Below are 126444 nucleotides of genomic sequence, written 5' to 3' on the forward strand. Positions count from 1 at the left end.
GAGTCAGTTCAGGAGTCCTTGGGTTTTAGTTCTGTTCAACTTGTCTTTGTCCATAACGTACATTATAGGTCTGAGTTTGTTTCATCATTATTTCAACATTTCGGGCTCGGCTTTCTGAGGCTTGTGAAGTTGCTAGTCATAATCTGAATTGAAAGGTGGAAGCTATTTCGAAATTCCCACAAAGCAAAACGGAACTATGAGATTGCTGTGTAACTAGCGTAAATTCTGTCAGAATTTCTCACATGTGGTAGTCCGTCCCACTAATGTGCTGGGCAAATAGGTGAAATTTGTTTGGGACCGGAATTGTCAGGCTGCTTTTGAGAAAATTAAATCCATTCTCATGAATTCTCCTCTTCTCCAAGCAAGTCATCTGTCATCTGAGCAAAAGGCTCTAGTGATTCAAGAGTTTGCTCACTTGTTTATGGATTTACCTGGCCGTGCATATTTAGGGTGTCATAATATAGATGTAGGTGACGCTTTGCATGTGAAACAAGATCCCTACTGGATGAAGCCATCAAGCTTGAAGCTCTGAATATCCAGCCAAAGCCTAATTTGGAAGGACGACCACTGTTGCTGCTAGGTGAATATCATCACTGCTTTTATTTTTTTTGCCATTGTACTTATATTGCTATTGATTTTTGTACTGCCACTCTATTGTGTACTGCCATTGTATTTGCTGTGCAGACATTCGTATTAATGTGTAAACTAAGTTTATTACATAACACAATTGTAAATTGTATACCATTTATTTGTTGTTTGTTCACACCAAATTCTTATGCAAGAGAGCTATACAAGGACTTGAGATAACTTTGATCCAGAGGATCAACTCAGCACAAATATTTTTTGTTTGGAGATGTTTGTTTGTTTGTTTTAATGCTGCATTCAGCAATATTCCAGGCCTTCAGTGTATGACGACGAGCAATCAAGCAAGTCACGGAATATGACCACTCGGTTCTCTATAGTCGGCTCATACATGCTCATACAAGCATTGGGTACTGGGACACATTCGTCCTCCCTTGTTAGAAAATAGACCCCATAATTCTGTTTTCATTATATACGCCATCAACACTCATAAACAGTTTCAAACACAGCAATCACTTTGGTCTCCATATAAACAAATAATGAGTCATACCAATCAAAGCACAGACCAACTGATCCATGAATACCATCTCTAGTCAACACAATTTCATGGTAGGCACCATCATTGCCAATATTTGTAAATTTGTTCAGCGAAAAATCCGCAAAGACAATGTGTCCCTTTGAATTCAATGCCACACCTCGGGGACACTGCACCTCTTCTCTGTGCTGAAATATACTCTTGCCTACCAGGGAGACTAACAATGAGATCACCATCCAGTGAGGAAAACACACACCTTGGAACTTGGACTAGCACATTTGACGAATCTGGAATAGTTTTAAAAGTCCAAACAATAGGAAGCCGAGAATGTCAATTGTCGATTTGTGAAAACAAATAAATCAGTTTTGCATTTCACCAGTTCTGGCTCTACTGTCATGACCCAAACCAGCATCTTGTGTGGCATAGTAACCATGATGACATGATGATCTATTTTAGCCAAACCCCATTGTTTTCTAGGAGTTGTAATGCCTTGTGCTTTGTGCATTCACCTGAAAGTACAGGAAAAAATATGCTTTTGTTAATTTTCATATGTTGTAATTGGCATTAGGTGCGTAAAGATATGTTCGACTGTTAACAGAAACCTGGGATGTGAAAGCCTCAATTACTATCTCCAAGCACTCACACGTTATTGTTCCTGTCCAATTTACCCTGAAAAGGATATATTGGCTACATATAATAGGTTCCTTAACATCTTACTATCTGAAGAGAATATGTTGACAATCGATCTACGCATGCATAACAACTCTTCATCAAAGACCCCCCTCGGTTTACTTTTATTAAGTGTATCCTGAGTAAACGACTAATGATCCATTTAACATGCCAAAGCAATGATGATTGTGTTTCAATCACAAAGCAATGTTCGTACCTTTGATTTTGTTTGATGAGCCATCGCTGAGTTGCAGAGGACGATGGCTCTGTGTTTTTATCTCATGTTGATCGCTGTAATATAGTAGTCAATGTTGTATTTGAACAAGAAATAAGCGATTAGCCTTCAGTATGTCTGTAGAAGCAAATAATTTTATATCAGTATATTGAAATATTTTGAAATGAAATAATCAATATTGAGATGGATTTTACAACCTTGTGTGCACCTCTGCAAACACATTGTATTATTATTGAGTGAGTGAGTGAGTATGGTTTTACGCTTTTAGCAATATTCTAGCAATATTACAACGGAGGACACTAGAAATGGGCTTCACACATTGTACCCATGTGGGGAATCGAACCCCGGGTCTTAGGCATGACGAGCGGACGCTTTAATCACAAGTCCACCCCACGGCCCCCATGTATTGTTATTACATACTAATAGAAATATTGTATCTCGTTCTGTAACCCTACTGTTTGCAACAAAAATGCCCAAGCTTGGTTTTACCTTTTCATTGCGTCCACCATATTTTTTCCTGTTTTAGAGAATCGTTCATTCAGCAGTAAATGAAAGCTCTCATCACTGTGAGATACAGTGGTCCTGTGATGAGTTGAATCAAGATGAAGCATCAGTTTACGGTACATATCCACAGGCACAACATAGTGGGATGCCTTGCCAACGTCCTCTTCAACAGCTGGCACTAAACGAATGTCAGATAGGGCAGACATCATGATGAAGGCCTTGTGGATTTTCAGACATCGTTCTTGAGACATCAACAGATTACTACCAATACTATATTTTGATGTTTCTTCTTTTATATTTGACAGTCTCCTGTTAAATGTTTCTGTTGTCTCATTATCTTCAGACTTGATAATTCCGTAGATCACATCAAAGTGTTCATCAGTGAAATAACATGCATGCATCATTGCCTTGGCTACGGATTTGTTGTACTTTCTTTCCTCCTCGTCGTCTATTCCCTCAGCAGTAGAGACACTGGCGATATCCACTTCAGCATCTTCTTTGGCCTCTATAAAGGTGAGCAATGTTGGGGGAAGGGATTGTGAGATCAACAGAGCATCATAGATAACACTATCAGGACGAGCTTCAGTGTTCTTCAAGTTGCATGTTGCAGCCATTGATCTGCCGACAAGTGCGATACCTGCTTTTCCGATGAAGTCTCTCAGACGTGACGTGAGGTTCGTGTTCTTCTCTTCTGCTTCAAATGTGTTAAACATTTCTGACGGGAATATTCCTTAAAGGATGAAATAAACCATGAAAAATATTTGCCTGAACTCAATGCAGTGAATCAGAATATAAGAAGGGCTATTCAGAATATTGACTGAAAGAAACGTTTGGATTCTCCTTTCAGAGAAAACAATTGCCATCGTGATATAAGTGGTACATGTAATAAATACAGGGTAAATGAGGTGACACAATTTACGTACCTTCTGAGGGTACTGATTCAAAAATCTCCTCCAGTGAGTTTCCCCTTTCCTTCACAGTCGGTGGAAATGCTGATACTGAGGTGTACTTAATGTCAGTGTATGGGAGGCCAGCAATAGCGATAGGTTCTGTATGGAGAATACGAAAAGTAAAATACTCATTTTATATTTGTTTGTTTTGTTTGTTTGTTGTTTAACACCGCACTCAGCAATATTCCAGTTATATGACGGCGGTCTGTAAATAATCGAGTCTGGACCAGACAATCCAGTGATTGACATCATGAGCATCAATCCACGCAAATCGGATACGATGACATGCATCAACCAAATCAGCGAGCTTGATCCCCCGATCCCGTTAGTCGCCTCTTACGGCAAGAGTGGGTTGCTGAAGATATATTGTATGCCCATGCAAGAGAAAGATATAATTTCTTTTCATAAATACAATTTCTTCACCTGCTATAGCTATAGGCTAGACAACTGAGATTTTGCAGGGAGGATGCGACAACAGAAATACATGTGTGTATGCTTGACTGGCCCATGGGGCATCTGATATCAAGAACAGCATGTGGCTCATCACTTCTATGCGGATGATGCACAATGGTTGACAGTTGCAATCCCCTCATGGACAAGACCTGTGAAGATCCCGGGTAGAATAGATCTTCAGCAACCCATGCTTGCCGTAAAAGGCGACTATGCTTGTCGTAAAAGGCGACTAACGGGATCGGGTGGTCAGGCTCGCTGATTTGGTTGATGCATGTCATCGATCCCAATTGCGTGGATCGATGCTCATGATATTAATCACTGGACTGTCTGGTCCTGACTCGATTATTTACAGACCGCCGCCATATAGCTGAAATATTGCTGAGTGCGGCGTTAAACAACAAACCAACCAACCAACCAACCAACAAGCAGCCATACACACACACGTGCATGCACGTCACTATAAATACAAAAATCTTGAACGCGACGTCAAACCCAATTTCAACAATTCACCTCATAGTGCTGAATTAACAGTTACGCTGCATACGCTAGAGTAACGTATCACCCATAGATGAACTGTCATGTGATTGCCTTAAGGGATAACTAGCGAGGAGACTTGACACGTTGAACGGCATAAATAAAAACATACGTAAGAAGACAGACACATGAATCTCAGATCAGCCGAAATTGTTACGGCAGAAGGCGACCTCTTAAACACTTGAAGCAACAACAACAGACAGAAGGATTGCATTAAGGCTCATTGATAAGGAACAACCAAAATGAAGTTTAAGGATTTATTTACACAAAGCAATAAACCAAGCTAAAACATTACGGTAAGCAGTTACATTTTAATAAACGCGACAAAATCCATGTTCATACGAAATCTCTGCCAAAGACAGATTGTATGATTCCGACTATTTCATGAACATGCGTTTATGAATCATTCTCAAAATAGTAGAGATACAAGGTGCCTGCCATAAGGTGAGCGTTTCCCGCCCCACCGGTTACACCCATCACAAACACATGCAAGGGCAAGTCAAAGGTACACCTGAAAAAAAAACACGGGAACAAAAGGTACAAGTCAAAATAGGGAATTTCATCGGACATCATTTTTGTCACTGATGTGTCAAATGTGAAAATGTCCTCCACATGTCTACCACTTTTTTAAAATCTATACTGAAGCCTTGAATGTTGTAACCTTGATCAAACACCTTCGAGGCTGGAGTCGCATAACACTCTTTAAAATATTGGTATAAAGAACATGCTCGAGTGTACTAAAAGTAGTGAAACGAACTGTCGTTGCAGTAATATGTAAAGACGTCAACCCTCTTGCCATACAGTCTTGTGGAGAGTGTTTTGTGTGACCAAGTCACTCAGAGGTCGGTGTTTCAAATGTCCAAAGGCAAAACAACAGATTCGATTAACATATGAAAAGTTAATACGATTTTTTACATTACAGAATGCTCCAAAACTTTCCGACGCCATTCCTGTGGTTCAACACGTCGGATACAATTGTTCTCATTAAGACGGAATGAGTCCGGACCATCTCTGTCGAAAAACACAACTCCACTTAAAGAAGGCATATATACCTCAAGGACATAGGTGTCTTCTTGGCCTTCCACTTTGTGAAACGTAAGCTTCGGAGACCTTGTTATCACATCTTTGGGAATAAGGGACCTGTCCGGCGGAAGAAACAACACCTTTGAATCAATTTGGTGCAATATTTCTGATTTGAGAGTCTCATGATCTGTTTCGTTCAATTCGAATCCTTCAATGGATACCTTTCTTGTGTTGTAGGTGTCTATTTCTCCGTTGTCTTGTTCAGCAACTCCTAGGAAATAGTACCCACCTTCTTTCTGGTTTGCAAAGGATGAAATGAATTCCCTCAGACGAAGCCCCTCCATGATGTAGGGTGCCCATTCAGCCCTCGCCACATTGTGTGCTTTTCGGAAGGATTTCAGTTGCACATTGCTCGCCTCTTGCAGTTTGTGGAGCGACTTCTCTTCATATTCCCCACATAACCTGTCGTTACTCAGGATGTAGCGCATGTTTAAAAGTGTAGGTTTAGCAAAGCCTTTATTGAGGTTGATGTGTGTCTTGTAGTTTGTGGTAGAAATAGTCGATGAAGGGTTGCACGTAATGGAGAGACAATTGGGTTCTCTTTTCAGCCAGTCTCTGAAATAACTCTCATGGAATAAGGTTCCATCCTCAATCAGTTCATTTAGCCTGTCATCGATCAGTTCATCAAATCGTCCAAGAAACTGGTCGCTGTCGTCCATATGTGTAAAGTATATGAGCAATATGCCACCCCTTGAGTTTCTCAGTGCACAGATACGCTCAAAAATACGATCCTTTTCCTTGATTTTTCTGTCGGTCTTTTCCAGGTTATCTTGCTTTTGGTTTTTACTTTCTTCACCATCCTCCTGTTGTCTGTAAGGTTTTCCTTTCTTGGACGAGCCTGGCTTTACTTTCAGACTTATCGCTGAATCTTGTGTCTTTGGCGGGCAGATGCTTCTGATGTCAACATGCATTGAGAGGACACGCTGCGAGCTCTTGATACCTCTAACAATGGTCTTGCATTTTGAACAGTCTGAAAAATCCACATCTAGAGTTAAGATGTACTGGGCGACTTGGACTTTTCTTAAATCCTCACATGTATTAACCTTCACCTGTTCATATATGTTATATGTCACAATATTATTTATGTGTTTTGAAAGGATACAAACTCTAGGAGAAATAACATTGTACACATGAACTAGTTCTCATTTCACAAATTACCCTTGATACTTTAGGGCCACTTTCTTTTGCTCATAGAATTTTTACATTTACGTTACCTTCATCATTTGTGCTATGTCCATTGTCCATGGAGGTACGACGCTTTTGATTTTGATCTTGTGGGGTTTCAGCAACATCCTCAAGCTTTCTCTTCTTTCCTCGTTGGGTGGCACCACTCATCGTGAGCGCATACACGTATATGTCGTGGTGCTGTCTATCTGACAATACGCATGTACGCTATGGTCATGATAACAAATGAAAATAGTTAGACTGTAACTGTTCTACATAAGCTGTGCGTGTTTCAAAGCATTATCATATCTCCATGTCAGAATAATAAGATCTGATTGGTTCACGTGATGGTGATCAAAATACAAAAGGGGCGGTCGGGTAGCCTAGTGGTTAAAGCGATCGCTCGTCACGCCGAAGACCCGGGTTCGATTCCCGACATGGGTACAATGTGTGAAGCCCATTTCTGGTGTTCCCCGCCGTGATATTGCTGGAATATTGCAAAAAGCGGCGTAAAACAATACTCACTCACTCACTCACTCAAAATACAAAATATCCCACCTGGGAGGGAAATACATTTGTCAGTGGGAGATTCAATCCCTTATACCACACTTTAAAGCAAAATGCCTCACGCTTTTTCCGAGTCACTGATAGTCACCTCCACTCAATTTTGAAGAGGATCACAGTGACTATCTCGTGTAGTATAACACGGTGTATGTTGTATACAGATGGGCAGTGACTATCTCGTGTTGTATAACACAGTGTATGTTGTAGACAGAGGGGGCAGTGACTATCTCGTGTAGTATAACACAGTGTATGTTGTATACAGATGGGGCAGTGACTATCTAGTGTAGTATAACACAGTGTATGTTGTATACAGAGGGGGCAATGACTATCTAGTGTAGTATAACACAGTGTATGTTGTATACAGAGGGGGCAGTGACTATCTCGTGTAGTATAACGGTGTATGTTGTATACAGAGGAGGCAATGACTATCTCGTGTTGTATAACACATTGTATGTTGTAAACAGAGGGGGCAGTGATTATCTCGTTTTGTATAACACAGTGTATGTTGTAGACAGATGGGGGCAGTGATTATCTCGTTTTGTATAACACAGTGTATGTTGTATACAGAGGAGGCAATGACTATCTAGTGTTGTACAACACAGTGTATGTTGTAGACAGATGGGGGCAGTGACTATCTCGTGTTGTATAACACAGTGTATGTTGTATACAGAGGGGGCAGTGACTATCTCGTGTTGTATAACACAGTGTATGTTGTATACATAGGGGGCAGTGACTATCTAGTGTATTATAACACAGTGTATGTTGTATACATAGGGGCAGTGACTATCTGGTGTATTATAACACAGTGTATGTTGTGTACAGATGGGGCAGTGACGATCTCGTGTTGTATAACACAGTGTATGTTGTATACATAGGGGGCAATGACTATCTAGTGTATTATAACACAGTGTATGTTGTATACATAGGGGCAGTGACTATCTGGTGTATTATAACACAGTGTATGTTGTGTACAGATGGGGCAGTGACGATCTCGTGTTGTATAACACTCTGCATGTTGTATACTGTTTGGACGGTGACTGCCTCGTTTTGTATAACGCTGTGTATGCTATCCTATGAATGTCGCAAAGGCGTTTAGAATCGTGTGTCATAATACCACTTTACGAGGATTGCATTATGATCGACTATGCACTCGCCTGCCTGCTAAGGACCTGCTTCCCTTTTACAACTCAGGGCGATGGGGGTAGTCTTGTGGTTAAAGCGTTCGCTCGTCACACCGAAGACCCAGGTTTGATTTACCACAAGGGTACAATGCGTGAAGCCCATTTCTGGTGTCCCCCGTCGTGATATTGCTGGAATATTACTAAAAGCTAAGTAAATCCATACTCACTCACTCACTTTCACAAACCGCTATGAAATAGGCGAGATACACGAGACTACTGCATCGTTTGCTAATACGTACTCATTGTACACAACAATGGTAGTGCACAGTTCTGTCCCTTAGACGTTGCAGGATCCGCCTGACATGGATTCGAATCCTGAATCTTCTTTCTCACCGCAAGGTAACTGAAATACTGTCCAAAGTTATAAAATTCCAATAATATTATATTGGTCATCACCACATTAATGCTAATTAAAACGTGTCTTTGTAAAAACACGGATATTGAAGTAAGTCCTGCTTTTCTTAGTTGAAGGTTTTAGCCCATACTGAAACGTGGTCAGCACAGCAAATCAGGCCAACGTGCATCCTTTCAACTAACTGTTAACAGCCAGAACACACGCGTTTGATCCACTCAATAACATAGGTGAGCTCTCTGCGGGATTGACCAGGTAGTGGCAACTTTAAGATGACTTTCAACTTTTAACTTCGAGCGTTCAGTCCTCCTCCAAAGTACATAGTGTGACTGCTGCGAGAGACGCTGTACGTGAGGTGCGCGCAGAGTAACATATGGTGTACAGTAGACTCTGTATAACACACTGCGTACTGTCGGGTCAAAAACTGGAACTGTCAGTCTAGGACGTAGGATGACCGATGGATTGGTTCGATATAAAATAGAACGAATGATAGACAAAACAGGTGCGATATGAACTGCCGGTAGTGGAGAGTATACTTGAAAATTGGATTTACCCAAAAAGGACAAACGTTATCGAAATGCTATTAGGCTGAACACAGTCACTGAAACACTTCAAACTTAAGGCCCAAAACACAACTATGATACCCGTATAAAATACATGACAATCGAATATCCATTTCTTGTTTGTTTCATGTTTAGTCACCATGGATTATGGGGGCATACCTTCTTTTGCTCGGCAGTTCAGGAAATATTGTATAATAAATATGAATAAATTATTATGCTTTGAATGAGTGAGTAGGATTTTTACGCCGCTGTTAGCAACATTCCAGAAATATCACCGAGAAGGATAGAGAAATTGGTAATCGCGCAATGTTCCCATGCGGGAATCGAACCAAGATATTCTGTGTGACGAGCCAAAGATTAACTACGAGGCTACCCCACTGCCCTTTTTTATTAAACGCTTGGCTCTTGATAACACATTTCTAAAAGGAATATTTGAATTTATTGTTGTTTTATTTTCAAATAGTTTGAATATTGCCACACACGTTTGTAAACTGATTTGAATTAAGTTGCGGTATGTCCATCCGTATCGATACGTTCTTACTGGTTTTTTTAAGGTACGGGCATGTATTTATAAAGAAAACAGTTAAAAAAATAAAACATAGCCCCTGTGTCTGTAATGTATACGTTTCTAAAATTAATAAACATATTTGTGGACAGTGAAGAATTAAATATTACAGTAAATATCAGGTGTAATACATTGCAATGTAATTGTAACGGACAGTACTCATCGCTGTGTTGAAGACATAAGACATTTCACTTTGTTTTTTTTTGTCAACAATAGCTATTTAAGGTGGTCTGTAAATGATCGAATCTAGACCTGACAAACCTGTGATTGGTATTATGAGCAACGTCCAGGTATCACTTGGTCGCCTCTTAAGAAAAGCATACATTGCCGTGGACTAGGCTGGGAAGGGTAACTCGGGTACTCGGGTCGGGTACTCGGGTCGGTGGGTCCTGAGCAGGACTCGGCCGCGGGTACCCACAGGACTACCCGGACACGTGGTTAGTCACGTGATATATTGTTTCATGACAAAAATTATCTTAAACTCCATGGTTACACAACAAATGTTCCCCTTATTTCTGGCAATGCACTCATTCCTTCGGACTTTTACATGTCACAGTGTGAATAAAGATAAAGTTTTATGCAATAAACTTTAGTTTATACATGACCGGATGGTTTTTCACGTGTATCTAAATACATTTTGACAGGGCTACGGTCAAGCTTTTCTGAATCGGACATATTGTACCTATCTCTAAGTATCTACAATGGGTACCCGGGCAAGGTCGGGTAATAGGGTGGTGGGTACCCGGGGTGTACATTTGGACTACCTTAGACCCATATCCACCAAATAACCCAGTTGGGTGTTTACTGTTGTGTCACATTCAATACGTCAGAGTGAATGTAAGTCTCTGTTCGTAATTTAAAAAGCACTTACGCCGAAGACCCGAGTTCGATTCCCGACATGGGTTCAATGTATGAAGCCCATTTCTGGTGTCCCCTGCCGTGATATTGCTGGAATATTGCTAATATTGTAAAACCATACTCACTCACTCTTAAAAAAACATGTCATAGTCAGAATCGTACTATGGACTCTGATTTCAGCAGCTCTTTCATATAATCATGAACAGTTTTGTCGCTCTTATATTTATAGTATCGACATTGACGATATGACGCCATAATCAATCAGAAGGGTCCTGATCCTTTCTGAACTGCCGGGCAAAAGAAACTATACACATGTTTGATGGTTATTCGTGGTGTATTCTAGACGGGTATCATAGACAATAAAACATGCATCATATCAATGAGTATATCACAACAGGTCAACATTGTAACGGTGTGTTATTGTTAGTAATGTATTGGTCAAATACAATTTTAGGAGTATATGTACTTTCTTTTCCCTGACAGATTTTCTGTCAGTAACTGACAGAACATGCTTCGTTAACGAGATGCGTTGTGAAATATCAACTTAGCATGTCTTTCATTCGGAAGAACAATAGATATAGATAATAATTTAACTGCTCGTTTTCCATCATGGTGGAGTGACGACAACATGCGAGCTGCCAGTTTAATATTTGTGCATAGATAATGAAAGATTCAAGGTGCTGTTTAAATGAAACGGATGTTTTGTTTATTTTATTTGTCTGGTTGTTGTTTAACGCCGCACTCAGCAATATTCCAGCTATATGACGGCGGACTGTAAATAATCGAATTTGGACCAGACAATCCGGTGATTGACACCATGAGCATCAATCTACCCAATTGGGATATGATGACATGCATCAACCAAGTCAGCGAGCCTGACCGCCCGATCCCGTTAGTTACATATACCTGTAGTTTGCATTAATTGTTTATTTCTCTTACACAAATGACACCTGTCTTTCTTTATCTTACGAAAACGTTGACACATGATTTTCTAATTTACAAATTATCATTGTTGACAATTGCTTGACATTAGTATTCCACATACGTTATGAGTTTAAATCAACATGGACAACAACCAGAATAACCTGAGGCTGATCACTTCGCAAGGTTTCGAGAAGCTCCTCCCATGCGCCATGCAAACAAACTTGAACTCGGATGATCCTTCTGTCCAGATGGAGGTCTTAAAGTCTACTCTATACTTTCTGTTTTCACATTGGTTTAAATTAGAAACTGTTTAAGACTGAAACAAAAGTCATCGAAAGAGGCATCGAACACACGTCTGTCACTTTGTCCTCATGTGACTTGGACGCACAAGTCAAACTGATCTGCCCTCGCATAATTGGATTGTTTAAGGTGACAAATCATCCCCGCAAACGGTCCACAGTTCGGACAAAGGACTGGCCGGTAAATGACAAGCTGCGTGCCGTCACAAGTTACCGTTTTTTCCACTTGTAAGAAATCCCCACATTTGGTCAAATTACGACAGGTGAGGTGGGCGGATGTTCATTGTGAGTGTAAGATGTTGGGGTGGATTGTCCGAAGGGGATGTAGAGTGCGTGTTAAATCCCCCGCTAGATATAAAAGTGTTGGCGGTGGGCACCTAGTCAGTGACGGTTCCTGCCTCGCTGTTGACTACACAAGACACTGTAAGTTGACATTCAAGTTTTGTTTCACTTAGTTGTCATCCATACCTTTTCGCAAGGAAGCATTGACAACTGACAACTGCATATGTTTTTTTTTGTGGTTGTTTAAGGCCACGCTCAGCATTATTCCAGCTAAATGACGTCAGTCTGAAAATAATCGAATCTGGACCAGACAATCGAAACCATCGATGAGATGCATCAACCGAGTCAGCGAGACTGACCACCCGATCCCTTTAGTCGCCTCTTTCGACAAGCATAGGTTGATAAGCTAGGACATGCTTACGCATTTCGCGAACGCCCGATGTCGTCACTGATTTTCAACGATCCATTCATATAATTGTCTCCGCTATTTTGCCTTTTAACGCCCAATGTTACTGAGGGATATTTGAAAATAGTTATTTTCTGTCGTTAACAATAATCTTTTCCTTTGCACTGTTACTGATGGTCGTTCATACTTGAAGCCAAAACAACCAAAACTGTAAAGAACATAGCACAAGATGTTTTTTGTTTTTTTTTGTAAAATGTAGACGTTTGTTCTTCCTGCTCCAGAACGATGGTCTGTCTGCTGCTGCTGCTATGTCTCGCCCCTGTGGCGCTGTCCTGGGAGAGAGAGGATGTTCATGCCCTGCTTCAGAAGGCCATGTCCAAGGTAGGATCAAGCAGACACTGGAGCTCACCTGCGGGATTGTTTGATTGAACAGCGCTTTCCAAGCCTTAAAATAGCATAGAGTGAACACCCATTCCAAAGTTCCAATAATTCCCATGTCTCCAAACGAGCCATGCCTCTCTTCCAAGAACATTTCAAAATGATGTTACTTTGGGTTACATTAGAGTATTGTGGGCACTAGTAGGTATGGTGCCTGTTTAAGTGTATAACCACAATTATGGAATACATGTATTTTCGATCAACTACCTTTAACATGTGTCTGACTATAGTTTAGGAATATGCTATCCAATGTTCATTCAGATGAGGCAGTGGGATAGACTAGTGGTTAAAGCGTTCGACCATCACTCCAAAAGGCCCGGGTTCGGTTCTCCACAGAGATGCAATGTGTTAGCCTCTTTCTGGTGTCCTCCGCTGTGGTATTGCTAGAATATTGCTATAATGGCGTCCAACTATACTCACTCATTCAGATTATATGCTATGTAGTGATTATTAGCAGACTGTGTTTTTTATTCTACATATCATATATTAGGAATAGAAATTGTATTATGGTGTTCTTCGATTTAATTTGTTTGCTTCTCAAGTCATTACGATACACCCATGATGACACAATGTTTGTCACTTTTGGTGAGTGAGTTTGGTTTTACGCCACTTTTAGCAATATTCAAGCACGGCGGGGGACACCAGAAATGGGCTTCACACATTGTACCCATGTCGGGATTCGAACCCGTTTGTCACTTTTGGTTACTTGTATTTGTATGTGCGTGTCCACATGCCTAATAATATGAACGAATGACGGGCTTTGGGGTAGTGTGGAGGTTTAAGCGTTCGGTCGTCACGCGAAAGGCCCGGGTTCCTTCCCCACATATCTGGAGCCCATGTCTAGAGTCATCCGCCTTGATATTGGCGTAAAACTATGCTTACTCACTTGCCCACTCCCAAGACATTTAACCACAGAGCTGATGCTTCGGAAATTGGTGAAACCCGAGATATGTCATGTAAGGTGGTGCTATAAGATGAGCATGCTCCTATTACATAGCGTTCATGTAAACCATTAACGCACCGCTTTTAAACACGCAGATATTTCATATCTGAAACCTTGGAATACATGAGTTAATCACATAGTACCATATAGACTGAAGATGGGTTTAACCTGATCTACCGTTATGACCGACAACGACGTAAGGTAGTAAGCTTGTCTGGTTGGTCACCCCCAGGATGCTGACGGTGAGCTCGAGGGTTGGCAGATGGAGAAGTTGCCGGACTTTCTCAAGTGGTACAGCCTCCAGAAACAGATGGAAGGAGAAGAAGGTGACGACAGGAAGATGAGCGAAGGTGAAGATCAGGAAGAGCCGAAGAAACATGCCAGCCATGCTGCCCCCTGGGACCGCCCCGGACCCTTCTCCTGGTGGAGACTTCATCACAAGTACGACGTGAGGCAGTGGCAGGAGGAACAAGCGCGGAAGCATCATGAACAGGTGGCCATGTGGATGCGAGAGAAGAGGGAGAAGATGGAGAAGTTCGAGCAGTTCGAGAAGTTCCAGGCCGCCATGAAGGAACGCAGGGAGAAGGCAGAGAAGATGAAGAAGTTGCAGGGGATGCTCAGACTCCATGCTCAGGTAAGAATTTAGAAACGTTGGGGGTAGGAGGAGTGAGTGAGTGAGTGGGTTGGGTTTAACGCCGCTTTTAACAGTATTCCAGTTATATCACGGCGTGGCTGCTTAATGGGGGAGGAATGCCCAAAGTAATGCAGGTTTCAGACGTTTACCACTTCGGTGAAATCCATGAGCATGGGTATGGTGCTGACAAACCTAGAAACATACTCGGGGCGAAAGGGGATTCGAACCCACAATCATAGGTTTCTGGCGTGCCCAAGGGACGCAACTCTGAACAGCGAATCGCGGCGCCTTAGACGACTGGGCCACCCGTGACCCCGGGAGTAGGAGGATCAATGGATTCAACCATCAAATGAGTTTCCGTATACTTGTTTCGCAATTAGTATTATTATTAGTATTATACATGTATATACGATGATATCCAGGTACAAGTATCTTGCAGTTTTATTTGTTCCCCGAACAGTGGATCCGTTTGCATTCCATTGAACTGACCAGAGAAGTAACATCAGTTTAGTCTTTGAAGGGCATTTAGAAGGTGGTACAACAGGAGTGAGTGAGTGAGTGAGTTGGGTTTAACGCTGCTTTGAACAGTATTCCAGTTATATCACGGCGTGTCAGCTTAATGTGGGAGGAAAGCCCAAGTAATGCAGGTCTTAGACGTTTACCACTTCGGTGAAACCCACGAGCACGGGTATGGTGCTGACAAACCTAGAAACATACTCGGGGCGAACCGGGATTCGAACCCACAATCATAGGTTTCGGGCGTGCCCAAGGGACGCAACTTTGCACAGCGAATCGCAGCGCCTTAGACGACTGGGCCACCCGTGCCTCCTGGTACAACAGGAAGACAGGAGACGTTGTCGGGTTAGCAACTTCTGTATTCTTTGTAACGACCTTTCAGGGCTACTCCTTGCCCCTTCATCTTGTCAATACTGAGAAAGTGTTATGCTGGTTAATGATTGGCGATGTTTGGTATGTACCAATACACCTTCACGGAACGAGAGCAAGAGGTAATATAAATAATGTTCATGCCCTTGTTTAGTAAGGGGGCACGGGAAGCCAGTCGCCATTTGGGAACCCCAGAAAACTATGATCGTGGGTTCGAATCCTGGTTCGCTACGATTATGTTTCTAGTCAGCATCATTCCCGTGCTCGTGGGTTTCACCAACGTGGTAAACATGTTGCATTCCTCCACATTAAGCTGACACGCCGTGGTATAACTGGTATACCTGTCAAAGCGGAATTAAACCCAACTGACTCACTCACTTGTTCAGTAAGTTCAGTCACGTTACATTTTTGCGTGGAGGCTGGGGCATTGCGACGTCAAATTATACCTACCTCCCTCCATTTATCACTCACTCACTCACTCACTCACTACGATTATGGTTCTAGATTATGTTTCTAGATTTGTCAGCACCATTCCCGTGATCACTCACTCACTCACTCACCCACCCACCCACCCACTCACTCACTCACCTTGACAGGCCCACAAAGAGCAGGAGTTCGCCGAAATGATGAGGACCTTTACCGAGAAGAAGAAGCAGTACGTCTTCACTATTGTGTTTGAACTGATGAAGTTCTGCAAGAGCAGTGAGTCTATCATGGACCTTCAACGCTTCTTCAATCCCGACAGTGTGCGCAACATGAACGAGGCGAGCAGCAACAACACTGACGTCATGGACATCGACGAACACATGGCCTTCCCACACCCAAGGACACAAGAGGAGGCCAAGAAAATGTTCATGAAGGTAAGCTCAGTTTGCCTGGTGTCCATTCTTGTTTTTATTATGTAGGCCGAACATATGTCACTAAAGTGCTGGGCAAAAGAGATCATGCTCATGATAGTGGCTAGAAGTGAAACCCTAGACCTTAAGTTTGCAGTGTTTGACTGTTTTGAACCTAGTAACGTTTTGATACATTTGTAATAGTTTGGTTAAATTCAGTTTTTAGCGTTTTCTTTCTGTTGCTCGGTTGTATATTAAACAGCAGCATTTGTTCCAAGTGGAAATTTATCAGTGACAAAAATTATGTCCGATGCATTTCCCTATTTTGACGTGTACCATATGACTTGTCTTTGCATGTGTTTGTGACGGGTGTCACCGGTGGGGCAGGATACGCTCACATTTTAGCGTAACACCGGGTATCATGACTGCTTAGTCGGAATCATGTAACCTGCACACACGTTGGTGAAGCTGCCGGACAAATGCCGATTATGTTCTTTGATACAATGCCGTAGTTTTAACCTTGGATACTCACTCAGACACAGCATACTGACTCCAAGCCGACCACTTAATCCTCTTAATGGACCAGTAGGCAGGGTAACAACAAGTACCTTATTTTAACGTCTGTTGGCGTGACGCGGCCTCGCCATCTGAGATTACTATACATTGACAACGTTGCAGGGTCTTGTGAAGACGCTGTGCGTGAGCTCCAAGGAATACGTGCATCACGTGAGGATGTTCGCCGCCCATCACCTGGCCCATCACTTCGCCATGGAGACCGCAGGAGACGCGCAGCCAATGGGAGACACCAGTCCTGCATCTGGGAATTACGGCTTCTAGGTAAGACAAATACCCTATGGCGCTGTATTCTTCGTTTTCTCATTATCTCATTGAAATGGAAAAATACTTAGAGGTTTAATGATGCGGGAAGAGATAATTCCAGTAGGTATCTTCTTCATAAACATAGAATAAATAAAATATGTTATTAAATCATTCAGGTACGATTGCAAATTCCTGTTTATTATCAATTTACATGAACGAAAATACCCATCAAGCGTTTGAGGTTTATGTGGGAGGTAGGCCTTAATTGATGCAGGCCGTTTAGCACTCTTGTTAAGCAAGAGCACGGGTATGGTGCTGACATGTCTAGAAACATAATGGGGGCTAACCGGGATTCGAACCCACGATCAAAGGTTTATGGCCGGCCGAAGGGGCGCAACTCTGCACAACATTTCGACGACTGGGCCACCCGTTCCCCCTATAGCTTGGAAGGATTTGGTGTTGGCGCAGACGGGTCGTGTAGCCGGGACGCAGTGTTTAATATCTCGGGACGTAGCTAGGTGATATAATTATATCGGTTCTGCTGAATCACGCCTTATTAATGTTAAACTTCAATTTCAGATACCGAGACTCACAGAGACACGTATACGTGATGCATAGTGACGTGAAACACGGAGACGTGAAGCACAGAGACGTGAAACACGGAGATGTGAAGCACAGAGACATGAAACACGGAGACGTGATGCACGGAGACGTGAAACACGGAGACGTGATGCACGGAGACGTGAAACACGGAAATGTGAAGCACAGATCTCGTGTATTATCGCCAAACAGTAGACTGCACCTTTCTAATCACGCTTGACTATGCACATCTGCTCAACACTCTTATTGTATCGGTTAATAAAATGTTAAAAGGGTCAAATATTGCATTCTTAGTTTTATTTATTGTGCTCAAACACCATGTTCAAACGGTGTATGTCTCAGAACACATTCAGAAAACATCAAGTCCAAAACAGTTTGGTGTTTTCCTCAATAATCTCTACTGTAGATTTTCAACAAAACACCGATTATTGGAACCAACAAAGCACTTCAACCGAGATTGACATATGGGGTGAGTGAGTGAGATTTAACGCCGCTTTTAGCAATATTCCAGCAATATCACGGCGGGGGACACCGGAAAATGGGCTTCGCACATTGAATCCGTGTTGGGAATTTCGGCGTGACGAACGCTTTAACACTTTACCACTAGGCTATTCAACGGCCCCTGAGTGACAAATGAATTGAAGGATAGGACACATGCGTTCCTATTGATGCATGGCAAGTGACACGATCCATGTAAGAATGTCTAACGCAGGTGCCATCATATCGTCAGAGACATAACATCAAGGTTCTGTATGGAGAATTAGTGGCACTTCTGCGTGTGCATCTTATCTAAATGACCGCTTCACTATCAGTTGTTGCTGCCTGATATATTATGTGCGCTTCATTCAATATTTGTGCAAAACTTATGAATCACATGACTGCACGCTTTCCTTGACTTCTGGCACTAGTATGTGTGTGTTTGCCCATTCAAAGGATTATCCCAGTGATTGACATCATGAGTATCGATCCACGCAATTGGGATACTATGACATGCATCAACCAAATCAGCGAAAATATGAAATTTTGGAGCTCGATAGTCACATGTTGTGGTTGTAAAAAGGCATTGAAAATTGTTCATTGTCATGTCCACAACGTTGCGCTGAGCTCAGAATCTCCTTTGACCGCCCCGGGCAGCAATCACGGCTCTACATCTTCTCGGCAATGACTGGATAAGTGTACGAATTCTGTCCACCGGAATTCTGCGCCATTCTGCTTGTAACACGTTGGCCAGTTGTGGGAGTGTCTGCGGCGCGTTCTGACGTTGATGTACACGTCGGTCGAGTTCATCCCAGAGGTGTTCGATTTGGGTTCAGATTTCTAGATCTCGACGGCCAGGGCAAAACGTTGATGTTGGCATTATGGAGGTAGTCTACCGTGACACGAGCTGTGCGCGTCGGAGCGTTGTACTTTTGCAACGGCTCCCTCAGGCGGTCAATGATTGGAAGAAGGTGAGATTGAAGAAATTGATTCATGTAGCAATTTGCTGTCAATATCCCGGAACCACAACCAAGTCAGATTTCGTGGTGTAGGATATTTGCCCCCCCCCCCCCCCCCCCCCACACACACACACACCATGACACTACCGCCACCGAATTTGTCGAAATCACGTACACAATGTGGGTCAAAACGCTCATTTCGACGACGATAAACACGTTGTCTTCCATCTCATCGGTGAAGAAGAAATCGTGATTCATCGATAAACCACACTTGTCTGCAGTTTCTCAAATGCCAAGGCTGTAAGGTATGGCATCAACGCGTCGCAGTCGATAGATCTGCTGCAAAACAGGGACGATAACTGGTCTTCTGGGTCGGATTCCAGCCTCGCGAAGATGGTTCCTGACAGTCTGGTCCGATATCCTCCTCAAACCAGGGCTGCGTCCTGCAGCCTTCGTAGCTGTGGCATTGCGATGACGTAGATGGAACAGTCGAATGTAGCGATCCTGTGCAGTGGTGGTAACTCTTGGTCGGCCGGTTCTCGGACGGTCTTCAGTGGAATTGAACTGTGTGCATCGATCCCAATGGCGGCAAATGGTGGTGTGGTGGGCGTTGAAGTGGAGTGCAACAGAAGACTGCGATTTCGCTCTTTGGATACGTCCTATGGCGATGTTCCGATCGGCAGCGCTGAGTCTCGGCATTTTCGAACTTGAAAAATGTTGCCAATAGCCACTACCACGAGGTACGAATGCCATAACTTGCACGACGTCGTGCATTTTGCTTTAATATTTTCCGAGAATTTTTACAGAATCGATTGTGTACAAGCAGATTGAAACGTAAAAAAATAGCCCACACGTGACTGACAAAGGCTGATACACATGTAGCAACGTGCTTTGAAACCTCTTCAGTATAAGGTGTGAATACACTCAATGGTGTAGTCTTACTATTGAGAGAGGCTTGCTCTCAGAGGTACACCTATATTCTCGGAGAGTGTTAAGGAGTTCTCAGGAGTGTTCGGGCGTTCCCCGAATGTGCAGGTATTCTCGGGGAGAGTTCGGATATTCCCTGAGAGTGTTCAGGTATTCTCGGGTAGAGCGAGTAATATCTGACAGTGAATACGCTCATCACGTGCCGAGTTGTATAACTAGTTACCTCTGCACGGCTATTCTATTGTAAATAGACCTTAGCACTTGTAATGTTCTGTTTAATTTGGGTGGGCAATATAAATATAGTTGGCAGATGAAAGCACGAGAATAACACCCGGCACCCGTAAAGGGACTTGAAATATAGCATTGCAATATGTAAGAAGGAAAACTCCATGAGGTATGCAATAACCAAAATGTAAGACGTGAAATATGCACTTCCCTATGCAAAATCCTAATTGCCGTCTCTTACTTGCTTGTAAGATTCATCTCATGGTCAGAAGAGGGAATACTCTTTTATGATTTATGTATTTAACGTAATTTCTGCAATGTTTGTAAGTATGTATGTATGTATGTATGTATGTATGTATGTATGTATGTATGTATGTATGTATGTATGTATGTATGTATGTATGTATGTATGTATGTGTGTGTGTGTGTGTGTGTGTGTGTGTGTGTGTGTGTGTGTGTGTGTGTGTGTGTGTGTCTGTGTGTGTGTGTGGTCTGTGTGTCTATGTGTATGTTGTGTGTGTGTGTGCGTGTATGTATGTGTGTGTATGCGTGTATGTATGCGTGTGTATGCGCGTGTGTATGTATGTGTGTGTATGCGTTCGACTGAATGCATGTTTGTGCGAGAATCTATGTTGTTGACAGACCTGTATGATTGTTCTCATACAGGTTTTGGTATACTTCATGTTTTAATTATATATTGAATGTGGGGACTGTTTGTCAATTGTACTATCTTAACTTATTGTTGTTCTGTGATATTTTATATTATAGTGTCTCATAGGCCATATGGCCGGGTGCTTTTTATCATTCTATGAATGTACATTTTGTATTTTATCATATAATATGCACGTGACACTTAAATAAACATTCTCTCTCTGTGTAATGCATGACAAGTGCATTGTGTAACATGTAATACATGAGATGATAGTCGTGCAGTATAGTTTCAAATCGCTAGTGTATGGACAATGCCTGGTTTTGCCACAGGATTGTATTGATGGTCACGTGTGTATAAAGCGTCAAAACAATTCACGCATGAAAGCTGAGTTTGGCTTTCATCAGATTCATTCAGCGCAGTGAATCTTCATTCAATGCGTCAATGATAGCTGCACACAATGTGAATGCATGGCTTATATTAGTTTGTTTGAGGAGAAGTGAAATGGGGTTTGAGGTCCCGCGAAAGACTTGTGTACTTATATAGCGATGTATATGCACGTGTATGTGTGGCTGCTTGTTCGAGTCCGACTAATGGCAGTTTTATACTGCTCGCTCACTGGATTACCAGGTCGCAGTTTAACCCCACCCAGGCACAGAATAAGCCTCCAAGCCGACCAGTCCTTGTCTTTATCTCTTGTAGTGCAGAGGGACAGGCAGAGTGACAACAAATGCAATCTTTAAACGTCTTTATGCACTTTGTGTTTTGTGTTTTGTGTATAGACAATATCGAATGACAGTAAAGACCCCGCGTCATGTAATGTGGCTGTGTCGTGACGTAAATCACATATAAGTCCGCTCAAGCGTGAAGCTTTTTCAACTCACATGCAAAGTAGATTCGACAAGTTAGGTCCGGTTTTGATGATTACACAAGTGTAGGCGGTTAATGCTTGATGTGCACACCGATAGACACTACCGCAAATAATAAGGTATGTTTTAATCTTTGTAAGTCATCCAGATACGCCAATGAGTTGTTGCTTGCTTTTAGGCAATGTGAAGCAATGTTTACATGTTTATTGTATATACTACTTCCAGATGGCGGATACTGAGGCTGTTATCAGGAATGAACAGGTAATATACGAATACAGTAAACATCGATAGTGGTTAACAAAAAAGTCTGGTTGCTCTCTCTTCGACGTCCTGATACCTGGATTCAGTTCACTGATACTGGATTTCAACTTTCCGGTACCTGTATATATAATTAACGCCTAAAGAAACGCGAATACCACACATGTCGGTTAATATATGAAGACTTACTCATATTCAAGAGATATTAGTTTGGTTCGATGAAAAAACGAACATACTGGTATGTTGTGTGAACCGATGCTCATGAACGCATCACATGTGACGTCATAGACTCGAGATACGACATTTGTCTCATGTAGGAGTAGCGTGTAAAGATTGGAAATCACGTGCAGCATATCGTGATAAGAATAAAGACATCCTGTGGTAAAAAGAGATTCTACTGAGATTCGTATTAGATAAGCCTCTTCACGTTGTAGTGTTCATTAACTGAATGTGTTTGTAATGATGACCCAATGCTTGTTTTCAGGACCCTGATCCTGAGGCAGTCAGATTACATCCTGTAAGTTACACATTGTCTACTTGTCTTTTCGGAATAACCTTCATGTACTGTAATATTAGCTGTTTTATTTTTTAAAACAATTCAGCTTGCGTTAAAAAAGCGTAAAAGTAGACGGAGGAAATAGCATTTTTTATGAGTTGGTAGGGTCGGCAATTTACCTTTGTTTTACCTGTTGATGCAAGTACCTGATACTGTCACAAAGCGCACTTGTCTAACCAAGAAGATAAAACAAATTGTAATTTACATGTGGTACCTTCGGAATCAGGAATAAGAATATGGCAAAATTCAGTCTAAATATTTATGTAATATTGAAGTAGAAACAAACACATTATGAAAAAAAACTAGTAATATGTGTTCTCAAGAATGACTTCCTGGAACATTTATTATTGTTTTCAAGGAACATAGGGTATTAAGTTGACACAATCATAGTGGTGTACATGGTGGTAAAGTTATTCATATATATTAACCATCATCTGGTATGAGACCGGAGAGCGGAAGGTCCGGGGTTCGATCCCCGCGGCATACCAAAAGACGTTAAAAGATGGTACTTGTTGTTACCCAGTCTGGCGCTCGGCAATAAGGGCCTAAAACAAGGACTGGTCGGCTCGGAGTTAGTATACTGTGTCTGAGTGGGGTATTCATCAACTGGTCCCTTTTGCTCTTTTGGGATTTCTTTTCTTGTATACTGACAGTCATATTAGATGGAAATTCACTCATCAAGTTTGGCTTACTGTAACTGTCAGATGGTTTGTTCTTTCAAATTTGTTGGAACCGGGGGAAATTTAATTTTGTTTGACCTCAGTATGTTGATAAAAGTGGCTCCAGCTGAGCAAAGTGTATGTATTTGTTTAGGATTTTTTTCTGTACGCCCTGAAGAATCTCTTATTATCAAGGTTATGGAACTCATGGGACCGCGGATTTCTTCTTGTGGGCGTTGCCAGGATACCTGTCTCAGCGAGGACCCGGATGTTCCTTTCCACACATGTTCTTGTGGTCCTTATTCAGATAGTTATGCCTGTTCCTTCTGCTCGTTTATGCTTTCCCCGGTTTTTTTGGAAGATACTTTCCAAGTGTAAGGTAAGGAATTCTCAGGAGTGTTCGGGTATTCCCCGAGAGTGTGCATGTATCCTCGGGGAGAGTTCGGGCATTCCCCGAGACCGTACAGGTATTCTCAGGAGTGTACGGGTATTCCCCGAGAGCGTTCAGGTATTCTCGGGGAGAGTTCGGATATTCCCTGAGAGTGTACAGGTATTCTCAGGAGTGTACGGGTTTTCCCCGAGTGACTTCAGGTATTCTCGGGGAGACTTCGGATGTTCCCCGAGAGACTTCAGGTATTCTCGGGGAGACTTCGGATGTTCCCCGAGAGTGTGCAGGTATTCTCGAGGAGAGTTCGGATATTCCCCGAGAGTGTACAGGTATTCTCAGGAGTGTACGGGTTTTCCCCGAGAGACTTCAGGTATTCTCAGGAGTGTTCGGGCATTCCCCGAGATTGTGCAGGTATCCCCGGGGAGACTTCGGATATTCCCCGAGAGTGTTCAGGTTTTCTCGGGGAGAGTTCGGATATTCCCCGAGAGTGTTCAGATATCCCCGGGGAGAGTTCGAATGCTCCCCGAGAGTGTCCAGGTATTCTCAGGAGTGTACGGGTATTCCCCGAGAGTGTGCAGGTATCCTCGAGGAGAGTTCGGATATTCCCCGAGACTGTTCAGGTATTCTCGGGGAGAGTTCGGATATTCCCTGAGAGTGTGCAGGTAGTCTTAGGAGTGTACGGATATTCCCCGAGACTGTTCAGGTATTCTCGGGGAGAGTTCGGATAATTCCCGAGAGTGTTCAGGTATCCTCGGGGAGAGTTCGGGCATTCCCCGAGACTGTTCAGGTATTCTCGGGGAGAGTTCGGATATTTCCCGAGAGTGTTCAGGTATTCTCAGGAGTGTACGGGTATTCCCCGAGAGTGTGCAGGTATTCTCGGGGAGAGTTCGGGCATTCCCCGAGAGTGTGCAGGTATTCTCGGGGAGAGTTCGGATAATCCCCGAGAGTGTGCAGGTATTCTCAGGAGTGTACGGTTATTCCCCGAGTTTGTGCAGGTATTCTCGAGGAGTGTTCGGATATTCCCAGAGAGTGTTCAGGTATTCTTGGGGAGAGTTCGGATATTCCCCGACGGTGCAGGTATTCTCGGGGAGAGTTCGGGCATTCCCCGAGAGTGTGCAGGTATTCTCGGGGAGTGTTCGGATATTCCCAGAGAGTGTTAAGGTATTCTTGGGGAGAGTTCGGATATTCCCCGAGAGCGTACAGGTATTCTTTGGAGTTTACGGGTATTCCCCGAGAGTGTTCAGGTATTCTCGGGAAGAGTTCGGATATTCCCCGAGAGTGTTCGGGTATTCTCGGGGACAGTTCGGATGTTCCCCGAGAGAGTTCAGGTATTGTCGGGGAGAGTTTGGATATTCCCCGAGAGTGTAGAGCGAGTAATCTCTCACAGTGAATACGCACATCACGTGCCTAGGTGTATAACTAGTTACCTCTGCACGGCATATTGTGAATAGACCTGAGTTTTCTTCCGAAATAGTTGTTGTTGTTGTTGAGGAGAAGTGAAATGGGGTTTTAGGTCCCGCGAAAGACTAGTGTGCTTATATAGCGACGTGCATGCACGTGTATGTGTGGCTGCTTGTACTTGTCCGGACTAATGCCAGTTTCATAGTGCTCGCTCAATGAAATACCAGGTCGCAGTTTAACCCCACCCAGGCACAGAATACTAACTCCGAGCCGACCAGTCCTTGTCTTTTTCTCTCTTAATGCTGAGGGACAGGCAGAGTGACAACAAATACAATCTTTAAACGTCTTTATGTACTTTGTGTTTTGTGTTTTGTGTATAGACAATTTCGAATGACAGTAAAGACCCCGCGTCATGAAATGTGGTTGTGTCATGACGCAAATCACATATAAGTCCGCTCATGCGTGAAGCTTCAACTCACATGCAAAGTAGATTCGACAAGTTAGGTCCGGTTTTGATGATTACAGTGTAGGCGGTTAACGCTTGATGTGCACACCGATAGACAATACTGCAAATAATAAGGTATGTTTTAATCTGTGTAAGTCATCCAGATGCGCAAATGAGCTGTTGTTTGCTTTTAGGCAACAGAGAAATACCACTGAATTTTACCATTTCTCAAAACTATGAGACACTATGGCAAAAACGACGGGACATTTGTAGGACTTACACGAGGACATTGAAGGACTTAAATGAGGACATTGTAGGACTTACACGTGGACATTCTAGGAAGTACATAAGGACAACGTACTGCATCGGTAAAATAGTAACGATGAAATATATTTATGTGGATTATTTTAAAACGGTTAAAATTTTGTTAGATGAAACAGTGCTGTATAATGCAGCATAATCTTCATACACGAACATATACATTTAAAGACGTACACAAGACCTCGTAGGGTAACAACTGACTAACTTGACGTCTCAGCTTCAGGCACGTCTTATTTCATTTTAAGTCTCATGTGTGCACCCATGTGCAGCAATGTTTACATGTTTATTGTATATACTACTTCCAGATGGCGGATTCTGAGGATGTTATCATGACTGAACAGGTAATTTACAAATACAGTCCATATCGATAGTGGTTAACAAAAAAAAGTCTGGTTGCTCCCTCTTCGACGTCCTGATACCTGGATTCAGTTCACCGATACTGGATTTCAACTTCCCGGTACCTGTATAATTTATATACTTAACGCCTAAAGAAACGCGAATACCACACATGTCGGTTAATATATGAAGACTTACTCATATTCAAGAGATATTAGTTTGGTTCGATGAAAAAACGAACACACTGGTATGTTGTGTGAACCGATGCTCATGAACGCATCACATGTGACGTCATAGACTCGAGATACGACATTTGTCTCATGTAGGAGTAGCGTGTAAAGATTGGAAATCACGTGCAGCATATCTTGATAAGAATAAAGTCATCCTGTGGTAAAAATAGATTCTACTGAGATTCGTATGAGATAAGCCTCTTCACGTTGTAGTGTTCATTAACTGAATGTGTTTGTAATGATGACCCAATGCTTGTTTCAGGACCCTGATCCTGAGGCAGTCAGATTACATCCTGTAAGTTACACATTGTCTACTTGTCTTTTCAGAATAACCTTCATGTACTGTAATATTAGCTGTTTTATTTTTTAAAACAATTCAGCTTGTGTTAAAAAAGCCAAAAGTAGTCGGAGGAAATAGCAATTTTTATGAGTGGGTAGTGTTGGCAATTTCCCTATGTTTTGTTAAGTTTTACCTGTTGATGCCATTACCTAATATTGTCACAAAGCGCACTTGTCTAACCAAGAAGATAAAACAAATTGTAATTTACATGTGGTACCTTCGGAATCAGGAATAAGAATATGGCAAAAGTCAGTTTAAATATTTATGTAATATTTTGAAGTAAAAAAAACATATTATGAAAACAAAACTAGTAATATGTGTTCTCAAGCATGACTTCCTTGAACATTTATTATTGTTTTCAAGGAACATAGGGTTTTAAGTTGATACAATCATAGTGGTGTACATTGTGTTAAAGTTATTCATATATTTTAGCCATCATCTGGTATGAGACCGGAGAGCGGAAGGTCCGGGGTTCGATCCCCGCGTCATACCAAACGACGTTAAAAGATGGTACTTGTTGTTACCATGTCTGGCGCTCGGCATTAAGGGGCTAAAACAAGGACTGGTCGGCTCGGAGTCAGTATACTGTGTCTGAGTGGGGTATTCATGTTAAACTGCGGCATGGTATGTTAGTGGGCTAGCACTATAAATCGGCATCAGTCCGGACTATTACAAGCAGCCACACAAACACACACACGTACATGCACGTCGCTATATAAGTGCAATAATCTTGGACGCTCAACCCAATTTCACCTCAACTCATCTGGTATGTCCTTCCGTCCGTCCGTCCACCCGTATTTCTTGACAACCAACTATTGGATAATAGAATGTTCTTGTTCTTGTTTCAGCTCCAAAAGATCTCTGATGATCTCCAAGAAGACCACCGCAACAACTTCTATTGTGAAATGCTATTTCAGCTTGTTGGTGCCACTGGAAACGTGTTAGTCGTTGTGGCATTTGGGTTCATGTTCAACCCAAACCTTTTTCACTACTCTGACTACATTGCTGCGTCAGGGTCTGCCGTCTCGCTGTTGTCTAATATCGGAATATTGTTAGCAGACCGTAAACTACGATACGACAACAGAAAACTTGTAAAAGAAGATCTTCTCAAACTGATTACAGATGGCACAGAAAACTCACAAATAGTATTAAACTCCCAAAGTCTGAAGACCCTGATAGATATTTCTTTACGTCCTGAAGAATCTCTTATTATCAAGGTTATTGAACTCATGAAACAAAGGATTTTTTCTTGTGGGCGTTGCCAGCATACCTGTCTCAGCGAGGACCCGGATGTTCCTTTATGTACATGTTCTTGTGGTCCTTGTTCCGATAGTTATGCCTGTTCCTTCCTCTCCTTTATGCTTACCCCGGGTTTTTACGAAGATACATTCCAAGTGGTGTCTTCAGGGTGGTTGCTCAGCAGCAACATAAAAGCCATTGCTGATCGAGTCCAGAACAGTGATCCACCGGATAATCTGTTGTCAATGGGATCCTTAGGCATGATCTGTGAATTTGTGGAACTGACACTTGCTGTACTGTCGGTTTTCATAGTCATCGCCTTCTTATGTTCTCAGTGCTCCAGTCGTCAAAAAGGCGAAATGCCAAATATCATTAATAGAGTAAACGAATTAGACCTCGGACAAGCTTCCAGTGCCTAACAGTAATCAGCAGAAATAGCGGACGCCAATCTAAATGTAAAGGAGTCAAGCTTGTTACTTCTTGGCATTCATTTTATAGATTTGACTTTAGGTTGTATGTTTGTTTGTTTGTTTGTTTGTTGTGTAACATTCCAGGAACATTCCAGCTATACGAGTACAATGTGTAAAGACCATTTCTGGTATCCCCTGCCGTGATATTGCTGGGATTTTGTCCAAAGCGGCATAAAACCATACTCACTCCCAGCTTTGTGACTGCAGTCTGTAAATAATAGAGTCTGAACAAGACACTCGAGTGGATGACATCATGTTTTAGGTTGTAGAGCTAGTAAATAACGTAGATATTTATTATCTTTAAGTTCATATCAACCGTTAGGGGTGATTTAGCCCGAAGTGTAATGATAATGGCAGATAACAATTCTATTAATTGTCAAAATATGTTCATGATCATTTGTTAGGAAATAAAATCTATAGTGCGAAGGCGAAACCTTTTTATTGATCTTTTTAATATCCTGATATAAAAAAAATATGGATTTCGACGCAGCACGCAGGTTTCTCCCCATGGTGATCGCTGGGAAGAATAGTTCCCCAGTTGGGATTTACGGGTAGAATATGTGGTCTGTACCCTGTACTGTCGCACCGTCGGGAATACGGGGAAGAATATTAGGGATGTACCCTGGGGATATACGAGCACAATATGCGGCTGTGTCATATACTAGTCACCCATTGGGGAGTACCTGGCGAAGTTGTGATTGTAGCTATAGACTTTGTTGATAAACACTCTCCGTGTGATTCACAGAGGCTTACAAGGGTCAAGTACACAACGATGACGACAGTCACAGGCCAGAGATGGGTCAAGGCTGTAACCAGAGCATGAATCAAAGTTACAAACGCTAGGTTACTGGCCAGAAAGGTCAAGGTTATAAGCGGAGGACCAATCAAAGTTACAAACACCAGGTCACAGGCCAGAGAAAGGTCAACGTTATAACCGGAGGACCAAACAAAGTTAAAAACGCTAGGTCCGGTGCAGGTTTTAGGTTTTAGACAAGTGACGATCTTTCAGAAAACGACATCTTACGCGAATTGTGTATAAACAGCCTTATTTTGGGACATTAATGGTGTGGCAGAATCACATCTTGTTGGAGAAAATGAACTGAAAACTCAAGGTTATACATGGTTCGGTCATCGAAAATGCGAAGTGCGGATCTGGAGGTTAAGAACAATTTAGTTTATATTTCTAATGTATTAGTATTAGGTAATAAATCCGGCATATGAAGGGACTGTGTGGTTACAACTCTCACACGAAGGAATGACCAGTTGTGTTGCAACAATGTGTGTGTTATTTGCCACCGGAATAGTCAACAACACACGTTGATGCGACCCAGTTTAAAAAAAATACTTGTGCAGAATTACGCCTATAACATTACAATAATAATTATATCTATGGCGATTTCAAATCGATTTTCGTTTACTTTGAGGGTGTACATTTCTTGCTTGTCTCAGATCGATGACACTGTTTTTATCTATGGACGGTTATTATCTGACTTTTTATTAAATGCCAATAAACGCAAGTGTGTTAGTGATTTGATGTATGTTTCATATTAAAGCGCTTCTGTGGTTGAATACTGCTTTTGAATTATTGTTTGTTGTTTTACGTGGCACTCAGCAATATTCCAGCAATACGATGGCAGTCGGTTAATAATCGAATCTGGACAATCCAGTGATTGACATCATGAGTATCGATATACGCAAGTGGGATACAATGATATCCATGAACCAAGTACACACATGGGTTGCTGAAGACCAATTCTAACCCGGAATCTTCGCGGGACTAATTATTTGATAGTATTTCACAATTTCAGTTAATTCGCCCAAAGTGACTGGTGGATTACGCTGGTCTTGCCTGCTCAAAGTGAAGCTGAACTAGACCACTCTGTTTTAACCTTGACTATGTGTATTGAATGTTACGGAACTCCATGCGAAGTCAGGACCAATAACGAGTGTGTTATAACGTGTGTACCGGACACTTTGCTATCATTTGTCGACAATATTGATATACTTAATGGTATCATATAAAGACTGGAAGATATAGATATGCGACATTAAGATGTAGGTAGTGTCTTTCAGTCGTTTAGGAGAACAACACTACTGGGTGAAATGAAAGACTAGTTACCAACAAGACGTATGTATCCTAACAGTAATAAGCTAAATATCAAAAGGAAAGCTGAAAAGGCTTGGCTTCTTTTAGAGGCATTTAGAAGTTGGAGTACTAAGTGAGGATAAGATTAATGAATGAACAACTTATTTATCAAAATTAGGAGCGACGTTTCGGTGTAGGTTCTAACACCGACAGTGAGTGAGTTTGGTTTAACGCCGCTTTTAGTGGTATTCAAGTTATATCACTGCGTGTCAGCTTAATTGTGGGAGGGAAGCCCGGAGTGATGCAGGTCTCAGGCTTTTACCACTTCGGTGAAACCCACGAGCAAGGGTATGGTGCTGACAAACCTAGAAACAGGAGCGAACCCACAATCATAGGTTTCTGACGTGCCTTTTATCGGACACCTTGTCATTAACTTATTTTACAGCTACCCAGTGCAACCACAGTTGCACGTCATATCGCGAATGGCATGGTAGTGTATCGGAGTTGATATACCGGTGAAACCAACGAGCACGAGTATGGTGCTGACAAACCTAGAAACATAATGGGGGCGAACCGGGATTCGAACCCACAATCATAGATTTCTGACGTGCCCAAGGGACGCAACTCTGCACAGCGAATCGCGGCGCCTTAGACGACTGCGCCACCCGTGACCCCCTAACACCGTACAATAGAGAGGAGGAGTCTGGTGCTTCTATCCTGCCTGGCATCGGCATTAAGGGGACTGGTCGGCTCTAAGTCAGTACACTTTATCTGAGTGCAGTATTCATGTTAAACTGCGGCATGGCATCTCAGTGGGCTAGCACGACCGGTATTAGTCCGGACAGCCACACACGCACGCACGCACGCAAACACACACACACACACACACACACACACACACACACACACACACACACACACACACACACACACACACACACACACACACACACACACACACACACACACACACACACACACACACTAAACACGTCGCAATACGTCGCAATACGTTGTTCTTCACAGCATGTATCGGGATATATCCCAGACATTTATCGATGTCATCTAAAGATATACAAAAGGTACATGGAAGATAAGAATTTATTAACATAAATAATGGGTAGAGCTTAGCATTTTTACAGGTTTATATATGGCTGCCCCAAATGTGCCCATGTGACACGGCGCTACTATGCGCCGAGTTCTCTAAACTGAGATAATGAGTCTGTAAGTGTGAAGTTTGAAGAACGACATTCTACAAAATCGTACAATGGCGAAAAACGTTTACATTATATTGCAATTGATATTTTGTAGGAACAGTATATTGGCCTACAGCAAAGACTGAACGGTCGTCTAAGGCGCCGCGATTCGCTGTGCAGAGTTGCGTCCCTTGGGCACGCCAGAAACCTATGATTGTGGGTTCAAATCCCGGTTCGCCCACATTATGTTTCTAGGTTTGTCAGCACCATACCCATGCTCGTGGTTTTCACCGAAGTGGTAAACGTTTGAGACCTGCATCACTTCGGGCTTCCCTCCCACATTAAGCTGACACGCCGTGACATAACTGGAATACTGTTAAAAGGGGTACAAGGCGTGTGGTGGGTATAAGTTATCTCCATGTGTGCACCAAGGGTCATTAATGACGATAACAACTGACATGAGTTGCATACGTACACAGCTGTCGCCAATTCAAGCCGCATGACAGGAGGAAAAACGTTAGTGATCAGCACAAGTTCAGAATCGCAAAATGGAGGACGAGAAGTGTGTTGATGACCACATACCTCCGTTAGAAGGAAACAGGGTACTCAGAGCACATAAACCTTCCAATGAACTCCTGAAAGTATCAGATGAAGACTCTCATCTGTTGGACTCCATGGGGAACATTAAGTCCTACAAACGCCGGTGGTATGTTCTGATGGTGTTCTCGTATGCCGCTCTTCTTCAGGCTGGGGTGTGGAACACTTTCGGACCTATTGCTCAGTCAGCTAAGGCTGTGTTCGGGTGGACGGATGCCAATATAGGCATGCTGAACAACTGGGGGAATATTATGTACGTTGTGTTCATGTTTCCAGTGGCCTGGTTGATGGATGTCAAAGGTAGGAATCTGTACTTGATGTGACACATGTTTGACAAGGTTATACCGTACACGCCTATATTCAATGGAATCTATCCCATTATAAATATTGAAAATGTCATGAAATTCATTAAAGACGCTTAATGCTAAAAACATGGAAATGAACTGCTAACAGTCATAAACCTACTGAGATCATAATAACTTGCAACAAGAACCTTGATCAATGCTATAAAATGTGAAAAAACATACTTCTGCAGTAACGTTGCTTATGTGTTGTGTGATAAAGTATTGTTTTGCCCTGAGCTATTATTGTACGAGGGTAGATAACTGGAACAGCGACATGGCGTCTACCCAATATAACTCAAAAGTATACTTTGTCGCAGGATAAAGTATAAGCGGCACCTTTGATCTTTTAGCGAAGCATCAGAATTAAACTCCCAAAGTCTGAAGACCCTGATAGATATTTCTGTACGTCCTGAAGAATCTCTTATTATCAAGGTTATGGAACTCATGAAACAAAGGATTTCTTCTTGTGGGCGTTGCCAGGATACCTGTCTCAGCGAGGACCCGGATGTTCCTTTATGTACATGTTCTTGTGGTCCTTATTCAGATAGTTATGCCTGTTCCTTCCTCTCCTTTATGCTCACCCCGGGGTTTTTCGAAGATACATTCCAAGTGGTGTCTTCAGGGTGGTTGCTCAGCAGCAACATAAAAGCCATTGCTGATCGAGTCCAGAACAGTGATCCACCGGATAATCTGTTGTCAATGGGATCCTTAGGCATGATCTGTGAATTTGTGGAACTGACACTTGCTGTACTGTCGGTTTCCATAGTCATCGCCTTCTTATGTTCTCAGTGCTACAGTCGTCAAAAAGGCGAAATGCCAAATATCATTAATAGAGTAAACGAATTAGACCTCGGACAAGCTTCCAGTGCTAAACAGTAATCAGCAGAAATAGCGGACGCTAATCTAAATGTAAAGGAGTCAAGCTTGTTACTTCTTGGCATTCATTTTATAGATTTGACTTTAGGTTGTATGTTTGTTTGTTTGTTTGTTTGTTGTGTAACATTCCAGGAACATTCCAGCTATACGAGTACAATGTGTAAAGACCATTTCTGGTATCCCCTGCCGTGATATTGCTGGGATTTTGTCCAAAGCGGCATAAAACCATACTCACTCCCAGCTTTGTGACTGCAGTCTGTAAATAATAGAGTCTGAACAAGACACTCGAGTGGATGACATCATGTTTTAGGTTGTAGAGCTAGTAAATAACGTAGATATTTATTATCTTTAAGTTCATATCAACCGTTAGGGGTGATTTAGCCCGAATTGTAATAATAATGGCAGATAACAATTCTTTTAACTGTCAAATACATGTTCATGATCATTCGTTAAGATATAAAAACTGTAGAGCAAAGACGAATCCTGTTTATTGATCTATTTCATATCCTGTGGATTTTGACGCAGTACGCAGGTTTCTCTCTATGATGATCGCTGGGAAGAATAGTTCCCCAGTTGGGATTTATGGGTAGAATATGTGGTCTGTACCCTGTACTGTCAAATCCGTCGGGAATACGGGGAAGAATATTAGGGGTGTACCCTGGGGATGTACGAGCAAAATATGCGGCTGTGTCATATACTAGTCTCCCATTGGGGAGTACCTGGCGAAGTTGTGATTGTAGCTATAGACCTTTGTTGATAAACACTCTCCATGTGATTCACAGAGGCTTACCTGGGTCAAGTACACAACGATGACGACAGTCACAGGCCAGAGATGGGCCAAGGTTGTAACCGGAGGATGAATCAAAATCACAAACACTAGGTCACACGCCAGAGAAAGATCAAGGTTATAACCGGAGGACCAATCAAAATTACAAACGCCAGATCACAGGCCAGAGAAAGGTCAACGTTATAACCGGAGGACCAAACAAAGTTAAAAACGCTAGGTAGGGTGCAGGTTTTAGGTTTTAGACAAGTGACGATCTTTCAGAAAACGACATCTTACGCGAATTGTGTATAAACAGCCTTATTTTGGGACATGGTGTGGCAGAATCACATCTTGTTGGAGAAAATGAACTGAAAACTCAAGGTTATACATGGTTCGGTCATCGAAAATGCGAAGTGCGGATCTGGAGGTTAAGAACAATTTAGTTTATATTTCTAATGTATTAGTATTAGATAATAACTCCGGCTTATGAAGGGACTGTGTGGTTACAACTCTCACACGAAGGAATGACCAGTTGTGTTGCAACAATGTGTGTGTTATTTGCCGACGGAATAGTCAACAACACACGTTGATGCGACCCAGTTTAAAAAAAATACTTGTGCAGAATTACGCCTATAACATTACAATAATAATTATATCTATGGCGATTTCAAATCGATTTTCGTTTACTTTGAGGGTGTACATTTCTTGCTTGTCTCAGATCGATGACACTGTTTTTATCTATGGACGGTTATTATCTGACTTTTTATTAAATGCCAATAGACGCAAGTGTGTTAGTGATTTGATGTATGTTTCATATTAAAGCGCTCGGGTGGTTGAATACTGCTTTTGAATTATTGTTTGTTGTTTTACGTGGCACTCAGCAATATTTCAGCAATACGATGGCAGTCGGTTAATAATCGAATCTGGACAATCCAGTGATTGACATCATGAGTATCGATATACGCAAGTGGGATACAATGATATCCATGAACCAAGTACACACATGGGTTGCTGAAGACCAATTCTAACCCGGAATCTTCGCGGGACTAATTATTTGATAGTATTTCACAATTTCAGTTAATTCGCCCAAAGTGACTGGTGGATTACGCTGGTCTTGCCTGCTCAAAGTGAAGCTGAACTAGACCACTCTGTTTTAACCTTGACTATGTGTATTGAATGTTACGGAACTCCATGCGAAGTCAGGACCAATAACGAGTGTGTTATAACGTGTGTACCGGACACTTTGCTATCATTTGTCGACAATATTGATATACTTAATGGCATCATATAAAGACTGGAAGATATAGATATGCGACATTAAGATGTAGGTAGTGTCTTTCAGTCGTTTAGGAGAACAACACTACTGGGTGAAATGAAAGACAAGTTACCAACAAGACGTATGTATCCTAACAGTAATAAGCTAAATATCAAAAGGAAAGCTGAAAAGGCTTGGCTTCTTTTAGAGGCATTTAGAAGTTGGAGTACTAAGTGAGGATAAGATTAATGAATGAACAACTTATTTATCAAAATTAGGAGCGACGTTTCGGTGTAGGTTCTAACACCGTACAGTGAGTGAGTTGGGTTTAACGCCGCTTTTAGTGGTATTCAAGTTATATCACTGCGTGTCAGCTTAATTGTGGGAGGGAAGCCCGGAGTGATGCAGGTCTCAGACTTTTACCACTTCGGTGAAACCCACGAGCAAGGGTATGGTGCTGACAAACCTAGAAACAGGAGCGAACCCACAATCATAGGTTTCTGACGTGCCCTTTACCGGACACCTTGTCATTAACTTATTTTACAGCTACCCAATGCATCCACAGTTGCACGTCATATCGCGAATGGCATGGTAGTGTATCGGAGTTGATATACCGGTGAAACCAACGAGCACGAGTATGGTGCTGACAAACCTAGAAACATAATCATTGGTTTCTAGCGTGCCCAAGGGACGCAACTCTGCACAGCGAATCGCGGCGCCTTAGACGACTGCGCCACCCGTGACCCCCTAACACCGTACAATAGAGAGGAGGAGTCTGGTGCTTCTATCCTGCCTGGCATCGGCATTAAGGGGACTGGTCGGCTCTAAGTCAGTACACTTTATCTGAGTGCAGTATTCATGTTAAACTGCGGCATGGCATCTCAGTGGGCTAACACGACCGGTATTAGTCCGGACAGCCACACACGCACGCACGCACGCACGCACGCACGCACACACACACACACACACACACACACACACACAATAAACACGTTGCAATACGTCGCAATACGTTGTTCTTCACAGCATGTATCGGGGATATATCCCAGACATTTATCGATGTCATCTAAAGATATACAAAAGGTACATGGAAGATAAGAATTTATTAACATAAATAATGGGTAGAGCTTAGCATTTTTACAGGTTTATATATGGCTGCCCCAAATGTGCCCATGTGACACGGCGCTACTATGCGCCGAGTTCTCTAAACTGAGATAATGAGTCTGTAAGTGATAAGTTTGAAGAACGACATTTTACAAAATCGTACAATGGCGAAAAACGTTTACATTATATTGCAATTGATATTTTGTAGGAACAGTATATTGGCCTACAGCAAAGACTGAACGGTCGTCTAAGGCGCCGCGATTCGCTGTGCAGAGTTGCGTCCCTTGGGCACGCCAGAAACCTATGATTGTGGGTTCGAATCCCGGTTCTCCCCAATTATGTTTCTAGGTTTGTCAGCACCATACCCGTGCTCGTGGTTTTCACCGAAGTGGTAAACGTTTGAGACCTGCATCACTTCGGGCTTCCCTCCCACATTAAGCTGACACGCCGTGACATAACTGGAATACTGTTAAAAGGGGTACAAGGCGTGTGGTGGGTATAAGTTATCTCCATGTGTGCACCAAGGGTCATTAATGACGATAACAACTGACATGAGTTGCATACGTACACTGACTAACTTGGACACTCAACAGCTGTCGCCAATTCAAGCCGCATGACAGGAGGAAAAACGTTAGTAATCAGCACAAGTTCAGAATCGCAAAATGGAGGACGAGAAGTGTGTTGATGACCACATACCTCCGTTAGAAGGAAACAGGGTACTCAGAGCACATAAACCTTCCAATGAACTCCTGAAAGTATCAGATGAAGACTCTCATCTGTTGGATTCCACGAGGAACATTAAGTCCTACAAGCACCGGTGGTATGTTCTGGTGGTGTTCTCATTTGCTGCCCTTCTTCAGGCTGGGGTGTGGAACACTTTCGGACCTATTGCTCAGTCAGCTAAGGCTGTGTTCGGGTGGACGGATGCCAATATAGGCATGCTGAACAACTGGACAAATATTGTGTACATTATCTTCATGTTTCCAGTGGCCTGGTTGATGGATGTCAAAGGTAGGGATCTGTACTTGATGTAAGACACGTTTGAAAAGGTTATACCGTACAAGCTAATATTCACTGGAATGTATCCCATTATGAATATGGAAAATGTCATGAAATTCATTAAATACACTAAATTCTAATAAGCATAGAAATGAACTGCTAACAGTAATGAACCTATTGAGATCATAATAACAAGAACCTTGATCAATGCTATAAAATGTGAAAAAGCATACCACTGCAGTAACGTTGCTTAACCCTTATAATGTGTGATAAAGTATTGTTTTGCTCTGAGCTATTATTGTACAAGGGAAGATAACTGGAACAGCGACATGGCGTCTACCCAATATAACTCAAAAAGTATACTTTGTCGCAGGATAAAGTATAATCGGCACCTTTGATCTTTTAGCGAAGCATCTTAGAAATATATACAGCAAGCCAATAGAGGGCTGTCATTTCTACCTTGCTGTCTCACGCACATGGACACACACAGACAGACACATACGTTTTTGACGTTTCCACAGTACAGGCTTATTTTCGTTGTATTATTACCCAGCGTGAATGTTGAGATAAGTGACTTACAAGACAATATGAATCTATAGAGGCTGCTTTATGATGGTTATCAAATATGTTCTTTATCGCATTGAGTGGTGTGTTCTCCGAAGGAATAGTCAGAGTGTTCTGGGCGACAGGGTACGACCATCCAACCATTTTAGGATCCACATTGATGGTTACGTTGCCATCGGTAGCAAGGAACCGATAGTGTTTCCTGACATCATGCTTGTCAGGAAGTTCTTTGTTGAGATGAACAAAAAAAAGCAAACAAGAAAAAAAGGGACAAAACCTTTTGGTGAGGGAAGTAGTCTGGGTCAAAGGTGTTATTCTACTCTTTTTAATAATATCACGTTATTTCACAGGGTGAAAATATTATTTTTATTTAAGCCAATACATACTGTATCTCATCCTTAGAAATATAATAAGTGATACGATTGAAATTATGCTGTGTGTAGCGCTGGTAGTGGGTATGCGCGGGAAGGGGCGTGGTGTGTGTGTTTGACTGCCGGTACTAGTCCGGCTGATTATGCTGATTGTTTTAGTGCTGTCTCACTGAGATACCACATGCATGCCGCAGTTCAATATGAATACGCCGCATAGTGAATGAGTGAGTGAGTGAGTGAGTGAATGAGTGAGTGAGTGAGTGAGTGAGTGAGTGGGTGAGTGAGTTGGGTTTAACTCCGCTTTTAACAGTATTCCAGTTATATCACTTCTTTCAGTGGCATTTAGAAGTTGGTGTGATGAAGTAAGACGAGTTCTGTGGATGAACAACTTCTTATTACAATTAGTGCGACGTTTCGGTGTAGATCCTAACAACTAATTGTAATTAGAAGTTGTTCATCCATTGAACTTGTCTTACGTTTCGGTGTAGATCCTAACACCTTTATCAAGCAAGTGATCACTTGCTTGATAAAGGTGTTAGGATCTACACCGAAACGTCGCACTAATTGTAATAAGAAGTTGTTCATCCATAGAACTCGTCTTACTTCAGTTATATCACGACGTGTCAGCTTAATGTTGGAGGAAAGCCCGAAGTGATGCAGGTCTTGGACGTTTACCACTTCGGTGAAACCCACGAGCATGGGTATGGTGCTGACAAACCTAGAAACAGCCCAAGGGAATAGCGGTACAGTAGGCAACTAGGTCACCCGTGTCCCCCTACGCCGCTTAGACACAGTATACTGACTCCGAGCCGACCAGTCCTTGTTTAAGACCCTTAATGCCGATGCCAGGCAGGGTAACGACAAGTACCATCTTTTAATGTCTTTTGGTAGACGCGGTCGGGGATCGAACCCACGACCTTCCGCTCTCGGGCAGACGCTCTACCACTAGACCACGGTGGCGGTCCCATTTATTCATAGTAATAAAGATGAAATATGTTGGTGTTGCTTTGTACGGCTAGAATACGCTTCGCTTTATCGGTCACCTTGTCATTAACTTATTTTACAGCTACCCATCCACAGTTGCACGTCATATCGCGAATGACATGGTATATCAGAGTTGATATATCGCCTTTTTGGTATCATTTTGTAAGCATACCGGCCTTCCCCTGGCAAGAGAACACCCAACACAGTGTATTGCATGCAGCGATCATATCATTTAGCGATATGTTGATGTATTGATCGTTAGAAAATAAGTTGAAATCCTGCTCTCATTTTGGCCTACACCGAGCACACGCTTAATTTGATTACACACCAATAATAGTTAAAATGGTAAATCATTGATTAATTAAAACCAAGGGAAAGGGAGATGACAACTGTGACATCAGTCAAGAACTCTTGGTCTTCCTCCTGAACAAGTTTCAACTTGACCAGTGACATTTTTAAGCCAAACCTCTCAGCCTCTCAGTTCAAATCTTGCAAATTCCTGCATGTGTTTGATGTTGCAATACTATGTTATCAATCAGATATTTTCAAACCATTAGTTGGGTGGGGTGGGGTGGGGTCGGGGATATGTATAATTTTGATGCGCCTGCTGTCAATTCAACAAATGCGTGTAGGCCAGCTATCGTAATGTTTAAGCAACGTATTACTCCAATATCACTACCACCCAAACACCTGAATACTTGTCTGTAACCAGTGATAAGGAATATAGCAAACAGTTGACGGTTGTGTGTACAAGGACATAATGATCATTAAGTTGTTCAAATATGACCAAATGTCAACATATTCTTCATATTCATAATAGCCAGCGAACATGTTAAAGGAGTATCAAAATACCCATTCAGTTATTGCTACACTGGAACATACTTCTATTGTATGAACATGTCTTGCAGCATGAAATGGAATTAATATATTACTTAAGTATATACTGTCATACAAATACTACATATATACTGTTCACTGGTGACATATCTTTTGTAAAACTCTCACTTGTTATCACATAATTAAAATGAACATACTACATACACCAGTCTCCATAAGTGCATGATAGAACACTGCCTTTTGTAGACGTATGCAAGGAGGGGATTAAGTTGTCATGTACAAAATGATTTCTAACTTTATACATAAACACATAGGTGAACTGTTGTACTCAACTGCATCTTGATTGAAACTGTGTTGGTATCGTTAGGTCTACATCGCTAGAGTATGTTATTCAAAATTAGTGTTGAAAAAATGACACGTTTTCAGAAACATTTTCTTTATCGTTTATAACGTCGTTCCAGGGCTTCTTTTTGTCACTTCATGCCATGAATTACGTCAAAAGCTGATGAGGTAGTCGTTGGAAAACCGGCAACTCTCTATCCAGGATGTTTAATTACTATCCGTATATTGCATCTGTATCAATAACAAACGAAACAGTGAAAACGTAAAACCATGACATATTTAAATTTATGTAGATTAAAGGTATATATTTATCAGTATTTTGCAAGGCCATCAATTCAACAGGTGTGATGTGGGATATATCTTACTACAGATAACCTGTATTGTTACTGTTAATATATTTCTGAATGGCTGATTTCATGAATATAAATGTCCTCAGACAAATATGAACAGGAATATACAGCAAAATAGTAAGGTCACTAAAAAAGGTGACACAAAATGTGAGAACCTATAAAAAGTAGTGAAAACAGTGTATACAAGTGAAGGGCGGTATGTTTTATATTCCACAGATATAGTACGACACGTTTATGTTTCCACATACCTCAAAGATTTTATCACTGGAAAAATGTGAGCCTCTGTGCCTGTGGTTGTGAATATAGTAGATATCTTAATATTTGTCATGTCGATTGGCTTCTGAATGTTACTGAGCTTCAAGACGTATTTATCCCACTCTCTCGCTCCAGGACTGCGGATATCAATGCTGTTGTGCGCTGCGCTGATGGTGTTCCTCACTGCCATAAGATGCATCACGAGTGAAGCAGTACCAGCGACATGGTCAGTACCGCACCAGTGTATATTGAATGTGGCAATCCAGTGCATACCGTATTTGATGGCATATTATATTAATGGGACGTTTTTAAGGTTTCGTACACTTAAACCTACAGCAAATATATTATTTCTAACATATGTTGTTATTCTGGTGTTAAATGACGGCCATAAAGTGCATTACGAGTAAAACAGCTGTACCGGCAACATGGTCAGTAACGCTCCAGTGTATACTGAATGTGGCAGCCCAGTGCAGGCCACATTTTATGCTATGACATATGATATCATATACTAAGATCTCCAGCGCATATGTTATTTCTAACATAGTGTGTAGATGCCTGAACATGATATTTTTCTAAGAATAAAATGAAACAATATTTAAAAAAAACATTCTGTAACAGCACAAGTCAGACACTCAAGCCAGGGTTATCTAAGTCAATGAATGCGACTTGATTATCTGAAATCTCTCATACTTTCTGAGTCTTCATACATGTATGTTAAAAAAAATTAGAAAGCAATCCTTCATGTATAATATACTGAACAACAAAAGTTCCTGTGACGGTGAATAAGACTTAATGCAAAGCTATGTTTTTTACCAAATCTGAAACATTTCAGTGTGCAACAGATAAAAGACATCTGTAAGAGTTCAAATGGTTTAATTTGCCATACTGACTTCAGAAAATGCGTGATTTCATAAAAAACAACAACATGAACATGCCAAAATGTCAATTTAAAAATCAATAGCGTGTGTGTCCACCTCTGGTTGCGATGCAAGCAACACATCTTCGTCTCATGGAATGGACCAGGTGTCGCACAAAGTCTTGTTGGATATCTGTCCATATCTGCTGGAGCATGTTTCGAAGTTCCTGGAGTGTCTGTGGAACACGTGGTTGACGTCGAATACGCCGATCCATCTCATCCCACATGTGCTTGATTGGTGAGAGATCAGGGAGCGAGCTGGTCAGGGGATGACATTGACGTTGTTTTGTTGAAGGGAATCCTGAACAAGTCGAGCAATATGAGGCCGGGCGTTGTCATGTTGAAAGATAATGCCTGGGCCATGACAACGCAAAAACGGTAGAACAAAAGGGCCGATGATCTCGTTGCGGTACCGCTGTCCATTGAGATTTCCCTCTACCACTATCAAACGGGTCCTCTGTCTTGCTGTAATCCCACCCCATACCAAAACGCTGCCGCCCCCGAATCGATCTTCTTCCATGACACAATGATTGACGTAACGTTCACCTCGACGTCGCTACACTCGAATCCGTCCATTGCTGTGGCTGAGGTGAAAACGAGATTCGTCAGTGAATAGAACTTGTCCCCACTGCATGGCCGTCCAGCGTAGACGCCCTCTGCACCACTGTAGACGTGCTTGACAGTGGTTTCCTGTCAAAATGGGACGTCTGGCGGGTCTTCTGGCGACAATCCCTGCACATCTGAGGCGGCGACGTACGGTTTGTGAAGATATTCGTCGAAGGCCAAGGATGCTTCTTGCAGTCACTGTTGCTGGCTGGAATCGATTTCGTAGGTGTGTTGTTCGAATCCAGTTGTCTTGTCGATTACTGGTTACGCGTGGCCTGCCACTCCGAGGATGGTTTTCTGACTGCATTTGTCTGTTGCCAACGTTGCCATAAACACCAAATGGTGTTTCTGTGGTCGTTGAATTGTCTTGCAACATCACGTTGACTCGATCCAGCTTCAAGCATACTAATGGCCCGCAGACGCTCATTTTCGGACGGGCGTGGCATTTCGTAATGTTGAATAATTGCGTAATTGTGTTGTTCTTCTGAGTAGTTGTTGTCAGCACGATGCTTAACAATGCATATGGAGTCCCGTAAAGGCACATGTTTTTATACCCATTCTTGGGTAGTGAAATGCATGAGGCTTGCATAAAAGTCAACTTTCGCATGGAATGCATGCTTTTCTGTAGCAGTTGCGTTTTTGTGACTTGATTCCATACATGTACTACAATATTAAAATCCAAACTTTACTTGTTTGAAAAATACAATAAAATATTGAACACAATACGAACACAATAGTATGTTGTGTGAACCAATGCTCAATGAACGCATCACATGTGACGTCATATATCCAAGACTTGAGATGCACTATTTGCCTCGTGCAGGATAAGCGTGTAACGTTTGGAAATAACGTGCAGCATATCGTGTGAAGAATAAGGACACGCTGTGGTAACACTTGACTGATTGTTAGTTTTGTCATTAATTGGTACACTTTTGAAACATCCCTTCTTAACATACATATTTCTCGATATGTGTCTATGGTTCGCGTTTCTTTTGGCGGTGAGTATATTTTGTTATAGAATGCTTTATATTTTGTTACGGTTCTAACATTTAGGCGTTGTGTAAGAAAGTATGTTTTCAATTTTATTAAAATTTTATCGTTCTTTAAGTTTTATCGTTCATACGTAAACAAAAGCGATAAAACCCTTTCCATATTCACAAGAATTATCTGCCAAAAGCAGAGTCGATTCCGACTCTATCACGAGCACGTGTTTATGAATCGCAATCAAATAGTGATGATACCAGGTGTTCGCGAAAATGTGAGCGTATCCTGCCCCACCGATGACACACGTCACAAACACGTGCAAAGGCTAGTCAATTGTTCACCTGAACAAATACGGCAACATATTGTACAAGTCAAAATAGGGAATTGCATCGGACATCATCCTTGTCACTGATGTGTCAAATTTGGAAATGTCCTCCACATGTCTACCATAACACATTTTTGAAAGATTTACTTAGTCCTTGAATGTTGCAACCTTGATCAAACAGCTTCTGAGCAAGAGTGGTGTTTGCACTGTTGGTAGAAAGAGCATGCTTGAGTGTACCTCAAATGTTTTAAAATGGAGACACCAAGGTTTTTAGATGAAGGGATATAGCTCGACATAAAGGTCTAGTGGAGAGTGTTTTTCCCTGTGAACCATCATGCATAGATCTAAACATGAAACAGATTAAGTGATCTGGTCTCCTTTTTGCTCGTTCAAATGGTTAAATCAGTGGAAGGGAATAACGATATACTAGAAGTTTATTAAGTTAAACATTTTGGCCAAATTACCTAGTTTTCACTTTGCCAGTCCAAGCAGAAATTCCGATTCATGTGCATCCGTTCAGCATGAAGGGGAGCACAATCGGTGCCCATATGGATGCATAGGGATGCAGTCGTGCCCATACGGACGTTCTGTGAAGAAATCCAGGTTATATGTGACAATAAGCGTGCTTAAAATGTTATTATAGTCTTAACATTTAGACGTTCTGTAACGAATAATAAAAATAGTTAATTACGTTTCATATTTATCACATAACGCTACCATTGTTGTAAGACACACGCGCGTACACACACACACATACACATTGATCACAATTATCAGATTCAATTTTGTTTATGTCTATCATCTAATCAGTAATCACTTCAAATAGATACATGAAGGTTTTATTTTTTTAGGTCCATGACGTTCACCTTATGATACTATGAAAGCTTTTATGCTCCGTTATTCAAACCTACTTTAAGGTTGATAAACATCTCAGCTATTGTGAATGGTGTGGTTGGCACTGTGCCATTCGGCGGCCCCGCCCTCCTCTCCGCCACGTGGTTTCCCCCCAAACAGAGGGCCACTGCTACAGCCGTGTCAACTGTGTTCAGCTACCTCGGCCTCTCTGTCGGCTTCATCATTGGTGAGTAGGGCGTTTAAAAGTCACCAGCACAGCTTCTGATGGACATAATCAAGATTAGAGATATGATATAGATAATATAATGTTACAAGGTATTTGAAACCTAAAACCAACAGCAACTGATGTAATAAAATGTCATCAGCTACACGTAAAGGGATGACGGGAACTTCGGGGTTTCAACCGGATTTCACATCCAGATGACATATGACATGAATGGTTCATTGAAGACTAAATAATACTCGTATTGATGTTTCAAAAGTGTTGCATTATTTCATTAGGGCATGTAGAGTGTTACACCAAAAGGTGCTCGCGTAGTGTAAGGAGATGCAATATATTCACAGAGACCAGCTGGTCACCCGTTTCAATCCATTTTCGTAGCTTTGATGACAAAACAAATACTAGCTAGAATAACACAAATAAAGTATTAAACTATCTAACAACCTTCTTGTACATACAGTGTTGCAAGCTGCATGCAAATGACAGATGGGTATTTACCCAGTACTTTCTGTAAGTGCAAGATTACAAACATATGCTAAACTAGATGATTCGTAATTTCCATGACTCATGATGACGTTTGTAGATCATCTTTATGTCCTAAAGGTTGCAATATTTCATTTTAGATTGCCTTTCCTTTGTGTGTACGTACTTCATTGCAGTATGAACCTTTGTAATGTGGACGCTATTTACCTGATGACATCACAATGGTCTGCAAAGCATTATGATGCAATCTCCACTGAGAGCCAGTTTTTGATGAAAAATTCAATTTATATCTATAGGTCCGCACTTGGTGCCACAACCAGAAGAACCATCCGTGAACATGACAGATATACTACACATGAAGTAAGAAACGTCTCCATTCCTCATTTTTTGCAATGAGTATGACTACACAAGAGGACATGCAGTTTCCTTCTCAATCTAATTACGAAATGTGAACATTTTTATGGACATTCTTACATTGTCTATATTGCAAAACATTGTTGCGTTTTTCCACATCTTTGACATAATTATGTCTGCCCTAGTAACCATCAGAAGCGGTTGAGTTGAGTGCAGATGAATATTGATTTTTGTCTACCGCTCATATCCAGTATACCAGTGGATATCATTGAAATAAATAATTAGATGTAGGTTTGAGAATATGAATTCATGATCCCATCATTGAAGATAGGACTGACTGATGGATTTTAGCTTCTTTTAGTATTTTTCCAAAGTGACTCTTTCGGTGCAGATGCTACTATAGTTATCGGGCCATATTTGTGGTGTGTTTTTTAAAAACCATGCAATCGTGTGACCTGATATTTGAGTGTCGTCGCACAAGAAAAGACAAATGTGCTGCTGATTAATTTTTGGCTCATTGATCTTCATGATCTAACATTGAATACCAGAAGCAAAACTCACTCACTTTTATTACACTCGAGTGTGTCAAATTTTGTATCTCATATTTCATCACTGAATGCATAATCAAGCAGGTGCTTCCCAAGGTACAAGACTTAAAGTTAAAGTTGGATATCACCAAGAAATCAAATTCATCAACTTTTAAAACGTTATATGTCTCATGTTTCTGGTGATTTTTTTACTTTTGACTGAAGGCCTGTACCAGCTCCCCATCACTCCACCTCTGTCTTTTAACTTCCAACTCCACACAAAATCCCCCCCCCCCCCCCCCACACACACACACACATACCATCCCTCCTACACAACTACCCAATTGACTATTTTCAATTGAAAAAACGTTGCCATTGCTATACCTGCTATATAATGGAAGTGACATGTCCGTTGTTGCAGTTCGTCAAGTGAGATGAACTCCACTGCGTTCTGTCTGACACCATCCACTAACCTGTCCGAGGTGAGAAGCGGCATCATGAGACTCATGTATATAGGTGATCAACGTTTTCTGCATCCACTGAATCAAACCGTTTAGAAATACCTTTTTAAGCATAAACCGTATTTACTATTTGTTCTCCCTTGTTATGCACATGTGTGCATGTCTCCCCATTGCGTCTTGTAATAGTCTTGTGTTTAAATTGTGTCGTCGCAAAGAGTTGGGTTCGATTTCCATTTGGGTACTATTTATGAAGCCAATTCTTTGTGTCCTAGTGATATGGGTATTAGTGGTAAGCGCATCTTCTGCATTTTGGAATAACAGTTTTAGTCTTACTTAAATGAGTGGAACTGCGTGTGTTATGTTTTATGCTTCTAATGATATTATTATTTCTGTATTCCACGTGTTAACTGTGCTGTATTCAGAATGTGCAGCTTGTGTGCTGCTGCTGCTCCTGGTGGTGGTGTATTTCCCCGCCAAGCCCCCCTCTCCCCCCAGCCTCACAGCGTCCATAGAGAGGACAAGCTACCTACAGGGGCTCAAGGGACTATTCACGTAAGATGGTAGTGATATTCTTTGAAAGTGCTACACATATTCAGAACCCATTTCCTTACTGTCAGTACACGAGTTACTGGGGTTACCTTAAGGGCTACGGCTCGATGGGTGACACAGGAATGCTGATATGCTCTGTAGGATTTACAACGCGTTTATATACATACGACCGGCTGCAAATCATATGTCATCAAAAGTGTACTTTTCATTCCGGATTGAACAAGACGATCGTTAATCCCTATTCAAATTACCCTTTTGAAGATTCGAGGAAGCAGTCGAAGTTGTTGACGTCCACTGTAAATCATGCAGAGTATATTGGTGGACTTTTCTAAAGGACACATACACACGTGTAATCCCAATGAATGACATACAGAACAGCTTTTAACAAACAATGATTGAGTGAGTATTGATTTTAACTTCGTTTTGAACCGTATTTCAGTTATATCAAGGCTTCTCAGCTTCATGTGAAAGAAAGCGCGAAGTATTGCTATTCTTGAGCGTTATCACGGGTAAAGTCCTCGAGCAAGGATATGATGCTGACAAACCTAGAAACATAATATGAAACGAATCTGGGATTCGAACCCATGATCACAGGTTTCTGGCAAGCCTAAGTCGGCACCTTGTGACCGATGGACGGGTGAGAGGCTACAGTAACCGCGAGCAGATCAAAGTGGGACTTGCGTTGTGTTTCATTAATCTGTCCGTTGAATTATTTTCAAGATTGATATTTTCCTTGTGCAGGCATAAACGCTTCTTGGTGATCCTGGTGGCCTTCAGTGTCCCGACGGGAGTTTTTTTGGTGTTTGGAGCTGTACTGGATGTGGTGCTTGACGGTATCGGAATAACGCAGGTAATGATAGTAGATGATGCTAATAATAATGGACAGTATTATCCACACATATTGGCACACTTCCACGGAGTTTTCAAATGATTTGTGTCGGAGCTGTTCACTTTGAGTGATCTGGTCGTGCAGTCGTGTGTGTTCTTTCATGAACAAACGCCTTCGGAAGCAATGTCACAAAATACGCTTCGAAGCGGGACACTGCTGGCACAACCGGAGTATAAATCGTAAGCCTAGACATCTGTCGAGATAGTTTAAACTAACTTCATTTCAGCACGCTTTACCTTTCACTTTAAATCAAATTGAAAGTCGCGAAAGTGGTCGGGTGCGTTACGCTCACAGGGACCCTAGAACTATCGGTAGACATTGCGTATGGATATAGCTCGATTATGTTATGTACGCAAGTAGCTCTATGCATAACTAATATAGAATGTCAAGCGAATTTGATGCGTGTGACGATCTTGTTTGGTGTAATAAAGTGTTCGCTTACATGGGATTCCTTCACTTCTGCCTTGTAGTTGTAAAGTGAATGACAATCAGTCAATCAGTATACAGTTGAACCTGTCCAATTCGGACAGGTAGCAATGTCCGGTTTATGTCGAGGACCACATTACACAGAGTACAAAAAGTTCGACTGAAAACAAAACGACACATTAAAACATTTTTTTCTTGTAAAGTAATTGAAAACGGACAGCTTATGTTTCTGATAAATGTTTTTCAAAATGTGTATTTGTATATAATAACCGGGTTCATTTGGGTTGGGTTGTCCTGACAAATAATTCATGGCTATTTTTCCTTTTATTATACACCCACTCAACAACTGGAATGCTTATACTAATCTGTAGGGACTTTGTAGGAGCCTAGAGCTCGTTTCTAAGACTGAAGCCCTGGGTTCAGTCATCCACCGTGGCACGGTGGACCTAGTCGTCTAAGGCGCTGCGATTCGCTGTGCAGAGTTGCGTCCCTTAGGCACGCAAGCAGCCTATGATTGTGAGTTCGAATCCCGGTTCGCCCCGATTATGTTTCTAGGTTTGTCAGCACCATACCAGTGCTCTTGGGTATTACCGAAGTGGTAAACGTCTGAGACCTGCATCACTTCGGGCTTTTCTCCCACATTAAGCTGACACGCCGCAATATAACTGGAATACTGTTAAAAGCGGAGTTCAACCCAACTCACCCACTCAGTGATCCACATGGAAACAATGTGCCCATTAATAGTATTCAGGTTGCTGGGATAGTTCTGCGTCGTAAAACAATACGCATTCACTTCCTGTACTCACAAGGTCGAAAAGTTGAAATGTTTATTCAGCGTGTTGGATTTGCGTAATGTTGTACGATGTGCTACTACATGAAGTGACATACCAGCTCTGTTGGAATTGTAATAGCGACATTATTTTTCTTTCAGTACCATGCTGGTTGGATGGGCTTTTATACCACGACAGGTGGTTGTGTAGCGGCACTACTGATGTCCAGGTATGTACGTGCATGTCAGGGTGGACTTTGAGACAGAATAAACGACGAATATCGATCAAACAATGTGAATGCTGTGTCCTTTACTTTAAGGATATCTGATCTGTTTCTGCGTCGCATGAAGATGCTGCTGTTGGTCCTGTTTATCTTAGCAACAACTGCCACAGCCTGGTTTGTTATGCTGCGCTTGTCCTTCATCCCCTTCAGTATGGGTGAGTCATTCTGTGTATATTCTATGTAAATAGTCCAATAGATTGAGATATGATATATTTACTCTATTTTGTAAACGTGCATATACGTGTCTGTTGAAGACGTGGAATGAATTCAAGGGTGTTATTAACTGGGTATGGTCAACTTGTATCTCGTGTTCTCCTCTTTCAGTGTCGCTGTACGTGTCCTGCATCCTGATGGGAGTCTTCATCAATGGTTCTATCCCGCTGTTCTACGAGCTTGGGTGTGAGGCTTCGTACCCTATTGCCGAGGGAGTCACGGTCGGTGTTCTCACATTTGCCAACAACCTGACTGGTGTCATCTTTCTATCTGTGCTGCAGATCCCGAGAATAGGTACGCCGTCATCTTCGCATCTTACGTAGCGTCACGAATGGTCTTATTTGGGGGCCAGTAAGTTGTGTTTAATGCAGCAATGCAGACAATGCAGGCAATACAGACAGACACACAAACACACAGACAGAAAGACAGTAGTAGGCCACTGGAAACAAAAATTCATGCATGACATGCCTGCGCATAGAACAATTATTATTGTGTGTAAATATATGTGAATGACGGTAGATGCAAAACGTTAGGTATTGTTATTGATTTCTGGTATTTCTTGCACTGATAATTTTCTATGTGATGTAGCATTAGAGCAGTGTAACATGTGGCATTATAGTGTTCATTTACTTATGTTACAGCACCTTCAAACAAGTTCAAATTAAAGTTGATCGATCAACATAAGCAAGTGATCTCAACATTTAATGTGACATTGATTTTAATTCTGTTTGTGGCAAGTGAAACTACATATGTATCTCAGGTTCACATTAGTAAAAACTTTAAATATGATCTACTTTGCAGTTTCGACATGTTAGTGTTCAATCTTTATGGTTTAAAATGCATCCATGTATGTGACTGATATCAACCACAGACTATTCATTCGAAGTCCCCGTATCTCTTGCAGGTGTTGCATGGATGACCTGGTGCATCCTGGGTTCTGTAGCAGCTGCAGTACCCCTACTCCTGTTGTTCACAGAGAAGTACACCCGGACTGACATCGACACGCAGAAGACCATTGCTTCAGAGCCAGAAAAGGGTGGTTCTGCTTCGATCAATACAAACAAGAAACTTGGTTGATAGTAAGCATCACACACGCTGACACCGTATATTGTGTATCTGAGTACTCCTTTGACAGGCAGATGATTGGTGAATCGGAGCCTAATCCAAATGTAGAACCTGTACTGGTATTACTGTCATGAGTGTAAGGAGTTTATATGACACGTTAATGAATCCAGCTATCTGATTGGCCTGTAGTCAGTGAGCTGGTGGGCCTTAACGAATGGTATGACATCCTATGGTTTGATGCGACGTCATTTGCTTCTTACGTTACGTCTGACCCTATTCACACTTCGAGTTGCCTGACTGAGTTCATGTGCACCACACGACCTTGACATATTTAGTGCTCATCAACATAATGCTATACACGAACGACGTGTACAGACACATACGCGTTTTGTCGATTTTACCAAGCATTATATCGTGACGGAGAACATTCTATTGGCCTTGACGTTGGCTCATCATCTACGTTTTCCAAAACAGGGATACTATTCCAGAAACTAGGTCTTGGTGTTTAAAGTTATTGTTGCATCATGTGCATGTGTTAATCAATCACAGTCCAATTGGGGTTAATGTCTCTTTGAACAGTATTCATCCATCCCACAGTGTGTCAGCTGGATGTAGAAGGATTCACAGATTTCCTGTATATACATCCCCACATTTGCACACAAACAGGAAAGTGTAAGCTGAAATATTATTCAATGTAGTGATGGGTTCACTATGCTCTGATAAACAAAAGGCACCCATACCATGCGAAGATAATTGTATTGTGGGCTTGTAAATAAAACAATATATAGTAAATACTGATGCATTACAAGGCAAATTCATATTTAGTAATACACTAATGCGACCCAAGCTAGTAATATTACCAAGAGTTAGACGATATGCAACGAAAGATTACAGAATTGAAAATGCTCTCTTGTGAAGGAGGGTGATGTAAATGTGGTACAACTCTTGAATACATGTTTACAGTGGGTGGACTGCAGCTCAAGGAGACAACGCATGTCTATTCCGTTGAAATGAGTATATTCTAAAATAGTGCATTACAAAATGACCGAAGCTGTGAAACTGTGAGTTTATCTGTCATCACATTGCCTGACCCATACATCTAGTTGAAATCAAAGCACATTTGTCAACGTTATGTAGAACAGTAGAAAGAATTATTCAGAAAGAATAGTTCAGTCTACCATGTCATGTTTTTCTGCTTTTGTCTTTTGTTTGCGTCTGATGTGATCCGTTCTTTCTCAGTTGGCTCCATTAAATTACACTCACGAATTTGACTTGGCTCTTTGGTCAAAAGCATATTGCTCCTCAAAGTGTGTGTGTGTGTGTATTGGGTGTAACGCCGCTTTTAACAGTATTCCAGTTATATCACGGCGTGTCAGCTTAATGTGGGAGGAAAGCCCGAAGTGATGCAGGTCTCAGACGTTTACCACTTCGATGAAACCCACGAGCACGGGTATGGTGCTGACAAACCTAGAAACATAATCGGGGTGAACCGGGATTCGAACCCACAATCATAGGTTTCTTGCGTGCTCAAGGGACGCAACTCTGCACAGCGAAAAGCGGCGCCTTAGACGACTGGGCCATCCGTGCCCCCTAGTGACATGCTCCTCAAAAGATTACATGAACATTTTGTACGACATTTTTGTTGGACAAACGGCACCACGGCGCGTCAGACAACTTCATTCCGATACCTCTGTGCTGGGGTGTTGTAATTTTTATTTGAATGATAACCAGTCTCGTCACGAGGATTGAGTCAGCAGGCAGGACTCAAGATAACTCAGATGAACTTTGGAGCCGAGACTGATGATATGACATTTACATGTCTGCCTATATTATGTTAATATGAAAACGTTCTCACTCATGTCAAATATTTAGTGAGTGAGTGAGTAAAACCTTACGACGCCTTTAGCAATATTCCAGCATTATCACGGTGGGGGACACCACAAATGGGCTTCACACATTGTACCCATGTCGGGAATCGAACCCGGGTCTTTGGCGTGACGAAAGAATGTTTTAACCACTAGGCTACCCGACCGCCCCCATATATTTAGCACATGTTAGAGATATTAAGATGTGAAAATATAAAACATTCTATTTTTACCATTCAGTGTTTTTATTTTTGTATCATAAGACTAGTCCACTTGGGGATAAGGAACTAGGCAGGGGATTAGCTTCCCGTTGGACCATTAACATGTTGGTTAGACTGTAGATTTTGAGTGAGTGAGTGAGTTGGGTTTAACGCCGCTTTTAACAGTATTCCAGTTATATCACGGCGTGTCAGCTTAGTGTGGGAGAAAGCCCGAAGTGATGCAGGTCTCAGATGTTTACCACTTCGGTGAAACCCACGAGCACGGATATGGTGCCGACAAACCTAGAAACATAATCGGGGCGAACCGGGATTCGAACCCACAATCATAGGTTTCTGGCGTGCCCAAGGGATGCAACTCTGCACAGCGAATCGCGGCACCTTAGACGACAGGGCCACCCGTGCCCCCTGTAGATTTTGACGTTTAGTTAGTTGTAAGGATACCTGTGGTTGTGAAGAAGGGAGCCCTGCACGCCTACCCGACCGGCCACACGTGTTCATTATCCAGCTGTGCGAGAGATATTGGATGACGATAGTGATAAGATAAGTTGTACGTGTACACTGAATAGCCTGGATAGCCCACAGCTGACACCAGTCGGGCCTCATGACAGGGTGGGAAAGGATGGTAATCACAACCAGTCCTGTGTAACAACATGAAGGACGAGGAGTGTGTTGATGACCGTCTACCTCCGTTAAGAGGAAACGGGACACGTACCGCACATAAAATCTCCAATGAATCCTCGAAGGTATCAGATGAAGAATCTCCTCTGTTGGATTCCACGAGGAACATTAAGTCCTACAAGCACCGGTGGTATGTTCTGGTGGTGTTTTCATTTGCTGCCCTTCTTCACACAGTGGTGTGGAACACTTTCGGACCTATCGCTCAGTCAGCTAAGGCAGTGTTCGGGTGGACGGATGCCAATATAGGCATGCTGAACAATTTGGCAAATATTGTGTACATTGTATTTATGTTTCCAATGGCCTGGTTGATGGATGTCAAAGGTAGGAATCTGTCCGTGATTTATCAGATGTAAGAAAACGTTATATATACAGTACACCCTTGTTAACTGGTCTGTATCCCACTATCACTGAATGCAGTGAATACGGATTAGAAATATGTATGAAAAAGATGTCAAAGATAGGACTGTGTCTATGATGTAACACGTGTGCTAAAACGCTCGTTGCGTTAAATATACAATACACGCTCATATTCGTTTGGGTCTATATCCCATTATGACTCTCTCTCTCTCTCTCTCTCTCTCTCTCTCTCTCTCTCTCTCTCCAAAATCCATTATTCATACGAAATCTCTAAACAGGTGCGAAGCATCATGGCACAAATCGTACAGTATGATGCACGTGTATGCGCGCAGGCCCACACGTGCACGCATGCCACGGACCACACATACAATTGAGCTTAGCAAACGTGTACAAATGCCCCAAAGACAGTATCCCGATGAAAAGACGCAGTAATAAGTTATTGGTACAATAGAGAGTGAGACGTCAATATCAAATGTTGAGTCAGATGTAACTCTGACCTTACACTTAGGCTTAGTCTCTGATCATATTAATTTTGATTGAAACAAACAACTCAATTGAAAAGAAGCACCAGTGAGGTGAACGATTCGCCTGAACCTGTGGACTTTCTAGACTTCCTTCATTTATAGCTATAGCATTACAGTATGTGTTGGGCGGAAGGTAAACATAAAATTAATAAATAATAATTGTTCAGCGACTGTGAGACAGTGTACACTGACCTATAATCGCATGGTTTGATGAGGTTAGTTTACACCTGTGATAGCGATGCAGATAACATAAGCTGGTGTTGCTGTGTAAGACGCCTCGCTTTGTCATTAGGAGCTAGTTGCAGATACCCAATACATGCACAGTTTTCAATCGGCTTAATTCAGAAAGGTTTGTAGGTCAGCGGGCAATATCATATAGTGTTACAATAGAGACAAGTCATAGGCGGCATTATAACGTGTGTATTATACATATGTGACGTCAGACGGTGGGTGCACGAGGAAAGACGTTAAACATTGTGCACCTCGACTTGCAGTTATGTCATACATGTACACAGCGGAACAAGCCGATTACCCTCGGAATGTTTTACAAATTGTAACGTCATCTTTATTGTCAACGCCCTTTAGCAGTTCAGTGTCCTTTCCTGCGCACACGCGTTCTTTAGTACGCATTGTTCTTTCTTTATTCGTAACATTTGACTATTATTGCGTTCTATTTGACTATACTGTTCTGTGTTTTCTTCACACAGAGAACGATACCACCAGATAATAGATTATACGTGATTGCTCTAATAAACAATATGTAATGAAATCGCTGAAAATATCATTATCAATGCTATCTGTACTAGATTTTGTTATTCCATATATATCAACAGTATGGGTAAGAGGCGACTAACGGGATCGGGTGGTCTGGCTCGCTGACTTGGTTCGTCAATGTCATCGATCCCAATTGGGTTGATCGATGCTTATGTTGTCAATCACTGGATTGTCGATTACTTACAGACCGCCGTCATATAGCTGGGATATTGCTGAGTGCGGCGTTAAACAACAAACAAACAAAATCAACAGTATGGAGAACGTTCATGAAGTCTGTATCACCTATTTTTGTTGATAAAATAGACATATATTACAGAAGAGAAGATTGGCGTAGTTCAGACACTGATTATCAGTTAATGAATACTGGGCACGGGCTCATCGCTATCGCATATCTGTCGCAGTAGCCAGTTGGGCAGGCTTGATGTTTGCACGTAGTCTACGATCCCGACCATTACCTTTGTGATGTGGAGTAGTGTCGTCTGCTATTGTAGGAGTCGTTTTGTGTTCGCCCGTTTCCATGTACTTACTTCGTTGATCGGTGTTTCCTGGTTAGTGTTGAAGCTTGACCTGGCGATAAGAGATGATGAGATTTCCGTTCTTATGGTACAGTAAACTACGGTTATAACGAACACGCTTATAACGAACTAACGAATATAACGAACTTTTTTTGGTCCCGACTATTGGCTGTAGTTATGCTGTATATATGCTTATAACGAACTACGGTTATAACGAACTAAAATTAGTAGTCCCCTTGAGTTCGTTATAACCGTACTTTACTGTAGTTGAATTTTCCCTGTTCCTTCAAGTCGTGTTGTGTGCTCCTCTGCAGTTTCATCAGGTCGTTTGCTATCCCTATGGCATTTTGTCTCAGACTGTTCCTGTTCCTAGCGCTCATACACAGTACATATTAACAATTATAGGGCGAGGTGTCTTGCTACTACTGGGTCGTACAAATCCTAAGCTATGTGCTGCAGCTAATGCCCGCGGCGTGATAGACCCCTCCTTTTCTGTAGCACAATTATTCAATTGACAGAAATCAGTTCTTCCTGTCTTTTTAAAGATACATCACTATCATTCCTAGGGCATGGGTTTAATTCAGTTATATGTAATATAATGTGGTCAATAATAATTACTGTTATTGCTACAGTGAAACATAATTCCATCTATTAAGTGTGCATGTCTTGCATCATGAAATACAATTTATCAAGTACACACAGAAATTGAAAATGTTACTTTCCATCAACAGAGTACTAATATGGAAAACAATTTCTTTATCGTTTGTAACGAGATTCCAGGGCAGGCGAGGCAGTTGTGTGACATATAGTAACCCTCTAGCAAGATTATCTAATTACTATTTAGCATATGGCATCATTATCCATAAACACGTATAAATTATTGTAGTCTAAAAACTATATTTGATTGCATTTTGATCATCAAATGAGCAGGGGTGATGAGGAATATACTTTATTCCAGATAACTTGGATTGTTACTATATATTTGAGTGTGTTTTCATAAACGCCATAGATATCAGGAAAATATGACTGTGGAATATACAGCCAGATTCGCAAAAAGGTATCACAAAATGTCCTGAGTACATATAGAAAGTGGGGCGGTCGGGCAGCCTAGTGGTTAAAGCGTTCGCTCGTCACGCCGAAGACCCTGGTTTGATTCCCGACATGGGCACAATATGTGAAGTCCATTTCTGGTGTCCCCCGCCGTGATATTGCTGGAATGTTGCTAAAAGCGGCGTAAAATCATACTCACTCACATATGGATAGTATTGAAAACAACCATTGTATACAAGTGAGGGGCTGTATGTTTTATTGTCCAAATATATAGTATGACACATTTATGTTTCTTCACCCCTCAAATATTTTATCACTGGATAAAGGTGAGCTCCTGTGCCTGTGGTTGTGAATATAGTAGAGATCTAAATATTTGTCATGTCGATTGGCTTCTGAATGTAACTGGGCTATAAGACGTATTTATCCTACTCTCTCGCTCCAGGACTGCGGATATCAATGCTGTTGTGCGCTGCGCTGATGGTGTTTCTCACGGCCATAAGATGCATCACGAGTGAAGCAGTACCAGCAACATGGTCAGTACCGCACCTGCTTTATTGAATGTGTCAATCCAGTGCATACCGTATGTGATGCTTTAAAATATTAATGTGACGCTCTAAAGATTTCGTTTACTTGAATCTGCACTAAATATATTATTTTCTACATATGAATTTCATGTTTCACTTGTATGTGAGCGTTATTCAGCCCTAAGAAATATGTATCTTAAACAGTATATCAAGTTTCAAACTGTAACATCTTTTACTGAAATTATTTCATAAGAAAATTTTGATGTTGTATATAACACATGCTTATATCTATATAAAGTCCAACGGCTAAGAGAAACTTAAATCGATTACTTCCTTGGCATGCGCAGTTCATGCAATCAACCATTGCCTGTATTACGGGCCTATGGCCTTCTTACTGAATAAACAGTCTGTCTGTCTGTCTGTCTGTCTATCTGTCTGCTACATATGTTGTTATTCTGGTGTAGAATGACGATCATAAAATCACGAGTAAACGGCAGTACCGGCAACACGGTCAGTAACGCTCAAGTATATTGAATGTAACAGCCCAGTGCAGTCATAAGATATATAATGATATGACAATCCAAAGTTCCATATACTTTAATCTCCCGAGCATATATGTGTTTTAATATAAGTGGCTATTCTTGTGTAGAAGTCTGAACATAACAAGCAACAATACCACTATAAGTCACGATACATATTTTATGGAATAGTTACAATTTGTTATTACTTCTCTGAAAGAACACTTTATTGCATTGAAAAAAGGTAACATTCCGATGGATAACAACACAGTATCCGTTTTGTTAAGAAATGTATTTGGTAGTGTCGTAGTTTTAACATAATACAAACATTCTGTAAATAAATATGCTTCATATGTTATTAAATAATTTACATTCAGATGTAGAGAATTATATTAATAGATACTGTTATTATTTTAACATAACACACCGCATAATATTACAAAAGCTTTCTGTTGATAAACGTAGCTGAGAACATAACTGCGCATGTACTGCACTGACCAATATTACTGAACAGATACGGGGGGCACGGGTGGCCCAGTCGTCTAAGGCGCCGCGATTCGCTGTGCAGAGTTGCGTCCCTTGGGCACGCCAGAAACCTATGATTGTGGGTTCGAATCCCGGTTCCCCCCGATTATGTTTCTAGGTTTGTCAGCACCATACCCGTGCTCGTGGTTTTCACCGAAGTGGTAAACGTCTGAGACCTGCATCACTTCGGGCTTTCCTCCCACATTAAGCTGACACGCCGCGATATAACTTACTGGAATACTGTTAAAAGCGGCGTAAAACCTAACTCACTCACTCACTACTGAACAGATACAAGCAGTCAACTCACATGGTCGCGTGTGAGGCAAGGTCAAGTAGTCTGACAAGTAGGACAGTTGCCATCACCACCAACAAGCTTTGACGCAGATAGATGCACCATGCGATATATATACTCAATTGGCTCTTCCGTTTCCAATTTGGACACAAGTCTATAAAATGGCTTCATTTTGTACTGCAATTTCATGCAACCTTCAACCTTTCCGTTGTTACAAGGTAGAATCCACAAAACGCATCACGGATCACAAGTTTCAGATTCACGTTTGTATATTTCCTCCATTTAATCAATATTTTCCATGTATTCAAACTTATATGTGAATGTTTTAATTTCATCGAACCGTATGACATTACCGTATGATATCATGAAAGCTCTTAAGCTCTGTTGTTTGATCTTATTCTCAGGTTGATAAACATTGCAGCTATGGTGAATGGTGTGGCTGGTACTGTGCCATTCGCCGGCCCCGCCCTCCTCTCTGCCACGTGGTTTCCCCCCAAACAGAGGGCTACTGCTACAGCCGTGTCATCTGTATTCACCTATCTTGGCCTCTCTGTCAGCTTCATCATTGGTGAGTTTGTTTGTTTGTTGTTTAACGCCGCAATCAGCGATATTCCAGCTGTATGACGGCGGTCTGTAAATAACCGAGTCTGGGCCAGACAATCCAGTGATTGGCATCATGAGCATCGATCCATGCAGTTGGGATACGATGACATGCATCAACCAAGTCAGTGAGTCCGTAGTTTGAGGCAAAACTGTATGAATGTCTGGGCTTGACAAAACTAGTTCAAAGTGGCGTTAAACCCAACACACACATACTGTAACCCGAATAGTTTCACCAACCAGCTTCAGTGACAGAGAGATTAATGATGTCATTTGATTGTGACGTCAAGGTAACCGATGGCGTCACAATGATCTGCAAAGCATTGCGGTGCAATTGCATTGAAGCGATATGTAAGAGACATTGCTTGATCTCACCCAAAACCGATTTGGTTGATAAATACGCTTTTTTACCTTCAGGGCCCCTCTTGGTGCCCCAACCAGAAGAACCATCCTTGAACATGACGGACATCCTACACATAAAGTAAGAAACGCATCCATTCCTCATTATTATGCAATGAACATGATTAACACACGATGACATGCAGATTCTAGCTGTCATTAATTACTGTAAACATGTCATGGACCTTCGTTCATTGTCCATATTCCAGAAATGGTGTTTCTTATTTTGTCCAACTGTTTGCACAGTATGGGCAACTTGACTACTACAGGTTATATTTTCACTGAGACACATTAAAATATCTCGCCTGGCAACCATCAAAAACATTTGCGTTGAGAACAGATGATTATTACATTCTGTTGGCTGTATATATCCAGCATATGCATGGTTACCATTCAAGGTAACGGTAAATAATTATATGTACGTTTGAAAACACACGACTGAGTTATGAATATCATCTTCTCTTTGTATTCTTCCAAATGCGACGTGTCGGTGCAGATGCTTCTACCGTTATCAGGCAACTGGGCAGAAAATGGTTAATAACTACGGTCACACATATGCACCGCGATTAACAGACACATGAGTCAATCGACATTAATACCAGCGCCTTAATGCCACTTAAAGAGGCATGTACCTGATCAGTTTCGTATGAGAAACATACAGAAACAGATCAGCAAGAAGGGGAGCACAAGTTGTGCCCATGGCGATGTCTGAATGTCTCACCCCCTAATTTTACCATTACTTATTGGTTTCTCAGTTAACTTCAGATGACATTTGCTTTCATTTTTGACAAATTGTCCGGATATTCTGGCGATAAATATGTAACTAGATCTTTGGTTACTACTCTTAGTAACACATGCCCCATGAATCAAGAACTAAAGTATTTTCTTACGTTTATCATGTGGGATAGTTTTGACATAATTAAACTCGGTTCTTTTCTGAAATTGTTACCAGCAAATCCAGGTTTTGAGAAACCACACGGTTTTAATTTCACTTGTCTCCAATACTTTCTGTGAATATAAAGAAAGTGCTTCCTTGATAGTATTAAGTATTCTGGCTACACCTTGAGACATGGATTTGGTGGTACATTTGCCGTATTCTCTCCCAAGAAAAGACAAATGATCTGTTTGGTATTTGTTTGTTTTTTCATCACAATCTTACTCTGCAAACGAAAAGCAAAAGGTGCTTAACGAAGGTGTCATTATTTTATTCAGAAAATACAGTACTGAATACATATTCAAGAAGGAGTTTCCAAATAAATAAATAAATAAATAAATAAATAAATAAATAAATAACAACCACCAAGAGAGCAATTCAGGATTAAGTTTATGCTATATAATCCATATTACCCATTAGTACACTAACTTAAACGTAAAAAGCAAATTAATAAATTCTTTTACAACGTTATGTATCGGATGTTAATGGTTTCAACCCTTCCCCGTGTATTAAGGGACTGTGGTTATGTTTCAATTAAAAAACATTGCTATACCTGCTATATGATAAAAGTGACATGTCCGTTGTTGCAGTTCGTCAAGTGAGATGAACTCCACTGCGTTCTGTCTGACACCAGCCGCTAACCTGTCCGAGGTGAGAAGCGGCATCATGAGACTCATGTATATAGGTGATCAACGTTTTCTGCATCCACTGAATCAAACCGTTTAGAAATACCATTTTAAGCATAAACCGTATTTACTTCTTTTTCTCTCTCGTTATATGTGCGTTTTTTTGTGAAGCCAATTCTTGCTGTATTTTACAATTATTACGTGGTTATTACTGAAATGTCGCATAGAACAGTTCTATTCTTACGTCAATAACTTCTAAAATGAATGTATGTGCGCAATGTTCAATGCTTCTAATGACGATATTATCTCTCTGTGTTCCACGTGTTAACTGTGCTGTATTCAGAATGTGCGGCTTGTGTGCTGCTGCTGTTCCTGGTGGTGGTGTACTTCCCCGCCAAGCCCCCCTCTCCCCCCAGTCTCACAGCGTCCATGGCGAGGACAAGCTACCTGCAGGGTCTCAAAAGACTATTCACGTAAGATGGTAGTGTTCATCTCTGAAAGTACTACTCATATTCCGAACCTATCCTGTCAGTAATCTGACTGGGGTAACCGTGGCCGCTGGCGGCTATGGATCGACGGACTAGGGTATGCCGATTTGCTCTGTTGTATTTACAACACATGTATACTTAAACGATCGGCAGCAAATCATACATCATCAGAAATGTACTTGGCATTCCGGATTGAACAAGGATTACCAAGGAAGAGAGTTTGTGGATGTGGCAGAGTATATTGGTGGACTTTTCTAAAGGACACATCTGTTGTCCCCAGGACTGACATACAGAACAGCTGATAACAAACAATCATGAAATCAGGGCGTATCAGCGTCATGTGAGAGGAAAACTCGACGTAATACAATTCTTAAACTTTTATCACTGATGAAACCCTCAAGCAAGGACATGATGCTGACAAACCACGTAAAACAATCTGAAACGAATCGCAGGTTGATTGTTGATTTCCAGTACAGATGGAATGAGGTTGGGGTGGTTGCCGTCACAATCCTGGTTGTCTGCAGACGTAAGCGAAGGGAAGAGGAGGACCAACGCCGCGATCACGTTCAACGCACGGTTTAAGTGAGGACCTGGCTTCTATGTGGTGTTGTGTGGTGTGCTAATACCTAGGGAGTCACCATCATCATCCTGCTCCTCGACCTCCTCGTGTTCCGGGGGCACGAAAGGCCTGTTGTCTGAGGCGACGCATTTCACTGTACAAAGTAACGTTCCTTTGGTACGCCAGAAACCTATGATCTGTTCGAATCCCAGTTCACCCCGATTATGTTTCCATGTTTGTCAGCATGATACCATCGTGGGTTTCATCCAAGTGGTACATGCATCACTTCGGACTTTCCTCCCACATTAAGCTGACACGCCGTGATATAACTGGAATACTGTTAAAAGCTGCCTTAATATCGAATTCCTCCTTGTCCCTACCCTTCCCCCTGAAACTCGTTCTGAAGGACTGTGGCTGGTCCTCGGCCTGGTCGTCGTCTTGGCTCTGTGTGGGTTGGGTTGTGGGTGATCTCTCCAGACTGGGACAGAGGGGTGGGGCGGGTCCTCGGCCTGGTCCTGGCTATGTGTGGGTAACGGTGACCTCTCCCTTTCCTGGGACTCCTCTCCTCATCCGCTGTGTTGTCCCCAGCCTACTTCCAGTCTTCCTTCGAGGTGGCTTACTGATATTTAAACACCGAAATTCTGAAACTTGCTGCTAATAACTAATATTCAACTCTGGAAACGCATTGGTTTCTTCAGAAACTCGCTGTGAGCTGGCGAGGGACGCGACCCGTATTTATACTCGTGATGATCCTGCGTCCCCCGCGCGTCCCCATGTGAACATATCGTCGCGCATTTGCGATAACCTCGTATTCAACACGTGATTATCGTAGTTAGCTCGTGGTACATCGTAGCTGACTGGTACTATGCACGTGTCTGACTCGTATAAACATCGTATCATACGTAACTTGCTCTTCTCCGTGAAAACTAAACGTGTTGTGCTCGTATAATCGTGGGGCGGTCGGGTAGCCTTGTGGTTAAAGCGTTCGCTCGTCATGGGTTCGCAGACCCGGGTTCGATCCCCGATGTGGGTACAATGTGTGAAGCCCATTTCTGGTGTCCCCCGCCGTGATATTGCTGGAATACTGCTAAAAGCGGCGTAAAATCATACTCACTCACTCATTCACTCACTCACTTACCCGTATTATCGTACCCACATCCTGTCTGTCGTGAAGACCTCGTGTTCACGTCGGGTCACAAATACCACATGAGGTCATTACGAGTGCAGTACGATAACAACGACCTAACAACGAACAATACCGGGCACACCATGAGTTTAGCACGTACAGGACTCGATGTAACACGAGTATTCGAGATATTTTAAACACGTATAGTGTACGATCTATCACGAATTATCACGAGCAGATAAGGAGCAAAGTACGAGGATATCACGCGCTAATCACGATTTATAACAATATTTCACACGAGCTTAACATCGAGATATATCGCGGCCAACATCGCGAATGTGGGCGGGCAGCCTTATTCTGCACACTCCAGTAAAATGCAGCTCCTTGAGACCGATAAATGGGTGAGGGGCTGCAGTAATCGCGATAAGATCACAGACGGACTTATCAAATTGTCATTATTATTTTCAAGCTTGTTATTTTTCTTTGAGCAGACATAAACGCTTCTTGGTGATCCTGGTGGCCTTCAGTGTCCCGACGGGAGTGTTTGGCGTGTTTGGGGCTGTACTGGATGTCGTGCTGGACGGTGTCGGAATAACGCAGGTAATAATAAGGATGATGCTAATAATAATAGATATTCAGTTGTGCATCATCTCCACCCACGACCCACGTTATGCACATAACGCTGTAAAGGCAATTACTGTGTTGCCCTTGGAATTGAACTTTGTCTTGGGCTCAGTGAGTCGGTCGTGCTGCTCTCTTCGAAGGCTTCTTGTTTATATAGAGGTACATTCTATGGGAAAATTATCTTCAGATAGCCAGCATCATATTGTTGCATCATGTTAATTTAGCATCCTTGTAAATTAGTCTACACCCGGTAGTTACAGTTCGCTCCTAGATGAGCTTATCCAACAATGGAGCAATAGTATAAAACAATATATTTTCTTTTTTCAAAATATAAACTACGGATGGTTCAGCAGACAATTGCTTATATCAATCGTACAGAACTCAATATTAAACAGATGCTTCACATGTATTAGGATTATTTTGATAACAGGGAATATGGTTTATCGAACAACAAGCTTTACGGTAAACCATATGACGTCGTGAGATGTCAGGTGATGTCAGGTGATGACAGGTGCAACATGTGTCATGACATATATTCATTTTGTGTCCTATGATAACAAACATAATTTTATCTGAATTGTATTATGTATTCGGGTTTGTGTCAACTCCAACCTATCATATCGATGTACTTTCAACCTCCTTGTCAATCCGTTGTTAGTATATAATAACTGGGTTCATTTGGGATGGTGTTATTGACAAACACTGAATTTTTAGCTATTATTTATTTCAATATGCACCACTCACGAACAACTGAAATGTTAATTCTAATGTGAAGGGAATTTGTGGTAGCCGAGTGCTCGCTTATCACGGCGAAGCCCTTGGTTCAGTGATCCACAACGAAACAATGTGCCAATTGATATTCTCCCGCCTTATGATTGCTGGAATATTACTAAAAGCGGCGTAAAAGTACTCATTCGCTCCCTGTATAACTGTCGAACAATTGAAATGTTTCTTCAGCGTGTTGGATTTGCGTAGTCTTGTATGATGTGCAACTTCATGAAGATACTCAAGTGCTAAACCAACTGTGTTGGAAATGTAGACCGCCTCCGTGATTTAGTGGTAGATCGTCCGCCCGGATAGCGGAAGGTCCGGGGTTCGATCTCCGGCCGCGTCATACCAAAAGACGTTAAAAGATGGTACCATATTTTGGCGCTCGGCCATAAGGGTCTAAAACAAGGACTGGTGGGCTCGGAGTCAGTATACTGTGTCTGAGTGGGGTATTCATGTTCAAACTGCGGCATGGTATCTCAGTGAGCTAGCACTATAAATTGGCATCAGTCCGGACTAGTACAAGCAGCCATACAAACACACACACGTACATGCACGTCACTATATAAGTGCAATAATCTTGGACGCGACGTAAAACCCAATTTCACCTCACCTCACCTGTTGGAAATGTGAAATTGAAACTGTTTTCTTTCAGTACCATGCCGGATGGATGGGCTTTTATAGCACGGCTGGCGGTTGTGTTGCAGCACTACTGATGTCCAGGTATGTACATGCATGTTAGGATGGAATCGGAGACAGAATATACGACAAAACTTACCTCGACCATTCAACTTAGGCACATTATGCTTTGTACTTGACACATTTGACTGTGAGGAAGCGTCAGGTATAGTATTAGGTATATGATGTTCACAGTCAATTACCCATTGTTGAATACTGTGTCCTTTACTTTAAGGATTGCTGATCTGTTTCTCCGTCGCATGAAGAGAATACTCTTGTTCCTATTCGTCGTAGCAACAGGCGCAACTGTCTGGTTTGTCCTGCTGCGTCTGTCCTTCATCCCCTTCAGTATTGGTAAGTAATTCTGTGTATAGTGTATGTTAATAAGCGAATATGTCTTGATGAATGTACAGTAAACTACGGTTATAACGAACTCAAAGGGACCACTAAGTTTAGTTCGTTATAACCGTAGTTCGTTATAAGCATATATACAGCATAACGACAGCAAATAGTCGGGACAAAAAAATAGGTTCGTTATATCCGACAGTTCGTTCAGCGTGTTCGTTATAAACGTAGTTTACTGTATTCGCTATTTTGTCAACATGCATACAAGGAAGTGCCTGTTGAACAAGTGGAATCAATGTCAGTGCGTGACATGGTCTGCCTGTATCTCATGTTCTTCTCTTTCATTGTCGCTGTACCTGTCCTGCATCATGATGGGGGTCTTCATCAACGGTTCTGTTCCGCTGTTTTACGAGCTGGGATGTGAGGCGTCCTATCCTGTCGCCGAGGGAGTGACGGCCGGTGTTCTCACCATCGCCAACAACCTGACTGGTGTCTTCTTCCTGTCTGTGCTGCAGATCCCGAGAATAGGTACACCCCCTTTATTACGCTAGGTCACAAATGGTGTCATTTGGGGGTCTGTAAGTTGCGTTTAACGCCGCATTGAACGTCATATCACGGTGTGTCTGCTTCATGTGGGGGAAAGCCCAAATTAGCGTAGTAGCCGACGTTTTTCACTTTAATGAAACACTGACAGACCACATGTTTTAATCCTGTTCAATCATTGATTCGAACCCGTATCCTGGCACGGCTAACATACCATTGAACCACCCGTATCCCAATGGACATGGATATTAGAGTTAATATGTTTGAATCCAAAGTTTTATTTACGTTTATGATGGAGAGACAATTTATAAGCGTTATTAAAACACATGCTTTAATGTGTATAATTATATTATTTTCTGCATCTAATGCAAAGTAACCCATATTATGAAATATTTCCTATGTAGATATGTGATAAAAGTGCTTAACGAGAATTATACAAAAAAAACCATCTAAATTTACGTCACAAAAGTAAATTTGTCAATGAGAGTCAGCCACTGAACAAAACAACCAAGTATCATTTTTTCATGTATATGTAAGTGAAACTATATATGTGTCTCAAGTTCCCCTTAAGAATAAACTTTAAATTGATATATTTTACATCACAAACTGTTTTGACGTTAAAGTATTCAATCTTAATGGTTTAGAATGCATCCAAGTATGTGACTGTGTAAATATGATATATTTCACATCAAAAACTGTTTTGACGTTAAAGTATTCAATCTGAATTGTTTAGAATGCATCCAAGTATGTGACTGTGTAAATATTATATATTTTACGTCAAAAACTGTTTTGACGTTAAAGTATTCAATCTTAATAGTTTAGAATGCATCCAAGTATGTGACTGTGTAATCAACCACAAACAATTCATTCGAAGTCCCCGTATCTCTTGCAGGTGTTCTGTGGATGAACTGGTGCATACTTGGCTCTGTAGCAGCTACCGTACCCCTACTTCTGTTGTTCACAGAGAATTACACCCGGACTGACATCGACACACAGAAGATCATTGCTTCAGAGCCCGATAATGATGCTGTGTCGAATCCATCAATACAAAAATGAAAGCTAGTTGATAAGAAAACATCACAAACGCTGACACCGTATATTTTGTATCAAAATACTCCTTTGAAAGGCAGATGATTAGTGAATCGGTGCCTAATCCAAATGTAGAACTTGGTACAAGTATTACTGCACATGGGTATAAGGAGTTTATCTTTACTCATTAATGAATCCAGGCCTGAAGGAATATCTTGAGATGCTTTTGTTTGATGCGACGTCATTTGCTTCTTACGTTACATCTGACCCTGTTCGCACTTCGAGTTACGTAACTGAGAGTCCAATGATGGTCACAATATAGATCAAACCGTCAGACACAGATGTGTTATCAAAAATATGTATCGTGAAGACATAAGGCTGAATTCGATACACGAGTCAGTTGTGGGCTATATGTGATTTTTGTGATTTGCTGCGGGTGGTTATGTTCGCCCCTCATCCTTCGATGTGATGGTGTCCAAGATATGTGCAATACTCATCGAGTTAAAACTTTCCATCTGCTCTTCCGGAAAGCTGTTGTGCTTACGTTTACTAATATCATAAGATCGCGTGAAGGTGTTAATGATCACGGTTTGGATTGAATGTCTCTTCAAACAGTTTCCAGTCCTCCCACAGTTTGTCAGCTGGCTGTGGAAGGATTCAAAGTCTCTCCATCCCTACAGTTGGTTTGCAAGGTGCACATTCTCTGATTAACAAATACATATCATGTGAAATGTACTGTTGACTTGTCAATAAAACAATATATAACAACTCCAAATGCAAAAAGAGACACACTAATGTACTCTGGTGAGGGAAGCGAGTGAGTGAGTGAGTTGGGTTTTACGCCGCTTTTAAAAGTATTCCAGTTATATCACGGCGTGTCAGCTTAATGTGGGAGGAAAATCCGAAGTGATGCAGGTCTCAGACGTTAACCACTTCGGTGAAACCCACGAGCACGGGTATGGTGCTGACAAACCTAGAAACATAATCGGGGCGAACCGGGATTTGAACCCACAATCATAGGTTTCTGGCGTGCCCGAGGGACGCAACTCTGCACAGCGAATCGCGGCGCCTTAGACGACTGGGTCACCCGTGCCCCGGTCAAGGGAAAGAGCCTGAATCCCATTCTTGTACCATACGAGTTTTCTAAACAAATAGAGCTGTTTGAACATCCCTGACTGACGTGGTACACATCACCAGCATATAACGTCGCATGACATGGAACTGCTTCATCATTCATTGGTGCCTAAAGCCAAATAGTTCCCCTGATACCGTCAGGCTGTGAATGAGAATAAAAAATGAGAACGTATTAGCTGTTCCTGTCCAAACGTTACTGCGAAAAGCGAAACTGTAAAACGTAACACTAACCAACATAAAAGAATATTAAAGAATTTTAAGAAATTCTAGTATTGTATACCGAACATTCATGGAAAACAAACTCCAAATTCTGTCAAAACAGACAATTGATCATGTGTTGTGTCATCTTTCAAATATGGTAGAACCCGTGAAGAGCCGGGTTAGAACAGGTCTTCAGCAACCCATGCTTGCCGCAAAAGGCGACTATGCTTGTCGTAAAAGGCGACTAACGGGATCGGGTGGTCAGGCTCACTGACTTGGTTGATGCATGTCACCGATCCCAATTGCGTGGATCGATGCTCATGATATCAATCACTGGATTGTCTGGATCATTTACAGACCGCCGTCATATAGCTGGAATATTGCTGCGTGCGGCGTTAAACAACAAACCAACCGGCCAATCAAATATGGTAGTGATGGTTCTGAATCAGATTAGACTTTCAATGACAGCTGGCTTGAAGAACAGATACTCGAATATTGTGGGACCGCTTCCATCAGCTCAATTCTACTGTTCCCTGCCGTGGTATTACTGCAAGCTCCGACGTTCACACAGTTGGCCCCCACTCTATGAAGGTTCATACTCCAGTGAACTCACACAAAGTCAATTCTTAAATAAATAATTGAATCTAGTTAGTATGTGATACTGTTTCATCACATGTGAACCATGTGGATCATTGCCCATGCTCCCAACCACTGGTCAGACTCAACCATGTACAGGCAGCTGTAATCTTACTGTCTGATGAGTTAACAAAAACATCGGTGTTCTCATTCATCCCTATTTACACACAAGAAACAACGTAAACATGGAAACGAAAGAATGAAAAACATTGTCATGTGTCCTATTCCTAGCTCCCGTTTCACAACCATGCGTTTGTTAATCACTATTTAAACCTTTGGTCCATATACAAAATGTAAACGTCAGCACGTGCTTCCAATTTGAACTGCCAACTCCACGAAGCTGTCTTCTGTATTGAGCATAATTTGTCCAGTTCAAGGAGTTTCTTGATGCTGCTCATTCCATAGCATCTGCCCTACCTTAAATCTGAGCATATCACAGTTCCTCTGCTTTCAGAGTAAAATCTCTCTGAAACAGTTTTGATTTCACTATACTACAATGGTGAGTGAGTGACTGTGTTGGGTTTATCGCCGCTTTGAACAGTATTTCATTTATATCACGGCATGTGAGAGGAAAGCCCGCGGTGTTGCAGGTTTCAGACGTTCAAGACTTTGGTGTAACCCTCGATTACGGGTATGGTGCTGACAAACCTAGAAAAATAATCGGGGCGAACCGGGAATCGTACCAACAAGGATAGATTTCTGGCGTGCCCAAGGCATTCAACTCTGCACAGCGAATTGCAGCGCCTAACACAACTGGGTCACCCATGCCACCCCCCCCCCCCCCCCCCCCCCCCCCCCCACACACACTATTCTATAATAACTTAAACTGTATACTGTTATATCTTACATTTAACAGTTTCTGACCATTGCCAATCAACGTTTTATCCCTTTTACCCATTTATACATCTATGTACATCTACTATATATTAATGGTAATACATTGATTGCATCATTACTGCAAACCTATTCAGATTTAATATATAGTAAATTCAAAACGTGAACGCCATAGAAAACCAGTCTTAACTGTCTGCCGAAATAGATTCCATAAGGCGCAAAAGATGTAATAGTGATGAGCATAGTATGGTATAAGGTGTTCGCGAAAAGGTAAAAGTGCCAGCTCTACTGGTAATACTGGCCCCACACAAAACAATATCGAGTACCAGTGAGTATGGCATGGCCTGCTCTACCCGTAGCACCCTTTTGCCACCCCAATCTCGATGGATAGAGGGTAATTAGATATGTCAATCACTGAATTGACTCGATTATATACATACTGCCGTCATATAGCTGGAATATTACTGAGAAGGGCGTTAAACAATCAACACAAACGCTGCACAAACAAACATTTTGCACTGAACTATTAAAACCCCAGATCACTTGGACGCAAGTGTCCCCTTGATGTAAATATATTATAGTTCAGGACAAAACTATGCAGTGCGTAGGATTTGGGACGAGACATGATAAAATTGCCTGTAGTCTCCACCAAACTATTTCTGAAAGCTTGCTGTTTTGGGGAACAAAGAGACATCATTTTGACAACTCAGAAAGTTGTAAAACGGATATTTTATACTCATAGAATGTAGTATCTCTGGTTTTGAGCTATGTCAATCGTAATGTTTCGGTTGAACATTTTAGTGAATCTATTGGCAAGTGTCTTGTTTCCAGCTCCTCAACACCTCTGGCCGAAATGAGGGCCTTGGGTACGATTCTTTCAGGGATTTCGTCACGTGTACAAATCCATCTTATTGAAATGCATCTTCGTCTATCACTGTGCTGATCGTAAGTGGCGACCAAACAGATCAGGTGGTCATCCTCAGCGACTTTGCTGATTACCCGACTGAGACGATCGTTGCTCCCAATATCGATGAATGGATTGTCTGGTCCAGATTCGACTATTTTCAGGCCGCCTTCATGCAGCTTGAATATTGTTGAATGCAGGGTTAACAATAAACGAACAAGCATTGTAAACTTCTCAAACACATTATAGACATGGCGATTGTGGCCATGACACCGCAGTGTCATAATATAAACAAGACCATGAAAGATATAATGATATAAAATCATATAACGCCATACAAATCAAAATTGCAGATAAATCATTATAAGATGAACTTGGATCAAACATCCTGTTATCACGTCACTCCCTCGGGGTAGCTCATGCAATGTTACAAGGCATCAACGAGAGGAGGGAGGCATGGAGGGTGCTTATTAACTAACTGGCTGTGCAGGCGAGTGTAACACTGCTGTGTGTAGTTGATTTATCTTCGAGGCAGTTCGTGACCTCTCTAACGTCAGTAACCTTGGATGGTGATAACGATTAGAGATACCTTATATATGAAACATATATGAACCACTCCAACAACAGACAAAGATTAAAGCTTCATGACAAGATGGAAAACGTTAGTAAAACTCAACCAGTTCTGTATAACGATAGGGTGGATGGGGAGCATGTTGATTACCATCTACCTCCGTCATCCATCTTGCATAAAGGAAACGAGATACCTAGGGAACACAGAGTCTCCAATGCATCCTCGGAGGTATTAGAGGAAGATTCTTCCCTGTTGGAGTCCACGAGGAACATTAAGTCCTACAAACGCCGATGGTATGTTCTGGTGGTATTCTCGTTTGCTGCCCTTGTTCAGGCAGGTGTTTGGAACACTTTCGGACCTATTGCTCAGTCAGCTAAGGCTGTGTTCGGGTGGACGGATGCCAATATAGGCATGCTGAACAACTGGGGGAATATTGTGTACATTGTGTTCATGATTCCAATGGCCTGGTTGATGGATATCAAAGGTAGGGATTTTTACTTAATCGTTCATGCTCATGTTATCAGTTTGAACTATATCTCATTATGAATAATCACAAAATGCGGTTAAAAGCATCATGTGCTGATTTTTATATTCACGATTTTATTTGGGTAATGACACTGATTCATAGTTATATAAATAAACTGAGGTTGTTTTGTGAAGCTAGAATCAGCTACGTTGGTTGGTTTGTTGTTTTACGCCGCACTCAGCAATATTCCAGCTATATGACGGCGGTCTGTAAATAATCGAGTCTGGACCAGACAATCCAGTGATTGATATCATGAGCATTGATACACGCAATTGGGATCAATGACATGCATCAACCAAATCAGCGGGCCTGACCACCCGATCCCGTTAGTGGCCTTTTACCACAAGCATAGTCGCCTTTTACGGCAAGTATGGGTTGCTGAAGACCTATTCTACCCCGGATTCTTCACGGGTCAAAATCAGCTACGCTTTGTCAGACACGCATTATGTTGGTATCATTGAATAGGCATACTGTACATGTGAACCCGTGAAGATCCGGGGTAGAAAAGGTCTTCAGCAACCCATGCTTGCCGTAAAAAGTTACTATGCTTGTCGTAAGAGGCGACAAATGGGATCTGGTGGTCGGGCTCGCTGACTTGGTTGATGCATGTCATCGTATCTAAATTGTGTGGATCGATGCTCATGATGTCAATCACTGGATTGTCTCGTCCAGACTCGATTATTTACAGACCGACGTCATATAAGTGGAATATTGCTGAGTGCGGCGTTAAACAACAAACAAACAAAAAGCTGTACATGTGAGTGTTGCAGCTGGAGGATTCTTGTACAAGTACCCACACACCCACATACCCACACACACGTGGCTGCACGTGGCTGTATTGGTACAATAATCTTGAACGTGACTTAAAACCCGATTTCACCTAACCTCACCTCACCTCACCTCACCTCAAAATCGCCTTACATTGAAGCGAGAACATCCTACACCCTATGTTGCTTGCAGCAGTTGCTATTTTTAAGAAATACATGACTCATACAATATAACATTTTATTGTACGATAAACAACGACCACGCGTCGTTCATTTCTTATATGATATATCAACATTATGTACAGCCTCTTTGAGGATGTTATTAATCAAATGTACAAACTTTAACAATATTTACCTTAATGTTAATATTGATGACTCCCTGAATAAAATCCAACCTCGGAAATGTCGGACAAGTCCATTTTACGAACAGGTGGGTTGCGTTTGGTATTTCCCGCACATTCTCACAATCCTCACGTCGATTAACTGTACCTTTTCTCCTAATGTCAATTGTCATATCTCTCCAACTTTTGGATGAAATCGTATATCTAACCCTCATACTTACCCTAAACCACGGTAATTAATTGGGCCTGGCGCAGACAACAAATTATTTTAAGACTTTGAAGGGTTGTCGTGAATTCATAAATCATGTGTACGCGAAGTGTTTTTATTTTTGGCTTCAGTTATGGAATATGTGGAACCAAAACAAAATGTAGAAACAAATACGTGCAAAAAATGTTTTATTGGGTGCTACCGGAAGGGAAGGACATTTATCATCCAAAACTGGCTCCCACAGGAGATATCGCTTGGGTGAGATCAAGCGATATCTACACTGTAGATATCGCTGCAATAAAATAGCATCACAATGCTTTGCAGACCATTGTGACGTCATTGTTACCATGACGTCACAATCAAATGACATCACTAATGGCTCTGCTACTGAAGCTGTAATCATTACTTTTTACACTTTAGACACTGCTTATTACGGTCTACAAACTGAAAAAGTTGGAAGAATGATGATGGATGATAAATAGAATCTCACCCTCGTGTTTTTTTATACCAAATATGTCAACACTCGTTGATAAAAGTGGAAAAATTCCTAGGCAAGCCTCGGTGTTTTTCCACTTTATCAACTCGTGTTGATATATTTGATATCAAAAGACACTCGGGTGAGATTCTCTATATCTACCCTTGTCGCGAACACCTGGTGTGATCACTGATTTTCAGTGATACGTTCATACATTGCATACTTCTCACTGCTATTTCGCCTGGCTATTATCTAGGGCTGACGTTTTCTATTAACAAGGTTTCACAAATGTTTAAATTAATTAATTTGTGTCAAGGCTGTAACAGAGAGTTAATTTTCGAATATTTTAAGCGAATTAAATGTTAGAGTTTCTGGGCTTTGTGGAAGGGAAAGAAGCCTTGTTTATGGTAGAATGTGTTGGTGTTGTTAATTATTGTTTCCTTCTGTACACATTCTGAATGATCAAACAATACTTGGATACTGAAATGATAACGAAGATAAGAAAATTGAGCATGTTCGTCGTGTATTTCTTTTTATTTAAAAAAAGGAAATAAATCACGTTAATGATGACATTGAGTATTTCAATTTAATTTTGTTGTACCATTTACAGATAAATAAAAGCGACAAAACCCTTTCCATATTCATAAGAAATCTCTGCCAAAAGCAGAGTCGATTGTAATTCAGACTATATCATGATCGTGTGTTTATGAATCACTTCGAAAAGTGACGATACCAGGTATTGCTTTTAATATAATAAAAAAGACGAATAGTTTTTTGCTAGTTCCTCTTCTGGAGTATTTCACTGAAAGACAAAATATTCTTCTGTTGATAAACACCACATATGTCAGTATACACGTACTGATGATATCATCTATATGAGAATGTAACACTGATGAATAAATGTTGACAGTTACAAATGGACAATGACGTACTAAATGAGAGTACTGAAAACGTTACAAGATCAATCCACTTCCATCAGGGTTCACAAACGAGATCGAAAGTAGTTCCAACTTTTTGGGCGAACGGGAAAGAATAAAGAAACTTTATTTAAAATATTAGTTCAACCAAACTGAAGCCATACATATTCCTAACATGTTGAAATGGTATGTGGTGTAGAACCCGCATTCAAATTGGAACATCCGCCATGTTCAGCCATTTGTATACATTCAGCGTGTGTCACCAATAGCGAAAGAACTAAACAGAAAATAGAATTGTCAGGAAATGTTAATGCACAAATTGTCCAGTCAAGTGCCAAGTTCTCTTAACCGACATCAAGGGGTCTCTTCGCGACATGACTACATTGAGCTATGACTCGTGGCCTTGAACTTTGAGCAGTTGCGATATAGGACATCACCACTCTTAGTTAAAATACTGGTCTTATTTGTGGCATTATTTCATATGCTACTTATACCAAGTACTGTTATAAAACAGTTAATGTGGTTGTGCTAACATGTAATGGTTATGTTATTAGAGGCCTTGTCAGTAGAACAACTACAACAAAGAATGTTGAATGTCGGACAGGTGTGAAAGCTGGCTAGGACAGAACTGGTTTATTCTACCCCACCACGAAGTGGGGCGTCGGATGTACGAACCTCCGTCCGTCCGTCCGATTCTCAATGGGGACACATTTTCTGAAAAACTATTTAAGGTAGAGCAATGGAAGTGTACACACTGATGTTACTGGTCACGATCGCCATTGACTTCGAAAATTGGTGTCTTAAATTCATTTTACAGAGTAAGGGCCCTTGATCCATGTTATTTTACTTCGTGCATAGTGTTTGTAGTGGGGACAGGTTTTATCAGTAACTACTGAAGTTACATGAATGAAACTTAGCAAGCTTATCCAAGAAATACTTGTCAAGACTGAGTTCGAAGAGTGGTGCCTTGAATTATTTTATTACACAGCGATAACGCTGATTTCTTGTTCCGATTCTGTTTCTTCTTTTTCAGTAATTGAATATGATTAGTATGTGATACTGTTTCATCACAGAAGAAGAAGAAGAATATTTTATTATAGTGTCACTCGCTGTACATATAAAATGACAAGGCAAGAATGTAAAAACTCAGCGGCCGGCCTACGAGACACTAAAAGACTCATAAAAACAATATTTTATGTATGTACACACCACATTTAATAGTAATTATGAAAATAACATTCATTATATTATCCCCCATACAAGCATCATATATACACACAACCACATCCAGTCCTTTACTCACAGCAGCTTACTCAAACCACTCAAACACACCCGCTCATTCAATGACAAACACACCCGTTCAATCACATCCGAACCCTCAACCACACCGTCATACATTACCCTCACGCACACCCAATTTCTCATACATACCCTCACCTGTACCCATTCACGCATCAATACTTACTCCCTTATCTGCATTGTCTATCAACCACGTCGTTACCAAACGGTGAACTTCATCTTCAACGGTTTGGCCGTTACATAATTTACAGACGCGTTCAGAAACAGGAGTGATGGATGTGGATCACTGCTCATGCTCCCAAACACTGGTTGGACTCAACTATGTACAGGCGGCTGTAATCTTACTGTCTGATGAGTAAAAAACATCAGTGTCCTCATTCAGTCCAATTTACACACAAGAAACAACGTAAAATGGAAACGAAAGAATGAAAAACATTGACATGTGTCCTATTCCTTTATAGCTCCCTTTTCACAATGTAAACGTCCGCACGTGCTTCCAATTTGAACTGCCAACTCCATGCACCTGACTTCTGAATTGAGCATAATCTGTCCAATCCAAAGAGTTACTTTATGCGAATTTTTTCATAGTATCTGCCCTACCTTTAATCTGAGCATATCACAGTTCCTCTGCTTTCAAAGTAAAATCTCTCTGAAACAATTTTGATTTAACTATACTGCAATGGTGAGTGTGTGACTGTGTTGGGTTTATCGCCGCTTTGAACAGTGTTTTCATTTATATAATGGCATGTCGGCTTCATGTGAGAGGAAAGCCCGCAGTGTTGCAGGTGTCAGACGTACAAGGCTTTTGTGTAAGCCACAAGCACGGGTATGGTGCTGACAAACCTAGACAAATAATCGGGGCGAACCGGGAATCGAACCTACAAGCATAGATTTCTGGTGTGCCCAATGCATGCAACTCTGCACAGCGAATTGCAGTGCCTAAGACAACTGGGCCCCCCGTGTCCCCCTATTCTATAATAACTTAAACTGTTAATACTGTTAAACTGTAATCTTACATTTAACAGTTTCTGACTGTTGCCAATCAACGTTTTATGCATCTTACCCATTTATACACCTAATTACTACTACTATCTATGATAGAAAACCAGTCTCAACTATCTGCCGAAATAGATTCCATAAGACGCAAAAGGTGTAATAGCGATGAGCATATTATGACATAAGGTGTTCGCGAAAGGTAAAAGTGTCCAGCTCTACTGGTAAGTCTGACCCCACACAAAACAATATCGAGTACGAGTACCTGCTCTACCCGAAGCACCCTTTTGCCACCCCAATCTCGATGGATAGAGGGTAATTAAATATGTCAATCACTGAATTGACTAGATTATATACATACTGCCGTCATATAGCTGGAATATTACTGAGAAGGGCGTTAAACAATAAACACAAACGCTGCACAAACAAAATTTTTGCACTGAACTATTAAAACCTCAGAGCACTTGGACGCAAGTGTCCCCGTGATGTAAATATATTATAGTTCAGGACAAAACTATGCAGTGCGTAGGATTTGGAACGAGATATGCGAAATTGCCTGTAGTCTCCACCACACTATTTCTGAAAGCTTACTGTTTTGGGGCACATCATTTTGACAACTCAGAAAGTTGTAAAACGGATATTTTATACTCATAGAATGTAGCATCGGTGGTTTTGAGCTATGTCACTCTTAATGTTTCGGTTGAACATGTTAGTGAACCTTTTGGCAAGTGTCTTGTTTCCATCTTGTCAACACCTCTGGCCAAAATGAGGGCCTTGGGTACGATTCTTTCAGGGATTTCGTCACGTGTACAAATCCATCTTATTGAAATGCATCTTCGTCTATCACTGTGTTGATCGTGAGTGGCGACCAAACAGATCAGGTGGTCATCCTCAGTGACTTTGCTGATTACCCGACTGAGAGGATCGTTGCTCCCAATATCGATGAATGGATTGTCTGGTCCAGATTCGACTATTTTCAGGCCGCCTTCATGCAGCTTGAATATTGTTGAATGTAGCGTAAACAATAAACGAACAAGCATTGTAAACTTCTCAAACACATTATAGATATGGCGATTGTGGCCATGACACCACAGTGTCATAATATAAACAAGACCATAAAAATCATATAACGTCATACAAATCTAAATTGCAGATAAATTATTATAATGATGAACTTGGTACAAACATCCTGTTATCGTATCACTCCCTCAGGGTAGCCCAGGCAATGTTACAAGGCACCGGCGAGAGGAGGGATGGAGAGTGCTCATTAACGAACTGGCTGTGAAGGCGAGTGTAACACTGCTGTGTGAAGTTCATTTATCTGTAAACCAGTTGGTGACATCTCTTACGTCAGTAACCTTGGATGGTGATAACGATTAGAGATACCTTATGTATGAAACGTATATGAACCACTCCAACAACAGACAGAGATTAAAGCTTCATGACAAGATGGAAAACGTTAGTAAAACACAACCAGTTCTGTATAACGATAGGATGGATGGGGAGCATGTTGATTACCATCTACCTCCGTCATCCATCTTGCATAAAGGAAACGAGATACCTAGGGCACACACAGTCTCCAATGCATCCTCGGAGGTATTAGAGGAAGATTCTTCCCTGTTGGAGTCCACGAGGAACATTAAGTCCTACAAACGCCGGTGGTATGTTCTGCTGCCCTTGTTCAGACAGGTGTTTGGAACACTTTCGGACCTATTGCTCAATCAGCTAAGGCTGTGTTCGGGTGGACGGATGCCGATGTAGGCATGCTGAACAACTGGGGGAATATTGTGTACATTGCGTTCATGTTTCCAATGGCCGTATCTGTACTTGATGTATCTTTCAAAACAGATACCGTACATGCTCATGTTTACAGTTCTATATTTCATTATGAATATTCACAAAATGCAGTTAAAAGCATAATATGCTGATTTTATCCTCTCCTCGCCTCGCGTCGCCTCGCCTCGCATCGCCTCACCTCACCTCACCTCACCTCACCTCACCTCACCTCACCTCACCTCACCTCACCTCACCTCACCCCACCTCACCTCACATCACCTCACCCCACCCCACCTCACCCCACCTCACCTCACCTCACCTCACCTCACCCCACCTCACCTCACCTCACCTCACCTCACCCCACCTCACCTCACCCACCTCACCTCACCTCACCTCACCTCACCTCACCCCACCCCACCTCACCTCACCTCACCTCACCTCACCTCACCCCACCTCACCTCACCTCACCTCACCTCACCCCACCTCACCTCACCTCACCTCACCTCACCTCACCTCACCACACCTCACCACACCACACCTCACCTCACCTCACCTCACCTCACCTCAATGATTAGCAACTAATGTTTAACTGAATGAGCTTTAATTAGTGTGTTTTCCACTCTCTCACTCTAGGACTGCGGATATCAATGCTGTGTTGCGCTGTGCTGCTGGTGTTTTTGACGGCCATTAGGTGCATCACGAGTGACCCAGTACCAGCTACATGGTCAGTAACGCTCAAGTGTATATTGATTCCAGTGTGTACCATATAATGATATGATAATCCAGTGGTAATTATAAGTGATGCTCCAGTGTATGTTACACGTGACGCCAAGAGTATATGATATGAGACACCACAGACTGCATTTTTCAGACGCCCAAATGAATACCATATGTGCCACTGCAGAGATTATTATATGTGGTATTACATTTTATATAATAGGTGACGCCACAATGTTCATTATATCCTATGCAAAAATAGTGGGGGTTATTTTGTTTTGAGGTGAAACTACAGGAAAATACACCAATGTCTGGCAATGAAAGTAGGTCATTTAAGTGGCAATAACATTTCCGAAGAAATTAAGCTCCCAAACACAACATTATCAGAGTCATTCGGCACGTAACCTTTAACAGCACGTACAAGGGGTGGGGTGCCAGAATTGCCATTGTCACTCAGACTCGTATTGTTTTCTTGGAACCAAATGCTTTCAAGACACTTTACAAAACACCTGTAATCATTGAGGAAGCAACCGACATGTTGTGGGGGTGCACACAGAATATCGTTGCCCAGTCGCTGCGATTTTCTCAATCTGTCATCAGCAGATTGTGGGCCGATACCCACATAATCGCGCTGAATGCAGGGCAACAGCCTAGGACAGAACGATGGCATTAAGAAATCGGTTGCAAACTGCCACTCAGAGAAGGGACTGGTTGCAACAGGCAACTGATGTAAGAGTACATGCCTAGACGGTGCAAAATCGTCAGCACGTCGTCAGCGGCATTTGTGTGCACGACGTCCACGTGTTATCCCACATCTTACTGTACGCCATTGGAAACATAGGCATCAGTGGTGTAAGGAACGTCCTCACTGAAATGATCGACGTTTGGCTAATGTCATGTTTTCTGACGAATCAAAGTTCACTCTTGACTTCCATGACGGAAGGAATCGAGTTTTGAGACTTCCTACTAAGCGTCCTTCACCTTTTAAATGTTGTTCGTCCTTATAAGGCAGCATCCAAAGAAAAACATTAATTATTTAAAAACAGATTCATGATTGTATTTCCTAACTTCTGTGATGTTTATCTTGAGATGAAGGCACAGTTCTTCTGCTCTCAGGTTGATGAACACGGCAGCTATAGTGAATGGTGTGGCTGGCACTGTACCTTTCGCCGGCCCCGCCCTCCTCTCTGCCACGTGGTTTCCCCCCAAACAGAGGGCCACTGCTACAGCCGTGTCAACTGTGTTCAGCTACCTCGGCGTATCTGTCGGCTTCATCATTGGTGAATTGACCGTCTGAAATCCGCAATTGTTTAAAACTTCCCCTTTAATCCGTAACAGAAGTTTTGAATAGTTCAGATACCGATGAATAAAAGATTGTTTGAGATATTTTCCAATATTAAGAAGAACTAATCAGGACAAATATACATGTAAACAACCTTACCAGATTAGATATAGTATTATCAGATACATATATAGGGATTACAGTGAACTGATTAACTCTTTGTTAGGACATTGGCATGATTACACATCTAGATAACATACAGGTTCATTGAACGTACCTTGAGTACTTAATGATAATGTTATTATCGTCCTATAATATCCTCTCCAAAAAAGTATGAGCCATTCGAAAATATAAGACGACTGCAGAAATACAAAGTGGTATAGTGTGATGGTAATTGATTGATAAGAAAACACAAAGGTTAGATGTAACATGACAATCAACAGAAGATGTTGGCAGTGTATTATAAGGGTGTAAACAACAAAGAAAGACGACAGGGGTGTGTAGTCAAAATATGAGCGTTTCCGATGACCTGATCAATAAGAGGGCATGCCCCCACGATTGATCAAACATTCGTTTATGGGTTAAGGTTAGTCTGACCTCATTTTGGCTAACGTAGCAGTGACCTTTGAAGTCGAGTACACGTAACCAGATCATGATCATGTCCACGACGTGCTCTATGGGGGAAAGGTCTGGAGTAATTGCTGGCCGTTTCATTGTACTAATGTTTTGGCGCTGACACAACCTTTGACGCTGGTATGTTGTCTCTGTAGTACTGTCCATTGACCTTTCCATGGGCAGTATGCAGTGGAGTTCTGGCGCTCATGGTGATTCCACCCCGAATTATTATGGACCCACCACCCAATCTGTTATGTTGCTTCAGCTGACATTCGCATGATACCTCCTGACACGTCCACGCATATCCAGAAAGTCCAGAGTGAATCTGGACTCATCTGAAATCATTACACGAAATCCTTACGGCTATTCCCCAGATTCTACAATCTAATGTCCATTTGGCGTCAACATCAATTTCTTTGGTTTCTTAAAGCCTGGCATCTGATTGATCGATTCTGGACTTGTGTTGTTGAGCTAGGGCGCCCTATCCAGGCCGATAATTAACATTTTGTGTCTGCATGAACCTGTTCCAAGTCTCCCAATCACAGACTGAGACACATTGCACAGATTTACTGCCTCTTGCTGAGTTCTACCAGTTTGAAGCATGCCAGTAGCCGTTCATCACGTTGTGAACGACGCATTCCTAACCTGATCACAAATACTGCAATAAAGCTAGAGTGGAGAGCTTACGTTTCACTGTTGATAATGAAAATAAACCTAACTAATGACTCAAAAGGATTGGGCGACCTTTTATTGAAGTGTCAAAATCAAAATGATCCCACATGCACAGAGAAATTGCATAGTCTGTCTGCAATATGTTGGTTGTGTTGGGAATATTGTTTTGGTTCGGAAAATGTCAATGCTCTCTGGCAGTCATTGCTCAAGGTTGACCTTTCTTCTGACGACCGACCACAACATAATATTTCACGCCTCCTACTTGTGTTTGGAGTATCCCCTGTGTAGCATACATGTATTTCAGTAGAATATGCAGAGTGCCCAAAGTAGACGCCTCTCCCTGTGTTGAGTTACCTTCCTTATCCATCAGGACCAGGTGGTCACAGGTTCGAATCCATAACATCTCGAGTAATGTGTCAATGTAAATGTCCATGACCTATGTGCACCACTATTATCCCTCGCGAAAACTAAAGGAATAACTTCATTCCTTGATCAATGGAGCATTTATCATAAAGCGTAGTGACCATATATATTTCTTCAGAAATGTATCAGAAATGAAAGCAAATGTCATCTGAAGTTTATTGAGGAATCGAAGACATGAAATGCTAGACTTCCCCACAGATAACATTTTTTGTGAAATTTGGACTCAGAACATTTTGGCAAGAGCTGGGCATCCTCATGGGTGTCAATTTCTGCTCGTTTTAGAAAAGTCAAAACAAGGTAATATGGTCATGAAGTTTATCTCATGGATCAGGATCGATGATCTGATATCGTGTAATATATGTCAAATATGTCAATTCCCTTCCACTGACATATCCACCTGACCTAGAAATAACAGAGGCCAGTGAAAACACCTAATCTGATTCATAATATGCATAAAGATTCAGTGACAATAAACTACTAGTTTACACATGACAAGCGGGGTGACTTCAACTTTCCAATAGTCTACTCTTCCTGACTGTTAGGCAATATTCTAGCATCTCCAGCATCTTTGACGTCTACATTTCACAACGATTAAGGTATAATCGATCATACTCTTTCTATGAAGAGTTCAAAGAGGATCATACAACTCGTGCACAAAAGTTGTTTGATCCGTGTTTGAACATTCAACGGTTTATGGTAGGCATGTGGAGGACATTTCCTGATTTGACACAAAAGTGACAACAACAATTAGGTCTGATGCAATTCCCTATTTTCCCTTGTTTGTTCAGATATACAATTGACTTTACTTTCAATTGTTTATGATGGGTGCAACCAGCCTGGCAGGATATGTTCACATTTTTGGCATCGTAACTCTTTGATATAATTATGTTAATGATATAGTCCGCATTATACAATGGACTAATGCCCTATACAGATTTCTTATGAGTATGGAACGGGTTTTGTGGCTGTTATTCAATTAAACCAGTTCACAGCTTCGTTAAACTCATCTCACTCAATCCTTATATTTACAGGACCGCTTATGGTGCCGCAGCCAGACGAACCATCCTTGAACCTAACTGCCATACTACCTTTAAAGTAAGAAGTGCCGGAGTGTCAACACGAAAACCCTTCATATGTTATGTAAATTTAACACATGCTGTGTTTTAAACCTGCACCTCTAGTTCCCCTTCAGCTCTGTTACTTCATCCCTCATTTATATTTCCCTCACGACAAACCTCTATTCCCAAAGGGGCGGTGGGGTAGCCTAGTGGTTAAAGCGTTCGCTCGTCACGCCGAACACCCGGGTTCGATTCCCAACATGGGTACAATGTGTGAAGCCCATTTCTGGTGTCCCCCGCCGTGATATTGCTGGAATATTGCTAAAAGCGGCGTAAAACCATACTCACTCACTCTATTCCCAAGTCTCCCAACTCTATCTCTTTTCTCACATCCCCTCACCTCTATCTGTTCTCCCTTCCACTTCAATTTCTTTTCCTCTTTTCACTCACGTTTTCCCCTTCCTTCTGTATTCCTACATCACCGACCCATATCATTATTACACTTTCTGCATTGGTCGTGTCCTTGTTTGCAGTACGTCAAGTCAGGGGTACTCCACGCTCAGTCCAACAGCAGCCACTAACCTGTCCGAGGTGAGAAACGGCATCATGAGACTTATGTATGCAGGTGATGAACGTTCTCCCTCTCACTACATTGAATCAAACCATTTATAAAATCCATAATGATGGTGTACCATTTTAATCGTAATCTGTATACATGTCTGTTCTTTCACGTAATACATGCACGTCTCCTCTTGGGTTCGTTGGCACAGTCCAGTGGTATACGCGTTCCCTCGTCACACCGCAGATCCAGGTTCGATTACCGCATGGCTTCAATTTGTGACGCCCATTCTAGGTGTCCCTTCCAAATATTGCCTAGATATTGGTTAAATGTGGCATGTCCTGCTCTTTGGAATAAAGGTTTTACTTTCATGTCAATTACTTCTTAAACAAGTGTAGATGTCTTCGTGAGTCATTTTTATGCTTCTCACGACAATGGTATCTTGGTGATATTACTACTAAATTGTTACTGTTAACTGTGGTGTGTACAGAATGTGCGGCTTGTGTGCTGCTGCTGCTCCTGGTGGTGGTGTACTTCCCCGCCAAGCCCCCCTGTCCCCCCAGCCTCACAGCGTCCATGGAGAGGACAAGCTACCCACAGGGCCTCAAAGGGTTATTCACGTAAGATTGTGAGCTGACTAACCCCTGTGAAATGGCTACAGTCTTTTTAGGTCAATGTTGAGTCTTTTCTCATAGTACATTTTTCATGAAATAGATAAATTATGATGAAGTGGTTTGCATAAATTAATATTAATATAATTTGTAGGCCATCAGTAGTCCCCAGAAGTGACATATAGAAAGCCCCTGTGTTGTCATTTATTGTATTGGTTGGTTTCCATGATCATCAGCTCTGATGGGCGTTTTGGAAAGCTTAATAACATCCTGTATGGAATAGTTCTAGCAGACATGTTAAGTAACATATTCCTTCTCTGAAAACTTAAGTTGTTCTATTTTGCTCATAACTGGATATATGTTATCAATCTTTCACGACATTTTTATCGTTATTTGTCGGTATGAAAGCGAAGCAACACCTGGGTGAGGCTTGACAGTACATAAGACCCCCTCTCCCCTCCCCTGTCGATGAACGAATTATGATCTACAGTGACCTCAGATCGATCACTGTTAGACTGTATCATTCAAATATTTGTATGATAGTTTAACTTGTGCAGGCATAAACGCTTTTTGGTGATAATGGTGGCCTACAGTATACCAACGGGAGTTTACTTGGTGTTTGCGGCTGTACTGGATGTCATCCTGGACGGTGCCGGTATAACACAGGTAATAAAGGAGTTCTACTGTATGTTATTAGGGTAAATTTCAAAAGTGCCTGATATAAAGCAAAGTGGACTTATACATACATTGGAATGTTGAAATGTTGTATAAAAAAATAAATTACTGGAGTGGCTGGCAATCAGTCTGTGGTTTGTAATGACACATTGTCAGAGACTGAATTTTTAAAGCTGGTGTACAACAGGGATCGGTATTAACGAAAGGTTTGAGTCTGGCTAATTCTCTATTACACCAGCAAAACACAAACGGTTCTTTCTCCACTGCATCAGCTTCAGAAGTTCAGCATAGTGGCAGTGTGTTGAAGAAGATTTATGTTATGTTTATTTGTCCACATTTTGTATTGGTTAGATTGTCCTTCTCGGTTTACAACATGGGTGCCACAATTTATACAATTTGAAATATTCTGAAAATACAAAAGCACGGATTGATCATTTCATGTTTCCTCCATCATTATTATTCTTAAGAATGCTGTGAACGCAAACAAACCTCATTCCTTAAGGAATACTTGAGTGCGAAATCAGCTCTTTCAGAAGCGCTTGTTAAATCATTCTACAATTGCCTTTCAGTACCATGCCGGTTGGATTGGCTTTTATGCCACGATAGGCGGTTGTGTAGCGGCGCTGGTGATGTCCAGGTATGTACATGCATGTCAGGAAGGACTTCGTGACAAAGATCGAGCATTCAACCTTTGATGATATAAATAAAGCGACACAACCCTTTCCATGTCTAATAGAATTATCTGCATAAAGTAGAGTCGATTGTGCAATTCCGCCTATATCATGAACACGTGTTTATGAATCATTGTCAAATAGTAATGATACCAGATATTCGCGAACAGTTTAACGTATCCTGCCCCACCGGTGGCACTCGTCACAAACACAAACACAGGGAAGTCAATTGTTCACCTGAAACAACATGAAAAATTATGGTAAAGTCAAAATAGGGTATTGCATAGGACATCATTTTTGTCACTGATGCGTCAAATTTGGAAATGTCCTCAACATGTCTACCATGATACTTTTGTCATACAGTCTTGTGGAGGGTGTTTTGTCACTCTGAATCTTTATGCATAGATCTAAAATATGAAACAGATGAGGCTGTCTCACTGGTCTCCTTTATTTCTAGATCATCCAACAAATAAAGTGAGTGAGTATGGTTTTACGCCGCTTTTAGCAATATTCCAGCAATATCACGGCGGTGAATGGTCTTCACACATTGTACCCATGTCGGAAATCGAACCCGAGTCTTCGGCGTGACGAGCGAACGCTTTAACCACTAGGCTACCCGACCGCCCTAACAAATAAAGAGTGAAATATCTCAGTACACAGTGATTGGGTAATCATATAGGACCTTAATTACAACGTAAACGGAAAGACGCATGCGGTTACGGGCATGCTGTGCACTAGGTGCTTGAAAACCTGCGTTTGGATGTATCGTGACAGAATTGTTGCACATCATTATCAGAGAGCACAATAACGTCTGTGACTGAGGATTGCAACAACTGAATGTTTTTATGCCCCTCAGCATCTAAGACCTCGTTTGACGACCGAAGAAGTAGGCAGAAGCATAGTATGCTGGGTCAACACAACGTCACGTTGCAAAAGTCTTTGGTGTCAGCGAAAGTATTTTATAGCACAGCATAGAATCGATAACCAGCGAAAGCAGGTGGTCAACACCATTTCACCAAACAGCGTGATGACACCTGCCATCACACTCAGTTATGACCTGCCGAAAGCCAGTAGTGTTAACGTCTCAACTCAGTGCGTAATCGTTTCCTTGAGGCTGGTCTCCGATCACGGAGGGCATGCATTCGCATCCCACTGACCCAACATCACAGGTAGGCACGTCTGGACTGAGGTGAAGATTAAGCCATTTGGACAGACCAGTACTGGGCTCCTGTACTTTTCACTGATGAATTGAGATACTCTCCTGTCTTCACCGATCCTCGTACGTAGACAAGGAGAAAGATTTCAAATTTTCAAAATAGCCGAATTGACCGCTAGTCAGAGTGACTCAATCATGATTTGGGATGGGATCAGAAGAGCTGGAAGAACCGATCAACATGTCCCACAGCAGGGCAGGGTGACAGGTGTGAGCTACATGGATGACATTCTGGATGTGTATGTAAGACCGTATGCTGGTGCAATCGGAACAGACTTCATCCTTATGGACGATAACGCACGAACTCATCGTGCCAGGGTCTTTGATGCCTACTCAGAGCAGGAGACCATTATCCGTATGAAGTGGCCAGTGTAGTCTCCAGACCTCAAATCCATGGAACACATGTGGAACTCACTGCAGATCGCTCTCTCACGACGCCCTGTCCTCCAATAGAGTGGGCTAAAATTTTACGTCACATGTCCTCTACAGGCTCTGCATGGCTCTTACTCAAGAGTGGAACAATCTTACCATGGCAACCATTCAGACACCTTTCGAGAGCATGAGACAATGGTGCCAAACTGTGATCGCATCAGGTGGATCACATATGCGCTACTGCGTATACTCTCCTTTTGACGGGTGATGTTGTTTCTTGGTATTGTGTTTCTAATGGCAACCGACTTTGGTTCATTAAACATGTCTTCGTCTTTGTAAGAAAGATTTGGGAGAAACTGTACATTTGGATAAAATCCGTTGTGGAAGGAACCATTGGTTTAAACAGGGAAAAAAATATTTTTTTTTTATTTCAAGGAAAACACAACAACCCATTGAATATTGTACTTTTAATAACAAAACAAGTAATATACAGACAATGTAGGACAAGATTACTGCCACATTTTGAACACATACAGCATAAGATAATTAGTTATGACAATGATACAAAGGTAATGTCATTTACAAATTGTAACTATGTAATCTTTTTGAGTTTCTGGTTTTCCTTTCCTTACTAATTTGTAAGACACACTGATGCAGTACGTTGACTTCACAGGCAAGAATTTATATGTATGAAAAGATGTACATTGCTTGAATACCATGTACCACAATTGTATTGGCATGACATGTATATATCAATGCTGTACCTGCTGAGGTGAATAAAGAAGGGAAAAAAATGTCTTCGTCTTTGGCTATTTTACCAGAGGCACGCAATTTGATGTAATACTTTTTAAATTGGTGACCCTTTGCAAACTTTGGTTTTTGTTTGTTGTTTAACGCCGCACTGAGCAATATTCCAGCTATATGATGCTGGTCTGTAAATTATCGAGTCTGGACCAGATGATTGGCATTATGAGCATCGATCTGGGCAATTTGGATGCGATGACATGCATCAACCAAGTCAGCGAGTCTGACCACCCAATCACGTCAGTCGTATCTTACGACAAGCATTTTAGCGTACGCCGTAAAGGCAAGCATTGGTTGTTGAAGACCTAGCCTAACCCGGATCGTCACGGTGTGCAAACTTTGAGTAGTAAATATGCATTTTACTTAATACTTGACACACTGGCTGTTGACAACGCCTAAGGTATAATTCGGACCATCCCTACTGCCATATTCGTAGCCACTCAACTATTGTTTAATGCTGTTCTCTATTTCAAGGATTGCTGATCTGTTTCTACGTCACATGAAGATGATACTCTTGTTCCTATTCGTCTTAGCAACATGCGCTACTGTCTGGTTTGTCCTGCTGCGCCTGTCCTACATCCCCTTCAGTATGGGTGAGTAAGTATGTGAATACTTTATGTAAAAAGGTACATATTTCTCTATCTTACACCATAGCCCATATGGCAGGCATTTCACTGTGTGTGTGCGTGCGTGCGTGCGTGCGTGTGTGTGCGTGTGTGTGTATGTGTGTGTGTGTGTGTGTGTGCGTGCGTGTGCGTGCGCGCGCGTGTGTGTGTGTTTGTGTGTGTGTGTGTGTGGACGTTTTGGTTAACACCCATATCCGTACCTTTTGATTTTTCCCCGTCAGTGTCGCTGTACGTGTCCTGCATCTTGATGGGGATCTTCATCAATGGTTCTGTCCCGTTGTTCTACGAGCTTGGGTGTGAAGCAGCATACCCAATTGCTGAGGGGGTGACCGCGGGTGTTCTTACCATTGCCAACAATCTGACCGGTGTCATCTTTCTATCTGTGCTACAGATCCCAAGAATAGGTACACCACCATTTCCTCATCTGAAATGTCGCAAATCTGAGACGTTCAGCATTTTCATAAAACGCATGAGCACTGTGGTGAAGCTCTAAAACACCAAGGATCATAACCTTGATCAACTATGGATTCCTTGACGTCACCATTGAGCAACGTGTATCACTGAAACATTTTCAGTGTACAAACAATAATATATTTAAATTCAATGAAAATTATTTTAACGTTTAATAACGATTATGATAGGAGACACACGGTTCGATGCGTTTTGTTTTCTGTATCTATACGTAAAATTCCGTAAATAATGAAAATCACCAGTGTGGAAAAATAAACAGCAAATAATCAATTCTACCACTATATCTCTTGCAGGTGTTGTGTGGATGAACTGGTGCATGCTTGGCTCTGTAGCAGCTGCAGTACCCCTTCTTCTCTTGTTCACAGAGAAGTACACCAGGATTGACATCGACACGCAAGAAATTATAGTTCCAGCGCCTGGTGAGGGTGGTGCTGCGATCAATCCCGACATTAAAGTTGATTAATAGGGAAATATCACACATGCTGACAGTGCATTGAAATACTGCTTTGACTCGTAGCTGATTTGAGAATCGGTGGCTTCCGGTTTCATGATGCGGATCATTTGTACTGGTTTTACTGTACGTGTGTTCAAGGAGATTTTAAGGAGATTTACCAACTTGTCACCATGAAGGAATGCTCTGACACTCTCAATCACGCATGTTATGAATAGACCTTCATTGCAGGCAGACTCACGACAAGTTTATCCACATAAACCGTGTACTGATGTTTTGTCCATTTTCAAAAATATATCTATAAAGACTGAGAGTACATTCACCTATTTATGTTGGTGGTTGAGTCCAAGCGTTTGCTCTTTTTGCATTGTGCTGCTTTGATCCGAACAGGGACTCACTTCGAGAAACCTGTTCTTGGTGCTAACAGTTACGTTTATCAATAACGTTACATCATGTTGAAGGGTTGATCAGGGTAATCATTAATGTTACCTAAAGTAAATGCACCTTTGAACAAAGTCAGTACTGTCTCAGCATGTCAACTTGGTATGGGAGATAGACTCAAAGTGGCAAATGAATTCCATTTCCAAAGTTTTTTCATGAAATAATTCATATTCCTCGGAATTGTACATACTATCTATTCCTGAATCCATTTTATATAAACATATATATATACTGCTTCAAACGATTTCTTGGCATGTTCACCATACTCTGTTCAAAAGAATAATCTCAAACTTTGAGAAAAGTATTGAAAATGTATGGCTTATAGGTTCCGACAAAATATATAATTAGTACACATGTAATAACCGAACAATAGCTTGATTAATACATCAATATGTCCGCAAATCATTAGCATTACCTGGGGTTAAAAGGATAGGTAATGACTGATCCGCAGGTCATTAGCATTACCTGGGGTAAAAGGATGGACAATGACTGATCCGCAGGTCATTAGCATTACCTGAGGTAAAAAGGATGGACAATGGCTGATCCGCAAATGATTAGCATTACTTAAGGTAAAAAGGATTGGCAATGACTGATCCGCAAATCATTAGCATTATTTGAGGTAAAAAGGATGGGCAATGACTGATCCGCAGATCATTAGCATTATTTGAGGTAGAAGGATTGGCAATGACTGATCCGCAAATCATTAGCATTACCTGAGGTAAAAGGATGGGCAATGACTGATCCGCAAATCACTAGCATTAGCTGAGGTTAAAGGATGGGCAATGAGATATGATAGAACCGAAATGATGATATGTAGTGAAGTAGATCGGAATTAATGTGACGCAACTCTTGCATACACGTTTCCAATATTTGGACCACAACTCGAGAGAGGCAGCTACTCATGCCTGCTTACACCCTAAAAAAGAATGTTTTTCTAAAACAGTAACTTGTGTCCAGAGCTGAGAAATACTGGTTTGCCCCGCTCTTTCATTACATCGTTTGATTTATCCAGAAGTCCCCTATTTCGTTAACACCATTGACACTGTAGAAACCCATCTCAAGTACGTTAGAACAAATACAAAGTCATGAATGCAGTCTATCCTATCATACTGGTCTCCGACATATCTTGATAAAGTCTCAGCTTTTGGGGTATTGTGGTTTCTGAGACGTTTGTTGAAGACTTTGAGACTTCATTCTTTACAGTAAATGCAAAAGACGTTCTTGTTCATCGATCACTTGATTGTCTGGTTTGTTACAGGAGTACTGCCATTTTTGCAAAGTGTGTTAGTAGCGGTAGGACGGGACATGCTTACCCTTTTCGCTGGTGTCATTGTAGTGGTCCATTCATATAATTTTCACAGCATTTGTGCCCTTTACGTCAAATAGAATTTGTTTCTGAAGATAATTTAGACAGGTTATTCTGGTTAGACAATGACTGTGTATTTACCATTACAGTTGTAACATTAATTATGTTATTAAATTTGAATCAAATTCAGGGTTGTTTCTTAACAGGTTCATTTTTCATTTTGCGAAATTACAACTTAAATGTTGATTGTATCGCCCTGGACCAATCTGTGTCCTTTTATGGTGCAAGACATCCTCCTTAAAATCCAGAAATCTCTTCAGAAATCTCGGCAAAGAAGCCGAATGTGAACAAGTCGAATGTTTCTGGACCTACAATAATCTCCCTTGGATATTCAGTAACCCCGACAACATAATTACCCCTGTGGGCGTTGCTTACAATATCAAGATTAGTCATTTGCTCTGTCTCGTCCAGATCTGGACTCGATTATTTGCATGGCTTTCATATAGATGAAATGTTGCTAGTTGCGGAGGTTAACAAAACACATATTTCGTTCATTTAAATGTAACATTTGAGTTTTATATAAGGATAGAATATACACAAGTTCAGTTGAATGATTATATTCATTTTGGTCTCATTGTCTAGTCCAAACATTAATGATGTACACACGAGGGTTGGTTAATAAGTTCTAAGCCTCACAGGGGCACGGGTGGCCCAGTCGTCTAAGGCGCCGCGATTCGCTGTGCAGAGTTGCGTCCCTTGGGCACGCCAGGAAACCTATGATTGTGGGTTCGAATCCCGGTTCGCCCCTAATATGTTTCTAGGTTTGTCAGCACCATACCCGTGCTCGTGGGTTTCACCGAAGTGGTAAACGTCTGAGACCTGCATCACTTCGGGCTTTCCTCCCACATTAAGCTGACACGTCGTATTATGACTGGAATAATGTTAAGAGCGGCGTTAAACCCAACTCACTCACTCACTCTAAGCCTCACACAGAAGAAGTTGAGTAATAGTGAAATCTTTTGTAGTGGACATAACATGATGTCATAAAAGTGTTTCCTCACAAACTTGAGTCAAATTAGCAAATTGTTTCTCGTTGACAAGTCAGTAAAATGGGTAGGTGTCTGTGACCTTTAAAAAATGGATAGACTTGACTGCCACGACAGTATGTGTATGTTCTGAGCTCCCAAGAAAATCAGTACATTTTCTTAGCTTTGATGTGTGTGGACGTATTGATCTTGGACTGTTGGGCTGTTGTGGTGATGCGGGTCTCCCAAACCATGGACGATCTCTTTTGTCCCCATGTTACAGTTATCCTGCCCAAAATTGGGAAATTATGCTCTGGACAGCGTTGAATGCAGTTACTTTTAATTCACGGGCTCCAAATCTACCAAGGGCGTTATTTCTCGCATTATTGTTGAGACATGGCATGACTTTTTTCAAAGTTTACTCAACTGAATGAATTCTGAAAACGACGTGATACATGGTGACAAATGCAATGATTTTAACGATGTATACCATGAAGTACTTATCAACCCATAAGTACCCTGCCGGAATTCCGGGTCATCATAGTTTCCTAGCCCAATAATGGTTCTTGTAAAAGCTAAAATGAGGAGCTTGTGGCCAAAATTATCATGTTAGACTGTGTCATCGTCCCGACGATGTGGATCATTGGTCATGCTCCCAACCACTGGTCACACTCCACTATTTACAGGCGGCAATATTACAGCTCCAATCTTGCGGACCATTGCTCATGCTCCCAACCACTGGTCACACTCCACTATTTACAGGCGGCAATGCTACAGCTCCAATCTTGCGGACCATTGCTCATGATCCCAACCACTGGTCACACTCCACTATTTACAGGCGGCAATACTACAGCTCCAATCTTGCGGACCATTGCTAATGCTCCCAACCACTGGTCACACTCCACTATTTACAGGCGGCAATACTACAGCTCCAGTCTGACGGACCATTGCTCATGCTCCCAACCAGTAGTCACACTCCACTATTTACAGGCGGCAATACTACAGCTCCAATCTGGCGGACCATTGCTCATGCTCCCAACCACTGGTCACACTCCACTATTAACAGGCGGCAATACTACAGCTCCAATCTGGCGGACCATTGCTCATGCTCCCACCCACTGGTCACACTCCACTATTTACAGGCGGCAATACTACAGATGCAATCTGGCGGACCATTGCTCATGCTACCACCCATTGGTCACACTCCACTATTTACAGGCGGCAATACTACAGCTCCAATCTGGCGGACCATTGCTCATGCTCCTACCCACTGGTCACACTCCACTATTTACAGGCGGCAATACTTCAGCTCCAATCTGGCGGACCATTGCTCATGCTCCCAACCACTGGTCACACTCCACTATTCACAGGCGTTAATGCCACAGCTCCAATCTGGCGGACCATTGCTCATGCTCCCAACCACTAGTCACACTCCACTATTTACAGGCGGCAATACTACAGCTCCAATCTGGCGGACCATTGCTCATGCTCCCAACCACTAGTCACACTCCACTATTTACAGGCGGCAATGCTACAGCTCCAGTCTGGCGGACCATTGCTCATGCTCCCACCCACTGGTCACACTCCACTATTTACAGGCGGCAATACTACAGCTCCAATCTGGCGGACCATTGCTCATGCTCCCAACCACTGGTCACACTCCAATTTTTACAGGCGGCAATACTACAGCTCCAATCTGGCGGACCATTGCTCATGCTCCCAACCACTGGTCACACTCCACTATTTACAGGCGTTAATGCCACAGCTCCAATCTGGCGGACCATTGCTCATGCTCCCAACCACTAGTCACACTCCACTATTTACAGGCGTTAATGCCACAGCTCCAATCTTGCGGACCATTGCTCATGCTCCCACCCACTGGTCACATTCCACTATTTACAGGCGTTAAGGCCACAGCTCAAATCTGGCGGACCATTGCTCATGCTCCCAACCACTAGTCACACTCCACTATTTACAGGCGGGGCAATACTGCAGCTCCAATCTGGCGGACCATTGCTCATGCTCCCAACAACTGGTCACATTCCACTATTTACAGGCGGCAATACTACAGCTCCAATCTGGCGGACCATTGCTCATGCTCCCAACCACTAGTCACACTCCACTATTTACAGGCGGCAATACTGCAGCTCCAATCTTGCGGACCATTGCTCATGCTCCCAACCACTGGTCACACTCCACTATTTACAGGCGGCAATACTACAGCTCCAATCTGGCGGACCATTGCTCATGCTCCCACCCACTGGTCACACTCCACTATTTACAGGCGTTAATGCCACAGCTCCAATCTGGCGGACCATTGCTCATGCTCCCAACCACTGGTCACACTCCACTATTTACAGGCGGCAATAATACAGCTCCAATCTGGCGGACCATTGCTCATGCTCCCACCCACTGGTCACACTCCACTATTTACAGGCGTTAATGCCACAGCTCCAATCTGGCGGACCATTGCTCATGCTCCCAACCACTGGTCACACTCCACTATTTACAGGCGGCAATAATACAGCTCCAATCTGGCGGACCATTGCTCATGCTCCCTACCACTGGTCACACTCCACTATTTACAGGCGGCAATACTACAGCTCCAGTCTGGCGGACAGAGGGGTAAACTATCTTCAGTGAACCAGTTCAACTATTTGCGTATTTACGCAACAGAAACAATGGAAACAAAAGCATAAAAAAACGTCGCCCAATTGTAATAAAGAAGTTGCTCATCCATAACAATTTTGTCTTAGTTACCAACTTCTAAATGCCACTAAAAGAAGTCATAAATAACATTGACATTATTCCTATTCCCAGCTCCTGTTTCACCACCTCGCGTTGGTAATTACTATTTACACCTTGCTTATGAAGGGCAACTGTCTGTCTGAATTCGAAATCTTATCTTTTTTTAATACAGATTAGTGCAGAGGCTGCCATAATTTCGACATATGCATTTTGCCCAGATCTACAGAAGACACTGAAAGGTTTCATTAATGTTGTTGTGATTTCCAAAGAAACTAATAAATAAATAACCATGACTAAGGTATTTCCTGCGACTCTCATGACCGTACGTGGTAAATCTGCTACGTCCGTTACTATAGTGATTTTAATGTGCTGTTGTTCATAATATGAATAATGTATTATTTGAAAATAAACTTTTGTTGTTTTAAATATTCTTTTGTTATAACGATTGATTATTAGTAGTGTAAATAGTATATGTAGTTATAACCTATTTACACAAAACCGGAACCAGGTCGCAGGGTTTACATACACATGTTAACTACATTTTCAAGCTTGATTTCCTAAGTTCGTTACCCGGTACACTGGCAGCGGTAATTGAGTTCAAATGTGTGACAACCCACGGCACTGTTCAGGCACTTTCACTTTGTGATCACATTCCTCTCCTAGGCCAGATGGGGGCACGGGTGCCCAGTCGCCTAAGGCGAGGCAATTCGCTGTGCAGACTTGCGTGCCTATGGTTGTGGGTTCGAATCCCGGTTCTCCCCGATTATTTTTCTAGGTTTGTCAGCACCATACCCGTGCTCGTGGGTTTCACTGAAGTGGTAAACGTCTGAGGCCTACATCATTTCGGGCTTTCTTCCCACATTAAGCTGACACGCCGTGATATAATTGGAATACTGTTAAAAGCGACGTTAAACCCAACTCACTCACTCACTCAATCACTCACTCCTAGCGCATATAAAGTCATCCACGTCACTTGCTATCACAATCCCACGATTCTTTCAGTGCTCTATCTTAACAATCTAGCTTATCGAAATGTTATATCATTGAAAATGTCCCACCTCGATGATTCCGGGTTAAAATAGGCCCCCGTCAAGATCGGGTGGTCATAACGACGGCGTCAATGAAACCCCAGTTCGAGTGAGTGAGTGAGTTGGGCTTAACGCCACCGTGTTTGATCAGTGTACCAGTCGCGACGTGTCAGCTTGATGTGGGAGGAAAGCCCAAAGTGATGCAGGTCTTAAAAGTTTTCCATTTGGTGAAACCCACGAGCACGGGTATGATGCTGATAAACCTAGAATCATAGATTTCTAGCGTGACTCAATTAACTTATTCTAAGATTAAGTCCTTTTTTATATTAAATCTAAATTATCCTTACGTTTGCTTTGTCGCATTATGTGTATACCATCATTGGGTTCCTTGACAAGATTATCAAGATTTTGCTGTTATAATATATAATTAAAGGATTGAGAATGAGAAGTGTTTAGCATGAACCCTGTAAAGACACACTGGCAAAAATACTGTGTTACTAAATCTGAATAAACTGCTTTTGATATATCAAAAGGCGGAATAAGTTCATTAGCTAGCCTGGCTGGGGAGATGAATATGAACTTCAACGCACAGTCACTGCTATCATAACGTCATGGGGAGAACTTGAATGATATTGTAGGCAGCTGGCACGTCACCCTTGATTGCGATAACGATCGGAGAAAAACGTTGTATATGTGGATTGATTAACTCTGTCAATCCTCATGACAGGATCGAAAATGTAAGTAAGTCTGAACCTGTTCTGAACATCGAAATGAAGGACGGGGAACATGTTGATGACAATATTCCTCCGTTGGGAGGAAACGGGGAACGTAGCGCACATAAACTTTCCAGAGAACCCCCGAAGATATCCGATGAAGACTCTCCCTTGTTGGACTCCATGGGGAATATTAAGTCCTACAAACGCCGGTGGTATGTTCTGGCGGTGTTTTCGCTTGCTGGTTTTCTTCAGGCTGGGGTTTGGAACGTTTTCGGACCTATTGCTCAGTCAGCTAAGGCTGTGTTCGGGTGGACGGATGCCAATATAGGCATGCTGAACAACTGGGGGAATATTATGTACGTTGTGTTCATGTTTCCAGTGGCCTGGCTGGTGGATGTCAAAGGTAGGAATCTGCACTTGATGTATGTTACAAACGTTTACAGCCACTGTTCACGCTCATATGCACTTTTGTAGACCTCATTATGAGTGTTGACAAAAACAGCTTGAAAACATCATAATCAACATGACTTGCTTGTAGAATTGAAACTACTGCGTTAATGCGTAACTCCTATATTTTATATGTGCACCGTTTGACATGAAGAAATTTATTCATTATAATCTAGATAAGATTTATTGGTTTGGTATGAATACGCTACGCAGCGTGTTGGTACAAGTTCGAGCAGCCACACACATATAGACACGCACACACGCACACACGCACACACGCACACACGCACTCACTCTTTATTCTCTTACATGAATGCCCGAACGCACACACACTCATATTTGAGGGGTCGCCTTCCAATGACAAAAGAGTGAGGGAGTATGATTTTATGCCGGCTTTCGCAATATTTCAGCCATATAACGGCGAGGGACACCACAAATGGGCTTCACGCATTGTAACGGTAATCGAACCCGGGTATTCGGCGTGACGAGCGAACGCTTTGACCACTGGGCTTCCCGAAAGCCTCCATTGACAAGAAAACATATATACTGATGTTATATTGGTCACATACTGAAGATGCTATTGGTATTTTTTTCATCTTCGAAATCATTCTTTCTTTTTCACATTTGTAGATTTGTTTAAGATTTAGATATGTGTCACGGTGATTAGTCACTTATTCTTAACAGAACTTTAAGACGTATTTATCCTACTCTAGGACTGCGGATATCAATGCTGTGTTGCGCTGTGCTGCTGGTGTTTTTGACGGCCATGAGGTGCATCACGAGTGACCCAGTACACGCTACATGGTCAGTAGTCAGTGTGACAATGCGTACCGTTTGTGACAAAAAAATTATAATAGGATAATTCAGTGTACATTATATTTGGCGCCAGTGTGAGTCTCATATTTGATACTCAATTTTATTTTATAGTTGACGCCCTTGAGTATATTTCGTGAAACGCCCAATTGAACAGCAATTTGACTCTGCAGTGTATATCATATTTGACGCTCCAGTGTATAGTACAGGTAACCCCTTAACGTTTATTTTGTGTGACGCCCGAAAGAATAGCATTGTTGACCCCCCAGTGTATGTTGATAGAAATATTTTCCAAAAAATGTTTGTGTGTTAATTGTAACAGATATTTATATATTGTGAATATGTCAGTAGTGCTGGAGATCTATGCGACTGCTTGCAACTGCTAAATAATAGTGAAACGTTGATAACTGTTTGATGGTATTGTGTATTTAATTGTATCGTTTACATGTTTAAAATGCGATGTAATTCGGGACACGGTAGAGCAGAAAGATGCGATGTTCATAATGGAATGTATGTTTATGTTGTTAATTCGTATTTGCTTCGGTTCGCATTCCGTGCTCAAAATTAATGATTACAAAATATTTTTTTAATATAATTGATGGATGAGATAAGCAAATTGAAAATGTATGTTATGGTGTATTTCGTGTATGAAAAGAAACTAATTACCATCATGATAACATACGGTCTTTCGTAATAAAAGTCGTTGCAGCATTCACAAAACATGACATTTGATGTTCTATGTTCAAACAATTTACAAACACTCAATCGTGTGATACAGTTAATAACTTAAAATACCCAGAGATGTTGTTCTCTGGTGTCACGTGTCGATTCCCAATTGAAACAGTGTGCTTACCCAGCAATATGTACGTAAAAGATAAAAACAACCAAAAATGGAATACAATCAACAAATATATTACAGAATTACAGAATCAGTTCACAAAAAATACAATTTGCAATTGCAATGGCAGGACACAATCGAGTGGTAGTACAATATTCAATGATAGTAAATGATATGATGGCAGTGGTCAGTATCCATTTTGGCAGGGAATCCGGGGTGATGAGTGATCTTCACACGAAAGCTGGTCTTGATGTTATGAAATGTGTGGGAGACGAAATGTGTAAGAGATACGAGAGGCACGCTCTTTTTCCCTCACATACAGTCTAACTAGATACTTAAAATTTTCCCCACAGTGTCACAGTCTAGCGGCACTTGAACATGACATAATATTCCACATCAGTCCACGCTGTTCCGGACGTTACCACATCACATTAGCATCTAAATATGGTAACTTCCTCAAGACTGCTTACATTAAACAGTACTTGATTTCTTGATTTCTAATCACTGTCGAAATACAACGCAATGAGCTTCTGCCGAATCTTAACAGAAACACTTTAATACAGTTACAATCATCGTTTAACAATAAAAACACAACCATATTACACTGGTAATACTTGCATGGTATTGATATAAATTGTCAATGCAAGAGAGGAACAGTCCAGATCATCTGCCGAAACAGATTCCATTTGGCTTAAAATGCAAAATAACTGTGAGAAGTATATGAATGGACCACAGAAATCAGTGATGACACCAGGTTTTCGCGAAAAGGGTAAGCATGCCCTGCCCAACCGGTAGCACCCGCCATTCACACAATGTTCATAAAAATGTAAGTATTTATTGCTAATAAACGAATTGGGTACACATTACAATCGGTAGTAAAGTGTGAGAGTGTGTGTTATGACCGCCAACGATCTAAATTGATGATAGGAACAAGATGGGAAATTTCAAAGTTGACGTTTTTTGATCAGCAGTGCGTGATACCACCACGTTTTGTCAAACATTCATTCAGTCGACGAGGCATGCTGACTACGAGTTTCCTAATGGTAATTTGAGGAAGTCTGTCCAAATCTCTTGCATCGCCTGGTCAAGTTCAGCCAACGTGGTCTGCGGCCTATGACGTTGACGCACACGTCTCATGTCCCAGACGTGTTCAATTTGGGAAAAGTCTGGGCTCATTTCTGGCCGTGGCATTCTATGAATGATGTGCTGCTGGAGGTGAGCATTGGCATTTCGTGCACGATGAGCACGACGTTCTCGTCCTAAAAGACAAAATCAATCAATCAAAAGAAGTTTATTGTACAAAAGGCCTCCGGCCCATATACAAGAAAGAGTTAGGCATGTAGATCAATCATATATGTTACACGTTGGGATATACACGTTGTTTGATTAATTTCTTTTGGCTAATGCATGCTTAATATAAAGAGAAAGATTTAATATATTTGATTCGTTCTTTGTCGTCAGCATAACTACAAAGGCGTTTATCGGTGACATTGCTATTAAATAATCTTTTATATTTTTCTTTCGGAGATCATTGTAAAATGGACAGACAAACACAAAATGAAATTCATTTTCTATCTCTAGATTACACAATGGACAAACTCTTTTCAGTTTTTCAATGGACAATTTTCTTCCTTCATTTACAAATAGGTCTAGCAAACCAAGTCGATATTTAATTAACTGTTTTCTTAAGTTTTCCGTTGTGAGTACTGATAAATATATTTCTGGTTGAAGTAAAGTCTTGAAAGTTTTGTAATATTCATACCGTGAACTATCCTCTAAAGTGGAGTGCAATTCTTGGTAGAACATATGTAAAGACCGATTCCGAAATTCATTAAGAAACATATTTACATTTCCAACTGACTGACAGCTATGTACAACCAAAACCATGCGAAAATAAAAGATTTCTTATATGCGATGTCCAAGTATTCTTTCCCATGTTAGAAGCATGTTAGAAGCTTATTTGGGGAGACGTTGTTCATGCATGGGAAGGATTTTAAACTAGTATTTTAAACATCTGATCTGTGAGTTATAATATAATGGGTATCTACCACATTCACCATAACCATGCAATTTGGTGTAGAAGATCCAACACAAAGAAACTTTTTACATGCTAATAAGTGAACCTTCTCTAAACAGTCATAACGTTGAAATCCCCATACTTCAAAACCATACAATACAATTGGTTGTATCTGGGTATCAAAAAGCTTAAAGAAGATATTAGGTGACATCGATCCAACTTTATGAGCAATAGACATTACACTTATTAATGCTCTCTTTGCACGCAAGGACAAGTCAAGGGTACATTTTTTTTCCAATTCATTGTGTGTGAGAACTAGATTCCTAAATATGAAAAGTGATCTACTATATTGAATGACTGACCATCGAATGACCATCTCTCTTTCGACGCTATTGGACCACCTTTTCTGAAGATCACAATTTTAGTTTTTTTCCAAATTTACTGATAATTTCCATTCTTTCGTGTATGTACTTAAAACATTTAATTGCCTTTGTAGACCAACAACAGTATCTGACACTAGAATGACATCATCTGCGAAAAGTAACATTAATATTTCTATCAAATCTGGAAACATTGGATACCATGTTTATCACTGGCAGCTATTTCGTAATATAATTCATTAATGAAAAATGAAAATAAGATCGGACTCAAATTAGCCTTGTCTTAGTCCTAAAGGACAATTAAACTATCCCAACAGCGAACACATAACCTCAAACTAGAATACATTGATTTTAGAATAGTAAACATTTTCCCACGTAAACCAGCTTTACGTAGACATGTCCATGGCTTAAAGTGATTAACAGAATCAAAAGCCTTTTTAAAATCTACAAATGCTACATACAGTTTTCTTAAAATGGCTAAGCCACTGCGATTTTGTTATGTTATCCGTAGCAGAAGATCTATTCTTAAGAGATCGTACTTGTTTCCAGAACGCAGAAGGGTTGTTAATGGACTTTTTCAGTTTGTCTTGTCTATGTCTACGCATATCAAATTTGTATTTCTGACAGCAACTTTTATATATATTCTACTTTCGCAATATTTCTTTCTGTCAAGACTGGTACGAGTTGTTCTAAATCTTCGTAGTGCTTTGCGGGCGTTACGCCTTGCAATTCTACATCCAGTATTAAAAGTTTTAGTTTTATCCATATTCAGTTTTAATTCTTTTCTCATACAAGCTGCTGAAGTTAGCATAATTTCAACAAAGTCATCAATTGCCCCCTCAATATTATTATCAAGTTTATCTAGAAGTAACTGTTTAAAATATGTTATACTTTCTCGTAGTTTGCTCAGAAAGTTGTTCTAAAGTTCGTCATTCCATATTAGTTTCTTTTTAGTGACACCCTCATATTTTAATTTGGTATGTGTTTGATTCATACTAGGCAACTTACAAGTCAATTCCAAAGGTAATGATCAGATTCTAGACGATCGCCAATATTCAACATCTTAATATAATCGAAGAAATCGGGGGAACATATAAAATAATCATTAACGCTCGCACCTTGGTTTCCACAATAGGTAAATTATCCAAGGGTATCCCATACACTCTCACATTGACAATAAACAAGTGAAATGTATACAACATATCTAGCAGCATCTGACCAAATTTATTAATAACGGTGTCATGGGATTTCCGATCTCCAACACATACGTTTTCATCTTCTGGGAATGGACAGTTATTATGAACAAAATCGTTTTGTATATCGACAAGAGGATTGTTTTGTTGACCAGTACGAGCACTCATATCTCCACAGGCTACACTGATAGAATCTTTAAGCTGCGACTGATTATTTAACATGAACTCTTCAAGATGATCAATACTACAGTTTGAGACCACATGGTTATAATACGGCGAGCCAGCTGGTGGTATGTATGTACATAGCAAGTTTACATTTTTGTCAATTGTAAGTAACACTTTTGATATGTTCAAGCACAAGAGATTATCAACATCTGATTTAACTAACCTACACAATTTACTGACGGTATGATGGACACATACACAAATACCACCTGACAGCCTTCCGTAGTCAGATAATTTTATTGCTGGACTATAATAAATATCACAACCAACTAACCAGTTAATATCAAAACTACAGTCGACAAATGATTCCACAAGATATGCTATTTTAAATTGTTGTAAGTATGATATAAAATCAGCATCATCGATTTTGTTTCGAAGTCCATTAATATTCCAACTTAGAAAGTGAATGTTTCGCTTGGACAATCAACGTTTAACGTAACACCGGTGTTCATAGTGTTAGGACAAAACGTCTTCCCACATAGCTTGCAAATTGGACAACAAAGGGTGTCAGTATATTGTCCCGATAGTACTGCCCAGTGACCCTTCCCTGCACAATCTGGAGTGGTGTTCGCTCAGTCATAGTGATGCCACCCCGCACCATAACTGATCCACCACGTATGTATGGATATCTTGTTTTGAGGTGAAATTACATAAAAATACACCAATATCTGGCAATGATTTATGTGGCAAGAACATTTTCTAAGAAATGAAGCTCCCAAACACAACATTGTGGGAGTCATGAAGCACGTGACCTTTGACAGCAATTGCATGGGAGTGGTGAGCCAAATTCACCATTGTCACTCAGACACGGTTGTGAGCAGACGCATACTGTTTTCTTTCTTTAAAACACATGTATTCAAAAAGATATTCCGTAAAAAGAAGAGTCGATTGTACCGATTTCATCATGAGCATGCGTTTATGAATCACTATCAAATAGTGATGATGCCAGGTGTTGGCGAAACGGTAAAACATTTTATAAGCTTTATTGGGGCATTGAATGTTGTAATTCTGCTCAAACAACTCTTAAACGAGAATCGTACGGGCTTGACACACAATAAAGGGAGACAATTTGCGGGGAGAAAACTCTAGTATGACAATAGCCCTGTGAAAGTGTTATGTTCACCTCAGTGGAATATTAGGTGTTGTGTTCACTGCAATGAAAGTATCACTTTCCTCAACTTCGGAAAACTCTATCACACTGAAGATTATAATAAATGCATTAATCAGAATGTAGTATGTTGTTGCTATTTTGTTGCAAGTTGCAAAATCATTTACTGTAACAACTTGAACTAATGCATAAAAAACGAGGGGGATACCTATGTTTTAAGAGTTGAACACATTCATGTTTTAATGAAGCTTTTGAATCCAGTACACAAGCGGAATGAACATGTTTTCATGTCTTAGAGTCATGCCCGAAATTCATTGTACTGATGCCTGGGTTTGGCAGATTTCAGAAGAAAACATGACATCAATTCTTTAGGTCAGTCACCTATTCTAGTTGATTCAAAACAGATTCATGTTTTCATGAAGCTCTGAAGTTTACCTTGTGATATAATGACAGTTTTTCTGCTTTCAGGTTGATAAACATTGCAGCAATTGTGAACGGTGCGGCTAGCATTGTGCCCTTCGCCGGCCCCGCCCTCTTCTCTGCCACGTGGTTTCCCCCTAACCAGAGGGCAACTGCTACAGCCGTGTCAACTGTCTTCAACTACATCGGCATATCTGTCGGCTTCATCATCGGTAAACAAATCACTGACAAGCAAGTTGTACATCAGCATTTGTTTCAAATACGTTCTTTTGATATCGTAACAAATGTTCAGACACAGAAAAAGATAATTATATAGAGAATTATTTTGTTATGAAACTGACATTGTACAATACTTTAAAGAACCAAACCTGAATAAATATACATGTGACTAGTCGACACCTGATATGGCACATATACTATTCGTTACGTCTTCGCATATAAAATATAACTTCCTTTTTGATGGATATTCAGACCGCCTCCGTGGTCTATTGGTAGAGCCCGGAGAGCGGAAGGTCCGGGGTTCGATCCCAAGCCGCGTCATACCAAAAGACGTTAAAAGATGGTACTTGTTGTTACCCTGTCTGGCGCTCGGCATTAAGGGGCTAAAACAAGGACTGGTCGGCTCGGAGTCAGTATATGTTATCAAACTAACCTTTATAAACACCAACGTAGTTGCAGATCGAAATTGTTGTCTAATATTTACAAATCGTAACTATTTTTCAAATTTAAAATGTTGTTTAAACAGTGAATACAGTACGGCATATTTACCATTCATTACATTTTCACTTCACCTTTGTTGAAAGCATTTTTTGTCCTTTTAGTGTACAATAGATAACAGACCATGCTTATCCCAGACCAACCTTGAAACGTATTTACTCGATAAATGTGTCTCAGTTATTTTTATTACGGGTATCGCGTGTGATACAACTTGTTTAATACCTTTTATGGATAACGACATGGGCATGACTATAAGGTTTAAGCCAATAGGTAAAAACATAAACAGGAAATCGTCCACATTCTCCAAGTACATTATCAGTTTGTGTGGGGATTCGTATACCAAAACAACGCTTACATGCTTGTAAAGGTACCTGTCTGAACATTTGTACTTTCGAACACCCCACATTTCCCGTTCATACAATACAATAGGCAGTCAAATACTTTAAAGTTGATATAACATGATGAAATTTCAAATATTAAAAGATTTCTGTGCCTTATAAGTACCTTCTTTGCTTTTAAAGCTATATATTCTACTGATGATTGCCATGTAAGACTTCTGGGAAATAACATACCTAAAGAATTATATGAAGGCAATACCTTCAACGAAGAACGTTCAATATTCTGTTTTTTGAAAGTTTCCCCCATATTTCTGAAAACAACAATTTTTACTTTGTTTAGTTTGACCTGGAATTACCATGAATCATAAATATGGTCTAAAATGTCAATATGTTTTTGGAGTCCAATTACAGTATCTGACAAAAGAACAATACCGTTCGCAAACCAAAGGAGAAACAATTCCAGTAGGTCTGGGAGTAACTGTATACCATTTGTACATGTCGATGTTACTTCAAGTAGTTTGTAGTTTGTGATAGGACCTGATGTTTATTGCTGCTACCAAATATTTGAGCCATTGTATGATTGTAAACCCAATCCTGTGTATTTCAATATAATTTTAGTGTTTATTGATCTTGTGTTGGTATTTACTGATTTCACAATCTAGTTCTGTATGTACCGACTTCTGGATCAAATTTCGCGTTTCAATTTGAAAATCAACACGTAACAATACAAACATTGTAACCAGATACATTTAACGGTACCACGGGGACTGTAGTACTCCTTGTACGGGTCTCAGTAGGATTACACATACAGATAAAATATAAACCTGGCTCATTGAACTTACCTTGAATACTTAATGTTTCTGTTGGTCTCATTGCTATGTCCCTTGTGTTTTAAATGGGACATGTAGAGTGTTTCTCCTTACTCAAAGGAACACATGTGGTCACGTAGTCTAAAGATATGCATCTTCCCGAGGCAAGAGAGTTAACTGACTTTTAAATCCAGTTTCCACCCTTGCCGAACTAGGCTGGAATTACTGGGCTCGATCGTAGCGCCACCAGTGGCTATTACCAGCTATGTCCCTTCTGAGCCTCTCCTATGGACCAATCAGATTCCACCACTCGTATCACTTGCGTTTGCTTCACACAAAATGGTGGCGCCTAGTCAGGACGATCTGATCGATAATCAAGATCTATATTGTGATAAAACGGGTCTTACATCGCGAAATGCATCAAATCACGTGAGCACATTGATTAAAATTATGAAAAGATTTGGAAAATATCTGCTGACAACGAGTTGGCGGTGCCAGTGCTTTGCAAACCCTGCAATCGACCGAAATCTGCACGACGGTTTACGAACCGGATTTCGATTTCGGAGCGCGATTTTGATTTGACTATGCATAGACTCATTAGTCCAGCCAAAATGTAACTCCATAATACCAGCCTAGTTCGGCAAGGGTGGAAACTGGACTTTTATTGTCACTTAACTCTCTTGCCTCGGGAAGATGAAAGATATGCTACTCCTTGTGTAGCGTTGCCCCTCTTATCGGCTAGGACCGTCTGGGTACAATGCTATAAAAATCAGATCTCGATTCCCGCTACCGCTAAACAAAGATCTGAGGACATCCCATTACGGGTCACGTCAGAATGACTTTTCGTCAGAGCGAAGCTTACCAGATCGTGAAAGTGACAATCGGAATGTGTTTTCTAATCATGCAACCTCGAAGAGGTTCACAAGCGGTATTCTGAACAACATTTACGGGCTGTTCGACTGATTAGTCAAATTCATTGTCAGTCTCTCGCTTCAATGGGATAAACATTTTAAACGGACTAGACTTTTCATAGCCCGTGGGAAGTACTGCCATACAACCACGGCTATGTTTTAGACATTCCAGAAATTTTCTTGTGTACAGTTTTCAAATTTTGAATCACTATTTTTCCAAGGTTAGTCTAGAATAGATGTCGCGATGTTGAAACCAGTGCCGTAAAGCTCGAGAAAGCTGCTTTCTGATTGACTGATGTCGAGTTCCTGTTAGTCGGTTTTATTGGTCGGTCAAAGTTTGCGAAAGGTCGTTCTGACGTGACCCATAATGGCATGTCCTCAGATCTTTGTTTAGCGGTTCGTTAAAGCTTCGTTCGTAGCTTTTGAGGTACAGTCAAGCATGCTCTTTCTACGGAACTTTTAAGACGTGTCATATGTTCTTGTTTGGAGGTTGTTTGTTCGGGGATACAATGTTCAAAGCTTCTCAGTGAAGCTTTCAAAACGTTTTGTGAAAGGCATGTGGAGGACATTTCTAAATTTGACGCATTAGTGACAGAAATGATGTCCAAAGCAATTACTGTGGTTGTTTTTCAGGTGATAAATTTGTGTTTGTGACGGGTGCCTCTGGTAAGGCGGGTTACGCTACAAATATCTTGTAGAACATTGGATATATTCGCTGTTTAATATTGATTTACATGCTTACGGCATCGTACAATGGACGTTTTATATGATTGTGGAAATAGTTTCGTCGCTTTCTTTATTCTCATCTCAAGAATCCTTGTGTCGACAGGTCCGCTATTGGTGCCACAACCAGATGAATCACCCTTGAACATAACCGACATGCCACCTATAAAGTAAGAAGCGCCTGCCTTGTGTGTCACGCACACAGCCCACCCCTCTATGTCTACACCCACTGGTTCCCCTGCAGCTCAACGACTTCATCCCGCAATTCCCATCTGTATTTCCACAACTCTATTTATCATCTCTATCCCTTTTACATCATCCCAACACCCCTAACACCCACCCCAGCCACTTTCTATCTACCCACGTACCCTTCTATTTTTTCACACTTGCCGTAATAGTCAGTGTTCCTTGTTGCAGTTCGTCAAGTCAGGGGAACTCCAATCCATTCAGTCTGACACCACACGCTAACCTGTCGGAGGTGAGAAGCGGCATCATGAGGCTGATGTATACAGGTGATCAACGTTTTCTGCTTACATTGTGAATCAAACCTTTATAAATAGCAAAATGATCGGGTGTCATTTTAATCATACAATAAATGCATTTTCTTTCTTTCGCGTAATACATGCATATCTCCTCATTGGTTCATTGGGGTAGTCCAGTGGTAAACGTGTTCCTTCGTCACACCTCAGGTCCAGTTTCGATTACCGCTTGGATGCAATTTGTGAAACCCTTTCTCAGTGCCCTTTACATATATTGTGAAGATATTGCTTTAATTTTGCATCTCCTGCTCTTTGGAGTAACAGTTTTACTCTTGCGTCAATCACATCAAGATTACATTTGTAAAGCTTCTTAACACAATTATATTTTGATGATATTACTACTAAGTTGATACTGTTAACTGTGCTGTATACAGAATGTGCGGCTTGTGTGCTGCTGCTGCTCCTGGTGGTGGTGTACTTCCCCGCCAAGCCCCCCTCTCCCCCCAGCCTCACAGCGTCCATAGAGAGGCCAAGCTACTTACATGGGCTCAAAGGACTATTCACGTAAGACATTCATCTGTTTGACAGGAAATCCGTTTTGCCAATAACGACTACCGTTTTTGTAGCCATACATGTGAAGAGGTTTACATAAATTACAATTAATTTAATTTGTAGACCATCTTAAATGGGAATGTGCACTGTAAATCATTCGGCCCAATCTAAAGTCAGTCAGAGGTGAAATATAACTATTAGAAAGGTCCTGTGGTGACATGTATAGTTTTAGGAGGTTTGTATGATCAGCACTTCTGATGGGTGTTTTTACAAACTTTTAAACAACCTATTTCCCCGCTTAAACAAGTCTTACATCCTAACTAACCTTTTCCTTCTTTGGACAGTCAAGTGTATTTGTTGTTACTAAAAACTGGATTGTTATCAGTCCCCCGTGATATTGTATAGCTATTTGTCGGTTTGAAAGAATGGTAAAACAATCCTCCAGTGTGAGGTTTGAGAGTGTAAACCATCGCGACAAAAGGCCCCCCTTTCCCTGGAAGAAAGTATGATGGACCGCAGCTACAGCTACAGCTAAATCAACTCCATACTGTGTCATTCAAATGTCTGCGTGATAGTTTAACCTGTGCAGGCATAAACGCTTCTGGGTGATAATGGTGGCCTACAGTGTACCAACGGGAGTTTACGTGGAGTTTGCGGCAATTCTGGATGTCATTCTGAATGGAGTCGGTGTATCACAGGTAATAATAATTATGAGGTGAGGTGAGGTGAAATTGGGTTTAACGTCGCGTCCAAGATTATTGCACTTATATAGCGACGTGCATGCACATGTGTGTGTGTGTGTGTGTGTGTGTGTGTGTGTGTGTGTGTGTGTGTGTCTGTGTGTGTGGTTGCTTGTACAAGTCCGGACTGATGCTGATTTATAGTGCTAGCACACTGAGATACCATGCCGCAGTTCAACATGATTACCCCACTCAGACACAGTATACTGACTCTGAGCCGACCAGTCCTTGCTTAGACCTTAGCCCCTTAATGCCAAGCGCCAGACTGGGTAACAACAAGTACCATCTTTTAGCGTCTTTTGGTATGACGCGGCCGGGGATTGAACCCCGGACCTTCCGCTCTCCCGGCGGACGCTCTACCACTAGACCAAGGAGGCGGTCTAATAATAATGAGGAGGATGTAGATGATGATGGTTGACATAAGTAGTGCGCCATATCCCGAATACAATAATGACAGTAAAGACGAAAGAATCTTTCAAGGACTGTTTTGAAACAGACTAGAGAATTCCAAAGTGTAGCAGCTGTATAGGCAACTGTTTCGTGGGTTCAAGCTTTGTGTAGAATACACGTGTTACACAATATTGGGTTGTAAATGGTTACAATGTATGAGGCCCGTTTCCTATGTCTTTCGTTATATTATTGGACTACTTCCAAAAGCGGCCAAAGCACTCAATCGATAATGAATATGTCAATTAAGTGCGAAATCAGCTTTTTTGGAAGCATTGTAAATCTACAATCATTCTAAAATTGATTTTCAGTACCATGCCGGTTGGATTGGCTTTTATGCCACGATAGGCGGTTGTGTAGCTGCGATGGTGATGTCCAGGTATGTTCAAGAAGGTCTGGGTAGACTTTGAGACAGACCTTGCAACAAAGGTCGAGCATTCATTTTATGCACCTTGCTCAACATTTGACACATTAGCTTTAACAGAACCTTAGGTACACTTTTGGATCATGCATAATGCCATGTTTGCTGCAACTATTGTTTAATGTCGTGTCCTTTACTTAAAGGATTGCTGACCTGTGTCTACGTCACATGAAGATGATGTTGTTGGTCCTATTCGTCTTAGCAACAGCATCCACACTCTGGTTTGTCCTGCTGCGTCTGTCCTTCATCCCCTTTAGCTTTGGTGAGTAAGTCTGTGTAAATTGTATGTAAAAGGACAGTTGGTTTGAGGTCTGATACATTCATTCATATACGTGCCTGCGGAACAAGTTTTTTACCATGAACCCACGTTATCTTCGTCGAATTGATTTTCTTCTATCAGTTTCACTGTACATCTCCTGCATCCTGATGGGAGTCTTCATCAATGGTTCTATCCCGCTGTTCTTCGAGCTTGGGTGTGAGGCATCATACCCTATCGCCGAGGGCGTCACGGGCGCTGTTCTCACCATGGCCAACAACCTGACTGGTGTCATCTTTCTATCTGTGCTGCAGATCCCAAGAATAGGTAAACCACCAAACAAATCTTCCCAACTGAAATGTCACAAATCCCAGGTGGTGAGGTGAGGGAAACGTCGCATTCAAGATTATTGCACTTATATAGTGACGGGCATGAAGTGTGTGTAGCACTAGTCTCGCCTTATCCGATTTTATAGTGCTAGCCCACTGAGATACCATGACGCAGTTTAATATGAATACCCAACTCAGACACAGTATACTCCGAGCCGACCTTTCCTTGTTTCAGAGGAGACCAATGACAATGACTTTTGGCTTTTCCACGGCTAAGATACCACTGAGCTACATGTATCTCTAAAACTTGTTTGTTCAAACATTGACATACTCAGATTGTATATAACTGAATCCAACGTTCTATTAAGGGTTATACTGAGGAAACCCATAAAAAAACGTTACAGACACACAGGTTTTGATAAACATATGCAAAAGTGTTTTCTATCTTTAAATCCAACATTCCGCAAAGAAGAAACATGCCGACTGGGGGGCATGACTGTACAAATCAACCCCCAAATAATTAATGTTATCGCTTTATCTCTCGTAGGTGTTGCGTGGATGGACTGGTGCATGCTTGGCTCTGTAGCAGCTGCAGTACCCCTACTCCTGTTGTTCACAGAGAAGTACACCCGGACTGACATCGACACACAGAAGACCATTGTTCCAGAGCCTGAAGAGAGAGCTGTTGCGTTGATCAATACAAACAAGAAAATTGGTTGATACGAACACAGCACACATACTGAGAGTGTATTTAAATATGCCTTTGACTCGCAGCTGATAGGTGAATCCGTGGCTTACTGTTTCGTAATGTGGCCTTTTCCTACTTTTTATTGAGATTAACCAACATGCCGCCAGGAAGGAATACTCTGACACTCACAATCACGCATAAAGAGACCTTCCTTCCAGGCATACTCACGACAAGTCTAACCAAATAAACCGTGTACTGACTGTTGTCCATTTACGAAGATATGTATTATATCAAGACTGAGAATACATTTATCTGTTGGTTATGGTGCTGGGTAGCCAACTGATCGCATTTTGCTGCTGTGATGGGACATACTTCGAGAAACTTGTTCTTGGTGCTGACAGTGATACAAGCGTAATTATTACATTGATATGACCACACGTAAGGTAACAGGTGGATAATGAGAGAACTGCAACGATGACCTCTAACGAGCGAGGTTGAAATTAATGTGATACTTGCTGAAGGTTTACAAGTGTTGAACACATCTCGGTGTAGATAACGCTTGCCTGCTTGCCTCCTTAAATGGAAGCAGATTAAATGTCGATCGGAAGGGACGTGTGTTGTATGTACTACTCTCTGTCAGTTGGCTCTGCTAATCACGCATCTTTCTTTATTGGAATAGCTGATACTATTATTTCCTGATATGATTTTACACAAACATCAACAAGCCTTGGTCTCATGATATCTGTGAAATAGCTGACCATGACATCTGTGAAATAGCTGACCACAGAAAACCAATAGGAAAACCGAGTTGGACATACTTCTTTGCCGTCAGATTTGGTTTAACTTCGTTCAAATGTGCTGTTATTCTGAGGATTGTGTGTTCGCCAAACAACATTATACTTTTAATATTGATTCGTTCACAGTAATTGTAAATTTTGAAATGGGTTAAAGCCATTTGTCGAAGTAAGGATGTGAGGATTCCTTGATACTGAAAATACCTAGAATAAAGCACCAAGCAGGGTAATGTGATTGCACCTTGTTTGTTTAATATTATGAAAAATGACCTACTATATTCGCTATCTTTTAATGTTGATGCATTTCAGTTAGCTGATGATGGGACCTTCTGAAGACGCATAGGTCACTTTCCATTGGTACAAAACCTCCTGCGCACCGTTCCGAAAAGCGATCTTAGCGCTACGACTCTCGTAAGCCAGTGTTAAAGAATGGGACTTACAATCACCTTAGCGCTAAGATGGCTTTGTGGGACGGGGTCCTGAACGTAGTTCATAGATGGTGTTGTAATTGGGCTTGTAATATATCTCATACTAAGACGCGGTGATGTTCACAGGGAGAAATACCCTCATAATAAAGAATTATGGTAACGTGATCAACTTTGTTTAAAAATTCAAAACTTCCAGGCATATACTTTGATGAAATGCTGACATTCTTTTCTCGTATGACCAGTATCATTACCAAGCGTAACACATTGCTATATAAAGCTTTGATTCTGTCAAGGGCAGACCTTGTATGTAATATGTTCACCAATGCCTCAAAATGCCGTCTCATAGAACTGGCATTCAATCAAAGGCACAACGACTTTGTATTGAAGTATTCCTGACAATTTCAATAGCTATTGTACAAGCTGAATGTTCGGAAATGCCTTTAAACCTCTGACGCCAAGAACTGACATTGAAATACATGAAAATTAAATCAATGAACGAATATCAATCTGCAACTGAGCGTGTAGAATATGTGATGTGTAATTGGGTTGATGGTACAACCCTAAATCATTTTTGAATCTCATCTCATCCTCGCGAGTCATGGGATTGTGACGATATTGTTCGGATGCAATGTGTGATTGGGCATTAATATGCTGCAATTAGGATGTCGGACAAAAATGTAATAATATATAATGCTTGTTTCTTTTCTTCATTATAGTTCAGTGACATATGAGCATACAATAGACAAAAGTACAGTCAACTATATCACCATATAACTGACTGCCTAATTAATGCCAGCTACTTCATGCCTAAATGACTTGACGATGTTTACAAATATTTTGTTGACATCAGGATTTCGATATGCAATATGGATGTTGGCAATGTGAAGATATTTATTCATCTCTTGAACAAAGATGATTTAATAACCTTCAACAATCATGGTGTTGTTCTCTTAATAGCATATATGATACCTGGGACTGAAGCATTTTTAATCCCTGTTAGTTGTAAAAAAATATCTTTTATTGAAGATGAATTTCTTATATTGCTTGTGTGTGAGCGTTATTCAGCTCAAAGAAGAATATCAAGTCTCAAACAGTAACATCTTTGACTTAAATTATTTCATCTGAAAACGTTGATGTTATATATTACACATGTTTATATTTCTACAAAGTCCAGCCACTAGAGAAACCTTATTGATTACTTCATTGGCACGCGTAGTTCATACAATAAACAGTGTCTGTATAATGGGGCTGTGGACGTTTTACTGAATACACTGTCCGTCTGTCTGTCTGTCTGTCTGTCACATCACAATTATCCTCTGATATTCATTTCCTTTCTTCATCTTTCGCTTGAATCATATACCTACATATCCAGTTCAACTATGGTCCTACATATCATCAAGCTTTAGGTCTCCCTAGCTTGTTCATGTGTTCTGAGAAGAAGTTTCTTGGAGAATTTCAGACTTCCTTCATGCCAATTCCTAAAATAAGAATGTATTTTATGTTATTAAATCTGAGTCCCACTGTTACACACACTTCTAATGTTTCCGTCTCCATTTTAACACATTGTGGTTTCTTATTTTGAGTTTGGATTAATACGATGCAAACTGTTAATATAAACCCACAACTGTCCCACATCCTCCCTGAAATCTGTCGTAAAAAGAAAATGTTGGTTGTTGTAAGTTGCAATGTCAGAAACATCCTTGTTAATCTACATTTTGAGCAGGAAACAGGGCCTGTACATGAATGATATAAATTGCTTTAAGTGTATAAGCTGTTCCAAGATTTCCTTTACAACCGTGATGCCATGAACTGTTTGATAGGCATTCCTTTCCTGCCATGTTTTAGTTCGATACCATGAATGTACCGGCGTGGTCCTTCAGTGGATTAGGAATCTGCTCAGACAAGGACCGTGACGCCTGTCTCAAGCAACTTATACATGCCGTAAGAATCGTCTAAGTTGGTCGGGGGGTCAGGCTTTGTGACGTGGTTAATTGCGTGTCATCGTGCCCCTTTTCCTCATAATATCCATCACAGGAGTGTCTGATTCATGATGGTTTTACTAATATCATTCACAGTCAGGCAAGATAGATTAACCTTTTCAGGGGCGCTTAAGTTATATATCCGCCATTAATAATTAGCGTTTCAAGGCTTCGGAGTCCGCAGCTCCTCTGTGGCATCTCTGGAATGCTGAAACAGGTGGACGGGTAACTTGGCTTGCGAGATTGGATGTTACAGCGGCGCAATTGTTAACTAAACAGGACTCAACAATGTTCATGCGACATGCATTGTATCACTTGACTCCACTTGACCCGCCATATTTCCAACGTCAGTCCTGACCCAAGAAACCACATGAATTCCACCATCGTGTAAACCATATCAAGCCAAAAACAAATTGAGCCAATTGGCATAAATAGTGATCTCCAGTCAATAGTCACCTTCATATCCTATTGCCATTCTGAAACACCTTTCCGTTTCCCCTTTAGCTAAAGATACGACTAAAATGAGAATAAATATGATGTGACATTTGCTGCACCGTGTGATCATACACAGACGATGTGCATAGCTGCTCACGCTCTCAAGCACTGGCATGGTATCTTAGTGGGCTAGTACAAGCAGTCAGACACACACACACACACACACACACACACACACACACACACACACACACACAGAGAGAGAGAGAGAGAGAGAGAGAGAGAGAGAGAGAGAGATACACACATGTGCATCCGCGACTCATGTGAGTGCAATTAAATTGTACGCGACATTAAAGTGACTGTCGAATATTGTAGTACCGCTTCTTATCGGTGATTCAATTGATTCAACTGCCCACAAACGCCAATGTGTAAACCGGTTTTACTAGTTGATCCCCAAGTTGAAACGCGACATTTTATACAGAAATCGGTTCATATAGAATTACAATTTGTGAAATCAGTGAATAACCACACAAGAGTGTTTATTGTTTAACGCAGCAGTCAGCAATATTCCAGTCATCAGGCAGCCATGATACAGCAGTAATATTGTTGACCGAGGGGTAAACCAACGTCGGTGCACTCACTCAACCCTATTTACGAATTCACAAGGAAACAGAGACAATGAAAGTGATAGAAACAAATAACATGAACGGATAGAGAAAATTGACAATGTCATGATTCCGTTTCCTGTCTCATATTTCTTGACAATGGATGAGTGTTGGAAGAGGTCCAAGAATCTGTCAATTCCTGAAAAAAACGATGCGAGGCCTGAATGGGTGTTCCAAATTTTAGACTTATACAAGACATTTTTTTCTCGGGAAGTGGGGGTGGAGGGTGGGGGGTAAAAATAATTAATCAGTACTATCTGTTGTCTTTACATTTTCTGAGTCGTCGATGCCCGTCGAATGCGTTCTCTGTTGCGCCGTCACGAATTGATCGTCACTTTTAAGTAGAGTGAGTGAGTGAGTGAGTAAGGTTTTACGCCGCTTTTAGCAATATTCCAGCAATATCACGGCGGGGGACACCAGAAATGGGCTTCACACATTGTACCCATGTCGGGAATCGAACCCGGGTCTTCGGCGTGACGAGCGAACGCTTTTAACCACTAGGCTACCCGACCGCCCCTTTTAAGTAGATCTGAACCATAGTTATTTTCCCTCCGCCCAGCACTTACTGTATTGCTGAAGCCCTAAAAGAAGGAAGTGTAGATTTCCCTCAGGTTTTGAATCTCGCTAGTGTTCCTTTTCCATTTAAATGGAGATGTTTGTTTCTTTCAATATTATTCACATTGTCACATTTGAAAATGTCCTCCACTTGTCTACCATAACAATTTTTGAAATCTTCACTGGTTTTTAGTTTTGGTTTGTTGTTTAACGCCGCAATCAGCAATATTCCAGCTATAAGACGGCGGTCTGTAAATAATCGAGTCTGGACCAGACAATCTAGTGATTAATATCATGAGCATCGATGCACGCGATTGGGATGAATGACATGCTTCAACCAAGTCAGCGAGCCTGACCACCCGACGGACAAACCATCCAACTAAATCATGTAGATGCCTACTTCTTGCCCAAATGCCCTTTCCCCAAGCTTCACATATGTTTTAGATGAAAAATGAAATGTTTTGACAGAATTAAACTTAGCTCTTTTCGAAGACTGCAACAATTGAGAATCCACATAATATGAATTACACTTGTTCGTCCTTGATTGCATCGCATCAAGGATTATGGTTAACCTGTGAGACAAGGATTTCGTGATATAGTTGCTGGATCCTGCAATATACTACTATTTGTATGGAAGGGGGCGGTGTTTGACGTGCAGTCATGCGTCCCTTCGGTGTACAAGAGTTTCACGAAAATAACTTGAAAGTCACTTGACTTCTTTCCACAACCGCACACCGTGATATTATCCGAAACGCATTTGCAGCTGTATTGCAACCAATTACCTCTCTCGTGTGCAGTATCGGTTATATAAAATCAAATTTCATTTAAGATGCATGTGCAAACATGTCCCATGTTTTAACTTCTAAAACATGATTTCAAGTTGTATGTCCAATAGCATTCAACCAGGGTATGTGAATGAACCAATCAGACTTGTGCTGCGTTCTCAACCTGATAAACCGCTTAGTGTGTGTTCAATTGGATTCAATAAACGTGGTTAACTGAACAGTCGTCGTGTTGTTCCGTGGGTGTCTGGAAATCTGTGTACACATAACAATAAACTAACTGTCTCTATTTGCAGAAGGAAAATAAAGCAGAAACACTTTTTAATTTAATGTAATTATTTGATAACGAAACAAATATCCCTACAGAGCATTCATTATTTATTAATTGAGACCAGGTGTGAACATACCGAGTGTCAAAGAAGGAGGAAGGCAAAACGAATAATCGAAATATTTAATAAACGTGACGCCACGCAAATACTGCCAAAAGGAGGGATTATACCAATCGCGCCCCATGAAGATCCGAGTTAGCTTTGGTCTTCAGCAACCCATGCTTGTTGTAAGAGGCGACTAACAGGATCAGGTGGTCAGACACGCCGACTTGGTTGATGCATGTCATCGTATCCCAATTGCGTAGATCGATACTCATGATGTCATACACTGAATAGTCTGGTCCAGATTAGATTATTTACAGGCCGCCGTCATAAAGCTGGAATATTGCTGATTGTATTTTGTTTAGATAAAAACAAACATACTAACAAAGCACTGCAGCGTGTGATATTGCTACGCTTTCGGCTGGAAACGAAATAGCCCTGGGGCGCGTCAGTAAATGAGGATATAATACATGTGTTTTGCTTTGAATGAAAAAAAGAAGGCATATTTATAACAGAATATTTCTCAAAGATGACATACAAAACCAACGTGCTATTTAGCAAAGGACTGAATGAACACGATTTGTTCATCTAATCGAACACACCTAGTACTAGCTAGAAAAATGAGTTTCTGGGAAGAGCTTGTCTATAAATAACCTGACACGCATTAAGTCGATACTTATTGATAGGGGGCTTTTCGTGGTATTTTATCCACAAAATATAACATAAGTTAGTCACAAACTACGTGTACATTATGCGACATTATCCCACAGAGGTGGAACTGGTATGTTCAGTCAGTTCCACGTCAGGTTTGCATACAGCGAGTAGATCACCATATATGATGGTGGCCGTTCTCGGAATTCGTAACTTCTACTTTGAATTCTAAGAATAAAGATAGATTAATTTCTTGGTAATACTGATAAAGGCGTTTCCAGGAAGGGTTTTGAATTGATTATGGTTTCCATTTCTCTGGATATAGACAGGAGTTATGTGGGGACTATGCTCGTGTTCACTAACGGGACTGACATGTATGTAGCACACATTTACTGCTCCAGAATATATATCTCGTCCCACACTGCACATTATATATGTTGAAATTAATGTGATACTTGCTGAAGGTTTACAAGTGTTGAACACATCTCGGTGAAGATAACGCTTGCCTGCTTGCCTCCTTAAATGGAAGCAGATTAAATGTCGATCAGAAGGGACGTGTGTTGTATGTACTACTCTCTGTCAGTTGGCTCTGTTTGAGCTAATCACGCATCTTTCTTCATTGGAATAGCTGATACTATTATTTCCTGATATGATTTTAAATAACATCAACAAGCCTTGATCTCATGATATCTGTAAAATAGCTGACCATGACATCTGTGAAATAGCCGACCACAGAAAACCAATAGGAAAACAGAGTTGGACATACTTCTTTGCCGTCAGATTTGGTTGAACTTCGTACAAATGTGCTGTAATTCTGAGGATCGTGTGTTTGGCAAATAACATTATACTTTTGATATGGATTCGTTCACAGGTGTTGTAAATTTTGAAATGGGTTAAAGCAATTTGTCGAAATAATGATGTGGTTATTCCTTGATACTGAAAATACCTAGAATAAAGCACCAAGCAGGGTAATGTGATTGCACCTGGTCGGTTTATTATTATGATAAATGACCTATATTCGCTATCTTTTAATATTGATGCATTTCAGTTTGTTGATGATGGATCCTTTTGAAGACGCTTAGGTCACTTTCCATTGAGCCAGGAGTCTGGACAAAACCTCCTGCGCACCGTTCAACAATGCGATCTTAGCGCTACGACTATCGCAAGCCAGTGTTAAAGAATGGGACTTACGATCATCTTAGCGCTAAGATGGCTTTGTGGGACGGGGTCCTGAACGTAGTTCATAGATGGTGTTGTAATTGGGCTTGTAATATATCTCATACAAAGACGCGGTGATTCTCACAGGGAGAAATACCCTCATAATAAAGAATTATGGTAACGTGATCAACTATGTTTAAAAATTCAAAACTTCCAGGCATATACTTCGATGAAATGCTGACATTCTTTTCTCGTATGACCAGTATCATTACCAAGCGTAACAAATTGCTATATAAAGCTTTGATTCTGTCAAGGGCAGACCTTGAATGTAATATGTTCAGCAATGCCTCAAACTACCGTCTCATAGAACTCGCAATAAAAATCAAAGGCACAACGACTTTGTATTGAAGTATTCCTGACAATTTCAACAGCTATTGTACAAGCTGAATGTTCGGAAATGCCTTTAAACCTCTGACGCCAAGAACTGACATTGAAATACATAAAAATTAAATCAATGAACAAATATCAATCTGAGCGTGTAGAATATGTGATGTGTAATTGGGTTGATGGTACAACCCTAAATCATTTTTGAATCTCATCTCATCCTCGCGAGTCATGGGATTGTGACGATATTGTTCGGATGCAATGTGTGATTGGGGTTGAATATGCTGAAATTAGGATGTCTGGCAAAAATGTAATAAATATATATAATGCTTGTTTCTTTTCTTCATTATAGTTCAGTGACATATGAGCATACAATGGACAAAAGAACAGTCAACTATATCACAATATCACTGACTGCCTCATTAATGCCAGCTACTTCATGCCTAAATGACTTGACGATGTTTACAAATATTTTGTTGACATCAGGATTTCGATATGCAATATGGATGTTGGCAATGTGAAGATATTTATTCATCTCTTGAACAAAGATGATTTAATAACCTTCAACAATCATGGTGTTGTTCTCTTAATAGCATATATGATACCTTTAATGGGACTGAAGCATTTTTAATCCCTGTTAGTTGTAAAAAAATATCTTTTATTGACAGAAGATGAATTTCTTATATTGCTTGTGTGTGAGCGTTATTCAGCTCAAAGAAGAATATCAAGTCTCAAACAGTAACATCTTTGACTGAAATTATTTCATCTGAAAACGTTGATGTTATATATTACACATGTTTATATTTCTACAAAGTCCAGCGACTAGAGAAACCTTATTGATTACTTCATTGGCATGCGTAGTTCATACAATCAAACAGTGTCTGTATAATGGGGCTGTGGACGTTTTACTGAATACACTGTCCGTCTGTCTGTCTGTCTGTCTGTCACATCACAATTATCTATTTCTTCATCTTTCGCTTGAATCATATACCTACATATCCAGTTCAACTATGGTCCTACATATCATCAAGCTTTAGGTCTCCCTAGCTTGTTCATGTGTTCTGAGAAGAAGTTTCTTGGAGATTTTCAGACTTCCTTCAAGCCAATTCCTAAAATAAGAATGTATTTTATGTTATTAAATCTGAGTCCCACTGTTACACACACTTCTAATGTTTCCGTCTCCATTTTAACACATTATGGTTTCTTATTTTGAGTTTGGATTAATACGATGCAAACTGTTAATATAAACCCACATTTGTCCCACATCCTCCCTGAAATCTGTCGTAAAAAGAAAATGTTGGTTGTTGTAGATTGCAATGTCAGAAACATCCTTGTTAATCTACATTTTGAGCAGGAAACAGGGCCTGTACATGAATGATATAAATTGCTTTAAGTGTATAAGCTGTTCCAAGATTTCCTTTACAACCGTGATGCCATGAACTGTTTGATAGGCATTCCTTTCCTGCCATGTTTTAGTTCGATACCATGAATGTACCGGCGTGGTCCTTCAGTGGATTAGGAATCTGCTCAGACAAGGACCGTGACGCCTGTCTCAAGCAACTTATACATGCCGTAAGAATCGTCTAAGTTGGTCGGGGGGTCAGGCTTTGTGACGTGGTTAATTGCGTGTCATCGTGCCCCTTTTCCTCATAATATCCATCACAGGAGTGTCTGATTCATGATGGTTTTACTAATATCATTCACAGTCAGGCAAGATAGATTAACCTTTTCAGGGGCGCTTAAGTTATATATCCGCCATTAATAATTAGCGTTTCAAGGCTTCGGAGTCCGCAGCTCCTCTGTGGCATCTCTGGAATGCTGAAACAGGTGGACGGGTAACTTGGCTTGCGAGATTGGATGTTACAGCGGCGCAATTGTTAACTAAACAGGACTCAACAATGTTCATGCGACATGCATTGTATCACTTGACTCCACTTGACCCGCCATATTTCCAACGTCAGTCCTGACCCAACAAACCACATGAATTCCACCATCGTGTAAACCATATCAAGCCAAAAACAAATTGAGCCAATTGGCATAAATAGTGATCTCCAGTCAATAGTCAGTATACTGACACCTTCATATCCTATTGCCATTCTGAAACACCTTTCCGTTTCCCCTTTAGCTAAAGATACGACTAAAATGAGAATAAATATGATGTGACATTTGCTGCACCGTGTGATCATACACAGACGATGTGCATAGCTGCTCACGCTCTCAAGCACTGGCATGGTATCTTAGTGGGCTAGTACAAGCAGTCAGACACACACACACACACACACACACACACACACAGAGAGAGAGATACACACATGTGCATGCGCGACTCATGTGAGTGCAATTAAATTGTACGCGACATTAAAGTGACTGTCGAATATTGTAGTACCGCTTCTTACGGGTGATTCAATTGATTCAACTGCCCACAAACGCCAATGTGTAAACCGGTTTTACTAGTTGATCCCCAAGTTGAAACGCGACATTTTATACAGAAATCGGTTCATATAGAATTACAATTTGTGAAATCAGTGAATAACCACACAAGAGTGTTTATTGTTTAACGCCGCAGTCAGCAATATTCCAGTCATCAGGCAGCCATGATACAGCAGTAATATTGTTGACCGAGGGGTAAACCAACGTCGGTGCACTCACTCAACCCTATTTACAAATTCACAAGGAAACAGAGACAATGAAAGTGATAGAAACAAATAACATGAACGGATAGAGAAAATTGACAATGTCATGATTCCGTTTCCTGTCTCATATTTCTTGACAATGGATGAGTGTTGGAAGAGGTCCAAGAATCTGTCAATTCCTGAAAAAAACGATGCGAGGCCTGAATGGGTGTTCCAAATTTTAGACTTATACAAGACATTTTTTTCTCGGGAAGTGGGGGTGGAGGGTGGGGGGTAAAAATAATTAATCAGTACTATCTGTTGTCTTTACATTTTCTGAGTCGTCGATGCCCGTCGAATGCGTTCTCTGTTGCGCCGTCACGAATTGATCGTCACTTTTAAGTAGAGTGAGTGAGTGAGTGAGTAAGGTTTTACGCCGCTTTTAGCAATATTCCAGCAATATCACGGCGGGGGACACCAGAAATGGGCTTCACACATTGTACCCATGTCGGGAATCGAACCCGGGTCTTCGGCGTGACGAGCGAACGCTTTTAACCACTAGGCTACCCGACCGCCCCTTTTAAGTAGATCTGAACCATAGTTATTTTCCCTCCGCCCAGCACTTACTGTATTGCTGAAGCCCTAAAAGAAGGAAGTGTAGATTTCCCTCAGGTTTTGAATCTCGCTAGTGTTCCTTTTCCATTTAAATGGAGATGTTTGTTTCTTTCAATATTATTCACATTGTCACATTTGAAAATGTCCTCCACTTGTCTACCATAACAATTTTTGAAATCTTCACTGGTTTTTGGTTTTGGTTTGTTGTTTAACGCCGCACTCAGCAATATTCCTGCTATATGACGGCGGTCTGAAAATAATCGAGTCTGGACCAGACAATCCAGTGATTAATATCATGAGCATCAATCCACGCAATTGGGATATGATGACAGGCATCAACCAAGTCAGCGAGCCTGACCACACGATCCCGTTGGTCTAAATCTTCACTGAGGTTGAAAGAACATGCTCATTGTATCTCGAAAGCTGCAAAATGTTGACTTCAAAATGGGAGCTGCTGGGATATTGCTCGACATTAAGGGAAAGTTGACTATTGAAAAGTTGATGTCCCATTTGTCATTCAGTCTAGTAGATAATTTTTTGTCACTCAGGTTTTATGCATAGATCTAAATATAAAACAAATGAGGTGGCAACCCATGCTTGCCGTAAAAGGTGACTATGCTTCTCGTAAAAGGCGACTAACGGGGTCGGGTGGTCAGGCTCGCTGACTTGGTTGAAGCATGTCATTCATCCCAATCGCGTGCATCGATGCTCATGATATTAATCACTAGATTGTCTGGTCCAGACTCGATTATTTACAGACCGCCGTCTTATAGCTGGAATATTGCTGAGTGCGGCGTTAAACAACAAACCATCCAACTAAATCATGTAGATGCCTACTTCTTGCCCAAATGCCCTTTCCCCAAACTTCACATATGTTTTAGATGAAAAATGAAATGTTTTGACAGAATTAAACTTAGCTCTTTTCGAAGACTGCAACAATTGAGAATCCACATAATATGAATTACACTTGTTCGTCCTTGATTGCATCGCATCAAGGATTATGGTTAACCTGTGAGACAAGGATTTCGTGATATAGTTGCTGGATCCTGCAATATACTACTATTTGTATGGAAGGGGGCGGTGTTTGACGTGCAGTCATGCGTCCCTTCGGTGTACAAGAGTTTCACGAAAATAACTTGAAAGTCACTTGACTTCTTTCCACAACCGCACACCGTGATATTATCCGAAACGCATTTGCAGCTGTATTGCAACCAATTACCTCTCTCGTGTGCAGTATCGGTTATATAAAATCAAATTTCATTTAAGATGCATGTGCAAACATGTCCCATGTTTTAACTTCTAAAACATGATTTCAAGTTGTATGTCCAATAGCATTCAACCAGGGTATGTGAATGAACCAATCAGACTTGTGCTGCGTTCTCAACCTGATAAACCGCTTAGTGTGTGTTCAATTGGATTCAATAAACGTGGTTAACTGAACAGTCGTCGTGTTGTTCCGTGGGTGTCTGGAAATCTGTGTACACATAACAATAAACTAACTGTCTCTATTTGCAGAAGGAAAATAAAGCAGAAACACTTTTTAATTTAATGTAATTATTTGATAACGAAACAAATATCCCTACAGAGCATTCATTATTTATTAATTGAGACCAGGTGTGAACATACCGAGTGTCAAAGAAGGAGGAAGGCAAAACGAATAATCGAAATATTTAATAAACGTGACGCCACGCAAATACTGCCAAAAGGAGGGATTATACCAATCGCGCCCCATGAAGATCCGAGTTAGCTTTGGTCTTCAGCAACCCATGCTTGTTGTAAGAGGCGACTAACAGGATCAGGTGGTCAGACACGCCGACTTGGTTGATGCATGTCATCGTATCCCAATTGCGTAGATCGATACTCATGATGTCAATCACTGAATAGTCTGGTCCAGATTAGATTATTTACAGGCCGCCGTCATAAAGCTGGAATATTGCTGATTGTATTTTGTTTAGATAAAAACAAACATACTAACAAAGCACTGCAGCGTGTGATATTGCTACGCTTTCGGCTGGAAACGAAATAGCCCTGGGGCGCGTCAGTAAATGAGGATATAATACATGTGTTTTGCTTTGAA

General features: G+C 41.3%; 7 protein-coding genes across 10 annotated transcripts; 6 read left to right on the top strand and 1 right to left on the bottom strand.

Moving 5' to 3' along the window:
- Positions 1–747: 747 nt before the first annotated feature.
- LOC124113644 lies at positions 748–6971 on the bottom strand. Of its 2 annotated transcripts, XM_046474106.2 has the most exons (5): positions 6760–6971; positions 3449–3574; positions 2511–3255; positions 2004–2077; positions 748–1626 (listed from the first exon to the last, which is right to left on the bottom strand). In XM_046474106.2, the coding sequence occupies exons 1-5, from the start codon at positions 6878–6880 to the stop codon at positions 1565–1567; spliced, it is 1128 nt and encodes a 375-aa protein (XP_046330062.2). In that variant the 5' UTR covers positions 6881–6971; the 3' UTR covers positions 748–1564. The 2 variants fall into 2 exon arrangements, with proteins under 2 accessions (XP_046330062.2, XP_048237485.1); XM_048381528.1 differs by lacking the exons at positions 748–1626; positions 2004–2077; positions 2511–3255; positions 3449–3574 and adding an exon at positions 5051–6515.
- A 5411-nt stretch (positions 6972–12382) lies between these two features.
- LOC124115692 lies at positions 12383–18138 on the top strand. Of its 2 annotated transcripts, XR_007218120.1 has the most exons (7): positions 12383–12438; positions 12985–13084; positions 14317–14718; positions 16200–16463; positions 17118–17276; positions 17838–17940; positions 18001–18138. XR_007218120.1 is itself a non-coding variant. In XM_046476774.2 (6 exons), the coding sequence occupies exons 2-5, from the start codon at positions 12989–12991 to the stop codon at positions 17274–17276; spliced, it is 921 nt and encodes a 306-aa protein (XP_046332730.2). In that variant the 5' UTR covers positions 12383–12438; positions 12985–12988; the 3' UTR covers positions 17838–18138. The 2 variants fall into 2 exon arrangements, 1 of the variants encoding a protein (XP_046332730.2); XM_046476774.2 differs by having other exon boundaries at positions 17838–18138.
- Positions 18139–21934: 3796 nt separating this feature from the next.
- On the top strand, positions 21935–30176 carry LOC124113630. 2 transcript variants are annotated; one of them, XM_046474086.2, is made up of 6 exons: positions 21937–22083; positions 22190–22225; positions 22707–22739; positions 26298–26333; positions 26821–26853; positions 27747–30176. In XM_046474086.2, the coding sequence occupies exons 1-6, from the start codon at positions 22048–22050 to the stop codon at positions 28554–28556; spliced, it is 984 nt and encodes a 327-aa protein (XP_046330042.2). In that variant the 5' UTR covers positions 21937–22047; the 3' UTR covers positions 28557–30176. The 2 variants fall into 2 exon arrangements, with proteins under 2 accessions (XP_048238517.1, XP_046330042.2); XM_048382560.1 differs by lacking the exon at positions 22190–22225 and having other exon boundaries at positions 21935–22083.
- Positions 30177–32437: 2261 nt separating this feature from the next.
- Positions 32438–51471, top strand: LOC124115403 (solute carrier family 49 member 4 homolog). Its single transcript, XM_046476374.2, has 11 exons — positions 32438–32786; positions 34489–34548; positions 37588–37842; positions 41669–41759; positions 45282–45445; positions 47687–47816; positions 48555–48663; positions 50060–50127; positions 50218–50336; positions 50506–50688; positions 51299–51471. Exons 1-11 carry the CDS (start codon positions 32438–32440, stop codon positions 51469–51471), a joined length of 1701 nt encoding a protein of 566 aa, XP_046332330.2.
- A 2657-nt stretch (positions 51472–54128) lies between these two features.
- LOC124113614 (solute carrier family 49 member 4 homolog) lies at positions 54129–68789 on the top strand. The gene is made up of 11 exons (XM_046474061.2): positions 54129–54544; positions 57886–57976; positions 59707–59870; positions 60320–60383; positions 61826–61920; positions 62205–62334; positions 64526–64634; positions 66082–66149; positions 66340–66458; positions 66795–66977; positions 67885–68789. The coding sequence occupies exons 1-11, from the start codon at positions 54196–54198 to the stop codon at positions 68046–68048; spliced, it is 1536 nt and encodes a 511-aa protein (XP_046330017.2). The 5' UTR covers positions 54129–54195; the 3' UTR covers positions 68049–68789.
- A 3581-nt stretch (positions 68790–72370) lies between these two features.
- On the top strand, positions 72371–93018 carry LOC124113624 (solute carrier family 49 member 4 homolog). Its single transcript, XM_046474073.2, has 11 exons — positions 72371–72785; positions 80237–80327; positions 81437–81600; positions 84344–84407; positions 84904–84995; positions 85420–85549; positions 86098–86206; positions 86785–86852; positions 89750–89868; positions 90123–90305; positions 90666–93018. Exons 1-11 carry the CDS (start codon positions 72383–72385, stop codon positions 90833–90835), a joined length of 1593 nt encoding a protein of 530 aa, XP_046330029.2. The 5' UTR covers positions 72371–72382; the 3' UTR covers positions 90836–93018.
- A 4998-nt stretch (positions 93019–98016) lies between these two features.
- LOC124113604 (solute carrier family 49 member 4 homolog) lies at positions 98017–115286 on the top strand. Its single transcript, XM_046474051.2, has 11 exons — positions 98017–98490; positions 99248–99338; positions 105577–105740; positions 109133–109196; positions 109444–109538; positions 109940–110069; positions 110647–110755; positions 111556–111623; positions 111809–111927; positions 112066–112248; positions 112798–115286. The coding sequence occupies exons 1-11, from the start codon at positions 98142–98144 to the stop codon at positions 112968–112970; spliced, it is 1545 nt and encodes a 514-aa protein (XP_046330007.2). The 5' UTR covers positions 98017–98141; the 3' UTR covers positions 112971–115286.
- The last annotated feature ends 11158 nt before the right edge of the window (positions 115287–126444 follow it).

The sequence above is a fragment of the Haliotis rufescens genome, unplaced genomic scaffold, assembly GCF_023055435.1.
Source record: "Haliotis rufescens isolate VD_foot unplaced genomic scaffold, xgHalRufe1.0.p SCAF_4, whole genome shotgun sequence".
In the NCBI taxonomy this organism is placed as follows: Eukaryota; Metazoa; Mollusca; class Gastropoda; order Lepetellida; family Haliotidae; genus Haliotis; species Haliotis rufescens.

What these genes read in the sequence shown, in the direction of transcription:
- LOC124113644 (XM_048381528.1), bottom strand. Translation starts at nt 6,880, where the DNA reads ATGAGTGGTGCCACCCAACGAGGAAAGAAGAGAAAGCTTGAGGATGTT. An exon ending in ACATAGCACAAATGATGAAG is followed by an intron (nt 6,516 to 6,759) that starts GTAACGTAAATG and finishes TGGATTTTTCAG; the next exon opens with ACTGTTCAAAATGCAAGACC.
- LOC124115692 (XM_046476774.2), top strand. Translation starts at nt 12,989, where the DNA reads ATGGTCTGTCTGCTGCTGCTGCTATGTCTCGCCCCTGTGGCGCTGTCC. An exon ending in TGCTCAGACTCCATGCTCAG is followed by an intron (nt 14,719 to 16,199) that starts GTAAGAATTTAG and finishes TCACCTTGACAG; the next exon opens with GCCCACAAAGAGCAGGAGTT. An exon ending in CCAAGAAAATGTTCATGAAG is followed by an intron (nt 16,464 to 17,117) that starts GTAAGCTCAGTT and finishes ACAACGTTGCAG; the next exon opens with GGTCTTGTGAAGACGCTGTG.
- LOC124113630 (XM_046474086.2), top strand. Translation starts at nt 22,048, where the DNA reads ATGTGCACACCGATAGACACTACCGCAAATAATAAG. An exon ending in CTGTTATCAGGAATGAACAG is followed by an intron (nt 22,226 to 22,706) that starts GTAATATACGAA and finishes GCTTGTTTTCAG; the next exon opens with GACCCTGATCCTGAGGCAGT. An exon ending in AGGCAGTCAGATTACATCCT is followed by an intron (nt 26,854 to 27,746) that starts GTAAGTTACACA and finishes TTCTTGTTTCAG; the next exon opens with CTCCAAAAGATCTCTGATGA.
- LOC124115403 (XM_046476374.2), top strand. Translation starts at nt 32,438, where the DNA reads ATGGAGGACGAGAAGTGTGTTGATGACCACATACCTCCGTTAGAAGGA. An exon ending in GAAGCAGTACCAGCGACATG is followed by an intron (nt 41,760 to 45,281) that starts GTCAGTACCGCA and finishes ACCTACTTTAAG; the next exon opens with GTTGATAAACATCTCAGCTA. An exon ending in GGGCTCAAGGGACTATTCAC is followed by an intron (nt 47,817 to 48,554) that starts GTAAGATGGTAG and finishes TTCCTTGTGCAG; the next exon opens with GCATAAACGCTTCTTGGTGA.
- LOC124113614 (XM_046474061.2), top strand. Translation starts at nt 54,196, where the DNA reads ATGAAGGACGAGGAGTGTGTTGATGACCGTCTACCTCCGTTAAGAGGA. An exon ending in CTCTGTCAGCTTCATCATTG is followed by an intron (nt 59,871 to 60,319) that starts GTGAGTTTGTTT and finishes TTTTACCTTCAG; the next exon opens with GGCCCCTCTTGGTGCCCCAA. An exon ending in CTTCATCCCCTTCAGTATTG is followed by an intron (nt 66,459 to 66,794) that starts GTAAGTAATTCT and finishes CTTCTCTTTCAT; the next exon opens with TGTCGCTGTACCTGTCCTGC.
- LOC124113624 (XM_046474073.2), top strand. Translation starts at nt 72,383, where the DNA reads ATGGAAAACGTTAGTAAAACTCAACCAGTTCTGTATAACGATAGGGTG. An exon ending in ACGGTGCCGGTATAACACAG is followed by an intron (nt 86,207 to 86,784) that starts GTAATAAAGGAG and finishes ATTGCCTTTCAG; the next exon opens with TACCATGCCGGTTGGATTGG. An exon ending in GCTACAGATCCCAAGAATAG is followed by an intron (nt 90,306 to 90,665) that starts GTACACCACCAT and finishes TATCTCTTGCAG; the next exon opens with GTGTTGTGTGGATGAACTGG.
- LOC124113604 (XM_046474051.2), top strand. Translation starts at nt 98,142, where the DNA reads ATGAAGGACGGGGAACATGTTGATGACAATATTCCTCCGTTGGGAGGA. An exon ending in GACCCAGTACACGCTACATG is followed by an intron (nt 99,339 to 105,576) that starts GTCAGTAGTCAG and finishes TTCTGCTTTCAG; the next exon opens with GTTGATAAACATTGCAGCAA. An exon ending in ATGGAGTCGGTGTATCACAG is followed by an intron (nt 110,756 to 111,555) that starts GTAATAATAATT and finishes ATTGATTTTCAG; the next exon opens with TACCATGCCGGTTGGATTGG.